We start from the raw sequence: 108,266 nt of genomic DNA, 5'->3' as shown, positions 1-108,266 counted from the left end.
AACGAACTAACACAAAAATTTTATAGCATTTTATTTACAATTAAAACATACTTTCACTAATACATAAAAAGATATTTAGTACTTTCCATGAAAGTGCCTGTCGATCATTGACTCCTCCCTCCCTTTATTTTTAATTGCATAGAAAAAAAAAACTATCCCCCCTTAAAAAAACGAGAGGGTAGGGGGTTCGGGGAGAAATTAACATTAATTATACAATAAAATTTCTGAATAGTTAGATACTGTTACTCGGATTCTTATTCTTTTGAATAAAATCATTAAACTCTTTTTTTTATGAAAAATACTTTTCTCGTTTTCTAATTTTAGTCTTTTACCAAGGATGTATATATACACTGCATTTAGATAATTATACTAACACGGACATATTTTCTGCCAGTTAAAACATCCATTTTTATTTAGGCATGCTTGACAATTTTACTTCAATAGTTTTAAACCATGTGACTGTAAGAAAGTTCTTACTATGTAGATTAAATTGGGAAAGAGGGGACATCGGACCTTAATTTACACTGGTACACAACGTTTAAAAATGTGTTGGCTCAAAAACTATGGGAATTTTTATTGAACCTTTCAAATTTTTCGTAATTTATTTTATTTTGTTTAAAATAATTGGGAGTTTATATCAATTTATTGTCCAATGTCTTATCCCTTAAGATCCCTAAATATTTTATAGAATATCATTCTAATCAAAATATAGATGTTTGTTTTGGATTAATATTTGATATTTGAATTAATGAAATGGATATATTAGTCTTTGATTTATTTTCTCTATGGATTTTAAGGGATAAAGCAAAAAACGATGAAAATGCCTAATAATGAAAAACAAAATTATCCCATTGTGAACACTACTAGTTTGTTACAAACTAATCAAATCCATTAACAGATAAAGTTGATATAAGACTTGAGTACCAATGTAATTTAAAGCACATTGTCTCATCCCTCCCTGATTTTCTATATAATGAATGAGATTATTTGACTCTCGAGCCCTGGGATATGATCTGTACTAAAAAATAGTAAAAACTGTCCTGTAATGGGTCTGTTCGTCACATTATCAATACATTGGGATGGTTCTATGCTATTATTATTCTCTTTCAATACAGCTGCTAGTGTATTTTTATAGGGATTAAAGATCACGAAGCAGAAGCAAAGGTTTCAAAAGTTTTAAAGGAGTATTCTAATGAAATTAAAAATTTTGTGGGTGGTAAAATAAGGGGTTTATAAGTTTTAGGGGCATAAAAAAAACTTTTATTTCCCCCCTTGGACTATGATTCACATCTTTAATACTCCCTGCAACATGTCAAATTAGCCAAATATATTCTTTTATTCACACACCATCAAATGAAAAATATCAAAGTCTAAAGACAGCCTAGCTACTTATTTATATATCGGAACAATCATATAATAATTATTTTTTTTCATATTTTCTTCAAGTGAAATATTATCACAGTAATATAGACAAAATGATAAACATTTTTGGAATTTATTGGCTTTTGATAAGATCATATTATTTTAATTTTTTTACTTCTTTACAGGGACATAGTTTATAAATGTTTAAATAGTGTCTAACCTAGGGCTTGATAAATAATAACATCAGCTAAAATGCAAAGCTCATTAAGTAACGCCCTAACAATCTTTTAAACCGATATGAAGCCCCCAGTAGGTAAGTTCTATCGAATGCCTATGTTTTGAACTCGACAAAACATTTCTTAATACTTATAATTTGTTTTACTCTTCGTTGATCCCTGAAAATGTTGATGCATATTGTTGAAAACATTAAGTATTTATCATCTTATGATGGTAGACAGTCGGGCAAATAAAAACATCTAATGTCTTAATAATGAACCCGGTATTAGTGTCTTAGAAATTATCTTAGTGACGTAACTAAAAACGAGGGATTAGAGGGGAGGTGGGAAAGGTAACCCCTAAAAAAGAGATGGATAATAGAGGTGATTGATAATTGATAATTGATAAAGAAAATGTAGGAAATAATTTATACTCTCTGTACTTTCTACCATAGATTAATTAATTTGTATTTTCTAGACAAGAATGACAACATCCATAAAAACGAAGCACAAAAATCAGAAGGTAGAACAAACGCACAATAGCTAGAGTGTCAGAACTTAATAAGCAGAATATTAATTTTGAAGTCTAAATGAAATTGCACATAAATTTGTTGCAAAATTGCGTAAATATAGCATACAGTAAAAGGACATACTTCCGTGCAAAATTTGAAATCAATAGTATAATTCTAATATGTCTAATAAATGTTGTCAAAAAAAGGTTGAAAAAAGTCCGCATATTTGATTAAATTTTTCTTAAAATCCGCATATTATGTTGATATAAACTATAATATATTATCACTAGCAGTAACATCACTAGAAGCTTTTAGGGTGGTAAGGGGGAAAGTTCATTCTTCCAATTTTCAATTTAAGTTTTAAAACAAAGAAGTAAAATTGCGGAGATGGTACTTTTTTTCTAGGTGTTATTTTTTTTGGAGAGTGGAGAGCCCTCTTCCTAAATAGTTATAACAGCTCTATACCTATAATAAGCTTCACTGTAAAGAAGAACCCTTTAGGTTCAGCGGTTAACAAGATCCGTTGCTACAGTCAAAAAAAGCTTAGCTTACTAATTTATATAATAGGATATAATAAAGTAACAGGATGTCTGTTTGTCTGTCTCTTTGTTTGTCTTTTTCTTTTAAAATCTAGAAAAATAAATTGGTTTATTAAATTGGACTCTCTCCTCCTCAAGTGCCCCAAGAGGCCTCTAAGGCGTAGCCGCTAGTAATAGGATACAGTAACAAAATGCTAATCCTTATATCAAAGTAAAAGAATGTTTGTGTGTGTGTGTCTATTTATATGGAAGGATCTTCCTAACTAATATGCTTCTCCTTTGCAGGGACATAGGTCATAGGTCATGGGAAGGTTTATAACTATTGTAGGATAGGGTACCTGCACCCTCACGCGCTTAGAAAAAAAACCACCAACATTTTTTAAATTTTTTTCTTTTAAAACTAAATTGCCCTTTTAAGTATATCTTTCAGACAGACAGACAATAAATATATGGAGCAGATCTGTATAAATATAAGGTATCTTGACTAAAACTTACAGCTGGCTATCTAAAAAAGCAGTCGTGAAAATAACAATAAGGTTTTTTAAGCATGACCGACAGTCAGACAGACAAAATAATGTATAGAGTAGATGCAGGGGGGGGGGGGAAGGGGTGATTACTTGAGGGCACCCTCAAATTTTGGAAGTCGTTAAGTAGATGCACATATATCTTGGGTATAGTCCCTTTCATGACAATGCCTCTTAAGGGACGTTTCTTGGTATTTTCACAGTAGATTTTATCCTATTTCTAGCCACTGCGGGGGGGGGGGCTCTATCCATGCGGGGCCATTTTCCTAACCCTGCAGGGCAATCACCTAACCTAACCTAAAATAATCCATCAAAAGCTACTGTAAAAAAAATACATTAAAACACCTCTTAAAAGACCTTTTCACTTAAAATTTCAGTTGTCTTTCTTCAATAGCAGCCAAAAAACACATGTTTTAAATGGACGTACTGACTTTCTGTTAACAATGATAGAGTTGCTTTCTAAATTATACCTAACTGTCATAGGAATCATCATGAAGAGTTTGAAATTGATAGGATAATTCTAACATGTCTTGTTTAATAATCTAAAATCAATTAATAATTTTATCTAATTTCAATTTCAATTTATCTATGAAATAAATGTAAAGCTGTACAGGTTAAGGCTACTATCTGACTCAATACATTTCTTTTTCTCCTCTTTTTAGCAACTGAATGAAAGTAATTCTTTTCAATTCCAGATAATTATAAGAATTGGTAACATTTATTTTATAAAAACATAGCAAAAAAAAATAATAACCGTATTATAATACAGGTATTAAATATTTATATACAAACAATAAAATTGAATATGAATAAAAATTAAGGATAGATCAATCAAATAATAATTATGTACAGTGTCAAAGGACTAAACAATCTTGTGAGAGGTAATATAACTTATGCATTTTAAAAAGATATTTGTTAAATAGACTGATTATTTAAAGACATATTTGTTAAATATGTTGCTCTACTGGATATCATTACCCTTGTTAGAATGTACCATTCATAAAGAAGGTTATTTTTTAATGGCAAAACTGTTTAAGCTAGCTTTTTTAACAATTACGTTCAAATTCCGTTAAATTTATTGATATAAATAATCTAATAATTGATTGTTTTGTTTTTATTCGTAATTGTCTTTTTTATATATACATTATTATGCTTAATTAAAAATTTCTGATAAACATCTCATTATATTTAAAGAAAAAATTAGCTGTCTCTAAATTTAATATAGAAATAAAATTATTATGGAAAATCAATTTATTTTTCATGGTAACAGGTATAAGTTATAAAATACAGACGAATTTATAGATGTAATCTTGAAAAGATAGCTTTAATTTAAAATGATAAATATGCGTTATTTTTACCAAAAACTAGACAAAACCCTTTTGTGTTGTTGTTGATAGCAATATCTTATTTCTTTACTCTCGTTTATATATAGTTTTAACCTAATATCTTTTGATTTAATTGTTATTGGTTTGAAATTTTGACTAAAAAGCTGGCTTAAAAAATAGCTCATATGTGATAAAATATATAGCATTTTGCAATGTATATACAATAAGTATAATTATAAAAGCAAATATTTGAAAATTATTTAAAATCATTCAATGTTTAATGTAAGATTAAGCCAATTATTAATCACGAAATTACATAAAGGTTTTTTATTATTTTGCTAAATAATCTATAAAATATTTACACATTGTAAGTCAACTCTTGAGTTATGTAAGAAGTACAATTGATCAGCTGATAGATCTTATTTCAATTTTGAAAGATAATTTTATAAAAAAAAATAAAAAAAAGTTGATTTTGTTTTTTAAAAGTGAGCAAAAATAATGTAGAATTTTTAGAAATATTTTTAATATTTTTTAAAAGCACAAAAAATCTTGATTTCAGGCCTATATTAACAATTCTTAAAAATCCTAGTAGTATCGACACATCCTATTTTTTTTACGTCACTAAGATAATTTCTAAGACACTAATACCGGGTTCCTTAATAATATGTTGATTAATAGTTTGTTAAATTTAGAAAAGTTGATAAATAACGTTTCATAAATTGAATTTAAAAAGTCCTCTAGCTATTGCTTGGCCTGAACGCTGCAAATCATAAATATCATAAATCAGCAACCAAAATTCAACTGCTTTAAGATAAAAAAAATGCAAAATCGAACTCCCCAAATAATTCATGTTATAATAGAGCAAATTTTTATCTACCCTACTATAAATGGGGGACCTTTTTAAATATAAATGTTCAAAGTGTTTCAAATAAAGCATTTCTTAGTAGGTTAGTACATTAGAATTATGCTCTTTTCAAGTAAGGTTTTAACAAGAAAAGCGAACACTGCAATGATGAACCATTTGAGGAGGATATCTAACCCTACAGAGCATAATTGTACTTTAAAAAAATTCCTCCCCCCCCCCCCCATTTTTTAGATTTGTACATTTATTTTGTATTACATGTATAACATCTTTGCGAGTTATGTATAAACGGGGTCCTTTTTGTCAACCATGTTTTAAAAACTTTGAAAGTGTAATGGTACACATTATCTGTAGGGGATTTGTACTATGAGACTATAGGTATGGCCTCCCTCTATTGTCTGATTTTTTTTGTATCACAGCTTCTCTATGAAAGGTTCATCTATATTTATTAATGTTTTCCTATTTTAAAGTAACTATGTGTCTATCTCTGTCTTGTCAGTAGCAGAGGATATCGCTAACCACTGAACCTATATGGTTATCTTTGTCAGAGAAGCTTATTATAGGTGCAGGGAAGGTTTCTAACTATTTTTGGGAAGGGGTTCCATACTTACCTACAACTTTCCAAGTGAAATCGTTCATAGAAATTATTAAAACTCTACAAAAAAAAACCTTTTTCTTTTTAAAACTTGAATTTAACATGTTGAAATTACTTGCACCTTTTTGGAAATAACGCAACAGCAGCATGAACCATTTTTAACGTCTCTAGTATGTTTTAAGTTTACTTTATCAGCCTGACAGTAATCTAAACAAGGATGACAACATCCATAAAAGCGAAGCTCTGAAACGGTAGGACAAACGAACATTATCACTTGTATAGTGTCAGAACTGAATAATCAGAATATAAATGTATAAAAGTCGAACAAAACAAAATTATAAGTAAATCTGCTGAAAAACTACTTAAATACTAGATATTGTTATAGTACATACTTACATTTTTAGGGCCTGATTATAAAGATGCTTCATTTAAAAACAAAGTACTTTGTTATCCTAGGAATCAGAATTCAATAAATCAGACCAATCGGATAATCTAATCACACAAAAAAATATGTTAAACAGTCAAAAAGCATCATGTTTAAAATGGACGTACGGACTTTCTGACAACGATTATAGAGTTGCTTCGCTTTCTAACTCCTAGGAATCATCATGCAAAGTCTGAAATCGATAAGACAATTTTAACATGCCTAAATTAACGTAAAGAGCTATCCGTTACGTACGGACGTACGGACCGTCCCTAATTATATAAATCTTCACTTTTTAAAAAGCGAAGCTTTTCTATAATTATTAAAAGCGAAGCTTTTCTATAATTAGGGTCGGTCCGTCCGTAACGGATAGCTTTTTTCGTTAATTTAGGCATGTTAGAATTGTCCTATCGATTTCAAAATTTGCTTTAGGATTCCTTTATTAGTTAGGTACGATTTAGAAAGCGTAGCAACTCTAAAATCATTATTAGAATGTCCGTACGTTCATTTTAAACATGTTGATTTTTTTACTTTTTTAACAACAAATTTTTATGTTGATCTGATTTTTGGTATATTGACTCCTGAGACAACAAAGTATAATGTTATAAGCGAAGCAAATTTATAATCAAGTCCTAAAAATGTAAGTATGTACATAAACATTATCCTGTATCAAGCAGTTTTTCAGCAAATTTACTTACAATTTTGCTTCGACTCTTATACCTTTGTATTCTGATTATTCAGTTCTGACACTACAAAAGTGTTAATGTCCGTTTGTCCTACCATTTCAGTGCTTCGCTTTTATGGATGTTGTCATCCTTGGTAAAATATGTATTCTAGAAGAAATACCTATGAACATAATATTCCCTGCTTGTAAAATATATATATAACAGTCCATTTGTTTCAAAATCAGTCTTTTAAGCTTTTTCCCAATACAATAATCAAGAAATTTATCTCTTTTAGTTTGTGACTATCTATCTATCTATTTTTATATCAATTTTCATTCTTATTCTATTTATCTGTTTTTGTTTTCTTATTCCTATAATATCTACAGAATAAGAGGGGAAATACCTTGACCATATACAGCTAAGACTTACAGATAAGAGACATGCAATCAAACAATATTTTTTGCCAATGAATATATAACATCTAGATGGCCAATTCTTTAATTAAGACCAATAGAAACACTCTGTGTGAACAATCTGATCATAGTTTTGGTAAGAAATTGTACACATTTATATACGAGATCTTGACTGCTTATTGTTTTGTAATGTTCATCAAAGGTGTTAAATCTATTTCTTAACTTTCGTCTATCTACATATCTACCTCATTGTTTTATGAAAATTGTTTTTTTTTGTTAAGAAGTCTTTTTTCTGTTTTTTTCTGTCTTGGACGTTATTTGTTATAATTAAAGCTAAAATTTAATTTCTAGTTGTTATAAGGGTTGTTTGATTGTGGCAGATTGATTGCTATTTTTTCCATTTGAAGTTATTTAGATTATCATCTACTCTACTTGTAACTTTGTTGATATCTTTTAATATTTTGTGCTTTGCTTCTTATGGATGTAATCACCCTTGTTTATAATATTCTATCAAATTGTATTTATATGTAATGAATTATCTATCTATCAACTTTTTAGTCTTTTATCTTCCAGTCTAATAGTCAGAGTATATACGGGAGACTAAACAGATATTTATTGAGACAAAAGGGAGGGATAGAAAACTTTTACCATTTCGTACTCTAAATTATTCCATAATCTTTATATATTCTATTAAAGCTACAGGATACCAATGATATATATAAAAAAAAGATAGGATATACGTTTGTCTGTCTGTATGTCCTTAATTTGCTTTCTCGTATTCATTCGAATCCGGTGGATAGGAACCGGTTCTCATCCATACGAAAAAACTATACTCCGGCACCTCGGGGCTAAAAAAAACTAGTATTAATCTTATAATTGTACACTCTATATCCGCGGAAAGCCGTTTATAATACGATACGAGAAATAACTATTCCTTTTTTTAACAACATGCAACTCTGTCGATGCATGATTTTATTCTCAATATCCTGAATTTTTTAACGTCTCTTGTTATGAAACAGTTCATACTGTGACTCGAGCCATTAACATCAAAGGTAAAGCCACTGGTCATAAAACAGTAAAACTGTAATATGATGATTTGTCTGTATTTAGCTATTACATCAAGAAACAAATCCTTCCCCTACTATCAACTTCAATATGGAGAAAATTTGGAAATATCCTTCTAATACATTATGGACCATTATTCGCCCCCCTCACCTTACTCCCCAAGAGAAAAAAATAAACACAGCAGAGGGGAGGGGGAGGGTCTGATTGATTAAGAAAATGTAGGGATTAGACAATGGACGATATATAAATGGACTCACAATTATTATTCAATCACATCTTATAGAATTATTAAAAATTTGGAGGAAAATCTACTTTTTGAAATTTAAACTTGATTCAATGTTACCTTTGCAAAATTTAAGCCAACGAGTTTTTAAACCTTGGAGGAACTTTCATATTTTTTCTCATCTCTTTCTCTCCCCTTTTCTTTTTCTCTCTAAGAAAAGTAGTACGTCATCTAACCTAGCAAAGTAAAAAATCCATTGACAAAATATATGAGTTCATCATATTACAAGTGCATGCTTTTTAAAGACAACCTTAATTTCCTATTTTTATGTTAATTTTGAGAAGAAAAAAAAATAAGACAGGGGGTATTTATTGCTGGTCCACTGTTTCTTTAAGGGAAATTTTCTGAAATTTTAAAAATGTTATTTGTATTGTGTAGTTTCAAATATAATGTTTTCAAAATTTAATAAATTTTCTATTTTCTCTCGTTCAATCTTTAAAAGGGGAATAAAGAATATGGAAATAGGTATTGTTTAATTTTTTATTGTACACCTTTTAAGGATTCTTATTTGGTTTGATCAAAAACTACGGAAGGTTTAATTTTAATTCTTTGAAATATGTTTGCACTTGTATTGCATCGTATTAAAGACAGGTTTCTGCAGATAGTGAAGTTAAAATTAGTAGGATTAATTCCAGTTTTCCTAAGCCAACAAAACTTTTTTTTTAATTTTGTTCTTGAAAATTTTTCTACAATATGATGCCATACGTGATTTTTCAGTATGGCTTAGAAATGATTTGAATACAGCGTAAATTTATAAGATTCGGAGCCATGCTCGAAAAACTTTTAATCATATTTTTAGTAGCAAAGCTACTCTATAATTCACTTTCACTGTCCGTCAGTCCGTAACGCTATGGCTGAAACGTAATTTTCTCAGCTCCTATTCAAGATAGCCAAATGGAATTTTTAGTGAAGATTCCCATTATGTATGCTCATCTAATACATACATTGTTTTGTCCATCTGTTTTGGGTGTTAGATCGATTCCTAGATTTTAATTTTTCATTATTTTAAAGATGCCGTAATTTAAAAAGTTTCGTGATTTTCATATTTTATCAAGTTTAATGGCAAAATAAAACGAAACCCCACCCTCCACTTCCTTTAATCTGTCCCCTCCCTTTCTACTGGATGAACGAAAGATAGATGAGTTCTACATTAGCAACCTAAATACCTAAATCAAAAGTAAATTTTCCTTTGTCAATATATCCACGTATTTTATATCCATTTTCACAATAAAGTATAAAAATATGTAAGAAAAAAAGTGGATAAACCATATGATGATGATTCCTCTTACAAATACTTTTCATCTAAAACTTTTTTAATATCTGAAGGATTACAAGAATTCTATTCAACAAAATGCCATACCCTAACTCGCAACAAAGAAAATTATGTGCTAAGTAGTTTATGTTGTAAATTTTGGATTGTAAATGATTATTTACAGTTTTGATCTTTGGAGTTGCAGAGTTGGACAAAATGCCATACAAGGAAAATTATGCCCGAAAGTAGCGCATGTTGTTGATTTTGGATTGAAAATGTTTGTTTACTGTATTCCTTTTACTGTTTTAAATTTTGAAATTTTTCCAGGCCTTGTTAGTAAAGGTATGCTTATCATGGTTAGGTTAGGCAAGCCAAAACGAAGATTTAGACTTACACATGTTATATATCTACCAAAATTGATAGACTAAGGAATGATGCAATTTTTGAGTAGATTTTGTTTTTGGTAAGTGAGACTGACAGATAATTTGTAGAATGGCTTCACTACCTAAAACTTACCTTCCCCCGAAAATACCTTTTTTTATTCTTGACACCTTTCACCCAGGGATTGTGGATAAGTTATTAAATACAAAATATTCTGTTTTGCCTGCATTTCCAAAGTTTCCTTATTATATATTTCGAGTATTAAGATTTTTTGTTAATATTCTAGGAGGCTTTCCATAGCTCCCGGGATGGTTGAAGGTAAATTTCTCTTCTAAATTTTCTTGTGATTGTGTAGACTTTTTTTTCTCTGCAGATTTTCTTCGCCTTCGAATACATAGACCCTAGGGTAAATTGGGGGGGGGGGGGGGAGGCTACCCGCGACTGTAGCGAATCATATTGTGCATCCGTTTGTTGTCATGAAAGTATATTTGGTTCTAGTATTTGCCTCTGGGGGCACTTGAGCTAAGTGGGGGGGGGGGGGGGGTCGCACACCTCGTACTGGATTTATCCAGGGAGGGTATGGTATCCTCTGTCAAAAATTTTACAATCTTTCCAGGACCTGTAAGAAGCCACATTGTAAAATAGAATCATAGACAGACAGATCCACATCTTATTACTGTGATATATATTCAAAATAAATGAGTATTTTTAGACAAGTAAAGCGTTTGAAATACTATAACTAATGTTCTGTTTATGTTCAGGTTTTAGGCTATTAATCCGGGTAAGGAATATTATTCAGTTAGGGAGTTGAATCCATTTTTATAGAAGCAGAAATATAATCTATGATTATGGTTTGAACCCTCTAAAACTGTAATCTACCTTTCCACTTTTCCCTCTCTTGGTGAAGATATCTTCAACGTTTTTACGATTTTTGAAATGTAAGATTCTACTTTCCCCTCTCTTGGTGAAGAGATCTTCAACGCCGATACGATTTTTGAAATGTAAGATTCCACTTTCCCCTCTCTTGGTGAAGATATCTTCAACGCCGATACGATTTTTGAAATTTAAGATTCCACTTTTGCCTCTCTTGGTGAAGATATCTTTAACAAGAGAGAAAACAGTGGAATCTTATATTTCAAAAATCGTATCGGCGTTGAAGATATCTTCACCAAGAGAGGGGAAAGTGGAAGGGTAGATTACAGTTTTAGAGGGTCTAAACCATAATCATAGATTATATTTCTGCTTCTATAAAAATGGTTTCAACTCCCTAACTGTTATTGTAAAATTATCTAAACTGTTTACAAACGCTTTCATATTTAAAGACCTAGTTTCTTTTTAAAAATGCTAAATGAAATAAAAGAAAAAATTATTAAAAAGAAAAATAACACGTCGTCTCAAGTTTTTCATCCGGAAAAGAACAAATATTTATTTTATGATCCCAATTTTTCAATACAATATTCTTTTTTTAGTGGCGTAGCTACTCTTTGACTAGTTTATATCCGTGCGTACGTCACAACGCCATTGAACCTGTAAATGCTATGTAGAATCACTTTTTAACCAGGGATAGGACAATAGCCGATTAATTGATGTGCAACACATCCACAATGATTATTTATAAACTAGTCCCTTCTGTAGATTACAATTAATGGTTGAAACGTTTAAACACTCAACTTAATAAACTAACCAATCCAAATTGACTAAATGTCTCCAAAGTTGAATAAGAAAACGTTAATATGAGACTTTGGGGACTAGTGTAATTAACAGTTCATTGTCCCCTCTCTCTGCTTTTTTAACACTGTAATTCTCACTCTATGACTTTACGCTCAATTTTTCTTAAACTAACCTAACACCCCTACAGACCAACATACATAAATCTCCCAAAAACACAAAAATAACACACACAATACATGAATAGAATCATCACACTCACCCAAACTATGAATACGCTTACAGTAGCTGGTCTCTTGTTTAGTGTATTAGTGTCATTTGATAATGATAAATACTAAATTTCTGACTATCCCCTATTTTTCATTTTCTCTGTAGAGCGGACTACTGGTTTTTTTCCCAATAAAATATTAATATTGCTGCGCTACTTATGGACATATAGTCCTTGTTTTCTTTTGAATACACTCACACACACACTCTTTCATCCTGTTCAATTCAATTTTATATTTGTGAGTGTGTGTGTATGTTTTTCTGTGTGTGTGTGTTTGTAAGACAAAGAATAACCACAAAAAGAGTAGACATTCGCAACTGACGGAAAAGCTACCTTAGGCTGGGTTAAGTTCCCTAGGTGAGGGCTTTTTAGTTATAGCCTGGAAAGAATAAAAAACAAGGATGATAAATTCCATAAAAGCAAAGCTCTGAAACGATAGGACAAACGTACATTAGCACTTGTAGAGTGACAAAACTGAATATAAATGTATAAAAGTCAAAACAAATTTTGGCTATACTCAAAAAACGCCTATCTCAGAAAACGCCTATCTCAAAAAACGCCCATCTCAGAAAACGCCTATCTCAAAAAACGCCCATCTCAGAAAACGCCTATCTCAAAAAACGCCTTTTTCATAAAATGCCTACTACATTTTTAAAAAATAAAGCCTAATTTATAACTACTATTCAATAGAATAATAAAATACTAGTCATTAATAATCTCTTATCTAATACACAAATAAACAGTTACCAAATTAACCAGTCACTAAACTATGTACAAAGATGGATAAAAGCTAAATTTTGTGTTTTCCAAACTATTTGTACCTTCCTTACATCCTAACCAAATTTCACAACCCTATTTTGTAATTCACCCAACTCAAATTCCACAACATCTCTATGAATATCTCTTAACAAATTTACCAGGTTTAGTCATATTTATAAAGTTTAAAACTGATATTCTGTTAATTCAAGATATTAGGTCAAATAATAAAGAAAATAAATAAGAAGTATGTTTTAATGAAGCTCATAGTTGTTCATCTTATTGTAATAACTGAATAGTAAACTGGGTTGTTTGCAGAAGATACTAGATATATGAAATAAAGAAACTTAAAACATGAATTCACTACATAAAAGTTTTTGTTATTCAATTGTGATAAATTTTCAAAAAGCAAACCTTTAGTATATTATTGATCAAAATTTTAGAAAGAATAAAAAGTGCCTAAGTAATGTACAAGAGTGACATTATACTTCAGGGATAGATATTTCAATAAGAAGATTTATAATGTACATATTGCAGATAATTTTTAAAATTGTAGTAGGCATTTTATGGAAAAGGCGTTTTTTGAGATAGGCGTTATTTGAGATGGGCGTTTTTTGAGATAGGCGTTTTTTGAGATGGGCGTTTTTTGAGATAGGCGTTTTTTGAGATGACTCCAAATTTTCAGTGAATTAATTGAAAAACTGATTAAAAGCAGGACAATGTTGAAAGACATACTTACATTTTTCAAAGTTGATTACTGAAAAGCCTCGCTTATAACATTATAGATTAATAATATTTTTTAAAACATTGTATGTAAGAGCTTATAAATAGGCATTTGTTGATCGATATAGTTAAAATTGACATTCAGTTCCTAGTTATAAAAAGGAAGCGTCAGTAGCAGCAAAAAAAAATAGCTCTAACAAGACCAATTTTCAATTAATTGTTTGATTTCATCTGGAGCTTGTTTAGAACAAGTTTCAACCAAAATGTCTCAAAAAAGGCAGCTATGCACATGATTCCAGCATTATAATATTTTAAACGTGACGTGGCTTCCTTTAGGCCTTTAGGGCAAATAAAAAGTTATTGTTTGTTTATTTACATGCCTTTTTGTATTGTTTTATGCAGAAAATTAAGGTTTATCATAACATAAATAGAGTTTCTACCCAGCAGCAACCTAAAAAACAACATTCTAATTCTGTTATTTCCTTTTTTGCCAGTTGTAATAGCCTAGAAATAATTAAAGCAAAAATATCAATTTAGTAAGATTAGTTTTCATTGAAGCTAGTAAAAGTGGAGGCACAAATTATGACGTCAAAGAAAAATTAACTAATGAGAGGCCACTATAAATTTTACCATTGGTCAATTACAGTGTATTTTTTTTTGACGTCATAATCTGTGCCACCACTTTTACTAGCTTCTTTTCATTAAAACTGATGGATGAAATCAGCCAATTTATGACAAATTTTAAACATGTTTCACAAAGACAGACAAGGATACAAAGACAAACTTTTTGGTGACCATTGCCGAGGTACCAAGGTACATACAAATAACAAAAAAGCATCAAAAATGAATTTTGAATTGGTGGAAGAATGTAAATCTACAGGGTGGGGCAAATAAGACCGGACAAATTCTAACTTCTAAACAACTGGACATAAAATCGTCAATTTTAAAGATTTTATTGAATTTTAAAAACTGGCAAGCAAAATAGGTATATGACTATTAGATTATTTAATAAAATCGCCGCCAGCCTTAATCACCGCCGTCTAACCGCCTCCTCAACCGCTGGCAGGTCCAGGTCAAAATGTACTTGTCCAAGCTGGCGTAGTTCTCCTTGATAGTGGCAATAAGGGAGGTCTTTTTGGCATGGGCACGTTTATTGGTGAGTGCTTCAACGTAGCCCTGGGCCAAAAAGTCCATTGAATTAAGATCGGGCTGCTGGGAGGCCACATTTTCTTAGGAACATGAGTAACCGCAGGATCCAAATTCGCCCAACTTTCAAGCTTCCCTTATACACGGAGGCTCTTATTTAGACCACAGTTGAGCTAGAATGACACTCTTTGCCTTTTTGGACTTGGCATGAAGTTTCAGCTAGGGTTTTCAGCGCAACCTATAGTCCAAAATGAGTTTTAAAGTTCAATTTGGGTCCCTGAAGTCAAGAACCGAGAAATTTTCACGAATTTTCATGGTTTTTGACGTTTTTTACATCTCAAAATGTGACCCGTTCCACTTTGCTGGAGTACTACGGCCAAGCCATTTCAGATAGAGAGCTCTAGTCTTTTCTAGTGTCTTACTTATGTATCTAACAGTATCCCCAGTAAGTTGCATAACTCTACCTCACCTACAGATGGGCTGAGGTCAGATGTAGTAGGCCCTAGTCGAGAATCCTGATTAAACATCCGGCGCATTTAAAATCTGCCTTGTTGAACATATGCGCAGCCAGCTCGTTGTACACGTCCATCTTTGTCCAAAGATTTTTTTGTGCTAAAAGGTCATTATCTAAGCTTTTCATAGTGTGGTCAAACGTCCTGATTGGTCAAGTAGTTTTGGCGCTATGGCCGTTCAAAGTTTGTCCGGTCTTATTTGCCCCACCCTGTATAAGCCTTATTTTCAAGAAAGCATAAAAATCCAATGTCCCTACTATCCATAATCACTCCATGGCATTTACCCGGGAAAAGGTCGGAGTAGAAAAGATTATTATTATTGGTTTCCTGGATTTTTCTTTTCAAACCTTTTTATAATATTTTTCTGATATTGTCCTATAGATAAACTAACCCCATTATGTTTTATTCTTACAAAACTTAAAACGGTCCAAACACTTGAATGTGCATAACAAAAAATTAACAATTAAGAAAAGAAATAGCCAAAAATACAAATATATTCAAAGAAAAATCAATGAGTTTCTTAGATATGATGAGGATGGCAAAGCGTTGAACACACTTTAAAAAGATATTTAGTAGTGGGGGGGGGGGGGGGGTTATTACTTTATTACTTTTAAAGACTAAACGGATGCTGCTCTTTATTGTACCAAGAATCCTTTACACTTATTACCGGGTAAAACATCTAAAGAAAATTTAATTTTCTGCGGATATTTTATTATACTTTGCTTGCTAGAATACAATTAGAATTCTTTGCAAAAATATGAAAATTTTTAGAAGCAGTTTTTTTAATTTCCTGGTACGAAACAAAGAAATTTTTAAAAATATTGATAGGTAGGTCTTATCAATAAATCACAAATAAACATTTCATTTAACTTTTAAAAGCAAACCAAAATACAGCTAATACTAATATTAAAGCAACAGTATGTTTACCCGCAACCGTGACTCAACACGTAGCGCATCCGCTCGTCGTCGGGAAGGTGATAGGTTCGAATTTCGGTCTGACACCACTTCATAACTAAAGACGTTAAAATAATTCCACTGCCGCTATGTCAGTTGCGCGACATAAATAGTTAGAGTAGGGGGAATGCCTCGGATCAAAACAAGCGCAACTCATTACCATGCACAGTTAGGACTTCTCAGCCAAAGGTCGTGCAATCAAGGGGTTGGTTGTCTGATGAGTATTGGTTACCCAATGCGACTAAGCGCGTTACATTGCATTTCAAAATGCAGAGTATGCTGGTTACATTGAAAAAGATTTTTTCCCCTTGAAACTAAAATTGAAATTAGATTGTGTTGACTCACCCCAACCCACCCTCTTTCTTACTTGAATTGTCCTAGAGGCCTCTAGGGGCGTGACTGCTAGTTGTTGATAAGAGATAATGACCATTCACAGACATATAAAAAATTGCAGAGTAGGAGTGCTACCAATATGGAATTATTTAATCACTCATTATTTATTGTACTAATTAAGAATAAAATAGCAATATTTAAATAAAATATGCAAAAATTAAATTTAAATACATCATAAAACACAAATAAAGAACCCAACAGTGTTAAAAAGCAGTAAAACCATTTAAAATATTAGCATATGAAGTTAAATAGCTACCTATAGCATGAAAAAAATATAAATTCTTATATTTTTATGCTTTGTTTAAATCTTGTTTTCGGTAGTTGTCATTATCCTGAAAAAAATATATGTTTTAATTAATATTTGTAGAAAAGAATATTTATTTGTCGCATCATATTATTGACAGATTATTTCTTTCCAGTTTTGTTAGCCACAAGGGGCTCAGAGCTGGTTCTAATCCAGCGGTTATTAATTGGTTTGATGCTATACTTGGAAAGTCTTTAAACTTTTTTTTATTTTTGAAGTAGTACCTTTGTATGGTCAAGCAACACATCTGTCTCTTTAATTGTTCCATCATGTTCAACAACACCCTTTTCAATATCTAAAACAATTTCATTATTTATTTTTTTTAATGCATAGTGGGATTTCAATAAATGTAGCATCAAAGTGCCTTGTAGAGTAGCCTTGCTCCTTCTAAATTAATTCACTATTAAGTCTGCAGAAAATTAGCAAATAACAACTAATCATAGGTAACATTTCATCCTAGCTAAAATTAGTGCTAACCTAAATTAGTCCTATTTGTTTTGCAGTTGTGGTTAGACATCATTCCTGGTGTTGAACTATCCGCTGGGGCTGTTGGTGGCTTGGCTGGATCCAGGTTAAACATGACAAGGCATTTTACCTTTGCTTTAAAATCATTATTTAGTATATAAGTTTGATCCATGGAATTATATATTACAGTTTATTGTTCTCTTATATTTTTGGCAATAATATTAAAGTATCTTAAAATAAATGTATTGATTCAAAGTGAATATTTTGATTTTTGGTTATAAAAGTTTATTGTATAACTTACTTTGTACGTCAGTCTGATCATACTACATTAAAGGAACCCTGCAAGTAATACAATTCTTTAACTGCTAAAAGACTGCCTTAAGTAGACCCAATACCCCAAATTTGAAGCCTTCAGCTTCAATAAAATGCCTACAACTTTTTTGTTCTTAAAGCTGAAGGCTTCAAATTTGGGGTATTGGATCTACTTGTGGCAGTCTTTCAGCAGTTAGATCGGTGTGTTTCTTGCAAGGTTCCTATAACTACAGTAGAAAACTCAATAACTTTGCTTTTTAACTAAAGCACCTTTAAATCAATTTAGGTGATTAAATATTTATTGGAGTTTTCTTTAGTTCACATATAAAAGTTAGGTCATCACATCAACAATCTTACCTTGTTTACAACTTTCCTTACAAGGAATAAACTGAGAAAGTTTTGGACCATTGACATCAGCCATGGGATGAAGGAATTTGTAGTAGATTATCTTGTAATTAGATTTAAAAATATATAATTTTTATCATTATCCATTATTATTTAAACATAAGGTCTAAACATCAATAATTATTTATGTAACTTATGTAATTGAAAGCAAAATCTATTTAGACAAGCCCAATTTTCATTTGCTTCAATAAAAAAAAGTCTTATTTCTTAATATTACTGCTGGATAGGGGCGATTATGTTTCATTTTTCATGTTTTAAGTGTTTGGAATGCATGATTTTAGACAACTTTTTCAGGGGATGAAAGGTTTTGTGAGTAAATGGAAATCAAGAACCATCAAGGAATATCTGTAAAATGAATCTTTTGCAAATCAACGAAGTTAACCTTACTATAGTCCATACAATACAACAATACTTACAAGTAAAACAATTCCTGCTAACCAAAGTGACCCAGCTATGTAAAGTTCTGAAGAAGTTGTTTTGAAGCAGTCTGTTGAGGAGTTGGTATCAGGACTCATCAGAGGTATTGACAAGAGAATAATATTCTCTATCATAACTAAACTGTGGAACAACAGCTGTTTCTGGAATGATTTGGTTTTTCCATTCACATTATGAAAGTTGATTAACACAGTATGTGATGCAATACTAGTTAGAATGCAAGGAAATAGTCCAGAAATTTCTTGTAATTCGTTTGTTTTCACCAGTATCAATAGCACTAGAGCAATATGGACAGAAGCAAAAGCTAAAGAAGAAAGAAAAGGTTTGTCAAGAGCAAGAAGTGAGAAAATTGAAATAATTCTTGCAAAGCAGAGCAATACAAAACTTAACCATAGAGCCAAGTTCTTAAAAGTCTGACTCAAAGTCTGACCACGTCTTGTGGCTTGTCTGGATGCAGTACCATAACTGAGTGAAAGCACAGATAGGAAAAGCTTTCCAAGTGCAGAATAGCCACCATTTCCACCACAGATCGTTTCAGGAGGATTGAATATGCCAATCAAGTTAGAAACTCCCATCCATAACAAATCTCTGATTGGTAAAGACAGAAGGAAACTAATATAAGGAGCTAAAAGAAATAGTTGTATAAAGAACTGAATATAATTCTCTATTCCATTTTCAATGGCTTTCAGAAGCTTCCATGAATATTCTATGTCTTTGAGACTGTCATCAAGTATCTGATCTGGATCCTTTCTTAGTTTAAACTCTTCTAACATGTATATAACTGGCCAAATTATCTTCAATGATATTTTCTTGAAGATATTTCCTTCCACATCAATCTCTGTCCTGTATGTTATCCACAAATAGGAAACTGATGATATTATTACGGTAAGAAGCATTATATAGAATGCTGGTTCATATAAGCGCTGAGTATTTTCAATATCAATATCAATACAGGAAATCCACTTTCTGGACAGGGTACAGTTTACATTTTCAGCCATCTTGATTAAGAGTGGGATGTCTTCGTGAGAGATCACACTTATGTTTAACCAAATTTCATTGGAGAGGCATGTTTCAAAATTTTCAACAGGACACATCGAATCATTTAGAGCATTATTAGTATCAAATGCCTTGTACCAATAGTCCACAACCAACACCATGTCAGAGTAAAAATCAAGGCCAACAAAACAGATAGAAAGAAATATTTGCAATAAAACAGCTACAAATGCACTTGTTTTCCTTCCAATTCCAGTTTTAGGATGCACTACTTTGTAGGTGTCTATTAGCCAAGCATCCATACGAAAACTGCCTGCATTGCTTCTGATACATTTCAAAGCTTCTGTTCTATTTGCGTGTGCTTGCCTTTCATTATATAATAGCTCTAATGCATTTTTCATATTGTTGTTTTGATGGATATGGAATAGAGGAGTTTTACCATTTTTTTCAGCAAAATGAATTATATTGTAAACCATTTCTTGGAATGCAATTGTAGATTGATTTATTTGGTATTTTTTTCTCCACTTTGCCAAAGGACCTGACTCATGATATAATACTAAATTACTGATTTCTGTCACAAGAATATTTTCATCATTTTTACATGAAAGAAGCAACAAAATTCCAAGAAATTCTTCAACTTTAGTAGTACTATCTTTCTTGTACAGAAATTTCTCTATACCAACTTTTTTTACTTCCTCCAAATATACCATCTCTAGAATATTGAATAATTGTTTAATAATCATACTTAGAATTTACAGTTATAACATTAAATGTTAGATATGAAGTTGTTCTTTTCCTCTAACAAGGTATAAATACTTACCCCAGTTTTTATTTCCCTGAATCTCATAAAGAAACTTTACTAATTTAGCATTACCATGTTCTACAGCAACTTGTATTAGTCGGATATCTAATTAATATTAACTTTTTAAATTAACTCCACTCTACATTTAACAATTTCAATATGACCATTTGTATCATATGATTACTTGGTAAGTCAGTATTGCTTCAGGGGACATTGAAACTTTAAGTGTTACAAGCAATTCACTCTTATAGTATTAAAGATAGAAAACTGAAATTTCTTGGGAAGAATCTCCTAACCACTTTTAATTTTAAATACACTTGGTTTTAAAGAAACATTTATAGTTAAATTGTCAATTGACCAAATCTTAGAATGTTTGCTATTTTTTTTAGATATTTAGGAAACAAAATTATTGCTTACATTTCTCCATGTTTGAATCTATATCAACAAGATATTCAAGAATATCCAATTTCTCATACATTATAGCAATCTCTGCAGCTGATGTAACTGAATTTAAACACAAGGAAAGATAATTTGTAATGTTGTCCTGTACTAAACAATTTAAATAAACATAGATGTAAAAGTCAATCTGTTCTGACCATTAACCTAAATCTAATTTCAGAAAAGTTTTAAATAATTTTAGTAAACCATATTGATAATTAAAGATAAGTATTGCAAATTATATAAAATTTTCTCAGCAATTAAATTCATGTGTACTTTTTAAATATTCAAATGTACCTGATCTATTGGTTTTATTAAAATTCCTATTGACAAGATCTTTCACTTTATCAAGATCTCCTGCCCTCACTGCTACATGTATTGGAAGATTTTCTAAATAAGATTTATTTAAGTCAATTTTAATCCCTAATGTTCATGAATAGTCAACAAGTTCACAATATCAATGCATTTATCCTAAGTTCCACTATAGAAAGTATCTACATTATTGTGACTAAATTTGAAACAACTGCCATAATTGGTAAGGGTAAGGGTAGCTCTCATTAGATACCTATTATTGATGCGCTTGAACATTGAGCTTGAATAGGAATGAGTAACTTTACACAAACTGTTTCAACCTACTCCATGATAAAACAGGTCTCCATCTGGTGCTAAAATTTCTTAAAATAATTTTTTGATGCAATTTTTTTTATTTGCAGTTATAATGTCTGCCTATCTTCTGATTACAATTTTATTGAATTATTATACCCATATCAAAATACAATTTTAATTAATTACCTAGAATATTTCTAATTTCTTCTATTTTCTTAATACTTAATTTTGATTCTGACAGCATATCTAATGGCCATTGACCTAAAATATACAGGGTGAGTCAGAAAAAACTGAGTTTTTCGATTTTCAGAAACAACCAGAAGGAATACAGAAAAAATAATTATATGTCCTTGTTCTCTATACAAAAGCACATCAAACTTGTAAAAGGTGTTTTTCATTATCTCTAAAAATGCGGCCTCTATGATAGGTGTATGGTTTCAAAAAATGCCTTGTGTGAAAAATGTTGATCAAGAAAAATCAAAATAACTAATCAATTTTGTATAAAAAAATCTTAACATTTCAAAATTTATTTAGAAAAAGGTCTAAGAAAAGTACTTTAATGAGTTTTAAAGGTGAAATGCTTTTTGGCTCCTCACAAAAGCATTTTTAGAATACTGCAATTTGTCATTTTTTCATATTTCTTGATTGTGATGGATGTGGTTTAAAAGAATCTTCTATAATAACATAGCTTATAGTAAAAAGAAAAAAAACCTTTTTATTTGACAAAAAAATCTTTTAAGATAAAAAAATTATCAAGGTTTGAATTTCTAGAATAAAAATGCCTTTTAGAAACCCTACCCTATTTAAATGAAGTTATTAGGATGGATTATAACACACAAGTATAATTTGTCTAAAGAGGGCAGAGATTTTGGAGATTAAATCCAGTCTTGTACCAAATATAGAGGAAATTCAGGGGAAGGGGGGATGAATTTAGGTAACAAGATGAAATATTTCTGGTCATGAGCTGGTTTTCCGGTCATGGGGTAATAAATCTTAACAATAGATTACAACAAAACATTTGATTTATAATGTGATAATTTAATTTAAATAAATTGTATTTTTAAGATGTTAAAAATTTACAATCTGTTGAATAAAAATTTTAATAATCAAAAAATATGTTTGTTTATATTTTTAGAATGGTAGACATTTTTTATTATAAGTAAATCTACCTAAAAAGTACAAAATAATGGCCAAAAAGGTCAACACACACACTTTTTAAAATCTTTATGCTCTAAAAAGCGCCGCTGTTTTCAGAGATATTCAAAAACACCTTTTCTAAGTTTAATGTATATTTTTATAGAGAACAAGAACCTATAATTGCTTTTTCCATATTTCTACTGGTTGTATCAGAAAATCGAAAAACTCAGTTTTTTTCTGACTCACCCTGTATGTATATTACTAGCATCTTTCCCCCTACAGCATCTAGGGTTTGTTTTATAGCAAATATGCCTAAAATCATTTCAAGATCTATGTATATCCTTATACTAAAATAACAGGATGTTTGTTTGTTTATAACTATTTTGGGGTAGGGTACCACTACCCTCCCAAGAAAAATCACAATAAAATCGAGAAGAAAAAAAAATATTCCTGCCGCATAGTGTTGCTAGCGTATGGAATGTCTCTACGTAGCGTAGTAGGGCTGCGTATAGACATGAATTTAACAGCTGATTGACAATACACAAATTATTTCTCAAATTAGATATTTAAAATAAAAAGAAGCATTTAAATGCCACTAGAGGCCTCTAGGGGCGGAGCCACTAGAATATAAGAAAACATGAATATAAAATAATAAAAACAGAAATTAATCTTCATCCTAATATAGTGATGTTCAGTTAGTAATTTATGCTAAACTAGCGGATATGCCTCCTAGAGTCCTCTAGGGGCATTTGAGAACCCAATTTCTTATTTTAGATTTCAAAATAAAAAGTAAAAAAAATTTGGCGGGTAAAATTTTTTTTTAGTGAGGGGGTGCTCCTCAATTTTTAATTTTTGTTGGAAAAATCATGTTGTTTTGGCGGGGGTGGGTTAATTTTTTTCTAGGGGCGATTTATCTTGAGAGGGACCTATGAGAAGATACCCTGTTAAGGAGAACCTGATCGGTTCAGTGGTCAATGAGATCCTTCGGTACATACAAAAATCTTTTTACTTTTTCTGCTAAATTAAGATTAAGTGAAATGTTTAACAGATTTTAAAAACACTGCAAGTAAATTGGCTTACATATTACAAAGAATACAAAATTAATTTTATTTTATTCCTACTGCTTATATTTATTTCCTAGAACTGAAAAACTGAAAATTTTTCTGTGACACCCTCCATTATATAATTTTTATTTTATAGTAAATGTTTATTTGTTTCTTGTTTGCTACATAATGACATAAGTTTAATTAATATTATAACAGTTAGGGAGTTGAATCCATTTTTATAAAAGCAGAAACATAATCTATGATTATGGTTTTGACCCTGTAAAACTGTAATCTACCCTTCCACTTTCCCCTCTCTTGGTGAAGATATCTTCAACGCCTATACGATTTTTGAAATGTAAGATTCCAATTTTGCCTCTCTTGGTGAAGATATCTTCAACGCCGATACGATATTTGAAATGTAAGATTCCACTTTCAATAGGGGCGAAACTGGAATCATGGTTTACATTTTTAATATCTATGTTTCTGTAATCTTCAATTACTTTTTTAACATCGACATAATAGAAATGTACTATACTATTTTAAAATTATGTCAATTGTGAAAAAAGCATAGATTTTATATATAATTTAAACATTGTTGTATATTCTTAATTAAATTAATGAAACATACAAAGAGCGTATATAAAAGATGTTTTGTTTATTTTAAAAAAGTACTTTAAAAATCATATCAAATGAGTATTCAAAATTATTTTAAGAAAGTTGTTATTAATTAATTCAATTGTATATATTTGTAATTTTTTTGTTCATTTTTTTAATCTTAATATTTCCCTAGTAATCTCTCACCGTGTAAGTAAGCACTAAGAGGTTATTTGCTTATCTAATTGTGCATTTTTGTGGTAAATTACTGAACAATTTGGTCTGATTTGTGAGTTAAAAGTGGATGGAGTAAATAAATCCTTAGACATTTATAGTAAAAGTTGCTTGTATCAGTTGAATTGAAGAAAAAGAAGGAGGAGTAATAAGGGAGGGGGGGGGGGGAAGTTCTGACATATTTGCGTAATCCTGGTGTATAAGCTTTATCTTTGGACTGAGAGAATAGGTTATTAGATTTTATGTTAAATTTCTTATAAGCAATTGATGAAAATTTTTGCTTATTTGGATTATATCGGCCAAATCTTCAACTTTCGTCATAAACTGCTTACAGGAAAGAAGGGATTATGGGGGGGGGGGGGAGTTCTGACACATTTGCATAAACCTGGTGTATAGGCTTTATCTTTGGACTGAGAGGATAGGTTATTAGGGATAAAATCATTTTTATATGATGAATTTCCCCCAGATTTAAAATTTTTTGGATAGGCCTCCAGGTTCCGGAGCTCCAGGCCTCCAGGTGGTCTCTGTACAGGTAAAGATTAAAAATAAGATTTTTTTTTGAAGAGTTAGAGGTTAACTTATAACAAAATATGCTTCTTTTTGATTGTTATTCACATATTTTGTCTCATAAGCTGACATCTAACTCTTAAAAATTTTTTTTTTTTTCATTTTTACTTGTAGAGAGACCACCTGGAGGCCTGGAGCTCCAGAACCTGGAGGCCTATCCAAAAAATCTTAAATCTGGGATAATCCCTCTAAACAAACCAGTAATTTTTTCAGTTTTTTTGGAAGAAAATAAATAGGGAAAATATTAATATTTTCTAATAAAACCAAGATCATTAGAAAGCTTATGGAAAAGACTATCAGGTTATCCTAGGACTTTTAGAAGTTTGATATAATTGGACTCAAAGTCGACAGATTAATACCCCACAGGGGGGCTAAACCAATAAAGTTTTTTTCAACCTAAAAGAAATCAATGAAAAACAGCCAAATGGCCAATCAAATGTATTTAGGTTTGGTTAGAGGGATTATCCACAAAAATTTTCATAAGGATTAGACTATTCCTTCTATGACAAAAAACATTTTTTTAAATACATTTTATGAAAAAATTAAATTTAAATTTTTTCATAAAAAAACACTGTCCTACCCACTTTTAGGCCTGATTCTTAAAAAGCCCATATTGAATTTAGGAAAACCTAAAAATTAACCTTAAAAATCAAATTCAAATTTTTTTTTCAAAAATGAAAATGCCCCGCCATAAACTCTGGTTATTTTTGAAAAAAATATTAACTCTTTTTTAAAGCTCTCAACCGATTTAAAAAGTACGGAGAATTCTTAGTTAAAAAGATTTTTATGGATTAAAAATTTTTTTTTTGTCAAACGTTGAGACCCTAAAACTACCCTTAAAGGAGGCCTGCAAGAAATACCACGCTTTATTTGCTAAAAGACTGCCACAATTAAAGGAAGCCTGCAAGAAATACCACGCTTTAACTGCTGAAAGACTGCCACAAGTAGACCCAATACCCTAAATTTGAAGCCTTCAGCTTCTATAACAAAAAAGTTGTAGGCATTTTAAAAAAACATTTTATATACAATAAAAATTTTGAAAGAATTGCAGTGCTAATGTTAGAAATTTTGAAATTAAACTACGTGGCCTAGAAACAAAATTATAAGCTTATTTTTGTCATAAATTTAGGCAACCAGTAACTAATTATATTTTTACAATAAAAATACCCATTTTTATAATCAAAATCATTAAAAAAAATTAAGTTTAACTTGCATTGTACCGAGTGTACTGTAGCCAATCAGAAGGCTGAATAAGCTAAACAACCAATCACAGCTGAGCTTGTCTTAGTTTCCCCCTTTGTTTCCGTTTGATTTTCGTTTAAAAATGCAATTTAAATCGAATTTTTTTCATGGATTTTGACTTTGTGATGTGGTGTTTTTATTGTAAAAATGTAATCAGTTACCTGCAATCTAAGTTTCTGACAAAGATAAAGTCATAATTTTGTATCTAGGCAACGTAATTTAATATTGTTTTTTTCTTTTATAAGCATTGTAAATCTTTCAAAATTTTCATTGTACATAAAATGCTATTTTGAAATGCCTAGAACTTTTTTGTTATTGAAGCTGAAGGCTTTAAATTTCGGGTATTGGGTCTACTTGTGGCAGTCTTTCAGCAGTTAAAGCGTGGTATTTCTTACAGGCGTCCTTTAAGTAGACCCAATACCCCAAATTTAAAGTCTTCAGCTTCAATAACAAAAAAGTTCTAGGCATTTCAAAATAGCATATTATGTACAATGAAAATTTTGAAAGATTTACAATGCTCATAAAAGAAAAAAACAATATTAAATTAGGTCACCTAGACATAAAATTATAACTTTATCTTTGTCAGAAACTTAGATTGCCGGTAACTGATTACATTTTTAAAATAAAAACACCAAATTCCATAGTCAAAATCTATGAAAAAAATTTGATTTAAATTGCATTTGTAAACAAAAATCATAGCGGAAACAAAGGGGTAAACTACTACAAGCTCAGCTGTGATTGGTTGCTTAGCTGATTCAGCCTTCTGATTGGCTACAGTACACTTGGTACAACCCAAGTTAAACTTATTTTTTTTTATGATTTTGACTATAAAAATGGGTATTTTATTGTAAAAATATAATTAGTTAACTTTGTTTACATTTTCTAATATGGCAGATGATGCTAGTAATCAGGGTGGCCAAAGTTGGTTGGCGATTTCCCCACAGTTTTCGTTGGGATTGAAACTGGGGAAAAAAGTGGAGTTTTCTGACTTTCTGACTGATTTGCATTATTTTCATACCAATGTTCCGGATGTATTTTTGTGGATTACAACAGCTAAAAAGAATTTTTTTCCTTGGATGCGTAGAAAGGAGGAGGATGGTGCTTTATTACTACAGCTGACTTCTTCATACCATCAGGTGGAAAGGATTTTGCAGGCAGAACAGGGGTGTTGGGAGAATAATTTGTTTCATTCCAACATCAAACAAGTCGGAAATTTGTTGGTACAACATCTAGGGGAGATGGAACTTGTGTCTGTGTGTAAAAAAAGATGGTTGAATGTGACTTTAGGAGCGAATTTGCCGTGTTATCTTGGTCATTTTTCTTTGTTCATGGACGATAGAATTGTTGCTGTAGAACCGTTCACAAGATTAGTTAAAAATGTTTCCTTGTTGATGGCTGTCGAGTGCAGGAAAAATCCAGTATTTGTGAGAGTTAAACCTGGATTATATCTAGGCAACAAGGGGGCAGGAATGCAGCTGGTTCAGACTAAACGGCTGGAGGATAGTTGGTTGAAGGTACCGTTGAATTTTGAGCATCTGTTGGATAAGGGAGAGATAGGACAGGTGTTGGAGTCTGTGGAAGAGGCTAAACTTTCGGAATTGGCTGCTAATTCACATGCTTTTGTTGTAGAGGTTACAGAAGATTGGTTTGTACATCTGTATAATACCTCGATTGATTGGTTGACTAATAGTTGGCAGCATTTTGTTATGGCTGTGATGGGTGCTGTGGGGGTGGTTGTTGGATTGCTGTGTGTTGGTTGTTTGGGCAAACTGTGTAACTGCGTTAAATTTTCGCGTTATCCTTCGGGAAGGCAGTAATTAAAATTTGGCATCCCTGATAAATATAATTTGTGTAAAGTATTTCGTTTTGAATGTCGTCTTATATATGATAAATGTTAAAATATTAAAATGTTAATATTTAATTATTGATTATTATCAGGAAATGGAGATGGAAACGAGAGGCGGTATCAGCGGGCGTCTGTTCGGCGGGAGGAGCGTGAACCGTCTGTTGAGATGCTGGATGCTGGTAGAGCTAATCGGCGGCATGTTGTGTATAGAAGAGATGATAGGAGGCAGTATGATGTAGAGTCGCCCAGGTATGAGCCTGGGTATGATGACGAAGACGATGTTGGCAACGTGGGCCTTGAGGTTGAGCTTGATTCCAGGGATCGTTTGCCTAGTGAACAGAGTGGTTCGGAGCTAGACAGTTGGGCTGAGCCTCCAACAGACAAGCCTGAACAAAAGGTGGCAGATACTAGTTCTGGTGAGGGACGGCGCAGGTTTGGTAAGTTTGTGCCAAAACAGGCTGCTGGGTCGGTCAGGACTAAGGGAGCCAGCAAGGCTTATGATGATGCTGGGGAAGGTACTTCCAGAAGGGGCGTGGTCAAGCGGCCTGCTGGGGCAGATTCTCTTGGGCCTAAACAGAAGAGGGAGTTACCAGATTTGCGTGCTGAAGTCGAGAGAAATAAGGCTGAGCGCAAGAATGACAGACGTGGTTTGGCGCCGCTCAGTGATGAAGATATAGGTAGAATCAGTAATTCTGTTGCTGTGACTCTAAAGCCTATGGTTGAGGAAAAAATTCGTGAGGCTGTAAAAGAATCAGTCAAAAGTTTGAACACTGCACAGAAACTTTGGCAGACAGACGGTCATAAACGGATTAAAGATATGTTGGCCACGCATAAGAAGGATCTAATGGAATGTATAAGGAAGGTAGATACGGAGGTACAGCAAATGGTGGCTACTACTGCACAGCAAAAGGCTTCTTATCTGGTACAGCGTGTACAGACAGCAATGACTGATAATTGGGAAAGTAGTTCAATCAAGTTGGGACAGCAGGTGGGGCAACAGGTAGAAAGTGTTTTGGCAGGGCAGGGAACTAAGGTTCAAGAGGCTATTTCTGAGATGGCGCAAAAAGAGGCTGAGGTGCAAAGGCACCTGTCTAATATTTTTAGCGAGCTGTCCGAGATCCGGCGCAGAATAAACAATGACTTACCGGCGGCGGCATATTGGCAGTTGCAACAGGCTGGGACTTCTGGCGGTGCTGAAGCTAACAACGGGGTGATGATGGTTTCGGGAGGTGTTCAGGTCGCTGGTGGTGTTGAGATGGAGGTGGCAATGCCGGCAGATGGGTCAGCGGTTGCTGCAGAGGTGGCTGTTGCGAATGATACTGCCTCGGCTGTAAATGATGCTGTGATGGTTGCTGTAGGAGGGCCAGTAGCTGCTGCAGCGAGTAATGCTGTCATGGCAGCAACAGTGGGTGTCTCGGCTGAGGTTGGTGGAGGGGCGCTGAACACTCCTCCTCCAGTGGGTGAAGGAGATGAAGGACTTGAGGCCGGGGTTAATTTCGATGTAGGTTCACCCAGTGAAGACATTGATCCCAGTTTGTTGGATCAACCTGATGGATGGTGAAACCATGCTTAGCTGGATGGTTTCAGAAGGGGGTAAATGTCATATATTTATGTTGTGATGTCATATATTTAAGTTTGCAGACATATTTTAGTTGTTACTCTTAATTACTCTTCAATTGCTCTCAGAAAGAATAAAGAGAAAATATATTTAAGTCAGTTGATATTGAGAGTCCTAACACAGAACATTAACTGGTTTGGGTTCGAGTCTTTATTAAGACCAATACAGCTATTTACAGACATCCTGCTACTTTAGCTAGTTTGTATAGGCAGATATTCTACCCCTTCAAAGTGCATAGTTAATTAATACATTGTATTAATTAGACAGACAGTCATCCTGTTGCTCGGTGTCCTGATATACAGACAGACATCCTGCTACTTCAGAACTTTCCAGCTTAAATAATCAGTAGTTTTGAATTATTAATATATTTAATCATTTCTAAATAAAGTATCTATATATAATCTTATTTACTCAAAAACTGCATTTAATCCAATATAATAAATACTTAAAAATCTGTTTGCATTTTGAATTGAATATTAAGTCTACTCTATCATTAACTTATGTAAGTCTGTCTATTTCACAGTATATATAAATTCGTCAAATTTTTAGGATTTACCAACATTTTTCAAATTAACATAAGTTTGTCAATTTTCAACCTTTTTTCACATTTTAAGTTGTTAAAACTATCTTCATTACCTAAGCTTTTTGATTTTTGAAAAATTATTAATGAAAAATGGAATTAAAAGCATATTATTTTTAATTTTAGATGAAATTTTGATTTTTTAATTCTTTTATGGGCTGGAAATTACCGGAAACCGGTCAAAAGACCGGATTTTAACCATTTTCTCAACTCCAGTGTTGAGGAATTCAGATCAGACCTTCAAGCAAAATTCAATATTGGGGCGTACCCAGGAGGGGGCTTGATTTACAGATACCCCATAAAAACCGGGAAAAAAATGTTTTTTTTATAAAAATCCCGGCCAGTTTAGGCCGGATCCGGCTCAAATTTTGCATGGAGTTATCCTTTGGTATTCCTCACAGTTGATACTTGACACAGCAAGATCCCAGAAAAGTGTGGTATATCTAGGGGGAGGGTACCCAAATTTTCAAAATTGATAAACAATTCCCAAGAGGATAATGCTGTTTCCTTTTATATGCACAGATACCAAAAAATCAACAGAAAAAATACTTATTTGTTTGTTTAAATTTGAAAATTTGTTTCACTGTGGTCTTCTGTTAGACCATAAATTGATATGTAGCGGGAGTGTAAATATGTTTAAAATGTCAAAAAAGTTTATAGGTATGTGTTTTTATTAATATAAATTATGAAAATTTAATTTTAACAGCATTTTTAATTACATAACCTTTTAAAAAAATGCGATACATCTCTACAATTCATTAAATCAAAAGAAAAAAAGAATGTTATATATCTTATTCAAATTTGTCAAAAATAGACTTTTTGTATGTATTATTTACTGATTTGTGTTTTTTTTCCTTTACAGGACGATTGAGAATGATAACCTTAGTTATTTAAATATATATATGGCCTGTACAAAGATGTTAGTTTGATAAAGCATTCTTGGGTTGAGATGGATCAATAGCTTTTAAAATTAATACTTATTTTTCTTTTCTCTCAGCGATAACAATTAGCCCAAAAAGTAAAATAAAATCACGTATGGTATATTTATCTTTTCTTAGACAAAGATTATTTTAAATGTGCATTTATTTCAAACCAATGAAAATTCAAACTGAAGTACAAAATAGAATGCAGAAATTTTGCCTGTCTTTTTTGGCTTTCATTGTAGGTGGATTGAATTTATGTAAAGGTAATTCTTATCTAAGGATTCTTTAAAACTGTAAAAATAGATTTAAATATATTTCAAATAACTTAAATTAGATTCAAAGGCCTCATAGATTTAATTAACTTTGGGATAATGGTAAAGGACGATGGAATATTAATTATCCTTGCCAAACCATTTCATTTTTATGTAAAAAGGTATGATAACCAATTTGCCATTGTCCTATCACTCTCAGCTAAAGTTTAACTTCGGCCTATGTTATATATGTTATAACACATACTTAAGACTTAAAACTTAACCTCTTACAGTCGGGCCCCTTGCCGCACCTTAATCAGTCGGAGGGGGGGGGGGGCGTTCAACGCCCCCCCTTATTATCTCAGTTCCTATTAGAGCTAGAGGGCTAAAAGTCCCCTGTTTGATAATGAATTTCCGACCTTAAGTGATTCAAAGTCAATTTTCGCTTCCTTCACCCCTTTATTTAATAACCTTTGTTTTTAGGTCCTTTTTTACTGAAAAATTTCAAACGGCTGTAATTTTCTTATTTGTGAAGTTAGAAGAACAATGTTTTTACAGAAAATGTTTATCTTTATGTAAATTTTTTATTAGAAATATCAAAACATAAATTTCAGCGGCCGCAGCTGTACTTGGCAGCTGCCAGCCGCCGCAGTCGGCGACAGCGGGAAAACGGCGGCGGATCTTTATGAAATTTTAATAGGTTATGTAGACATGTAAGAAAAGCTTAAGTTTAAAATTTGAAGTCTCTAAGTCAAAAATTGCGGTCACAGGAGCCTTTTAAAGATTTCTGGAGACCTGGAGGATCAGGACCTGCAAGATCATACCTGGAACCTGAAATTGACTTTAACACCTGTAATTCATATTCAACGCCCCCCCTTATTATCTCAGTTCCTATTAGAGCTAGAGGGCTAAAAGTCCCCTGTTTGATAATGAATTTCCGACCTTAAGTGATTCAAAGTCAATTTTCGCTTCCTTCACCCCTTTATTTAATAACCTTTGTTTTTAGGTCCTTTTTTACTGAAAAATTTCAAACGGCTGTAATTTTCTTATTTGTGAAGTTAGAAGAACAATGTTTTTACAGAAAATGTTTATCTTTATGTAAATTTTTTATTAGAAATATCAAAACATAAATTTCAGCGGCCGCAGCTGTACTTGGCAGCTGCCAGCCGCCGCAGTCGGCGACAGCGGGAAAACGGCGGCGGATCTTTATGAAATTTTAATAGGTTATGTAGACATGTAAGAAAAGCTTAAGTTTAAAATTTGAAGTCTCTAAGTCAAAAAATGCGGTCACAGGAGCCTTTTAAAGATTTCTGGAGACCTGGAGGATCAGGACCTGCAAGATCATACCTGGAACCTGAAATTGACTTTAACGCCTGTAATTCATATTCAACGCCCCCCCTTATTATCTCAGTTCCTATTAGAGCTAGAGGGCTGAAAGTCCCCTGTTTGATAATGAATTTCCGACCTTAAGTGATACAAAGTCAATTTTCGCTTCCTTCACCCCTTTATTTAATAACCTTTGTTTTTAGGTCCTTTTTTACTGAAAAATTTCAAACGGCTGTAATTTTCTTATTTGTGAAGTTAGAAGAACAATGTTTTTACAGAAAATGTTTATCTTTATGTAAATTTTTTATTAGAAATATCAAAACATAAATTTCAGCGGCCGCAGCTGTACTTGGCAGCTGCCAGCCGCCGCAGTCGGCGACAGCGGGAAAACGGCGGCGGATCTTTATGAAATTTTAATAGGTTATGTAGACATGTAAGAAAAGCTTAAGTTTAAAATTTGAAGTCTCTAAGTCAAAAATTGCGGTCACAGGAGCCTTTTAAAGATTTCTGGAGACCTGGAGGATCAGGACCTGCAAGATCATACCTGGAACCTGAAATTGACTTTAACACCTGTAATTCATATTAGAATGTACTACTAGAGGATATTTTAGTATTTTAATAAGATAAAATGCTTTGTTTAAGTCAAAAAAATATTTTTGCTCTTTACCTGGATCACCCTGCCAGGTTTGCTGGCATCCTATGCCCGCCAGGATGAAGATATTCAAAAAATTCCAACTCTCAGTTATGTGTCATACCCATACTTAAAAAGTCACGCAGTTTGGGCTCTTTATCTTTCACACACAGAAAATGAGAAAGAAAAAACCGGATGGGGGGGCGTTCAACGCCCCCCCCCCCCTCCCCCGACCGTTAAGGGTTAATGTAATGAAAAGCTTTCACTTAAGCAAAGCTAACAAATAAAATTATGAAACATATCAGGGTTCTAAAGAGATAAGACAATGGCCGATAGATTAATGCACATCCATAATGATGACGCACTAAATAACCCCTTCTGTAGATTGAAATTAGTGGTTCCAACGTTTATAAATACAATTTAATCAACCAATCAAAGCCAATGAATAAGAAAACGTTATTGTAAAACTTTGTGTACTATTGTAATAAGCAGTCAATTGTCTCCTCCCTCTCTGGATACATATATACTAACTAAGAAAGAATAAAATGCGATTGTACTCTAAAATTCACTTTTCTGCCTGTCCGTCATTCTGTCCATGATTTTTTTTGATTTTACAGTATGGCTACGAAACCAATTAATATCCGCTGGATCAGACCCGTCTAATCCATACTTGAAACCATGTATTGTAATGTATATAGACATTTTTCTACAAATTGTAAAGTAAAAAGTTTTAATATGAACACCAGTTTTGTTAGACTGGACCTTCGCCCCTTCGGGTCTAACAAAACTGGAAAATCAGATGCAATAAACAACTAATCTTGGCTGTTTAGTTTTGACAATGCCAGTTTTCATGAACCAATTAAGATTAAATAAAAGTAAACAAATTTATAAATCCAACAAATGTTTATAAAACTTTGGGTACTACTGAAATTTGAACCCTCCCTTATTTTGCTAAGAGTGAAGTTAACATATTAAAAAGATATAGTTATAGAAACCTGCAAACCATAAGAGTGATTTTTTTAGACATACATTAGACTTCTACCAACCCTTTTTGTAGAAAACGTCGCTTAAAGGCAATAACATTTTGTATGTATCTTATCAATTTATATTGTTATAACTCTTAATTAAAAAGCTTCGTCAAATTTTTTAAATGAACATTCAGGACTTTCTGATAACGATTACAGGGTGCTACTGTCCTTCTCATTCTGTTTTCTCATGTTATTATAGACAGAATTTATTTAATTTTTCGTCCTTTTTTCCCTCTCTGTAGACAACTTTTATTGTACCCAGGGAGGTAGGGAACATTGGACTGAAATTACCTTCTTAGCTGGTTCAATACCTCTAGGTACTTTAATTCAAGTTTATCGCCACCAGGGATCTAATGGGTTTAAGACAATAGCCGATAAATGGATGTACATTCCCAAAAATACCCCTACTGTAATTTACCATCAGTGGTTGAAAAGTTTTGACACTATACTGAATAAACTAACCAATTAAAATTTAGTAAAAGTCCCGAAAGATGTTAAGCAAACAAAAATGAAAACGTTATTGTAAAACTTTGGGAACTAGCAGAGAGAGAGGTGGACAAAGGACTGTTTATTACACTAGTCCCCAAAGTTTTACGATAACGTTTTCTTATTGGCTGGCTTAACAACTTTGGGGACTTTTATTGGATTTTGAATGGTTATATTATTAAGTACTAGCGGCTTCGCCCCTAGCCTCGAGGAGCTTTGCCCCATGTGGAAATTTTTAAAAAATTAAAAAAAAAAAAAAAAAAAAAAAATTCTGGTGCTGCGCCCATAATTTCTGGGCATCACCATAATTTTTTTTTGGAGGGGGGGATTTTCATTTTTAGGGGGGTTGGGGTTGTCCCACCCCCCAAGAAAATAGCTTAAAACCACAACAGGACCAATAGGTATATACCCTGAAGAGTAGAATCCGATCGGTTCAGTTGTTACCGAGATCTTAAGGGACAGACGAATTGTCGTACAGACAGACAGAAAGACATCGTTTTACTTTGTATTATAGATAGTAGTGGTTAAACCAACCAATCAAAATTCAGTAAAAGTCCCCAAAGTTGTTAAGCCAACGAATAATAAAATTTATGTTTTGAGATTTCTAATACAAAATTTACTTTAAGATAAACATTTTCTGAAAAAATTGTTCTAGCTTCAAAAATAAGGAAATTACATTCATTTAACATTTTAATTAACCTTAAAAAATAAAGTTGTTAAATGAAAGGGTGAAGTAAAGGAAAAATGACTTTGTCTCACTTAAAGTCGGAAATTTATTATTTAACAGGGAACATGCACAATTTTTTTGCCATCTAACTCTAATAGGAGCTGAGATGATATGTGGAGGGGGGGAGCATTGAACGATTAAGGTCTGGAAATGGGCCTGATTGTTAAGTGTTAGCAACCTTTATTTTTAGGTCCTTTTTTTCTTAAAAACTTTAAATAGATAAAAATATAAAAAAAACTATTTAATATGTACCATTTCTACTATGTCGATTTAAATATATAATATGTTATCTTGAATGTATCATTCCAGTTTTGTCTCTATTGAAAGTAGAATGATACATTACTATTATGTCGATATAAATAAGGAAATCAATGTTTATGAATACACTGATATGTAAACATGAATGTATGATTTCAGTTTCGCCTCTATTGAAAGTGGAATCTTACATTTCAAAAATCGTATCGGCGTTGAAGATATCTTCACCAAGAGAGGGGAAAGTGGAAGGGTAGATTACAGTTTTACAGGGTCAAAACCATAATCATAGATTATGTTTCTGCTTTTATAAAAATGGATTCAACTCCCTAACTGTATAAATCAGGAAAAATATTACCCAAATTATTTTTAGCATCTATTCTACATCCTTTCTCCATAAGTAGTTGGACAAGTGAAGCATGTCCTTCTTCGCTGGCAAAATGGAGACAAGTTTCACCTGAAAAATAAAAAATTTTAGAATATGATTTGATAGGATTTTCAAGATTTTTAAGAGATAAAAAAATAACACTTGAAGATCATCCATCCATCCATAAATAATAAAAATTATTGGCATTTCTCTTATTTTGTTTTTAATCACCTCTGATATTTTTGGCGTGTATATCAACACCTTTTTCCAGCAGGAGTAGAGCTGTCTTTTCATCACCATTTCGACTTGCAAGATGTAAACATGTGGCTCCTAAACATTTTTAAAGGTGAAGCTTTTCTATAATTAAGGTCGATCAGTCCGTCCGTTCTTCTGTCAGACTGTCCATAACAGAAAGCTTTTTTGTTAATTTAGGCATTTTAGAATTGTCCTATTGATTTCAAACTTTGCATGATGATTCCTGTAGTAGTTAGGTACGATTTAGAAAGCGTTACAACTCTATAATTGTTACCAGAATGTCCATACATCCATTTTAAACATGTTGATTTTTTTACTTTTTTAACAACATTTGTTTATGTAATAAAATCATCTGATTGATCTGATTTTTGAAATACTGATTCCTATTACAATAAGGTACAAAATTTTGAGCAACCCATCTCTATAATCAAGTACTAAAAATGTCAGTATGTCCTTAAACAGAATTATGTAATTAAGAAGTTTTGCAACATATTTACATATAATTTTGTTAAAACTTATATATTCATATTTTGTATATACAGTTTTGTCACTCTACAAAAGTTAATGTTCGTCTGTCATACCGTTTCAGAGCTTTCCTCTATGGATGTTGTTATATGTTAAAATTATACAATTCTATTTCATGTTATCTAAACTAATAATTATTCATCATTATCTGAATTAAAGGAAGCCTGCAAGAAATACTTCGCTTTAACTGCTTAAAGCCTGCCATGAGTAGACCCAATACCCAAAATTTGAAGCCTCCAGCTTCAATAACAAAAAAAGTTACAGATATTTCAAAATGATTCTTTTAGTGCAATGAAAATTTTGAAAGATTGTCATTGTACTAAATGAAAATTTCAATATTAAATTACGTCGTCTGGAAGCAAAATTAAAAGCTTATCTTTATCAGAAACTTAGACTGCCAGTAACTCAATACAACACAAATTAAACAGATTTTTTTAATGGTTTTTGACTATAAAGAAGAGTGTTTTTATTGTAAAAATGTTATCAGTTACTGGTATCCTAAGTTTCTGCCAAAAATAAGCTAATGATTTTCTTTCTAGGCAATGTATTTTAATTTTTGTTATTAACAATGAAAAACTTTAAAAATTTTCAATGTACTAAAAATATGATTTTGAAATGTCCATAACTTTTTTGTTTTTGAAGCTGGAGGCTTCAAATTTTGGGTATTGGGTCGACTCGTAACAGTCTTTCAGCAGTTAAAGCAGAATATTTCTTGCATGGTTCTTTTAAGGAAAAATAAAAGAAATTGACCTCTTGGAGTTGTATCATGAACATTTGCTCCATAATCAATCAGAAACTTGATGATTGACTGATGTCCTGCAAATATGGCCCAGTGTAAACAGGAACGGTCTAAATTGAAATAGAGATTAGTAAATCTATTAATCATCTTGACAAACTTCAACTTGTCACTCTATAATCCTTATCAGTGGCCACAAGGGGTAGGATGAAAAAAAAAGTTTTTTTTATCCCTATTATTATTTACTAGAGGCGGAGTTCTAAAATTATCACGTTATTGGCTAGATTTATCATTTTTTATTTTAAAATATTATTTGTAAGATATAATAGAAAAGAAAGCTAGAAGAATTAAAAAGTAGAATTCATAAAAATATTAGAAAATTGTTCCTATTTTTTTTTCATTTTTAGTTGGTAACTGAATATTTAATGTTTGGCAAATCTGTTTATTAATTTTTCTCCACATTGTCTTTTATTACTACAAATACCTGGACTCCTGCATAGCTCATTTATAGAATGTCGGTTTCCTTATCCGTAGGTTGCGGGTTCAATTCTCTCAGAGACTACACAAAATTTTAGTACCCCACCACCGCCCTCCCACCCCCCCCCCCCACCTCCTCCTGGAACTTTGACTCTAGCCATGGCAATCAACCCTTTGGCTATCTAGCCACAGCGCTCGACCCACTAGCCATAAGCGCTTGCCCCCCTAGCCTATAACCTAACCTAATTAACATTCTAGGCCAGAGTCATATTTCTAACAATTTATTTTCTATCATAAATTGCTAATTTATGTTTTAAAAACATTGTAATTAGATAAAGAATCTCTTTTTCAAATTTGTATTTTTGAGAAACAATTACACTCACTGTATTATTAGTAACAAATAAACCTACCATGGCTGACCTTTTCTTCGATGTCATATCCTCTCTGAATGAAAAGCTGAACAATATTCAGGTGTCCGTGGAGAATAGCCACTGTTAATGGATCATGCCCTAAAAGTTGGATAAACTCAGAGTAATATATAAAAGGGTCATTTAGAGGTCAAAATAATTATAACTAATATGCCTAATATCTATGGAAAAAAACTTACCATCTCTGTTCTTGTCCTTTATCTTTACAACCCCCTCATCAAGGAGTTGCTTCACCAAGGATATATTTCCCTCTTCACAAGCCAAATGCAATCTGTTACCATCTACAAAAACAGAAAAGTACTCAAAAAAATTGATTCAAAAGTTTGGAAGGTCTTTTTGACCTAGAACTGAGCATCATTAAAGAGTTTGTTTGTTACATGTTAATGTAATGAGAAAGCTCATGAGTCAAAGTATATAGGACAAGGGTAGTTAAGGATAAGAAGCATATGAGAGGTAGGTGAACAGTTATCCAAAGGATTAGTAAAAAGAATAAAATTTTTCTCTTGTGATATAATATTTTTTCAACTTCTGAATGTCTGTAGTTTTTTCAGTCTTTTTCATTATTAATAATATTTATTTCTATATGTTATAGGTTCTCTTTGATTTGATTTTCTTGCCATTTCTACGCAGTCTAAAACCCTAGACTAAAACCTACCATCATTACTACCAGCATCTCGTCTATGTTCTTGTGTTATTGTAGGTTCATTGATATTATGTGCTATAGGCACAGCATCTGTCATCACATGAGCTCCATATTTGGAGGGCATCTTTCTAATGAAAATATGTTTTAGCAGGGATCATAAGGGATAAAACAATAGACGATAAATTGCTCTAAATCTCTAATGATGATAAACAAAATTTCTCCCTTACACTCATTCTTTACAACTTTGCTTTTATGAAGTCTTTCATAACACCACTCTATATATGATTTATTTAAGGCTGAATTTCCGTGACTTTAGCAAAGCAACTGATAAAATGGCCATTGATTAGCTCCCTTCAGGAGTGGTTTTATGAAGTACTTGTTCAATATTTTAAATAATTAATCTTTGCTTTTCTTGTCATGATTGTCCAGTAACTCCTAGGGGATGAAAATTCATAGTAACTTACAAGAAGATTTAAAGATTATTTGTTAAAATATAGAATAGATTTATTAACGAAACCAAACAAAAAACCTTATTTTATTTTGTATGATGACTGACAGACCTACGGTCAAAGTAAATTACATACTGGATGGTGAGAACTGTAGCAAAATCTGCTAAAAGTCAGTCTGACCTCCATGGTTGTTTTCTGTAAACGACGGGATGTTTAATTTTGATATCTTTAACAAAATAAATTTTAAAATCGGAGTATGAACACGATAGATATGGGGGAAATGTGAAAATTATAAAAATAGCCAAAAACCTGCTAAAAAGAAGTACGACCGCCATGGATGTTTAATAATTAATTGTGCTTCTTAATGATGGAAATGTTGACAAAAAGTTTCAGCCTTCTATCTTTTATTTGAGCTGAGTAAATCCCATTTCTCTAATAGCGTTCCGGACGGACGGACAGACAAAGTGAATTATAGAGTAGCTTCGCTACTAAAAATAAAATTTTAATATTACCTTATCTCTTATCTCACTTCATTAGAAAAAAAACATCATAACACAAATAAAATCCAAATAAAACTAAATTTAAAATAAAACTTCTTATCTTTAAGTTTTTATTGTTTAGATAAAAATGTTTTACTACATATTATTAATCCTCAAATGTAACACCTAAACATTAGAAAATGTATATTTTTAATTTTTAAGTACAAACATAAAGGAGTACCTATAGTTTTTTTCTGCACAGTAACACAATAAATTATAGTTATGTTTTGCTTAAAACAAAAGATTATTTTTTAAATTATAATTGTTGTAGTTTTCCATGGTGCTTTTTATTTACTAGTAGCTAATAAAGCGTTTGTAGTGCCCTCCCCTATACATATAAAAAAAAGTTCCTAGGACCTACTAAAGCTTCACAGTAAAGACCAAAAAGGGAGATAGACAGACAGTAGTATGGTTTCTTTTATCTAAAGCTTTAGATTCCAGTAACTTATTTACCAAATTAGTTCCCCATTTTAGGGAAACTTTACATATGTCTTGGATGGCTTTAGCTATTATTTTTTTTATTTAAGACTTTGGATAGTTTTAGGCTATTTTCTGCCAATTCCTTACCTCTTTGAAAAATAAGCCTCTAGATGCAAGGGGCGCATCCGATAGCTGGGAATAAAACAATAATTGATTTTAATAGAGAATTCTGTATGAATCAAAAATCAACAATATTAATATATTAGGACTTATAAGTAGGGGAAGTTTCGAGTATGGATGAAGGGATATATCAATGAGATACAAAACTAGATAATAAATCATTATGACTAGAGTTTATTTTGCTATAATTGCATCATCTTCGGCAATTTTCCCCAAGTGCATTGTCGGGCACAGAAAACTGGCCCCCATTATTTTGATATAGTGGGATGTTTTCATCGCTCAATAGACACTTTGTGTGAAAGAACTTATTAATCTTAGTATGTAGTTTTTTCAACCTAAAATATTGCTCACTTTTTTCTAATCTATAATACAAAGTAGAACGATGTCTTTCCGTCTGTCTGTCTGTCCGTCCGTCCCTTAAGATCTCAGTAACCACTGAACCGATCGGATTCTACTCTTCAGGGAATATACCTACTAGTCCTGTGGTGGTTTTAGTCTATTTTCTTGGGGGGTGGGACACCTCAACCCCCCCCCCAAAACAAAAATCCCCTCCCATTTTTTTTTTGCAGAAGATTTCCTTGGTCCTTTTACGTATTTCGCCAAAAAAATTTTTATCACCTCTTGGGGCAAAGCCCCTAGAGGCTAGGGGCGAAGCCGCTAGTTTATATAAAAAGTAGCTTGATGTCTGTTTGTCTGTTTGTCTGTCCGTCTGTCCCTTAAGATCTCGGTAACCACTGAACCGATCGGATTCTACTCTACAGGGAATATACGTACTGGTCCTGTGGTGGTTTTAGACTATTTTCTTGGGGGGTGGGACATCCACAAACCCCCCATAAACAACCCCCCCCCATTTTTTTTTAATTTTCAATTTGATACTGGGGCATATTCAATTTTTTTTCCCGAAAATTTTGAAATTGATACTGGGGCAGCTCAAACTTTTTGAGGCAAAGCCCCTAGAGGCTAGAGGCGAAGCCGCAAGTACAATGATAATCTAATAACAATTTTAATGCTGAGAGACAAATTATGTACAGTACATGTTTGTTATACATCAGTTTTTACCAGATTTTTACATTTAAAAAATAATATATAGGCAACAAATACATTTTTTTATCTATTAAAAGCAGTATTTTAGTGAATATTTGCTTTATACTTTTCCAAATTGTGTACATTCTCGGACTTCTGATTTCCTGATTTCTATTTAGTGGCTCTGCAAGATTTTCAATAATTTAGCATAAGACTACACCCATGGTAATATATTGGAAAATAAGTTTGTCACCTTAAGCGGATTAATTAGTATTAATCAGAGAGTTGGGGATAGGTTGATTCAACCAATATGTAGGGATATAAAAGGATGAGACGATGGCCGATAAATTGATGTACATCACCAATGACACCTTCTGTAGATTATAATTAGTGGTTGAAACGTTTGAACACTTGCCTTAATTATCCAACCAATCAAAATACAATAAAAGTCTCCAAAGTTGTTATGCCGACGAATAAGAAAACATTAATATAAAACTTTGAGAACTAGTTTAATAAACAGCCCTATGTCCAATTCCTACCTACCACTTATGTATAAAATTTAAGGTCTGCTGTAAATAATGTTGCGAAGATTGAGTGGGGATTGCGATGAATTTAATCTCCATTGTTCTTTTCTTCCCTGGAATTAAGAATCTTCCTTGTTTCTTATCAGCAGAGACCATACATATGTATTAGACTATATAAGATGGAAAGAATTTTAATGTTACAAAAAAAAAATTCTTTTTTAAATTAGAATAAAATATAAAGTTGGAACAGAAGAATAAAAAGCGTTATTTTAGTAGCCAAGCTAATCTATGATTTACAGTCGGTCTGTCTTTTAACGTGATCTTCTCACCTCGAAATTAAAATATAAAGCCAAAATAAAAGTTCCTATGACATCAAGAATGTAATTTGTTTTGTTCATATTCTGTCAGCCCATTTATTTTTTCGTGATATTTTTCTAAATTTATACATATATATATACAGGCATAGACGTCCAAGCTTTTTATTTTTTTTTGGGGGGGGGGTAAAATTTTACCCCGGGGGTAAAATATGCTTGGGGGGGGGGGTAATTACCCCTCCTGAAATCTGTTGGCAGGGGTAAATTTTTTTACCCCCCCCCAAAAAAATTTACACCCGGGTTAAAGTTTGTTTTTTTTTGGGGGGGGGAGAGGGGTAATTTGAATTTTATTAAATATTTAGTATTAATAATGCGCACAAAGCGCGCAAATTTTTTTTTATTTTTGGGGGGTTATTTACCCCCCCAAAATTGTAAGGGGGGGTAAATACCCACTTTAAATCGTCACTTTACCCCCCCCCCCCTTGGACGTCTATGTATACAAGGTGATTCAGAATAAACTGAGTACCTATCATAGTGGCTGCATTTTTAGAGATAAAGAAAAACACTTTTTTTCAAAGAAGGTGTATCAACTTTTTTTTATAGCTAGCCGGTTCTTTTAGTAAGTAGTAGATGTAAAATTTTTCATAGAATTCAGATATGCAATCGGTTTTTTTGTAGACCTCTTATTTTTTAAGTAATTTAAGTTTTTTAAAAAAATAATTAAGTCGGTTTTAAGGTACTAAAACGCAACAAAATAAAAGAAGAAAATGGCCAGTAAGAACAAAAATAGTAAGATCTTTAATTTGACACCTTACTTTTAAAATTCTGTTGAGTAATTATTGAAAAAATCTATTTTTTTAACCTCGGTTTAATAAAAACTTTAGACCTAAATATTTTCTCAAACAGACATAAAAAACATGGGTTCATATATACCTTTAGAATCAGAAAAATATTATGAATCCATTGTAAGCAAAATTGAAAAAAAGTAAAAAAATAAAAAAATAGCCAATTGTATTTTTTGTTCTGGCAACACTATCGTCTTCCCTTTTTTACCCCCTCTTTACCCCCTCTATACCCCCTTCCCATTTTCATACTCAATTGAAGAGTTAAGACGTTGCCTGTACAATATAATATGATATTTTCATATAATTCCTTTTATTGTAGTTTATATACTATATTGTAAACTTTTTTTTCAATTTTGCTTACAATGGATTCGTAATATTTTTCTGATTCTAAAGGTATATATGAACCCATTATATTGTAAACTTTTTTTTTTCAATTTTGCTTACAATGGATTCGTAATATTTTTCTGATTCTAAAGGTATATATGAACCCATGTTTTTTTACTTGTGAAATGATAAAATTGAGTTCAAAGTTTTTATTCTCGTGGGTTTAAAAAAATCGATTTTTTCAATAATTACCTGACAGAATTGAAAAAGTAAGGTGTCAAATTAAAGATCTTACTATTTTTGTTCATAATGGCCATTTTCTTTCTTTTTTTTGTTGCATTTTAGTACCTTAAAATCGACTTAATTTTTTTTTTAAAACTTAAATTACTTAAAAAATAAGAGGTCTACAAAAAAACCGATTGCATATCTGAATTCTATGAAAAATTTTACATCTACTACTTACTAAAAGGACCGGCTAGCTATAAAAAAAAAGTTGATACAACTTCTTTGATGTAATTTTATACAGAGGACAAGGACATATAATCATTTTTTCTGTATTCCTTCTGGTTGAGTCAGAAAAACGAAAACGCCGTTTTTTCAGAATCACCGTTTATATATGTGCTTTGGTACTTATGGATGTTGTCATCCTCGTTTAGATAGGAACAGTTTGATATTCTACAAAAAAAAAGATTTTATCGTCACTAACTTTATATAAACAGGCAAAATGTAATCCAAATAAATCATACACAGTGTAACATCAGCTTATATAGCAGCTGCGATAATTATAGATTAGTTATGTGTATTTAAATTTTCATTTCATTCCTGAAATATTGTTGTTAATGCATTCCTAAAACTAAAATATATTTTACTAGAAAAAACATTTTAATGATATAACATATTAACACAACATATAAGGGATAACAAGACAACATCCATAAAGCGAAGATCGACATATCAGACAGACAGACACAGAACTTAATCAATAATTAATTAACTGCTCTTGTAATATCTAGCAGGCAATACCTGGTACCCTCCCTCAAAGTACCTAGCGAGCAAAGAAACCCTCCATCCTATTGTAAAAATGAATTTTCACTTTGTACTTTCGTAAGACTTATTCCTCTAGTGACCTAAACCTAAATACCATTTTGTTGCAATAACTTAATATAACCTAGAAAAAAGGTGAAAAAACAATATAGAAAACTATCTAGTCAGCCCTTTATATTCAAACTAGCGGCTACGCCCCTAGCCTCTAGGGGCTTTGCCCAAGAGGTTTGATTAAACCAATTTTTCGTATTTTAGATTTGAAAGAAAAATTTTAAAAATTCGTTACAAACAAACAGACAAACAAACACACAAACAAACAGACATACATCGTTCTTCTCTGTATTATAGATATTCAAAATAAATGGGGGAGAAAGGGTTTTTGCGCTCGACTAGGCACTTTAAGGAAAATCGCTGAGAATCTAATTTTGAAACCTTAGCAAATATTCTATCTAAACCTTTTGTATTATTGAATAAAATGTGTGATGGTTAATTTGTAAGTTTTGAGGCAGAATTGTTTTCTTTTATTGCCATATTCCTGACACTGTTGTCCAATTGAATTATTCAAGGTTGCATGGAAAATACATAGTTTACATACAAAGTTAGTTATCTAAATTCGGATGATGACAGATTATGCCCCAGTTGCCTGCAGCCAGAAAAGGATATGCATCATGGAAAGAAAACGAGGTTGCAGGTTTCGTCGCATATTCACAGTAGCTTTTGATAGATTAATTTAGGTTAGGTTAGGTAAATGTTCATAATTGCCTACAGGGTTAGGAAATTGGCCCCGCAAAGTTAGAGCCCCCTGCAGGGTCTAGAAATAGGAGAAAAACCTGCTACTTTTTCATGATTTAAGGACACAAACAAACTATCAAATGATTTTACCTAAAATATAAATAAAATTACACCATATCATAGGACATAAATCATCACAGTAATTACATTTAAAATTGCTGAATATTTTGATATTTTTTGTAGTGTGTTGGCTTAAAACATGTTTTGTGCTGTAACTAATGGAAGAAGGGGGGTGGGGGAGAAGAAAGTGGTTTGTTAGAATATACTTAAATGAATAATTTGCTGTATCCGGAAGATAAATAAATTTTCAAAACACATAATTTCTAGTAATTTATAAGAACTTTAAAAACACTTTAACACAAAGTACCCTGTTGAGCACTCTTATGACCTGTCCCCCTTTTTAGAAAATAAATTCAATAGAAGAAACAGGGCCGGGTTTAGTTTTTTGGATTGTTTGTTGATATCTAAGGTCAGGTTAGGTTAGGTTACATTGGATAATGGAAAGCCCCACAGCGTTAGGGAACACCGCAAGGCAGAGAAAACCAAAAACTCCTCCACTCCTTTTATTTAAAATTTATTAAAATATAAACTGGGTATATCAGTCTCTAACAGACAAACTTAGTGTTTTAAATCCCTATTATAATTAATCAATTAAAATCGATGTCATCAAGGAAAATAGCCTAAAACCATTGTAAAAATCCGAAGCGGTTTGCTAGATCATAATTGACAATTGTCAAGACGGATAGTCAGATAAATAAACTGAAATCTACTAAATACTTTAAGATTAAATTACAGTACTAAATCAATTAAAACCTTTTTCCTTTTAACATTCTGGGGCTCCTCCCGTCTCTATCCAATAAGAGAGCAATTCTAAACCAATTTAGTCCCTTATCTCCCAAGAGTACAATAATTTCAAGCACATGCGACGTGAAACAAGGATAACTACATAAGTAGCGGATTGTTGATAATATTTCGAAGATTTTTAATGTACTGAATATATTAGAAATGATGGTGGTATCACTCGGGTAATTTCACATTAAAGTAAAACACTAGTGGGGGAAGGGGTTAAAAAACTGTATCTCCCCAAATCGCAGTGTCCTTGTGGGTCATTGTAAAACAACCAATAATGTCGGTTATATTAACACAGCCATGGAGGCTTGCAGTACCCCAAAATTGGTTATAAACATTCTCTGAGCCTACTATTTCGGTTCATGCAGCGGTAGACGAAAATGCTTTGCTAAAGACACACAAATAAACACCCTAATACTCTTATAAAAGGATATATATGTAATGAAGTACTTTGTTTCTCTGCTTTGCTTTATTATCATTCATCTTGGTGTTACACGTTTAAACATAGGTTTTGCATCATTTTATTATCAATAAAATTTATGTTATTTCTAATCTTTATACAGTTAGGGAGTTGAATCCATTTTTATAGAAGCAGAAATATAATCTATGATTATGGTTTGGACTCTCTAAAACTGTAATCTACCTTTCCACTTTCCCCTCTCTTGGTGAAGATATCTTCAACGCCGATACGATTTTTGAAATGTAAGATTACACTTTCCCCTCTCTTGGTGAAGATATCTTCAACGCCGATACGATTTTTGAAATGTAAGATTCCACTTTCCCCTCTCTTGGTGAAGATATCTTCACCAAGAGAGGGGAAAGTGGAAGGGTAGATTACAGTTTTAGAGGGTCCAAACCATAATCATAGATTATATTTCTGCTTCTATAAAGATGGATTCAACTCCCTAACTGTTATAAGTAAAAATAAATTAATTGTACTGTAAAATGTCGTCTTTGCAGAGCTATTATTTGAAATTTTAACACACAAATGAATGTCTTTTTTTCATTAATTTAAAGGTTGTTACTTCTTAAATGTGCAAAACATAAATTTTTTTTATGTTTTAATCGTAAAAAATAAATCCCTAAAAAATAAGTTATATTTGAAATGTGCCTTTAATAAAAAGTGGTCACAGCTGACATTATATCGTAAGTCTTATGACATTATAACTATAAACTTAAGTTGACAGAATTTTTGACAGGGAATGATTTTAAATTACAATTGAATAATAAAATATATTTACATTCTCTTTAGTAACCCTTTTATGATTTTATGTAGAGAAGATACGCTCATAATAAAACGCAACAATTAAGAAAATTGCTGATATTTTTAAATTGTTATGTGTCTTATCTTTTTGAGGTTAAAGTAAAGTAACTTTTAATTTCGTAATTCATTTTTAAGAATATCGAAGCTTTCTATAAATTTAGATTATGACCATGCTGTTCGTCTATATGTTAAATTGTCGGGTCTTTCACACAATAAACCCAACCCTTTATTTTTAAAATAAATCGAAAAAGGGGGGTGGGGGGTAAGTCTATGTCTATCCCTTTCAGGGGGGGGGGCTCTAACCCTGCAAGAGCTTTAACCTTGCAGGGTCTATATCTAATGCAGTACCTTAACCCTATAGGCTAAACAATAACATGCAACCAATAAAAGCTAACCTAGCCTGACATTAAGAAATAATCAATTGAAAAACTAACCCCCTTCTTACTTTAGATTTATTTCAAAATTAATGGGTGGGGGGGATTTAGATGATCAACAGGGTACTTTTTGTGAAAGTCTGGTAAGCCGAGCGTTCTCGGCCCACGGGGTAACGAGTTCGGATTCAACGAGCCCTAGCCTTTAAGTATTCTACCAAACAAACAAGCAGGATTCAATCATACAGAAATTATATATTTTAAACTGAATAATATTTACAAGTTATGTTTACTATATATATACAACAAAATATAACAATGGTTAGGTTTGAAGGGGGTGTGGGGCGCTAGGGCTTAGCGCCCGACGGTAGACAGGCTGTGGGGGCAACGGTGGTAAAAGGGGAGGCAGTGCCTCCCGATTATATAAGCGCATGAGGGACTCGTGATAGTTGCATGTTCAAGTCCCCTCCCCACATTTAGGCAGGCTAGTTTGACCGCTGGGTGCGGGGTTAACAGCGGTCATGAGATGGATAGTGATATAATAGGATTAGTGCGGGGGGTTTGTTATCATAAGTCACAGCGAAGCAACTCTGTAAACGGCCTGTCCGTCTGGGTGTCGTATTACCACAACCTCCCCTTCAAGGGTTGCGTGGCTCCTGAGCCACCAGGCCTTGAACCTGGGGATACGACAGCCGGCTCATGCGCCGGACAGGCAGTTCTTGGGGCACAGCTCGATGGAGGACAGCTCGGGCTACACAGGCTCCCTGGGACACTCGTTGCTCGGTCTGACTGTGGTTGGTGATCAGCATTGTCAGCTCCTGGTTGGCTTCTAGGCGTGGGTTGGCAACGGCCAGGCCTCGCCGCTGGAAATTTTGCCTCGTCTGCAGGATCAGTTCTGTCGCGGCTGGTAGCTGGACACGGAGGCCTAGGCAGACTCTGGTGGTTCCTAAGGGTGGAATGGTGATGGCAAAGGGCGCATAGAATTCCATGGGGGCGCCTGCTTGATTCAGGTTGCTTGGCCTCCTAGCTCCTACCCGGATGGGGATGGCTGTCATCAGCAGGGGGCACATGGCTTCTTCTTCTTCTTCTGGGGCGGCCTCTTCCATCGCAGTGGCTGGCTCTTCTCCTACAGGCTCGCGGCTGGCTGGCAGGTTCTCCATGTCTGCGTCAGGGTTCCAGATGGCATCTCTGAGTGGCTCTGGAGCGGGCGGCGGCGGCGGTGGTTCGTTGGGCTGCTCCTGCAGGTTTTCCTCCACTGGGTCACGATCTTGGCCGCTAGGCTGTGGGGCGGCTGCGGCTGGCTGGTGCACTGGGAACTCTCCTGGGTTGCTAGCTGCGGGCGCCGCCGCTCCAACTGGCAGCTCGGTGGCATCCTCGTCGCCGTCCACGTCAACTTGGATGTCTTCTGGGATCTGGTGGGCAGTCACATCTCCAGTGTATTTGCGCAGTCGGCCTACATGCGCGGTAACTTCTGAGATCCTGGCTACTGGAGAGGCAGGTTTAATGACATAATGGACTTCTGTAGCTTTCCTCACTACTTTCCAGGGGCCAGTCCATCTCTTGGTAATCTTGGCTGCCTTCCCTGGCACCAGGCGGGGGGCCAGGTACCAGACCAAGTCTCCAACCTCATACTTGGCCGTGCCTTCGTAAGCTGCCGCGCTCCTCCTGATGGCTCCCTCCTCCTTCTGCTGGATGGCATCATAAACTGCATAGTAGCGCTGCAACAGAGCTTGGACGTTGGCTGGAACTGAAGCATATTCGGTCTCTGGCAGCCGTAGCACCATGTCCACCGGAAGTTTGGCCTCTCTCCCAAAGAAGGCCAGGAACGGGGTCACACCAGTGGATCTGCAGGCCTTGGTGTTGTAGGCAAAGGCGATGGCAGGCAGGTGTGGCTCCCAGTTGTTATCGTCTCTGTCTAGGAACAGGCGCATGCCTGTGTTGAGCGTCCTATGAAACCTCTCCACTCGGTTGGACTGCGGGTTGTAGGGTGGTGGATGTGTCAGGCCAATCTCGAGCCGGGAGGCCAGTTCCTGGAATACCTGGCCGGTAAATTCCATTCCATTGTCGGAATGGATCTTCAGGGGGCATCCGAACGTGGCCAGGTGGCGGTGCAACAGGGCTTCAGCCACCGTGAGGGTGCGCTTGTTGGGGATGGCGTAGAGGCTGACAAACCGGCTGAATCCATCTTGGCAGGTGAGGATGTAGCGGTTCCCAGCTGGGGTCTCTGGCAGTGGCCCCACCAGGTCGATGAATAGGACTTGCTGTGGATACCCCTGGCGGGAGGGCACGTGGATCCCCTGCTTCAGCCTCTCCTTGGTAACTTTCTGGACACACTCAGGGCAGGTTTGTACCATCAGGCGGACGTCACGGGCCAGGTTGGGCCACCAGAAGTGCATGGCAACGCGGGCGATAGTTGCGTCCATCCCAAAGTGCCCAGCCATGGGGGTCCCATGGGCTAGAAAGAACGCGTCCTGCTGGAGGGCCGAAGGCAGCAGGTATCTTGTCCTCTCTCCTGTCAGAGTCTGGTCAGTGGTGGTGAGGCAGCCGTGCTCGTCAAGCCCCAGGGCTGGGAAGCGGCTGGCGTACTGCTGCTCGTCTCGTTCCTTGCCACGCAGCTCAGCCTTGGTTGGGGCCTTGCCATCAGCCACCCATTGGCGGACACGGAGCAGGAGGGGGTCCTGTGTCTGGGCTTCCAATACTCTAGCTGAATCCAGTCGGGCGGCAGGAGGCCGGCTAGCTGCGGCCTCCCCTAGCTGGCCAAGGTTGTGGATATACTCAGCCTGCTCTGCTAATTCTTCGGCGCTAGCCGTTGGCATGTTGGCATCTTCCCGGCGGCTGAGGGCGTCGGCGTTGGTATTCTGGGTGCCAGGCCTGTGGCAGACGGTAAAGTCTAAGGCCGCTAGCTCCTCCTGCCAGCAGGCCACCATCCCTGTGGATGTGTTCAGTGATTTCATCTGTAGCAGGGCAGAGGAATCAGTGTTGATCTGGAAGCTGCGGTAGGACAAGATGCCGTGGAATTTTCGGATCCCATAGATAATGGCGGCCATCTCTCCCTTCCAGGACGGGTAGCGCGTCTCAGGGTCGGTTGTCTTGCACCCCACGGCGGCAATCAGCCTCTCCTTGCCCTCCTGGCATTGACTCAGTATGGCAGAGATGGCGCGGCTGCTGAAATCTGTGGTGAGCTGGAACACTGCTGGTAAATCAAACCTGGGCGGCGCTCGGATGGGGGCCTGGCGGAACTTGTCCTTGAGTTGCAGCAGCTGGGCTTCCATCTCAGGCGTCCAGGTTAGGGCCTTGGCCGTCTTCTGCCGATTCATCTCGTAGGTGAGGTCTGCATACTCTGGGATGAACAGGCGGTAGTATCCAAAGAAGCCCAGCAACGCCAGCAAATCCTTGGGGGTGCTAGGGGCTGGCCAGTCCAAGATGCGGTCAATATAGTCCTCTTGCATGGCTATCCCCTCACGGCTGAGGGTGTGTCCCAGATAATCCACCTTGGATCGGAACAACTTGGTCTTGGCTGGCTTGAGGCGGATCCCTCCCCTACGGTGGGCTTCCAAGACCTCTCGGAGCCGGGCCAGGTGGGCCCAGGTATCCTGATGGAAGGTCAGGACGTCGTCAAGGTATGACTGGAGGTTGGCTGTGCCTAGTGGATTTAGGACCCCTGCAATAAACCTGGAATAGACAGACGGTGCCGTCGCCAGGCCAAAGGGCATCCTTTTCCATTGATACAGGCCCCTGGGGGTGGTGAAGGCGGTGCAGGGCCGGCTATCCTCAGACACACGGATGGTGTAGTATGCGGCCACCGCGTCTAAAGCACTGTAGACACGGTGCCCGCCCGCTCGTTCCACCAACTGCTGGATCCTAGGCAGGGGGTAGCTGTCCAGCTCCAGACACTTGTTGAGGGCTCTGTAGTCGACGGCCCAGCGGGTGCTCCCGTCCTTCTTCTTGATGGGCACCAGGGGGCTGCTCCAGGCGGAGTCCGACGGCTCTATAACTCCTTCCTGTAGCCAGGTGTCCAGTTGTTTCTCCAGTTCAGCCTCTTGCCGCGGGTTCAGATCCCTAAATCTCTGGCGGATCGGCTGGGTCCCTGGCTTGAGGCGCAGCTGCAACTCAACCACATCTGTGCAGCCGGGGGTAGAATTGGAGAAGACGTCCCTGTACTCTGACAACGTAGTCCAGACCTCCTTCTTGAGCAAGGGGTCCTTGCGTAGGAACTCATTGTCTTCCATCTCCAGGGCCTCCCACAACTCCTGCATGTCTATAGGCTCAGCAGGTTCTTGGAACGAGTGGAGACGTGGGGGAGGCGTATCAGAGACCTCTAAAATGTCAGGTTTGACCAGCTCCCCTGCCACTGGGAGGCCAGCATCCAGCAAGAGGGGCACCTCTCCCTCATTGACCACCAGTACTCTAAACACAGTGGCAGAGCCAGGCCTGTGGGCATACAGGCCCTCTGGAATAACAAGGTCCTCCCCAAACCTCTGTTCTGGGGCAGCTAGTTGAATGGCATCCTTGGTGCGATGGCCTACTAGCTCAACAGGGACCGCCATAACCCCGCGGCCAGGCAGGACCACCCGCTTGGCTGTGCGGAGCTGGGGTGGTTGACCGTCAGTTGGAGTGACAGCGCTTAGCCTATACGTGGCTGGTGCGGGGTCAGCCTTGGCTCCGGGACCCACCGGCCGCGACTTGACGGGCTCGGCTTCTGGAGGGGCTGACGTGTCGGAGCCAGGCGTGGCTCCGGGGGCGTCCGGCCACGATTTGACGGGCTCGGCGCTGGGAGAGGCAAAAGTGCTGGGTCCAGCTTTGGCTCCGTGGGCGTCCGGCCGCGACTTGACGGGCACGGCGCCGGGAGAGGCTGGGGCCTGAGAGTTGAGTGTGGCTCCGGGTACATCAGACCGCGACTTGACGGGTCTGGACTCGGGCTTGGCTGGTGGACTGGCTGGAGGTCCCAGGTAGAGGGGGCCAGGTGGACACGGCTGGCCGTTGATAAAAATGTCGGCGGAGAAGATTGGTTCTGGAGGGCTGGCAATCTCAGGAAACGTTGTTGGCAGGCTCTCCCTTGGCACCTTGGGCACTGGGGGCAACCCCATGGCTAGCAGGTTAGCTCCCTTGTGTGCGTTGAGCTCAGCGTCCACCCAGTGTGTGCCCTTCTCAACCACACGCGGCTGCTCAGGCAGGGGGCCTGGCAGAGGCCCCTCATAGCTTAGCTCTCTCTCGGCTGTCTCCCGGTCAATGGGGACGCCACGGAGTGGGATAAACTCCCCACGCACCCACAAGCAAGGTGGTTGCATGTCGAAACAGAGCCTAGTTCCGAACTCCTTGAGAAAATACCCTCCTAGGTTCAGAGGGTGTGAGAGATTCCGGACCACAGTCACGTGGTATAGATGGAGTATAAGAGTGTGTGAAACTGCCATATATAACTCTTTTAATTTTCCGATTACCTGGAGGGGCTGGCCTTCCTCATTAACAGTCAGGATCTGGGTGTTGTCCGGAATCAACATGCGTTGCACGCCCATCGCGTGCATGAGATGCTCAGAAATTACAGCAGACCCTGGTACACGGTTGCCAGAATCAATCATGGCATCAACCTGTACATGCTGGGCAGGGTCAGGAGTAGGAAACCTCACCCTGACATGGCAGGGGAAGTGGAGGTCCTGCCCTTGAGACAAGGGGGCCTCTCGTTCGGCTGGGGTTGGCAGAAACTTTGGTGGTGGCCGCACCGCAGCTATGGTGGTATCGCTTACCATGGTGGCTTAGACTGTAGCTTCGAATCACTAGAGCTTATTAATTATCACTTGGTCAACAATTTTATATTTATTTTTATCACTTGGTTGACATTTATACACACTGATGTGTTGTTATCACTAGGAGCTCTAGGTGTGATTCTGGAAGCACTGGCAGCAGGGAATGTCCGTCCTGCAAGGTTCAGAGGGGTGACGGCGGTAGGGAATGACCCGTCCTACAGCGCCGCTGGTTCGAATCCCGACAAATGGCGGCAGGGAATGGCCCGTCCTGCAGCGCCTCGGGTTCGAATCCTGGGAGGCAGCGGCAGGGAATGTCCCGTCCTGCCGTGCCTGTGGCTCAAAATCTGCTATCCGTCGCAGTGGTAGGGCTTACTTGTGTGCTGAAGCTTCGCAGCCACACATTGCCTTCTTAGGGAGACCAGCACACAGCTGTCTGTCTCGTAGGTTTGGCCTGGGTGTCCTGGGGCTTGTCCCAGCTACACTTGCCAATTTAGACTCAGTTCTGTAGCCGTCTGAGCTAAATTATCCGATTGCCGTGGCTGCGCACCTAGCGCTACTCCTACACGACACGGAAAAAGCGTCTTAACTGGTGCTTTTAGCAGGCTAAATCTGCTTGCTGTAGGCCAGGGGCCCACATATTGCGTTCAAAATGATGGAAATTCGACCTAAAAAGGCCGTCTCACGGGTCAGTTGGCGGCTGATTGTCCCCTTACTTGCCAAAGGGTCCACTCAGAGGTAGAATAGGCTAGTTTCTGTAAGGCTCGATTGAAACACGCTGACACCAAGTTCTGGTAAGCCGAGCGTTCTCGGCCCACGGGGTAACGAGTTCGGATTCAACGAGCCCTAGCCTTTAAGTATTCTACCAAACAAACAAGCAGGATTCAATCATACAGAAATTATATATTTTAAACTGAATAATATTTACAAGTTATGTTTACTATATATATACAACAAAATATAACAATGGTTAGGTTTGAAGGGGGTGTGGGGCGCTAGGGCTTAGCGCCCGACGGTAGACAGGCTGTGGGGGCAACGGTGGTAAAAGGGGAGGCAGTGCCTCCCGATTATATAAGCGCATGAGGGACTCGTGATAGTTGCATGTTCAAGTCCCCTCCCCACATTTAGGCAGGCTAGTTTGACCGCTGGGTGCGGGGTTAACAGCGGTCATGAGATGGATAGTGATATAATAGGATTAGTGCGGGGGGTTTGTTATCATAAGTCACAGCGAAGCAACTCTGTAAACGGCCTGTCCGTCTGGGTGTCGTATTACCACAAAAGCGCCAAATAAACTACTTCATGTAACAAAATATTTGACAAACATATCCAATTACCTTTTCTTTAATTTGAGATTCCTAGTCACGTTCATCGATTCATCTCTATCCTCTAAAATACAAAGTAGCTTGATGTCTGTCTGTCCGTCCGTCCGTCTGTCCGTTTAAAGCTTAAGATCTCAGTAACCACTGAACCGATTGGATTCTACTCTTCAGGGTATATTCCTATTGGTCCTGTGGTGGTTTTAAGCTATTTTCTTGGGGGGTGGGACACCCCCAACCTCCCCAAAAATGAAAATTTCCCCCTCATTTTCTTTTTTTTTTCTTTCTTTTTTTTTTTTTTTGATGAAGTATAATTATATATGTAGTATGATGAAGATGAGGATCCTAATTTTTTTTTTAATAATGCATATGATGAAGATGATGATCCACCACATGTACTACATTTTTTTTAATCACCTCTTGGGGCAAAGCCCCTAGAGGCTAGGGGCGAAGCCGCTAGTAATCAATAGAATAGTAAGACAGACAGACATACAATTACAGACCAATGACAAACAAAAAGACATACAATAGCTTAAAAGTCAAAATTTAAAAAAAAACTCAAGAGAGAGGAAAAGCGAGTTTATGGCAAAAATATGATTATAGATTTTAAAAATATTTTGTGCTTATTTTGAATATTTTTCGATCTTGTCACCATTCCAAATTTCCAAAGTAAAAATGAAAATCATTTTTGTATGTATAGTACATTATGCACTAATATTCGGCTTTGGGTAGCCGCAGCCGCATTCAGCCGTGCAGCCCTAGGAAGCCAAATTAATTTTCAACACCCAAGCATTCGCACGGCTTTTCTATTCTCAGCCGCCGGAGTTGATACGTTTGAGCCGCTTTTAGACGGCGTAATTTTTTCTCCGCGGCTGTCGTCGAGCCCCGATTAAAAGATGTTTTTCAATTTTATTGTGTGTACATGTATCAAAGGATCAAGTTGCCGTTAACTTATATAAAAAAAACATTGGGACAAGTTTTCGGCTATTTTAATACAGGTTTTTAGGATTTCAATATTTCAATATTATAAGAAGCTTCATTATTAAATGTAGGTAAAAAATGTCCATACCCTGCCTTTTTACATGGGAATTATCAATTAAACATAGCTTGAATTAATTATTATATGTATCCTTTTTTTCTAGTGATAAAAATATATAACAAAATCTATATAAAACAGTTAGATACACAAATGTAACATACTTATCTAATAGAGTTAATTAAATGTTTATAAGATTCACAGAAGAATTTTTGACATCATTTTAGGTTGCTAATATTATCCTCAGATATTAGTCAATACCTTCCATCATAGTCAGGGGAGGGGATGGAATTGTCATATGGGGGTGATTGGGTGTGATGGTATATTAGCCAGCCACGAGAAACATTTTTTCAGGATATGCGATCGAGAATCTCTTACAATGTCCATGTATTCTATAACCATATGTAATTAATATGTGTGCTTTTTTGTACCTAAATTCTCAATGATCATTTTGGCGGCCTGTCTGGTTTGGTAAAGCTTCTTATTGATAGAGGAGGAAGCTACAATTCCCCAAAAGAGATTTAGCAATAAATTATCAAACAACCAACTAAAAAAAAAATTAGTTTAATGATTATTTAGACAAAGGGATGTTTGTTTGGAGGGCGTTTGACTATATAATAATGCACATCTTAAAGCAAGATTTGGTTTATAGAAACGCTAAAATAAGATTTTGTTGTATAATTATATCCCATCTTATATAGTAAATTATCCAAGGCTATGCGTAATTGAAATATGTATGATAGGATGGTATGGCAACATTGGGCCAATTCAGAATAATTCAGATGACTGACCCTTTGATTGTACTACCATTGTCTAGAAGTCTTAACTGTGAATGGTAAAGAGTTCCTAATATTTGGGTCAAGTCATTCATAATCATGATTTCTCGTTTCTGACATAGCAGAAGAAAGGTAGAAATTTTGACATCTTTGGTTATAGTGAGGTTAAGGCCAAGAAACAAACTCATCCACTAGCTGACATCGAGCAAGCGCTTATAAATGTATACTACAATAGCAAGTTATGCTCAAGTAGTAAACAATGATTAGTAGACCGACTCAAAATTTTTGGTGCGCCATTCTAACCCATTTCTTTTATGATATTATAGCTATTGACATCAAAAAAAAATTCTGGTAGCTTTTTTCAGCAATATGTCAATTTCGATTTTCATGAAAAAGGGGAAGGGTCCCCCCTGGGGGAGAATTTTTTTTCTTTCAAAGCATGGCTTTATATGGCTTCCTGAATTCGTCTTGAAGAGTAGATTAAGAATCAAAAAAAATGATTTTTTAGAATATTGACCCTGGCAAAAGTTATCCTCAAAAGACTGTCAATTTTGGCCATTTTAGCAAAATCAGCTAAGGTATATAAAGCAATGCTTTGAAAGAAAGAAAAGACCATTCCCCTTTTTTATGAAATTCGAAATTGACATATTGCTGAAAAAAGCTACCAGAACACTTTTTTTTAGTATCAATGGTCATTATATCATAAAAGAAATGTGTTGGAATAGCGCGCACATTGAATTTTTAAAAAAGTTGTAAATCTGAGTCGGTGTAATGATTAGTTTGTGAACCTAACTGGTAAAATATGTATTTTTTCCTTTATCTGTTAGCCAGTTAGTTACTTGCAACAATGGCGGCTAATATTACGCCTAACTCAGGAAAAATATCATTATTTATTTAATAAATAGTTTTATAGTTTTGATGACTCATCAAATTTTAATAAAATAGTTGACTATATACAATTTAAAAATAAGACTTGTTATTACAAATTAATTGCAAGTTTTATTTTATCCAATTATTAAGAAAAAGGATGTTCAGCTTTCTTTAGTTTAAGATCTCTCTAACGGCTAGACCATTATGTTCTGGATGCATGTTTAATATGGAAAAACTTTTTTATTTTAAGACTTGAGTAAAGTGATGCTTTGCTTTAAACTTTTTCTAATAGTTCTTGAAATCAATATTAACCCTTAACGGCCGTAGGGGGAGGGGGAGTTCAACACCCCCCCCCCCCTTCGGTTTTTTCTATCTCATTTTTTGTGTGTGAAAGATAAAGAGCCAAAACTGCGTGACTGGCGGGCACAGGATGCCAGCAAACCTGGCAGGGTCATCCAGGTAAAGAGCAAAAATATTTTTTGACTTAAACAAAGCATTTTATCTTACTAAAATACTAAAGTGTGTGTTCAAGTCAATTTCAGGTTCCAGGTATGATCCTGCAGGTCCTGATCCTCCAGGTCTCCAGAAATCTTTAAAAGGCTCCTGAGGCCGCAATTTTTGACTTAGAGACTTCAAATTTAAAGCTTTTCTTACATGTCTACATAATGTAATAAATTTCATAAAGATCCGTCGCCGTTTTCCCGTCGACCGCCGACTGCGGTGGCTGGCAGCTGCCAAGTACAGCTGCGGCCGCTGAAATTTATATTTTGATATTTCTAATATAAAATTTACACAAAGATTTTTCTTCTATTTAGCTTCAAAAATAAGAAAATTACAGCCGTTACAGGAACTAAAAACAAAGGTTGTTAATCAAAAGGGTGAAGGAAGCAAAAATTTACTTTGACTTACTTAAGGTCTGAAATTCATTATCAAACAGGGGACTTGCACAAAAAATTTTGCCCTCTAGCTTTAAAAGGAACTGAGATAATAGGGGGGGGGGGGCGTGAACACCCCCCTCCCGACTGATTAAGGTGCGGCAAGGGGCCCGACTGTTAAGGGTTAAAAATAAATATTTAAATAGGATGGTTATTAGAACTCTTTGTTTTGATTATAGAGTTCCTACTCTTTCTAAATTGTACCTAATTGTAACAGGAATAATCATGCCTACATTTAAATCAAATGGACAATTCCAGACAGACCGACCCTTTTAAAAATAGGGAGCAACCTTCGTCGGAGTCACACACCTCAGGGGAACAAGGATGACAACATCTATAAAAGCAAAGCTCTGAAATTAAAGTGTGTTCAAACAAACAATAACTATTCTAGAGTGCCAGAACCTAATAAGCATTAATTTGTAAGTCTAAACAAAACTGTATCTAAGTTTGTTGCAAAATTGGATAAATACAGGCTACAGTAAAGGACATACTTTTCTTAAACTGTTTTTAAACTATTTTTAAAAGGTATATTAAAAATATACTTTGACATCTGTAGAATCATACTGCAAAGCCAAAAATGAGAACAATTGCCCACATCAACTTTTATTAGGATTTTAAAGTTTATTTTTTACTATGGATTAAATAATTTTTACTGAATCGTGATGTTTCTTCCCTTTGTAGGTAAAATACTCAGCTTTTAGAGTGTCTTGCTGCGTAAATATTGTATGCAAGTATACAGTAAAGTTAGGTCTTTTGATTTTATCTATCAATACTAATTAAAAATTAATTCTTTACAATATATCAATGAATTAACATAAAAATGTTTCATGTTTATTATACATTAAAACACATAAAAATTGGCTGTAAAGGGTTAAATAAATTAAGATGACAACAAATGTTTATGCAATACAACAAATTTATTTTTGTCACATATACAAATATGATATAAAATAAGATTATTCAAACATATTTTTAAAAATATTTTTAAAAAGTATGTATCTTTTATGAGTAGGGTTTTCATTCTTTTCATTTTTATTAAATAAAATTATTTAATTACGTTTGAAATAAGTCACTTTGTGAAAACACTCTTTCGGAAATTCTAATTTCTAATTGGTTTAAATTCAGCATTATGTTTTTTATTGTATTATGTCAGATTTTTCAATGAAATTGATTGTTTTAGAAAAAAAATTATTTCCAATGAACAGAGTAATGTTTTTTTTATTGTATCAGTATAAAGTGAATTATATAAAATTGTTCACTAAGTTACAATATTACACGAAGTAAAAAAAGACCCTTTGATCTGGTAAAAATGACCAGAGCAACAGTAAAAATTAATTTTTAAATCCCCCAAAAAAAGTTTATTGGGGACTTAATTCAAATTTGGGCTCTGCAGTCTGATTCTATAGGTGTCCTAGTATATTTTTGACCCCCCATTCAAAAATAGTTTAAAAACAGTTTAAGGACCTAAATATAGAAATGCCTCGCTTATAATATTGTATTTTGTTGTCCTAGGAATCATTATTTCAAATTCAAATAAAAAGTATAAAAAAAAATAAATAGGATAAATATATCATAAAAAAGTATCTGTCAAAAAAGTCAAAAATCAGCATGTTTTAAGTTAATTATAGATGCTATGTTTTCTAAATAATTTCCAACTGTTAAAGGAATCATCATGCAAAGTTTAAAATCGATAAACAATTCTAACGTGTTTAAATTTTCACTAAATTTACTTTTAAAAATGATTTTTTGCATGCAGTAATAAAGCCACCTAGATTGGAGAATTGTAAAACATTTACAACATTCAAGAAGGCTATAGAACTATGGAGACAGGTGAGATAAATTATTAAATAATGGCAGAAAAGTGCTTATTCAAAATCCAATATTAATAAAGAACTTTACAAAATGTCTAAAAAATCAGCCATGTGACGTCATAAAAATTAAGGATTATCCATCTCTTTTTAGGTGTTTTCCCACTTCTCCTCTCATCACTCATTTTTAATTTTTATGACGTCACATGGCTGATGTATTGAGAAACTTTGTAAAAGCTTCTTAAAGGAGTCAAACATGCAAAAAAAAAATTACAAAGTATCAAAGAAACACTTGAAATTTTACACAAATATTTTATAAAAATTATTTTAGTAGTAGTAAAATAGCTGTTAAGAAGAAGGCTCGGCAGCCACTAAGCTATTTTGGTCAGGTTAAGACTTCTACCTGATTTTGAAATTGTAAAAGGTTGATTTTACTGAGGCTTTCATACAGCTGCAGAGCCCTTAAAAACACAAAGAACCCAATCTTTAATATGATTCAGGTGTGTGGAATACCAGAGGAACAGCAAGGAATTGTTGTTGCACTTTCCCTCCCTGATAAGTCTAAGTTTGGAGAAAATCTTCCAAACAAAGCTATTGAGAAAATCCCATCCAGCAAGCTTAATTCTGTTGAAGGAATAGAAATATTAATTATGCCTTTGATGACTTAATTGAACTAAAAAAACAAAAAAAAATTCTTAAATAATTATGAATCCTATAATGAAAATTTGAATAAATCATTAAAATATTTCTATTGCATTAGGTCTTGATTTAGTTTTAGCTTTTCTTGAAAAAGAATTGCTCTCTGATTCATCCACTGAACTCATCAAGATTTGGAATGATTTCTTCTATCTCACCAAAGGAGATAAAGAGACACTGGATGAGTTCATTGAAAAGTTTGAGAGGTCTGCTGAACATCTGAAAGGTTAGGTTCACTTTTTCTACAGATTAACTTACATTTGGAACAGAAATAATTAGGGATGGCAATTAGTCAAATTTTTGGATCGGATTCGGATTCTTACAAAAATCCTTCCAAAAAAGGCGGAATCTCGCGGATTTCAGATTCTTATTTTTGGCAGATTCGGATTCCGGATTCTAGCAATATTTTAAAAGGCTTTCTTTAAATTAAAAAATTTAAGTGCTACATATGTCCTAAAAGTTAATGTTCTTGGTGTTCTCTATAATTCACTTTCAAGAATCGAACCAGATTTTAAAAAGTAATTATAAATAATGATGATAATCTTTGCCTTCAAAAAGGCAGAGAAAAACTCAAGTCGCTAATTTTAGCCTACCAATTAAGATCCGAATCCACTATTAAAAAACGTATTCCAAAATTAGCTAAAAATTTGGCGTTTAGCAAGATCCTTTGGTACAGAAAAACACACATCCATTTTCTTTATTATAAGGATATTTAGTAATTTAAGTTTCTTTGTTTAAGTCAAAAAATATTTTTGCTCTTTACCTGAGGTGGATATTAAAACTTTATCATCAACTTGAAGTCTTGATAGGTTTCGTGATTATATATGTTATGGGAAAAAAGTCATTCTTAAAACAATTGTCTTGAAGCCTAGGTCTTGGAAGACAAGACTTCAACAGGCGCCTTGAAGACTGATAGTAAAATAAAAAGTATACTTTTATTATCAGTTGTTGTTTCCAAGGGAATGAAACTTTATTTTATTATCAATTGAAATCTTTTTTTAATATACAATATGATACATATTTTATTTCTTAGATTTCTTTTTAAAATAAATTTTATAAATTTTAGGAAATTTGTTAAATCATTTTTAAAACAAGAGGGGAGGAAGGAAGGAGGGAGGGGTTATTTAAATGCAAAAATACGCAAATTACAATGAATTATACTAAATCACTAAACCTCTTTAAAGACACAAAGAGGTAAAAATCTAAACTCGAACACTTGAAGTGTGAGTCTTGGAAGATGTCTTGAAGTGTTTTTAAGGTTTTTAAGTATCCACCTCTGGCTTTATGACCATGACAGGTTTGCTGACATCTTGTGCTCACAAGGATGGTTTTTATATTCATTTTATTATTGTTTTAGATGCTGGACAAATATTGACTGATCAAGTAAAGGGTGTTGAGCTCATGCGCAAACTTGGCATTAAATCAAATGAAAGAAAATCTGTTGAAAGTCTTGTTGATTTCAACCTGAATAAAGATAACATTTATGAGGCTATGAAGGAGCAAGCTGTTTTATTTCTTAAAACAGGAAAGAGAGAAGAAATCAAAGATGACAAAACTGTAGACAATGATGCCCAGAAAGCTAATCCTAAAAAGCCTGCTAAGCAGCAAGGAAATCAACCCAAAGAAGCTCAAAATATGATGAAAGGACAGCCATTCCAACAAGGACCAGCAAGGATAAATAATAATCCACATTTCAACCAGGGCCAATACCCTCCAGGCCAATCTAATCCTGGTTTTCAGGCTTCACGCTATCCTAACTATCAACCACAATTTAATTTGAATCCTTATCAGCAAGCAAACTTTAACCAACATGTGCAAGGTCAACAGCATGGGTTTCAATATCTTGGTACTTTTCAGCCAGGTGCTTATCCACGATTTTCAGGCAACATGGGTCCACAATCAAACAAGTCAACTAATCAGAATACTGGCAAACAAGGAGGACCACAACCAGGCAACTCCAGACCAGGTCCAAGAAACAGCAGACATCCAAATCAACCAGGCAATGAAGGTGGCAAAGGAGGTGCAAATCAGAACACAGGCAACCAGAAGGGAGATGATAAGAATGGGGGTCCTTCTAAGAATAGAAAGCAACGTGGCAAGAGTGTAGCTCCTGATCAGAATAATTCAGCATCTGAGGGTAAAGATGGTGATGGTCAAAAGTCAACAATTGTGGTCCATGTTCACAATGTTACTAAATAAGAGACAAATTGTCATCTGTAAATGTTTGTAGCTTTTTAGTAGCGAAGCTACTCTATAATTCGAAATGTCCGTCCGTCTGTCCGTCCGTCTGAGACAAAGTGGGGGAAACGTGATTTTCTCGGCTCCTATAAAAGATAGAAAGCTGAAAATTTTAGTGAAGATTTTCATAACATATGCACATCTAATCTATACATTGTTTTGTCCATCCGTCTGTTATTTGGGGTGCTAGATCGATTCCTACATTTTCATGTTTTTCTGATTTTCTCAACTCCTCTTTAACATAATGGGTTGAAATTTTCAGGGATTGCTTAAATTTACATTTTACATATTTTCCTTAAGTTTTATTACGATTTTTATATTAATAGGGTTGCTAGATCGATTCCTAGATTTTTAGGTTTTCTATTCTTTTCTCAATTCCTATTCAGGATTTGCGGCTGAAATTATCAGGGATTGAATATGCTCATATTCTACATATTTCCATCAAGTTTCATAAAGATTTGTTTATAAATTGTGGTGCTAGATCGATTCCTAGATTTTCATTTTTCGTGCTTGAAAGGTTGCGTGATTTTGAAGTTTTTGTAATTTTCCTATTTCATCAAATATATAGGATGACACTGGTATATTGTAAATATATTCATAATATACATTCATAATTTCTGAGCTTCGCTACTTATGGATGCTGTCATCCTTGTTTATTCTACTAATTGTAACCCTGATTTGATTTTAAAAATTCAATTTATGATTATTATGATAAATATATGTAAAGTTATCTTTATTTAACCTAGTATTTATCAGAGTATTTATGACTATATAAAACCATTTTCAGATAATTTTTAGTTTTAGTTTTATTTCAATGTGATTTAATCATAAATATACATATATGTTTATTCATTATTTCTATTATTTCTGATTAACAGGAACAATTCAGTCAAATATAAATAAACAAGGATGACAACATCCATAAGTAGCGAAGCACAAAAAATAAAATCATGGATGTTAATACGTACAAGTAGATTTAAAGTGTATTTATTAATTGATTTATTGGAGAAAATAAACATGAAACCCTGTTTTATTTTGTATAATGATGACAATCAAAGTAAATAACATACGCGACGGACGGACAAAGTGAATTATAGAGTAGCTTCGCTACTAACAAGGTTGAAAACATCCACAAAAGGGAAGCTCTGGATAAACAAACATTAACACTCGTAGAGTGTCAGAAATGAATATGCCTAGAATATAATGTATAAATATATTGACACTTGTATAGTGTCAGAACTGAATAATCAGAATATAAATGTATAAGAGTAAAAGCAAAATTACAAGTAAATTTGTTGATGGATAACTTACATTTTTAGTACTTGATTATAGAGTTGCTTCGCTTATAACATTATACTTTATTGTCCCAGGAATCAATAAGCAAAAATTCAGATCAATCGGATCATTAGATCACATGAAAATTTGTTGTTAAAAATGTAGAAAAAATCAACATGTTTAAAATGGACGTACGGACATTTTGGTAATGATTATAGAGTTGCTACGCTTTCTAAATCGTAGCTAACTACTAAATGAATCACCATGTAAAGTTTGAAATCGATAGGACAATTCTAACATGCCTAAAATAACGAAAAAAGCTATCCGTTCTGGACGTACGGACGGACCGACCCTAATAATAGAAAAAGCTTCCCTTTTAAAAATGGTTAAAAAGAGGATATTGTTTAAAGACCGTCTTTCTTTAATAGAAAAAAGCCTAAATATTTAAATATTTTCCATCTGTTTGTTATGGATCTTGCTAACCGCTTGACCGATATGGTTCTCCTTTACTATGTAGCTTCTCATAGGTCCTGGGTGGGTTTATATTTTGAGAAAGGGTACTATCACACTTCCACCAAGAGAAACGCCCCTAGAAAAAAAGGATCCCTCACCAAAAATGTGTTTATTCTTTATAAAAAATAAAAATGGGGGGGGGGGCGACTTCCCTTCCCGCCACCTTAAGTGCCCCTTGAGGCCTTTAGGGGCGTAGCCACTTGTAATAATAATAATGTTAGAGTGAGCTTTAAAACAATTCTCTACGCCTCCCTCCCCCCCCCCCCTGATGGATTCCTTTTTCTTTTAATTGAAACGGAATTCTTCATACAAAGTTTGAAACGGACCAAAAGATTTCCTAAAATACCTAAATTAACGAAACAATATTTCAGTTACTAGCGTATCGATCGTATTTAATTGTGGAGAATTGTTTATTTATTGTTTATTTTATTAATCTAATAAATAGCTGCGCTATTATTGACAGTTTTGTCATTTGTCTCTCTTTCTTCCTCCCCCTCTCTCTCTCTCTCTCTCTCTCTCTCTCTCTCTCTCATTCTCTCTCTCTCTCTCTCTCTCTCTCTCTATCTCTCTCTCTCTCTCTCTCATTCTCTCTCTCTCTCTCTCTCTCTCTCTCTCTATCTCTCTATCTATCTATCTATCTATCTATCTATCTATATCTCTCTCTCTCTCTCTATCTATCTATGTCTGTCTGTCTTTTCTTATCGCACTTTGCTTTCCTATTTTAATTTACTAGCGGCTACGCCCCTAGAGGCCTCTAGTGGCACTTTAAATGTTTTTGTTTGTTAAAGTTAATTTTTATGACGATACCTCTTTATTTGACGTTGAAGTCTCCCCTAATTTTTTTAAAATTTCGATTTTCTCTTGGGAGGGTGGTGGTACCCTCCCCCAAAATAGTTATAAACCTTCCCGGGACTTATGAGAAGCTACCCTGTTAAGGAGAACCCGATCGGTTCAGCGGTTAGCGAGATCCTTCGGTACACACAGACAGACACACAGACAGACACACAGACAGACACACAGACAGACACACAGACATCCTGTTACTTTAGTATAAGGACTACTTTATATAATAGGATTAGTAGAAAGAAAACTCTGCTTTCTCTCGGCTTTCTTTTCCTCTCCTTCCCCTTTCTTAACACTCAACTAAATTGATTGAGAAAGCATTATTACTCTCTCAATTATAACATTTCCCCCATAAGAGAATATTTCTGCAACTGCGAGGTCTTACGGGCCGGGACAAGAGAAACACACACACACGTATGCTACGTAGGCTGAACACACACACAGGCTACGTAGGCCTAACACCCACACCTGCTCTCTCCGTCACAACACACACACACACTACGTACACTTACGTGTTTACTATTTAACAGCCGTCCGTCTATCGTGGAAAGTAGATGATCAAAATACAATAACAAAGCTAATATTTTGTAAAATAGTGAATTATATGAAAAAAATAAGTGAAAAAGTCATATTATTGCGCAAATAAGTTAATAATCTAACGTTACATAATACAAAAAGTTAATAAAAACATAAAAATAATGTTTTTCTATTAAAATACATAAAAATTACTATTAATCAAAATGGAAAACGCAGATTGGAAGGCTGTTAGGTGATTTTTTAATAAGTGAAGCTTATTTACATTATGGTCGGTTCTTACGTCTGTATCGAATAGTTATTATCGACAATTAAGGTATGTTAGAATTGTCTTACAGATTAAAAACTTAAGTTGATTTAATTTTGAACAATGATTGTTTTGCTTTTAGATAGACATTTTATATGCATATATATGTATATATATTTGATTCGCTTGTTTTTTATTCTCTGGACGTTCAGGCATAATGTTAAAAAGGGAGGGGGCGGTTGTGACACTTTTTGAAACCAAAATTACAGGAATTCAACTTACAAAAGAATTACAGCAATGAAATTTGGAATGATAGTCGCTTTAAAGAGGTAAAATGTGAAACTGTGAAAAAAAGTTGGTGAAACTGCCACTACCGCCGTTAGCCACCATAAAAACAAATCGGCGAAAGCGGCGGTTCCGCCGCCGTTTCTTCACAGTTCCACATTGTACCTCTTTAAAGCAACTGCCATACCAAATTTCAGTGCTGTAACTCTTAGTTTTAGTTGAGTTCCTTTGACTTTTAGGTTTGGTTTCAAAAAGTGTCACAACCGCCTCCCCCCATTGTGACTCTAAAATGCAGCTTTTAGGTGCAAATTATGCCCTTATGAGCTGAGAAGGCCGTGGTAAATTAAAGTTTACTCTGCATTTGTTTGGAAGTACGTTTCATCTATCTCCCGGGTTGGGTTATATCTATTTTACTTTCAAATAAAGTTTTCGGATGGTTTTAGGCTTGAATTTCTCTGCCTGTCCCAACCCCCTTTCTTTTTGTATAAAACTAGTGGCTGCGCCGCGCCCCGAGGACCAAGGTGTAGGGAGAGTGCAGAACTATAATTCGCCTTAAACCATCCCAAGATTTATTTTTAAAAAATTATCTTAAAACCATCCCAGGACCTTTCCTGAAATGGAAGAATCAATCGGCTCAGTAGTTATTGAAATCTTAATCTCCAGACAAAAAATCTTACTACTTTAATTAAACAATATAGGCCTAGCGGCTGCGGCCCTAATATTTAGAGGAGCTCTATATTCGAAGGGGTAGGAAAGGAAAATGAAATAGCCATTACTATACTTTATATAATAGGATATAGGTCACAAGTCACAAGTATTTAAATATATATTTTTCTAAAATAATGGGATAGGAACATACATATTTTTTAGGAATCACATAGCATTCCGTGCAGAAAAATGTTTGGGTGCCATAGCCTGGGGCAAAACAGAGGCTGATGTGTACATCATGCGGGACTCATGTAACCTACTTCATGACACCAGGACTAAACCAAAGGTGAGAATTCATTCATCGGTCATTTCAGTTAGGGATGGGAATAGATTCGAATCTTGGCTAAAATAGCATTATATAAAACCAGCTCATACCAATAACGAAATTAATTCGGAAGAAAATCACGAAACCTATACGTGTTTTTCAGCTGTCGTTGGGGGGCAACACATCGTAAAATTGACGACCTCTCCATTTTCCCCCAAAAATTATTTTAGATTTATTTTGCTTGTTGGTTATACCTTATTCCTGATATAAAACAGTTTCATTTACCATCCTTTGCAAGATAAGAACTTTAAAGAAACTTTAATCTTATGTAATATGTCTTTTAAAACAAAGCAAGATTGTTTTATTTTTACCATAAACTTAAATATATGATGCTTAAAACACAATATCTGCCAAAAAGTGAAAAAAAAATATTTTAGTTATCTGAAGATAGTATGGTGAAGCAGTGCATATGGCCTGGATGTGATTACTATTTTCTAAACAAATCTTATGCTATCAGGTTTGTCTTACTACTTTAAAAAGAAAACATAAAAAAGATTAGGTATTAGGGGGAGTCATCTTTTATTGGGACGATAAAGATACTATCCCAAAAAAATAGTCAAAGACCTTCCCTGGACCTGTAAGAAGCTTCATTGTTAAGGAGAACCATATCGGTTCAGTGGTTAGCGAGATCCTTTGCTACAGAAAAAAAGCTTACTACTTTATATAAAAGGACAGCGTGGCTACTTATCAATTTACTTTGCCCATGTGTAAAGATTTACAAGCATTACATTATTTAAGCTAAAAAAACGTCCCTAAAACTTTAACTAAAAGAAAATTGAACAAATAGCGGTTACTAAGTGCATAATCGAAAATATTACCCCGCCCCCTCCCCCTTGTTTTTAAAAATATATTGGAAATATGTGCAGGGGTTAGTTTTTCGTTTTCTTTTATTATTTTAGGTCAGGTTATTTTTAAATTGAGCACTAGGTAAGGGGGGGCTGGGACTAGGCTTATTTAAAACACTACCACGACGCCCCCTTTTTTGAATTAAATATGAAATAAGGGAAGGGGGGCTGAGAATTATTGTGCTCGATAGGCACTTTAAGGGAAAGCACCAAATTATATTGACCAATTAACTCCTTAACTTTTAATTACCAGGCACCTGTTATTGAAGCACATAAAATGGCCGACAAGCTGTCACAGGTGCCGAGAACCTATGGCACAAGATATTGCAAGGTAAAGACACTTTTCATGGGTTTAAAAGCGAAGATTGTCTATAAATTAGAGTAAAACACTAGAGGTAGAAAGGGATGAATAACTGTATTTCTCTATTGCAATGACCTTTTGCTGACTCTCAATTGGGTCTTTGAAAATCAACTAATTGTGTCGGGAGTGTATTAACTCAGCCAAGTAGCATAAAACAATTCGCTAGCAGACGAAAAAGGTCAATGGAAACGGGGGTAGGTAGTTTTCTGTATATACATCTATACTATAATAGATATGTTGTCTATAATTAGGAACAGTCCGTAGGTTCGTCTGTTAAAAATTTCGTTACTGGTGTTATTGAAATGAATTACACGTGACAAAATACAAACACAAATCTTCTCTATAAATTCCTTTTTCATTTGGATGGATTATTGTTTACTTACAGTCCATTTAGGTTAATAAAAGATTTAGTGATGGCAATCCGTCGAATTTTTGGGCCGGATTCTTGAAAGAATTCGTCAAAAAAAGTGGCGGATTCCTTCCGGATTCGGATTCCGGATTCTAGCAGTATTTTAAAAGGATTTTTAAAAAATAAATGAAGCATGAAAAGATGTGAAATGAAAATAAATATATTTTGATGTCATGTGTGTCAATTAAGAATCCGGAATCCGCTATTAAAAAACGGATTCCGGATTCGGATTCCTAAATTGGCCCAAAAATTGGGCGGATTCCGGCACACATATTATTAGTCACCTGTGCCTGCAGAACCAGAACTGTAGTGATTGTGTGAGCATACAGACCATGGCACAGCATATTATTATTATTATTATTGTTAGTCACATGTGCCAGCTGAACTGCAGTGTTTGTAACCTGGAGTGTGTGAGCATACAGACCATGGCACAACATTATTATTATTAGTCACCTGTGTTTGCTGAACTGCAGTGTTTGTAACCTGGAGTGTGTGAGCATATAGTCCATGGCACAGCATTCAGTTCAGTTCAGGCGCGTCTCTCTTTTGGACTCTGTAGTCCAGAGAATACGGCCACCCTATTCCTCCATGATGTATATGATATGTCCTGTCCTTGGCATGTTTTTCAGCTTCTCCCCATGTTAATTTTAAATTAAAGAGGTTTTTTTCAGTACTCTGCCTCCAGGTCATTTTTGGTCGTCCCTGTTTACGTTTACCAGTGGTGGGGTTCCATCTTAAGCACTTTTTTTTAGCATTATTATTTATTATTATTATTAGTCACCTGTGCCTGCAGAACTGCAGTGTTTGTAACCTGGAGTGTGTGAGCATACAGACCATGGCACAGCATGTGTATGCCACCCATGCAACATTCTTCTGTCAGCTATGTGAACAAAATTTTAGTGATTTAAGGTATGTTTTTTTTCTATGTTTTGGTTAGGTTAAGTAATCTAGCTCAACCCTGCAGGGTTTTGTTGTTGTAAAACATTATTATTCAACAATTTTTCTTCTTTATATGTTAGCTTTGCTAACAACACTTTAGGGATCAAATGTGCAAGGACGTCCAAGCCTTTTTTAGGGGGATAAATGAGTGTTTTCAAAGGCTTTATGGATTAAGGGGGATAACCTAAAAAATGAAGGGTTTCAAAGTTTGAGGGGATAAACAATAAACATCCACCTGCCCTTCTCTTCGGCGTCTATTCATATTTGACCTGTAGCTTTCTTGTTTGTTTTTCAGTTAGCTTGAAGCTAGCCTACGATATTTCATAAGTAGACAACGAGAGGGATCTTTTTCTTTAGTTAATTTTTTTTTATTTACAGTTAATCCTATGCTACTTATGATTATTATTACCTATGTTTTTAGTGGTATGAAGAATCATATTATGATGGAGAACAAAGTATTATCCAAGACATGTATTATCTGCAGGAAATATAAGGATGACAATATTATTAATAGTCCTTTAACACAAAGTGCCTTCTGAACACTGTACCCCCCCCCCCTTTAAAATAAATTAAACATGAGGCGGGGGTTAGTTTTATGTTTGTTCATGAATTACTTTGGATCAGGCTAAGATAGGTTATAGTGTTACTTGGTAGCCCCGTAGGGTTAAGGCCTTCCAGCAAGGTTTACGTATAGGAAAAAAAACTTTCCTTAATCTTTATTTTCAATTTATTCCAATAATTATTGGAATTAGGGGGGGGGGGGCGTGGATCAGTACTCAACATTCACTTTGTGGCAAAGCACCCTAAATTAAAACTGACTAAAAAGCGTATGTTAATTAAAGCTTGGCTAGAGGGAAATCCACACAATAAAATTCAGACTATTTTCATTTATAGCAGCTGAGTAAATACAATTTTTGTTCGCTTGATATGTTGAATAGACAGATAATTGGAAATTCCATCTTGGTGATTGAAATTTCAAAGAAAATCTATTTGGCTAGGTATAACTTAAGCAAGTCAAAAATAACATATCATTTGAATTATTGAAAAATTAGGATCTTTTTTTGATAAACATAATTTTAGAGTTTTATTTACTTATTTATCCTTATATTCAATAAACTAACTAGGTTCAGTATTCCAAATGGAGATACCAGTCCTTTTCTTATGTATGAACATATTTTAAAGGTGAGGTTACATTTTAACATTTATTATATAATCAGGGGGTGTTTATTCTGCACAAAATTTATTTTTTTATTTTTTTAGTTTTTTTCACCAAGGAGGGGGGGGAAATGGAAAAAATGTTTTCAGTTTTCTTAATTTTTACATTTTTTTCCCCTCAAACCACTTATTTTTGCTCAGGGGATCCCATGTAGAATATACACCCCTGTATTTAATTCGTAATTTGGAAGATTGACAATGGATGATGAAAAAGATTAGAATAATTGGTCGAAAAGTTTGGTCACTAATCTAGTTTGATGTCAAGCTATTGGTCAATATGTTCCTCCATGGTCCAGGATAGGGATGGGGTAAAATCATAAGATAGGGGGGGGGGGGGGAGATCGTTATATTAACCAGCTATTAGAAACATTTTATCATTGTATGCGAGAATATAAACGTATTCTATACCTTACCTATCCATTCCGTGGATATTATTCCGTTTTGAAGCCAATGAAATGAATTTATATATTTCATCTTAATTTCAGCACCATGGCCCAGCAGGAAAAAAGATGTATCTCACAGCCAACAAAATTATCAATTTTGACACAAAACCAATTCCAAAGTCAACCGAAGAATCCACATTAAAACCGGTTTCTAGAGTTATCAGCAGGTATTTTTAAAATCAAAGCTTTTCTACAATTAGGGTCTGTTTAAAACATGCTATTTTTGTATGATATAATTATCCTATTCATCTGATTTTTGGAATAATGAATCCTTGGACAACAAAATACAATGTTTTTATTCTCTAAAAATGTAATTATGTCATTAAACTGTATCCTTTATTTAAGCTTTTGTGGATGTTGTCATCCTTGTTAAATTTGTTTAAGCAGGAAGTTAATTGCTGTAAAGGGGGGGGGGCGAAAGTGACACTTTTTGAAACCAAAACTAAAAGTCAAAGGAACTCAACTAAAAAAAGAGTTACAGGTCTGACATTTTGCATGGCAGTTGCTTTATAGGGGTACAATATGGAACTGTGAAGAAACGGCGGCGCAACCGCCGAAAACCGCCGAGAAAAAGCAACAAAAATTACGGCGGGAAACGGCGGTTTTGGCGGTTGCGCCGCCGTTTCTTCACAGTTCCATATTGTACCCCTATAAATCAACTGCCATGCAAAATCTCAGACCTGTAACCCTTTTTTTAGTCGAGTTCCTATGTTGACTCTTAGTTTTGGTTTCAAAAAGTGTCACTTTCGCCCCCCCCCCCTTTTTAATTACTTATTTTGTGCATTTTAGACATAATGATAATGTTTGATCATACAATAAGAATTTTAAAATTGTTTTTTGCACCAATAATTGAAATTGATATTGCAATAGAATACCTAGGTTCAGGTTTGGGTTTTCAATTTTTCCACTTCTATTATCAATTGTTGTCGTCATTTAACTTTTTTAACATTAAAATTATGATTGTTGTTAGATCTAAACCATTGAAACATGAAACCTATCAGTTTGACAGTTTTAAATGTCCACACTGTAACAAGTTATTTTCTGCCCGGAGCGGACTCAAAATTCATGGAGGAATTGCCCATAGAAAGGTAGGATAATTTGGCGCTTTCGCATAAAGTTACTTATTGAGCACTGATATCTTCCCCCCCTTTTTTTATAGACAATTGACAATAAAGGGAGGGGGTGGGGGTAGAGTTATGCGTTTATTTGTTTGTAGCTGTAGGTTATGTTATGTTAGGTTGTACGGCGTATTCCCACAGGGTTAGGGCACAGCAGTAATAGTCTCCGTTATGGGTTAGAAAACTACCCCCAACCCCTCTAATTTTCAATAAAATTAGAAAATTATTGGGCAAGGAAGATATCAGTGCTTGCTCAACAACAGGCATTATGAAAACACCGACAATTTTGATTTTGTGGCAATTTTTACTATTTGTTAAGTAGACAGAAATAAAGAGTTTTACAAATAAAACAGTAGGTACCTATTGTAAAATCAGCTGATATTATTTGGACACCTGCCATAATCGTCAGATCATATTAGGATATAATAAGCGGGCTCCGGTTTGGAATGCAGTTTTGATATCTTTGAATAAAAATATCCAGCTCAGGACTTATGATATATATATATTTCATTGTCAAACCAGTGCAGATATGAATCGTCAAATTCATTCTAAAGTTGTACCTAATCCATATTCATGTTTCTAGGAGGCCATTGTTTTCTGTCCGCGGTGCCCGCAAACTTTTCCCTCCGTGGTTAATTGCAAGAAGCATTTGAAAGAGTTTCATTCAAAGAAAGGAAAAAGACAGGTTGGTACTTTTTTATGACTTTACTTGAAAATCATTGTTGTTATGCTACTATTTATATCTTTTTTTAAATTACAATGACTTAAAATTTTTATTTAGAACGCGAGAGCAGAATCAGAGCCATTTTTACAACAGAAGCATAGAAGCATTGTTCCTACAAATGTTCCTGTGGATGGAAACCATAATCCTGATAGTAAAGGTAATGACTTTGACTACCTAGTGTCCTAGTGTTAATGGGGGTTCATGAAAGAATTCGCCCCCCAAGGAATCGGCGGCGTTATGGAGATATTTGATAGAAGAAATAATGTTTTCCCTTATATTGTACTAGCGGCTTCGCCCCTAGCCTTTAGGGGCTTTGCCCCAAGAGATGGTAAAAAAGTGTAAGGTGAAATTTGTAAAAAAAAATATTCCACAAAGGAAATCTTCTACAAAGGACCAAGGATATTTCTTACAAAAAAAAAAAAAAATGGGGGGGATTTTTTTTGTTTTTGGAGGGGTTGGGGGTGTCCCACCCCCCAAGAAAATAGCTTAAAACCACCACAGGACCAATAGGTATATACCCTGAAGAGTAGAATCCAATCGGTTCAGTGGTTACCGAGATCTTAAGGTACAAACAGACGGACAGACATCAAGCTACTTTGTATTATAGATAAAGACTACAAGCAAATCATTTTAAATTTTTTACGTTTCTGTAAAAGGATTTTGCAGGGTTTGAGCTCCCCTTATGAAAGGGAGTGGGGGTGCAATTTTAGGTAAGAGTGAAAGAACAATAATGTAACGACAAACTCTCAGTTAATATATTGGCATGTTATGTGCTATTAACAAGAGAGGTGGTGTTATATTATAAAACTTTGCGTTTTGTCTTTTATCAATCACATAAAGAACATAATACTTATATTTTCCTAGATGGTATGGATAATGATGAAATGGAGTGTTATGAAGAGGTTGATGATAATATCAGTGATGATAATTACGAGGAACAGTCAATGTTTTAATATAATTAAATGTATATAAAGGATTACAACTCAATCAGCTGTTAAAGATATACGGCAAAAATTTGTTGATTTTTTTTACAAGATTATTTAGGTAAATCTTATTGATTTCAATTTGTATGTCGGTTCGTCAATAATTCTTCAGCTTGAAATCTCGCTCACAGCTGGACCGACATGGTTCTCCTTTATTTAAGGTGAAGCTTTGCATAGGTCCAGTGAAGGTTTATTACTATTTTGGGGGAGGGTACCTCAACCCTCAAAAGCAAAATGGCCCCTTTGAAAAAAACAATTTTTAAAAAAACTTAATTAAATTGGTAAGTTGAGGCTCAACTCATCCCCTTCTCTTCCCTCAAAAGGCAACTAGAGGCGTAGCCTTCAGTATGTAAAATAACATTTTTGTATGAAACTAGAATGATGAAAATGAAGACATATCCAAAGAAGCTTGTGATCTCAAGAGAGAAGAACTAAATGATCTTGATTTTGACAATGGTTTATTTGATAATACTGAAAATGCAAATTCGCAGGAATGTGGATATAAATTCTGTTAAATTCCCCTAGATTTTAAAGAATTAATAAGATTCAAAGAGTTATCAAATACAATCCTATACAGAGGTTTTTTCTTGATATTTTCTTATCTTTACATTCAAATAAATCCGCAAATAAGCACTAATAAGCATAATTTGTCCCATTGGACAACATAAGAAGCAAACAAAATTATTAATCTATCTACTACATGACTACTTAGGTCCATACACTAAGAAACTATGGCTGAACACACACACATTGAATCAAATAAAAATTAATTGCTTTACATTAAAAATTTCCTTCATCACAAGCTAAATTTAGTATAATTGATGAGTTATTCCCTCCTTCAAATAAGAAAAATTATTCATCTTATGTATTAGACGATTAAGACCGAGTCTGAAGACATCACTATTGAAGATAATATGGAGAATATTCTGGAAGAGGTCAAGATAGAACCAGAGAGAGAGCAGAATCACAAAAGAGAATCAAATAAAGAGCACGATAACAAGAGAGTACCGGAGCGAGAGCAGGATGAAGAACAAGGTTGCAATATCCCACAAGATGCAGCTTTATACAATATTTTTTTTTACGTAATACCTTTCTGTTTGGTCATTGTGATAACATCAGACAAAATATTTTGTTATTATATTTTGTTGTTAAGCACCTAATTAGAAAGTAGGTAGGTATTGATTTTTAAGAAGTAAGATTTAGAAAGTAGTTTCTTTTTACACATTTGAGTATTTTTGACCTTAGAAAGGTGTTTGATAACGTTGGTCTTGCCCCGTAAATCTTAAATGGATATTGCCTTAAAAGGTCCTGCTACAAAGAAGAGAAAGAAACCAATGCCTGGACTACTGAAGATCAGTTCTTTATCCAGAGAATCAAGTGTATCTCCAGTGAAAGAAGTATCCAATCCATTGTTAACAAGTATGTTAACTACAAACGTTGCCTCGAGCCAAGCAGGAATAGAATAAAAGATTATGAAATTAAGATTAATACTAGGGTTGGGCCGGATATCCGGTTTGACCGGATATCCGGCCGGTTACCGAATATTGAAACTATCCGGATACCGGATATCCGGCTGATTTTTACTGCCGCTCATCCGGCCAGATATCCTGTAATTTGCCGGATATCGAGCGTTGGCCAGATATCCGGCCGGATACCGGATATTAAAACTATCCGGATATCTGGTTTCCGACCCAACCCTAAAAAAGTCTTTAATTCTTTTAAAACTTATTTTTCGTATATGAGAATCTAATAGTAGGCAGCAAAAATTACAACATCCACAGAAGCAAAAATCATGAATTAAATCATGTTTGTCTAGTTTTATTGTTTTTTTGCTACAAATATGTGTCCAAAATCATTAAACATTTGAAAGTCAAAAATTGCATTATAAGTGCCGAGACATTTGTAGATTTTTTCATGATTAAGAAAGGACATACTAATCATGACGTATTAACGTTATGACATTTTTGAGAATTTTAATATACTGTACATAAAAATTATTTTTAATTCTTATCTTTAGTTGATACAGGCGTACAAGTTGGAAATATCAGAGAAAAAATTCTCCCAACATCATTTAAGAATATTCTACCCAAAGAGCAAATCAAATCAGAGGCGCAATTAGTTGTCAGGTAGGTCATTTATGTAGTGAAAACAAAGACGATTTCGTTCAATACAAGCAAAGAATTTAGAAGAAAGAATCATACATATTGGTTGGTATATGGCTATCGGGCAAAAGAAAAATCTTAGAATAACTTTTGATGAGCTCGCTTAATGGTAAACTGTTTTGGCGATGCTTGAAAGAAAAGATTCTTTTAGGTCCAGAAAAGTTTTTTGAAAAATTTAAAATTACATGTCGACTTCCCTTCTATTTATAGTGTTCATAGAGGGCTATATTGGCCAAGCTCCTAGTCCTTTTAGGAAAGGAATAAATAATAAAAATTTTATACATCTTTGTTTGAAAATATACACCCCTGAATAGTAAATTATGTTTTTAGGCCAGATGGGAAATTGTTGCTAAATAGCAGGTATGCTGTTAAGAAGCAAGTTCATCAGGATGTTACCTCAAAGAGTATGACCCCACAGGCATAGTTCATTATTACTTCATATTATATTTATTTTCGCATCATATAGGCAGCTTTCCGCGGATATTAAGATGAAAAATTATGATTTTCATTATATTATTTGTTAAAAATTGTCTGTATTACGATGCTATACGTTATTTCAGTATTGCCGAGAACAGGTCTTCATCTAGCAGCTATTGATCGGTTTCAAACTTCGAAGCCATACTAGAAATATATGTATTTATTGTTGACCATAGTGTTATCTTGTGTAGAGATGATATACAACTAGTTGATGCTAAGGAATTAATTTTTCATTTTATCAAATGGGTAATGCAACAACAGATGTCAAAACTGTCTTTCGGTTCTGGCTCACACTGAGTCATACTAGAGATGTTATTATAGATATCTACTACGGCTTTGACATCAAAAGAATATATGTAAGGTATGTATACAGAATTGAGTCTGGTAGATTCTACTGGGCAGGTGTCAGGCCATAATTTGTTTGATGTATTATGATATTTAATTATGATCTCTGAAGGTGGTGAGTGCAACCTCTCTGAATCCAATATTGTTTCCTCAACAGACAAACTCAAAACAGGAAAGAATAGAGGAATTAATTGAATATTTTAAGATCTCGGTAACCGCTGAACCTTTTTGGCTTTACTCTTCAGTGAATATAAGGACTATTCCTGTATTGGTTTGAATCTAATTTTTTGGGGGTTGATGGACCACCCACTCTTTCCAAAAAAAAGAAGGAAAATAATAGGTACTCCATTGTTTTAAAGACAACTATGGCACAATCACATCATGTGAAACTTTTCTTGATTTTTTTTCTCATAGGTAAAGAATTGCTATTTTCTATGTTTATTGTTTAATCATTCTTTTTCTTGATATGTAAATAAAACTCTATTTGAAACTTGTGTTAAGTAGAGTGTACATCCTGCAGGATTTGAAATCCAAACAAGCCATGGCATTATTAAAGTAGTCCCTCAGGTATAATCTTTATACCTAGTCAATTATCAGATTTTTTTGTGAAGATTCTTCTGAGTTTTTTTTTTTAACTTTATGGGTCTTTAGATTTATGTATGAGTTAAAAACGAATCAACTTTCCTTGTCCGTCTGTCAGTCCATAATTCTACGTGGGATATATGCGTATTGTGACTACTGTATGCCATTCATTAAGCCTAGTAAGCTCATCTGATTAATAAGCAATAATCTATGGACTATGAATAGCTTTGTCAATTTTTTACATCGTTTTTATATTTTTGTGATTCATAAAATATGATTTTTTATTTAGTTGCAAGGACAATTAATGTCAAATCAGCAGCCAGGTTTCAAGCTTGTATCCTCTAGCGGTCATCAGCAACCTGTCTTGGGATCAGCTGTTAGTCCACCTAAACAGCTGATTACGTCAACCAGTAGCAGCATGGTTCCAGGTATATTAGTAACACAGCTATTCTTTATCTAGGGTATAGTTATCTGTAAGTAGAATATCAGTGGTATTCTTAGCACATTATCTACATAACACAAGAATAACTTTAATGAATGATCGTTATTTTATGCATTTCTTCTATTGTCAAGTTCATTCTATAAAAATGTTAAAAATAGGACACCTCTGTCATCCCTAGCTAAAGCCATATTGGTTTATGATGATCAAACTCGGGTTAAGAACGCATTTAGCTTAGTAATAGATCATTTTCAATTGATATAGAAATGATATTTTAATAAAAAAAAATGATATCGTTTTTTTTGTCAAACAGGAATACCAAGCAGTGGCATTAAGCGAATTCCCAGCGGTCAAATCCAGGTTAGATCTGGAGCAAGTTTACTGACGCCTGCCGGAGCTCAAATCCTTCAGGAATGTTTTCATTTTTAATAAAAGAAAAACTTCTACCTAAACAACTTTAATGGGACCCTGGGAAAAGAGAATAATTTTAGGTCATAACTTTTCGATTTCCCCCTGATTGAATTGTAGAGTAGCTTCGATTTTAAATCATTTGAATAAATCATTAATAGTAAATGATTATTTTAATTTCAATTTGGGAAGAAAAGCCAAGCATAAAAGTTGGTAATATCCTCTTAAAATTTTTTTTTTCAATTTTGAAAATTTGAGTCCCCCCCCCCGGCCCCCTCCCGACAACGAATAACTCTGGCCGCAGCGCTCGGCCCCCCTACCTGCCTAGCCGCAGCGCTCGGCTCCCTCCTATAACCAAACCTAACCTTAAATAGTTGTTTGTTGTCGGGGGGGGGGGGGGGCTTACTCAAATTTTCAAAATTGAAAAAAAAATCTAAGAGGAGAACGCCTAAAAGTTCTGTGTACCAATGGATATAAAAAACGTTGATATTGTGAGAGATTCTCGCGTAACCTGATAAAATAAAACCCCATCTCCTTTATGACAATACCTCATCCCCTGTCCTTGGAGGAACGTGAATAGAATATGAGGACTATGATAGCAACCTAAGTTGACGACAAATCCTGTACCAATATCCACGTCTTATACATCAATTGCCTTTACTATACATAATGAAAGCATGTAAAATCAGAGTGGACAGTTTCAATTTTCTGGAGGCCGTTTGATACCTGTCCAGGTTTCTACAGCTGGTATCCAAGTTTCTACAGCTAGCCGCCAGGTTTTTACATCTGGTGGTCTGGTCTCAAGTTCAGATGGACTTGATATCAAAACTGAGAATACCCAAACAACACCCAAAATAGTTCTCATCAAGAAAGATAAGGTACATATATATTTGGGTTAAGCAGCACATCGGATGCACTCTGATAGTATTCAGTCGGCAACGGTCAAAAGTGAAATTTTTATTCACAAAGGGAGCAGAGGTGTCAAGTTAAACAGAAAAAACTTCTTTCTACAATTTGATAATTACCTATTGAAAAAAATTTGTACACTTCACCTTAAGTATGGTATTATACACAATACGTCTTTTAAATCAGCCACAGTAAAGTCAGATTTTTAATGTTAATTTGTATGAATATTTTTAGTTGGTTAAATCAGAAGGCAATGCTGCCAGAAGTTCCTCTGTTTCTACTAGACTTATAAGGTATTATGATTCTTACTTCAAAAACATTTTTATAAAAATATAAACATTGTAGGAGTAGGTAATTTATACAAATGTCACTTTGAAATTAAGTAAGTAAGTGAATAAAAAATGTTCTGCCTTTTTCGTTAGGTGGTTTTAAAGTGCTTGATGTTCTTATAAAAAATGTTATTTTGACTGGTGTAAAGTTAGGGTAAAATATTGATTTTAAAATTCTTATTTTTAGTAAACATGGAGGATCAAGACAAAGCCTATTAAAGAAAAACTTCCCGGAGGCCACTTCATCTATTAATAAGGACGCCATAGGTACAACTAATTAATTGCACGACCTTTGTCTCGGAAGTCAAAATAGTATTAGTAAGAATTTGTGCCTGTCAGAAGCCAAACCATTGCTTTTGTTTAATCGTCTGTAACTAAATATAACTGACAATTTGTTGAATTCTTTAGCTATATCAAAGACAATTAAAACCCAATCTATCTGCAAACAGTAATATTTTATTACACATAAAATATATAACCATAACAGCAGAGTAAATAAGATAAACAATGGACATAATAATATTAATGGACAATAACAATTAAATTGCTTGGGCTGGCTTCTTCTTCCACCTTTAATAGATAAAGAATTGCTTTCTCAGGTAGAGCTTTATGTCCTAGGGGAGCTACTTATCAAAACTTATTTTGATAACTTACTCTTATTTAATATAGTGGTATCAGACGATGAACTAGAAGCTCCATCTGTAGCTGTTGCTGTACCTGGGGTACACATCAAGCGCACCATTATGGTGGACAAAGTAGCTCTGAACCTGCCCGTGGTTATGACCAAGAGAAATAATGCAAAAATGGTTCAGGTATCCAATGCTTATTGTCAAAATCCGCTAGTTGTTAGGTAGGTGATGGGTTCGAATCTTGTAAAGTAAAGTAAAGACGTCAACAATGGTTCCTACTGATGCCATCAATGTCAGGTGCGCGAAATATTTAGTAAGTGTAGGGAGAATGCCTGGACCCTAAACAGGCGCATTTCATTTTCTTCACTAATTATATATGTTACTGGTTTTCATGCCTTTTTTTATAAAGTACAGTAAGATTTGATTTTAAAAGGCATGAGTTTTCATTTCGGATTTTACATTTAAAGGGATAGTTGCATGAAGTGCATTTAACAAGTTTGATTGCAAGCATATGTTACAAGAATACCATCTAACATATAGCATTTATAACTACAATAAATAGCAATCAATTAGGCACCACCAAAATAGTCCTTATGCTGGTTTATGTGAAAACAGTACAGCCATTTATGTTACATATATATCCAAAAAGTATGATTTTCAAGTCTTGATAAAAAAACTGAAAATATACCTATGTCTTATAGATGTAGTTTAAACTATTGAACAGATAATAATATGCAGTTCACTTAATTCATATTTATTATATTTTATTATTTTAGGATAACCCATGTTTGGAAATATTTATGAAGAATAAAAGTGTGTGGGGCAAATGTAGAATATGCGAGCAACAAAAATCCACCAATCAAATATCAGAGCCACTGACAAATAAGGAGAATTTAGAGATGCATTTTAGGGTCATACATGATCTTAACCTCATCGTTGAAAGGTAATTTATAACATGAAAAAGAACTATTACAACTATCAAAAGCTTTGATACAGTCTAATTGTCATAAAAAAAAGATTAAATATCCAGAGGAGTATAATTATAATTTTGTTTTAATTATCGTCCTAGCATGCTGAATGCTGATCCTGATCTATTTAGAAAGCTTTGCAACTCTATAGTCTTTATCAAAACTCTAGTTGAGTACTTTTTATAAATGTTTATTAATTTTATCAGGTTATTGATATAATGTTTCTTAAACAAAATTTCAAGTGCAGCTATTCTATTCTTGTCAATTGTATCACATTTTATTTAGCTTTGCTTTTGTGAAAGTTTCTTTCTTGTTTTTCTTTTTTACTTTGTATTTTTTTAGGAGGAAATTGTATTTTGAGATGAAGTTTGATGTAGATAATTGTAAATATAAAAAGTGTTTCCTTTGCTCCTACTGTGGAAAAGAATTTACTACGAAGTGAGTTTTTTTAGTGATTAACATCTCTACAAGTCGTTAACAGTCAAAGGTCAGGCAATTGATGGGTTGGTTGACTGCAATAGTTGGTATGTTAGTACCTTGGGACCTATGTTATTATCAATGATAGTTTTAGTTTATAGTATTTTTCAAAACATACTCAAAATCTTAAACGATGGGTGATTTCGTAGAGAAATGTTACTGTTTTCAATATTTTCAAAATACTAAAATAACCCTAAAAATATACAAATTCCTCGATATATTCAAACGACCGGAAATTGAGACTTCACACCTTTGTTAACATTTTCATACGGATAGAAGGGGTCAACTTATGCTAGATTTGGGATGTATTTGTAAGATACTACATATGTTCACATATCTTTACGGTCAAACATTGTCAGAAAATCATAAAAATTCCAGAAAATATTATCATACGAAGAAGGTTTATGGCCTCACTAGAATTTTATGACTTGGAATAATAAAGGTTTGGTGAATACATTTTTTTTCTATCATCACGCAATCTCGTAGCAAGATAGTTAATCTTAGTTCTTATTGCTAATTTCGCTTGTTTTTTTATTTTCATTTTGGCAGCATTTCATGCTTAATAAACCAACCAATCAAAATTAAAGAAAAAAAGTCTCCAAAGTTGTTATTTGCAACTCTAAATGTGTTAATGTTCGTTTTAGAGCTTTGCTTTTATGTATGTTGTCATCCTTGTCAAATAACATATTACAGAGTAGCTTTGTAACTAAAAATTCAAAAAATCAAAATGTTTAAAAAGGAGTAGCTTGGCTTCCGCTCTGAATGTAACTAAACAAGTATGATAACACCCTTAAAAGCAAAGCTCAGTGAATATAAAGTCAGACAAACAAATATAGAGTTAACAGCGCATTTAATATTAAAAATCATGTTGAACAAATTTTATTATAAATCTAACCAAAAAATAATAAACATTCAAATTCTCAGAGACTCAGTCATACTTACAAATAATATAAACCGCTTTCTAGGATATAGAATGTACAATTATAAGAATGCTTAAATTAAATGAAATAATCAAAATTATCATGCATTTTAAATTTGTTTCGCTTTTATGGATTTTGACAATTTGTGTATTGTAACTTATAAAAAAATTGCTCATTTGTAAACATCATATTCATGACCAACTTCCTATCATAAAGGGGAGGGGGAGGACTATATACAGGGTGACCACTGTGTACTATATGTACTATATGTACTATATAGTCAAAATTTTGTACTATATGGTACTATATGACAAAATATGTACTATATGTACTATATGAGTTGAAATTTTGGTACTATAAAATTTTTTTTTAATATTATTTTAAAACTAATTAAGTATGATAATATTGTTTGTAGTATTACATTGTATAGTATTTATTTTACCTGTTTTTTATATTATTATTATGAGTATTATTTATTCTTTCTTTGACATTACAATTCATCTACTCAGGATAAAAATTCATCAACATTCATTTAAAAATCATTATTGAGTAGGTATTTATTTTACATTACAAAAATGCTTTTAAATATTTTTCTAAATTCACTGCAGCCTCACAATTTCAGCTCTGGCACATACTAAAAAAGAGAAAAGTGATTTGGGTATGTAAAATAAAAATTATAAACCAAAGCTTCATAGGCTAACATAAGCTCTGAGATATGCAATGACTCTTAAAATCACCTTGATCATACATATTTTTGATTCAATGATTTTTATTATTTCTTATGATATAAACTCTTCTTGTTCTTCATATTTTGGAGATTGCTGAAGCGGCTTAATACATAGGCTAAATTTTTAACCTTTAAATTTTTGATTGGTGCTTTTTCTGTATACTAGCGGCTACGCTCCTAGAAGCCTCTAGGGGCACTTAAGGTTGGAGGGAAAAAGTCGACATCATCCCATTTTAAATTTGAGTTTCATAAGAGTAAAAAAATAATTTTTTTGGGGGGAGGAGGGTGAAGATACCCTTCCCAAAAATAATTAAAAATTTTCTTAAGACCTATAAGAAGCTTCACTGTAAAGGAGAACAATATAGGTTCAGCGGTTAGCGAGATCCTTTGCGACAGACAAAAAACGCTTACTACTTTATATAATAGGATTGCTAGATGACCAAGTTAGGTTAAGTAAAGAATGCTCTGCTGGGTTAGGGTAGGACCTTGGAGGTGTTTTTATAGTATACCGTCTCAAAATACAAAAAAAATTAGGCGCATTATTTTAACCCATTTCTTTTATGATATTATGACAATTGACACCAAAAAAAGTGTTCTGGTAGCTTTTTTCAGCAATATGTCAATTTCGATTTTAATACAAAAAATGAATTTTTTTATTGCTTTATATACCTTCCCGAATTCGCTTTGAAGAGTATATTAAAGAATTTAAAAAAAACTATTTTTATAGATTTTAATCATAGCAAGGGCTATCCTCAAAAGACTGACAATTTTGGACGTTTTAGCAAAATCAGCTAATTTTGACAGTTATTTAAGGATAACTTTTCAAGGGTCAACATTTTTATAAACCGTTTTTTGATTCTTAATCTGCTCTTCAGGAAGGTAATTAAAGCCATACTTTAAAAGAAGAAAAAAATTTCTCCCACGGAGGGAACCCTTCCCCTTCTTATGGCAATCAAAACTGACATATTACTGAAAAAAATCTACCAGAACACTTTTTTGGGTATCAATGGTCATTATATCTTAAAAGGAATTAGTTGGAACAGCACGCCCATTGAATTTTAAAAAATTGGTAATTCTGAGTCGGTGAAATGTATAAGTTTTGATTAACACCTTTCTGTGCGACACCTTTAATTAAGCAATAAATGTTCATTTTTAGGACTTTTTTTGAAAAAAAGTCTTCTAGTGTTCGGTTCTTCCACCAATAAAAAAAATGTTTACTGCTCCCTTTCTATAATTAGGTTCGGCCCGTCTGTTACAGTAAGCTTTTTTTGTTAATTTAAACAGGTTAGAATTGTCCTATCGATTTCAAACTTTGCATGATGATTCCTTTAACAAATAGGTACTACTTTGAAAGCGCAGCAACTCTATAAGAGTTACCAGAAAGTCCCTACGTCTATTTAAAACATGCTGATTTTTTACTTTTTGACAACAAATTTTTGTATGTTAAAATTATCTGATTCATCTGATTTTTGGTATACTGATTTCTATTACAACAAGGTATAGCATTATAAGCGAAGCATCTCTATAATAAAGTCCTAAAAACGTCAGTATGTCCTTAAACAGTAACATATATTTTGCAACAAATTTACTTATAATTTTGTTTAGACATTTGCATTAATATTCAGTTTATTCAGCTCTGACACTCAACAAGTGTTAATGTTCGTGTGTCCTTTCATTTCAGTGCTTCACTTTTATGGATGTTGTCATCCTTGTTTTACCCAAAAATATTCGTACCCAAAAAGTTTGTGTGTTTGTTACACTTGTATGTACTTAATATAGAAGTAGATGCTCAAGTCTATAAATCAGCCAATTGTTATGAATATTACATTTAGAAAGGGGGGGTGGGAATATTGGTACATATTAGGTAAGAAAAACCCCGCGGAAATGGGGTTTTTAGGCTTTTTTTTGGTCTATTTTGATGTGGAAACCTACCTTAAATTGTTTTTTCTTAGGGTTTTAACTTCATTTATGATGATTCAGCAAGTCGGGGACCGACCCCAGGGTGCTAGGTGGGTGGGCCGCAGTGGTTAAGTGCATTTTCCCCAATATATATGTTGTGATACATTAAATTATAGGTTTTTTAGGTGAAGGAACACAAATTCAGAGCTAAAATAAGCATTAGACTAATCTGAAGCTAGCCCCAGCGGGCTAGGTTGGTGGCCCGCAGGGGTTAAGTGCATTTTTTCCAATATATATCTTGTTATATATCAAAATATAGGTTTTTTAGGTCAAGAAACTCAAATGCTGAGCGAAAATTAGCATTAACTAACCTGAAGCTAACCCCCGCTGGCTAGGTTGGTTTTCTGCAGGGCTTAAACTTAAATTAAATCCTTAAACCATCATACGACCTAAGTGAAGCTTACCTAAAATTGCCAACCCAATTGGTTCAGTAGTTAATGAGATCTTAAGCTTCAGACATAAAACCCTTACTACTTTATTTAATAAGATATATAGGTACTATTTTTAAATATTTGGCACTATATGGTATTACTACAAATATCAGTTAAAATTTTGGTACTACATAGTACTATATTAGTTAAAATTTTGGTACTATATGGTACTATATTAGTTAAAATTTTGTGTACTATATGGTACTATATGAAAATTTTCATGTACTATAAATGTACTATATATTTGTAAATTTTGAGTGGTCACTCTGTATATACTGTTAAAGTTTAATAAATGTATGTCTAAGCTAAGCGAGGTTTTTCTATAATTTGTGTTGGTTCTTGAGACTTGACGCGTCGGTGTGTGCATCATTAATTTAATGTATAGATATTGTATAGATTTAGAAAGCGTTGCAACTATATAATACTTACTTATAATTTTGATTATACTTATACATTTATGCTTATGTTAATGTTTGATTGTACTACCATTTCGCTTTTATGGATGTTGTGATCCTTGTTGATATAATTAAACCTTAAAAATATCCCTCACCCCCCCCCCTTCATATTTATATTTGACTTACAACTTTGGATGGAAGAAAATAATACCCTTTAGGATTTAACTTTCACTTGACCTATACTGAACTCCCCCCCCCCCCCCATCTGTTTTAGCAAAAGTTGACCGATGATCATTCATCATATATCATACATCATAATAGGGGGAGGGGAGGGATCTTTTACTTACAACGAGACTTAAATAAATATAAGAAGAGTATAAGTATTTAGAAAAAAATAACATCCTATTATATAAAGAAGTTGGAGTTTTTTGTCTTAAGCTTTAGATTTCAATAACTGCTAAACAGATTGGGTTCTCTATTCTAGGTAAGCTTCACATAATTTTTGTGATGGTTTTATGCTGTTATATTTTCATATTTAAGGTTTACGATGGTTTTAAGCTATTCTTTAGTTCTTTTTTTGCCCCTTCGAATAAAGAGCCTCTAGATGCTAGGGGCGTAGCTGCTAGTATACATATAATAGGATACTAGTTCAGATATTTTTTAAGCTACTGACCCCAAAAAAACAAAAATAACAACACAGCACAAATTTTGCCGTTGAATGTGTGCGTCTGTTTTGATCTAGCTGAACTTTACAGGTTAGCTTCTAATAGGTAAAACCCTCTCAATATTTTTTAACATTCTTACATAAAGATCATAACAGAAATTCTTTACTGTCCCCAGGGAGGAGGGTGTATTAGACTGTAAATTAAATTGGTACCCAAAGTTTTAAAATTACTTTATTTTATTGGTTGGCGCAAAACTTTGGGTACTTTTATTGTATTTTCATTGGTTGGTTTAAGACTATCAGTGTCCACACTTTTCAACCAATAATCTTAATCTACATATGGGGTAATTTTGTTTATCATTACTGGGGATGTACCAGGGGCATCCAAGCTTATTTTTTTTTTGGGGGGGGGGGGAGGGTAAATATTTTTTTTAATGGGAGGTTATTTTTAACATATGGTTTTGTTTTCAATTCTAAATATACTACAAACTACGCTTGAAGTTAACCAGTATTTCTTGTAAAAAAAAGTAACAGGATGTCTTTATAACTTATTGTTTCTTTGGATCGATATGATTTTAACCCTATTTTATGGGGGGGGGGGGGGTTGAAAATGTATGAAATCTGAGTACTAAGCTTATTGAACTAGCAGAGTCACGGAGAGGGTGGACATTGGACTGTAAATTATATTAGCTTAAAAACTTTGGGTATAAAATGTATTTATCAACTCTGTGATCGTTGCTTAAAGATTATGTGACAATTTAAAACACAATAAAGTTAAGTGTCCAGACATTTTAAACTTAAATTGTAATCTAATGAGGGGTATTTTTGTTTATCATCAAAGTTCCCTTCCTGGGCCCAGCTGAGTAAACAACTGCAACATGCAACATGAGTATTTTATAATATAGCTCTATCAATATCCAGGGAGGGAGGGGACAATGGGCTGTTCATCTCACTAATCATATATTCGTTGGCTTTACAAATTTGGGGACTTTTATTAAGTTTTGAATTTTGATTGGTTTGTTCATTAAGTTGGGTGTCCAACGTTTCAACCACTATAGTAGTAAAAAAAAGGGTAAATTTGTGTAATAATATTAGCGATGTACATCAATTTATCGGCCATTGTCTTATCAATTTAGATCTCTGATCAATATCCTTGTCAACATGCAATTTTATTGGTTTATATCGACTACAAGAAGAGAAAAATTTAGGTTGCAATATCCCCTCACATTTGTTGGTCGGGATGGAAGGGAAGGGGTAAAGAAGAGGAATGGGGGAGATATAAATTTTAGCCCGCCGAATAGTTCACTTTTTAATAGAACAGGAAAATCTGATGTAATGTCTAAGTAATTATAAATCCATTTTAAAGTCGATACTATCCCAAAAAAGGACCACTGCACTGTTAAGGACATTTGATAATTAATGACACAAGTACTCAAAGTTTTATTAATAAGTTTTTTTACTCGTAGGTTAAAAAATTGAATTGTGATTGGTAGGGTCCGAACTTGTAGTGCCCAATCTTTTTAACCAATGTTTTATATTGTATAGATTTTTATTTATAATTTTTGGTGATGTACATCAATGCAAAGTCCATTTTCTAATCCCCTCAGATTCCTGGGTATGAATCATAGATTATTTGTGTGTGTGTCCATTCCATTTTAGAGGCGCTACTACAACGGAAATATTATTACTTGGATGCTGCATCATATTTTCATGTATTCTGATAAAGTGAAACTCATAGCTGGCTAAAATAACCATACCCCCCACCCCCCAATCTACCCACTCCCCTTCTACTAGATGAACTAATGAACAATAAACGAGTTCTGTGTTAGCAAGCTAAATTAACTACAAATTTTCTTTCTCAGTATATCCATGTATATATTTCATATTATTTCATTGTTTGTCCATTTTTAAAAACCCGGAAGGCAAGTAGGGATTGAATGGACTGTAAAGTGTAAATTATACTGGTACCCAACGTTTTATAATCACGTTTTCTCATTCGTTTGCTTGGACTTATAAATGTATTATTTTTGACAAAATCATACGTCATTTTTTTTGTAAAATTGTTAAATACAGAATACTGTTTAAAGGACATACCTAACCGTAATTGACGGACATACCGACTCTAATCATAGAAAAGCTCTGCTTTATTAAAAGTAAGGTTTCAAGTTCGACCCCTTGCTCAAATCAAAACCTCAACTTCTTTTCTATTATAAGAGCAGGGTGACCACTATGTACGTTATGTTCAATATGTTCATATTGAACACCACTTTTAGGTTTTTTGGTACGTTTTTGTTCGTTATTGATTTTTGTGTACAATATGAACATTTCAGCATACGTTATTGTACGTTTTTCTGTAATGTATGATTAGTATTAGTAATCATTAATGTATTTGTATTTCATAAAAACTACAAAAAAAATTCTCCGCGCTTCGCGCGCCATTTTACCAATTTATCCTGGGATTTATGACGTCATAGTCAGGGTTTCGGATCCGGATCCTTGGACTCAAAAAAATGCGGAAAAAATGGAAAAATCTACCTAAATTTATATAAAATCTCAGACATTTTCTTGATGAGAGCCAATCTTTCAGGTTTAGGGTCAGACTTGAAAATTAAAAGTATTTTTGACTTCGAATTAAAGAATAAATATTTTTGAAAAATTTGGTGATTTTATCTGGATCCACACTGACCAAATTTGGAGGATCCGGATCCGTAAAAAATCAATGCGGATCCGAAACCCTGCACGTTTGGACCCTCAGATGTGAAAACTTTATTTTAGTGTTTGGCCAAAATTACTTAGCAATTGTATCTGTAAGTACATCTAATAACACCCTTTGCTATTTTTAAAATCCTAGAAAATTTTTTTTGCAAGAAAATTGCATAAATTCGCAACCTTTTTTAGAACCACTACATAACTCGAGTTTTAAAACTTTTTATATAAAATCCTTTTTACAAAAAATATCAATAATTACTTAAAATTAAACCTGAAAGAAAAAAAATCTCATTACACGTGTTAATTTGCATGTTTTAGGTCTTTTTTGAGGAAAGTATAACTTCCACATTTTAGACAATAATTATATTTTTTTAACATTTCAAAGTAAAATATAATAAAACTTAAACAATTTTTCTTGAATTATCAGTTGAAAATTTCATCAAACATGCAATTTAAGTGATGAAAATTTAATAAAATCATTTTTTGAATGTTTAGAATTACCATTTTTTTACATTTAAAACAAAATGTTAACAAAATTTAAAAACATTTTAACATATAACTTCAAAAATCAATAACATTTTATAAAAAGATGTTTCAAAAAATAAATCATTAAAAGGTATTAAAATGCATTTGAAATTACTTAAAATTAAAATGAAAACATCTTTTTACACTGTATCTGTGTAATAGAGTTTAAATGACATGATTAGTTAATGAAATATTTCCTAAACTCATTAAGCCTTTTTATGACTATATTAAAAATAATTTATTTTGTTTTATATTGTTTTTTTATTCAAATATTTGACAAAATTTTCCCTACGTCAATAAAATAAAGTCAGTTTTTTACTGTTTCCAGGTTTTTCTTTTTAATTATAATAATTAAATATAATATAAATCTTCATTATCTTTTATTTGAATTATCATACACATTAAAATGTAAAGTATAAGCTAGAATAGCACTTTTTTCAATGAATATTTTAATGATATTATATCAAAATAATTCCTCTTAAATATCACACAACATATGATTGGGAAGTATAGACATTTCTTGGAGGTATAATATTTACAAAAATACCATTAATTCTGTTTTTTTCAAAAGTTAAAATAATTGAACAATTCTAAAACAATGGTTGGCTGTCTAGATATTGAGTACACTAAGACTACGGCTCTGTTCTATTGAAATAACGTTGCAAAAAGAGGGGTTCTGAAAGTAATCTACCTAATTTTTTTTAAAGAACCAACAAGTACTGTCAGTATCTTTTTTCTTGTAATCTAGCAGACAATCAAATCATAACACAATTTTCATGATAAAATATTCAGGTTTCTACTTCACATTTTAAAAAATATACTGATCAATAAAATGTTCAAAATTTTACTTTGTACTAATTGAAAAAATATGTTGTAATTCTTATTTTAAAGTTACATTTTTATCCCTGACAAAATCATAGACGACTTTTATAGGCATCTTATCTAAACTTTTTGAAGAAAAACTTAAAAACGTTGATTAAGTATGAAAACTATTTTCTTCGATTTTTCTGAAGTTATTATCGCATTCTATGGGTTTTTTATTATCATTTACTTATATCGAAAGTGCCAAACATTGTACCCTAACTTATTCATTTAATAAAAAACCAACCGTGCCTGGTCATAGTAAAGCTTCCATAAAATAAAAAACTCAACTCAATCAAGCATTTCAGTAAATATAAAAAAAATTCCTCTAAACCAATTACAAACCTTATCAGGACATATGCGAAGTTAAACTTTTAAAGAGTATGATATTTGTTCATCAGTTAGCAACCAAATTTTTAGTTGATATTTATGTTTTCTTGTACTTATAGGAATGAGATACTACTTTCTACAGTATGACCCACGAAAAAGTATTTTATAGCATCTGCAGCCCATATTTATCAACGAATTATTAAAAATGTATATGTTCTTGTTCTCTATAGATTTCCACATAAGTAGATATAAAAATATTTTTTTTACCTCCATTAACACCGGAGATTTTTAGAGCTAAAGTTTTGAAAAAGTGACTGAGAAAAAGAATTTTATTTTGTTTCTCATATTTTTTGGATGGTTATATTATGTATTTCTGGTAACTGAATAATGATATACAAAGAAATACAAGTTCACTAATTATTTCTTTTTTATTCCATCAAAAAATATCAATTTTTAATGGCAAAAAGTACTACTGAATGAATTGATTATTTTCAAATTTCAGGTTATTTATTTACCCTTATTTATGAAAAGGATTAATTATGACAGTTGCTCCGCCCCCTTTTCTGACATCTCAATAATTTAATAGGGGGTTTATTAAGCTTTTTAGACTAAAAAATCATTTTGTTGTAATTTTATTTTCTTTATAACTTTTTTGTTATTAAAGTTAGGATTATGAAACAAAAACAATTTTCCTGCTATATTCATAAAGATTTATTTTGTTTTTAAATCTAAAACAATTTTGCCTAATAATTAGGTTTTTCAAAATATCATTAAACTAAAAAGACTCAAAAAATATGTGTAAAAAATGCTTTTAACTTAAAACCTAAATTCTTTTTTTCATTTTTGTATAAAGTTTCTGCTAGTAACAAAAATAAAAAGATTTTTACGTTAATTTTGCTAAAAAAAGTCGTTTCATGTTAAAATTTACTTTTTGCTCAGTTACTTTTTCAAAACTTTAGCTCTAAAAATCTCAGCTGTTAATTGATGTAAAAAAAAATATTTTTATATCTACTTATGTAGAAATCTATAGAGAACAAGGACATATACATTTTTTAATAATTCGTTGATAAATATGGGCTGCAGATGCTAAAAAATACTTTTTCGTGGGTCATACTGTATAATACAAAGTAGAACGATGTCTGTCTATCTATCCGTCTTTCTTAAGCTTAGGATCTCGGTAACCGCTGAACCAATTGGGTTCTACTCTTCAGGTAATATACCTACTGGTCCTTTTGTGGTTTTAGGCAAAGAATCCCCCCCTCCCAAAAAATTTCTTTTTCTTTTTGTAAAATATAACAAGTTTTTGCGATGCCCTAGAGGCTAGGGGCGAAGATGCTGGAATATTTAATCGTACTTAAATAAATGAATATAAACCTCATTATTAGTTGGTACTATTTACATGATTAAATTGGGGTAAATTTTTTTAGGGGAGATAATTAAGGGGGGGTAGTTAACACCCAAAACAGATTTCAGGGGGGTAGAAAAATTTCTTGCGCGCTTCGCGCGCCATTTAAAGATTTAATGTAATTTACATAAACTTTAAATTATGTCTTCCCATATTTATACATGATATAAATTATGTAAATGAGAAATTTAAACAACTGTGATTTTTTTCAGATCTAAATGTAGAATATGATGTTGATATTTTATAGTAAAGGGGTTTTTTCCTTAATTTGAATCCAAAAGTTGATATAATGTATACTACTTTCTATAAATACTAGCGGAAAGACATCGTTCTACTTTGTATTATAGACATACTAGCGGCTTCGTCCCTAGCCTCTAGGGGCTTTGCCCCAAGAGGTTTAATCAAGAGGTGTTATTTATATTTATAAAGAAAAAGTAAAAAATAAATTGGGTGGGAGGAAATTTCTTTTCTTTTTTGGGGGGGGGGGGGGAGGCGCGGTAGTCGAACTTTCCTTTTTTGATTTCAGTTTTAAAAAGAATTTTTTTTAAGGGGAGTATTTTTCATTTTTTTAGGGGGGTTTCCCACTCCCAAGAAAATAGCTTAAAACCATCCCAGGACCAGTAGGTATATTCTCTGAAGAGTAGAGCCCAATCGGTTCAGTGGTTACTGAGATCTTAAGCTTCAGACAGACAGACGGACAGAGAGACATCGTACTACTTTGTATCATAGATGTATATGTGTTTTATGGTACGTTATTGTACGTCATTTTTTCAAAAAATGTACGTTTTTGTGTTCATTGTAATTTTTTTGTAGTACGTTATTTTCAATATTAATATCAAGAAGGCGGTGGTCGCCCTGTAAGAGTCGGTCCGTACGTCTGTAACAGTTAGCTCTTTTCGTTATCAGAATGTCCGTATGTCCATTTCAAACATGTTGATTTTCAAGTTTTTCAACATCAAATTTCTATGCATTATAATTATCTGAATGATATGATTTTTGGAATACAGATTCCTAGAACAACAATGTATAATGTTATTCAGTTCTGACACTCTACAGGTGTTAATGTTTGTTTGTCCTACTATTTCAGAGCTTCCCTTTCATGGATGTTGTCATTCTGTTTTTATAACTTTTATAAATGCTCAAATTAAAATTAAAATTTAGAAAGCGTAACAACTCTATAATCGTTACCAGAATGTCCGTACAACTATTTTAAACATTTTATTACTATTTTATTACATACAAAATGATATTTTATTTTTCTAAAAAAATAGCTGTTTTAAGGCATACAAAAATTATTGCATGAGAATACTGAAGGGGTTGGAAAGACAAAAGTATAAGTACAGATTCTATATATAACATATCTCCGCCCATTTCCCTATCCAATTTAAATTTTAGCTAACAAAAAATAGCTATTTGTTCTGAACGGACGGAACGATCCTAATCATAGAAAGCTTCGCTTAAAAAAAAAGCTTATTATATAAGTTTTACAAGCAGAGAATCAATACAAAACAAACAGATTCTATTTTTAAAAAAAGATTAATTTTGCAGATTTGTAATTGATTCCTTTCTACCTATTCCCTAGAAAGGTCCAAGTCATGCTCTAACTAAGGATCTCACTAACCGCTGAACCAATGAACAATAAAGCTTCTTAATTAAAAGTGAAAGTTAAATTTTGTTTCTTTTAACTTTTAAAACTGCTCATATTTAAACATCAAGTTCCTATTGTAAAGATTTATGGGAAGGGGTGTTAATTATATCTACTGCTGTTAAAAACAAAGCTTTTCTATAATTGGGGTTGGTTTCACGTCCGTCCGTCTGTACATCTAGAACTGATAGATTAAGAAAGTGGAACAACTTTATAATATTAACTTATAATTCTGTTTATACTTTATTCTGATTATTCAGTTCTGACAATCTACAAGTGTTACTGTTTGTTTGTACTACTGATTCACTTTTATGGATGTTGTCATCCTTGTTGATAAACCCTCTGATTTCCTTTATTTGGCTAAAGTTAAACAGAGTTGCCCCCCCCCCCCCCCCCCCCCATATCCAATTGAATATGATTTACTACTATTTTCTGCCAAAATAAAGGTAAAAGGTAAAACATGGACAATAATAGTTATTTCTTTCATTGTATTATAAACGGCTTTCCGCGGATATAGAATGTACAATTATAAGATTAAAACCAGTTTTTTTGGCCCCGAGGTGCCGAAGAAAAAAACTAATTCTATATTCTAATCTCCCTCCCCCCCCATAAAAAAAAGTTGCTCTTAAGAATTCATTTGTAGTTCAGGAAGGGAGCAGAGAAAATAAGAACGGCTTGTTTTTTTCCTATGCCTTGTAAAGTAAATCATATTCAATTGAATATGGGAGGGGGGGGGGGGGGGGTTAAAAAACCCTGTGAACACACCCCACCCCCCATAATCCTATACAATAGGAAGTTTAAATATGAGCATTTATAGAAACAACAAGGATGACAACATCCATAAAAGCGAAGCGCTGAACTGGTAGGACAAACGGACATTAACACTTGTATAGTGTCAAAATTGAATAATCAGATTATAAATGTATAAGAGTCGATGTAAAATTGATTATAGAGTTGCTACGCTTTCTAAATCTTACCTAATTACTGCAGGAATCACTATGCAAAGTTTGAAATCGATAGAACAGTTCTAACATGCCTAAATTAACGAAAAAAGCTATCTGTTACGGACGGACGTACGGAGTGACGGACGGACGTATGGACGGACCGACCCTAATTATAGAAAAGCTTCGCTTTTAAAAATTAACTTTTATGTGAGACAATGTTAGATATACCTTTGTAAGAATGTGTTTCTAAGGACTAATTTTTAAAAGCGAAGCTTTTCTATAATCAAGGCCGCTCCGTCCTTTACTGATATCTCTTATCATAATTTTCTTTTCTATAATTGGGGTTGGTTGCACGTCCGTCCGTCTGTACATCTGGAACTGATAGATTTTTTAGAATTTAGGCATGTTAGTATTGTTCTATTGTACAATTTAGAAAGCATAGCAACTCCAAATATTCACTTATAATTTTGTTTTTACTTAAACATTTATATTCTGATTATTCAGTTATAACAACAGACAAAATACAAGTGTTAATGTTTGTTTGTACTACTATTTTGCTTTTAAGGAAGTTATCATCCTTGTTTTTTATCTCTCAATTTATTCTTAATCCTCTCCCTCTCCCATATGTTGACCCGTTTAAGATGACCCCTTCTTAAGTTACAGTGGAGTATTATCATAAGAACCTCATAAAAAGGAGGGAAATTTTAACTGAAGATAAATTTTTTTTCTGCAGTGCCGCTACTTTACAAATACGAACTGTAAAATTACAAGTCAAACAAGATAAAGTGGTTCTTTGACAATCACTATTTAATCTGGACAACATTTTGCTTCAGTAAACAATGTTTATACTTTATAATGACGTGCATATTAAGTAAATATTAAGTAAAAAAACCTTTCAGTGTTAAAAATCTTATCTATTATACAAATTTTATATCTATTTAAATTTTTTCATGTATATTTCAACAAAAAAAAACTTTAGCTAGAAATTTTTTTTTGTAATATGCGAAGGTTCCGTGATCATATGAACATGCTAATTTATTTGAGAAATCCAATATTTTTTAAAAAACTCAAATTGCCCAATAAAATTAAACGGTCTAGCTAAGTTTTTGAAAGGGATAATTAGTGATTTACAACGATATCCTGGCCGTATGAAAATGTATAGCTATTTCAATATTTATAATATTCCCATTTAACCCCTTTCTTTCACACGTTTAACCCCAGTATGAAAATTAGGGAATTTAGCAATATTTGGCACCAATTTTAATATTTTGAAGCCTTAAATTAGTTTTTGAAACTAACGATATGACTGGTTATTATAAACCCTTCTCAGAGTTTGTATGTGCTTGTAATTTGTATGACGTAGGTCTTGAGATAATTTCAAAGTGCTTTAAATTTCAAAGACATATTTAATGTTAAGTAGCCGAAAATGTACAATAATTTACATAGATTGAAAATAGGGGGGGGGGGGGGGGAGGATGATATTTTTTCTCTATTCCTAACCCTAACTCTGCGGGGCTACCCAGCACTCAAGATAACTTAACCTTTTCTAACCTATCAGACAGACGAAAAATCATTCCTTTTTCCTCTTTAATTTCAATTTATTTCAAAATAAAGGGAAGGGAGGGGGAGGGTGGGTCAGTGCTCAAACGGATTAAAACGTCTATTTTTATTTTTGACAAATATTATAACCAACTAAATATCTATGCTACAAAGCTAAATAAGATTCTCCACTATTTTAATCTTTTAATTTTAGATTTAATGTAAGACGACATCAAATGTTGTATTGTCCAAGAAAAGATGAAATAGATCCTCTTCTATTGGGATTAAGGAATTTTTTGTCATATTTTTTTGTAGCTCATCTACAATATAACTAAGAAATTTATGTCTTGTCTGTCTAACCGAGTTGCGTAACAAAAGTTAATGTTAATCAACAAATTAGGCTATAAAAAAGAGATTTGTATATTTTTTTTGGTGAGAATTCCCTTAACATTACATTTTTCTACTAATGCTCAGCTTTTTTATATATCAGACACAGAAGCCTATAAACTGATTATACTATTATTTGGCATTAGCTGTCAGACTAATCTTGAACTGTTTTTTGTGGATACAATTATATAACTTATATATGTGCAATACATAGTATGATATCGTTCTTCATTTCCGTTTATGCAGATAACCTATTGTAAAAAAGAACATGATATAATAAGTCTAGGTATATGTTTAAAGTTATTAATGAAATACCAATATTCTCATAAATTATCATTAATTTAAATAGAAAATCAAAGACAAAACAATGCATCAAATCAGACCTGGAAATCTTGAGAAACGAAACCTGGTGGCTGGATACAATGAAGTAGATCCAGGTATATTAATAAATGCCTTTTGGCACAAAGGGCCTGTTGAGCACTGATAACCATCCCTATTTAAAACAAAGGGGGTCTAACCTAGCGGGGCAAACAAGTAATCAATAAAACCTAACCTGACAAAAAGTACTGAACAATGTAATATTCGGTTTTATCCCCAATTATATACTCTGGGAGAAAGGGGACATTAGTCTGTTTTTTACACTGGTCTTCGAAGTTTTATAACGTTTTCTTATTCGTTGGCGTAACAACTTTAGAGATAAAAATCAATATATCGCCCATTGTCTTATCCCTTTAGATCCCTGTCAATGCCTTGAAGTTTCAACGGTTTTTTGTTCAGATGTTGACTTGGATGAAATAATTTTGCCAGTTGAAGACGACCTTATTCTTGAACAAGTTACTGCAAAGGATAGCGATGGTAGGTTTTTGTTATAGTCATTCCAGGCTTAAGTGGAGGATCACAGGAGATGTATGAGTTTTTTTTTCGGATAATTTTTTTTGGAGGGAGGTAATTTTTATCCCAAATTCAAGAAAGAAAACACTAGGTACACCAATAAGATTATTCTCTTTAAAGGAGCCAAATCGGTCCAGTGGTTCACAAGATATTAAGCTGTATTCATACAGACATCATTCTACTCTGTATTGAAATTATAAGATATTCATGTTTGCGTTGCATTGTATGGCCATTATAAAGGTGTTTTTTTTTATTCCGTCATTCCAAAACAAATACGTAACATTGTTTTCAAGACCTATACAAGGGGTTGTTGGAATTTTATTCTTAACTCTAATCTTAAGACCTATACAAGGGGTTGTTGGAGTAATTATTCTTAACTCTAATCTTATAATCAGCAGGTCATAGTATGAAGTTTTCTAATCAATTGATTTATGGTGACACATTAAATACTAGAGGGGGAAGGGATTGAATAACTGTATATCCCTTTCCTGAGGACCTTGTGCCGACTTTTAATTGGGTCTTTGAACGAATAGCGTCGGGAATATTAACAAGTCGCTTTAAAAGAGCAGAAAGCAATTTGCTAGCAGACGAAAAAGGTCCTTAACAGCCTAACAGGGGGATCCAAGTATTTGTCTCGTTATACATTTATTGGGGACACTACCCTTGAAATGCTACTAATGCATTTTTAAAATTTTTTGTCAATCCTTTAAATGGAATTTTTTTTAGATGATACCGAAGAAAACGCGCTAGAGATCAACGAAGACCCTTTGGAGGAGGTTGAAACTATTGAAACTACCACTGACAATATTGGTATGGCTTGTCAGGAAGTTTTGCAAGATGATCAGCCTTCAGGGATTTCAAGATTCATTATAGATTAACAAAGATAAGTGTGTTAACACTCAACGCAGCCCTCATACCCCCCCCCCCCCCTAATATTAACCTGTGGTTTTAAATTAAAGGAACATTGGTATCTTATAACGCCTTCTTAATTAAAAAAATGACATGGTTGGGGGGGAAATTATTATGCTATGGTTCCTTAATATCTTTAGAACCAGGGCCAAAGCTGCAAATTGTGCTCCGGAAGTTTTTGGGGCCTTCTATAATTGCAAGGCACTGCAACTGGTGGGTAAATATTTTTCATAAGCAAGGAAGGGGGAGGTCAAAACAGTTTTGAGATTTTTGGAGTGAAATCAGTCGCGTGTTAAGTGATTTTATATCCCAGGGGAGTGTAAAACCTTTAGGGGGATGAAGGAGGGCAGTTTTTCCTAATATCCTGTTTTAGGGGGGTAATTACACCCCACTACACCGCCCCTTTCAAATGCCACTGGTTGAAATTATTCAATTCATGTTATTCTTTACCTAATGAATCTTGTTGTTACTGAACCCTTAGGAGATGATGTTGTAAAAGAAGCAATGGCCCAATTAGATAGAATAGAAAAAGACATCGGTATGCAAGTCAGAAAATCTAAATATTAACTTCTAAAAATTTGCAGCCTTACGAATCGTAAAACCGGAGCATATAAATTGATCTTAAAATATGTTAAATTTAGATTGAAATTTGACCCTTATAATTTAATTTTTATCTAAAAATTTTGTGTGTATGTATATATTCGTTCTCTTCTAGTCTTCAAAATGTGATTTTTTTCATTTGATTGTATATTAAAAAGACAGTAATGATTTTATATTTTTTTCATTAATACCTAAATACTTTTTTCTTCAAAAATGTATTTTTGTTAAAAACATTTACTTAATAATGTATTATTATACAAGCAAAGATTTTCGAGTCATTATTGAATTGAATAGCTTTTTGATTTCTAGAATTTATCAAAGCGTTTAATATTAAAATATTTTATTGTCAGTTATGAATGTACAATAAAGTATACAATACTGATATAATATTAGGTACATGATTTTTACAATAGAATAATCTGTAAAAGAGTAGCTTCGCTATAATAGCAAGCTATAAATTAGAATATTGTTTATTTATGAGTAACATAGAAACCAGTAGATAAAAGTTAGAGCAAGGTTCGTTTTGTTCGTTAATATCTCGTCAAATATTGAATCAATTGGGAATTTCATTATATCGAAGCCTTAAAGAATTCCCGGAACGGATTTCGGCTATTTTATTTTCATAAAACTTCTTGGGTATAGTCCCTTTCGGGGCAACGCCCCTTAAAGGGCGAATCGTCGTATTTTTAAAATGGCTTTTGATAGGTTATTTTAGGCAAGGTTAGGTTATGTGATTGCCCTGCAGGGTTAGAGCCCCCCGCAGGGGCTAGAAGGATAAAAGCTACTGTGATGTTGCCACGAAAGTGACTTCTTTAAGATCTCCTAGATGCCGTATGTTTCCATATTGCATATATAATATATATTGTGGTATTCACCATCCAAGTTTATGTATCTCCATCCCTGTCCACATTCCTATACTTCTCTGGCTGAGTCAGACCTCCACTTGTAACCGCCAATATACTCCATCCTGCTGTGTTGAGGGCTAGTTGATTGTTGCAGGCCAAAGAGTGAATACTTCTCTCCCGTCTGCATTCGGTTAGATACAAGCCTATAAGTCTAGGCTGGCGGTATCTATATTATACACGTGGTTTTCTGTCCTTCACAGAAAACGAGACGTCCAAGCCTTTAATTGATATCATATTAAATAGATCCTATAATAATAATCCCATTAATCTGCCTATTCTAACCAGTTTTGATTGCTTAATAAATGTTGTATTTTTTAGAAGTACCTTTGTTATATTATTGATATTTAATTGTATCGAAGCTACTCTATACTCGTATTCCGGTCTGTCTGTACATCCCCTCATACGTCATTTTGGCGCAGTCTTGTCTACCACTCAATTTTTGAGGGGGGAAGGTATAGATAATTATTAACGTACAGACAAAATTAAATCGTAAAGTAGCTTCGATTGCAAAGTGAAATTAATATTTTCCTGATAACTAAGTTTATTCACGGAAACAGTTTATAGTAACAATTTGTTACAGAATATTTCTAATAATTATTTCGTGGCAAACTGCCAAATAAAGATAAAAAGGAACCCGCCTTTTATTTTCACACTAGTATTTAATTTCACACATTTCCATATTTTCTCCCTAAAACAGGAAGAAAGGGATAGTTCCAAGTTCTTAAAAAAGTTCGTGGTAGACAAAGCAGTGTTAACGAACACTACACTCCAGCACCATGACCGATAATGCCAAGAAAGGGGATAATGATAAAACCAAAAATCCGCCGCCTCCGCCGGCTCCGGCCGTCCCTGGTACCTCGCAGCAGCAGTCTGACCCGCTTTCCCCTGAAAAAATTAAAGAACTCATAACGGAAGCGTTAAATGTTAAGTTAAACGAATACTCGTCACATTATAGAGATATAATAAAACAAGAATCTGAGATTATGAAGCTCGAAATAGAAACAAAATGGGCAGGGTTTAAGGACACGGAATCACATCGCAGATTATTAGCCGACACCGACATCTTAGAACTAAAACGTAGAGTATCAAAACTCCCAGCAGACGGAAATCTTGGCCCATTGTTTGCGGAAAAAACGTTAAACGAAAGTCTTAACACGACTCACTTTAACACCATAGGTGATGATTCAATTAATGCCACTTTTTATGACCGGCTATCGGTCCAACAAAAGATAAACGTGATCGAATGGGTTGCCAAGGATAGAATTACAGCCCCAGGTTGTATGGCCTATTCAATTGTAGGCTTTATAGGTCCGGCGGATAATGACAATTGGATGAATGTAAGAGAAACTTCTCTAACGGAATATGAAAAAACCTTATTAGAAAGGTTTCCCTTTATCCCTGATAGGATTAAGTCGTTAGAGCCCCTCCGTAGACCTACACGGTCTGCACCCAATGTAGCAACAAGACCCTCTACAAGAAACACACCAAACACAGGCACATCCGCGGCGGCAACAACTAGCGCCGCCGACGATGATTTTATTAAAGAATGCTTTATTAAGGGACAAAAATGGGATTCCAATTTTGCGAGGGATGCCCCTAGGTGGGACGGCAGGGCCGACTTTGATAATTTCTTTTCTAATTTGTGGAGGGTTGCAAAGACATACAGAATCTGTGACCCAATCCTTTTTAAGGATATTTTATACCAGCGAATTTATGACTCTAGAGGGGAACGATTAGGAGACCTAATTACGCCTGAAAGAAATCAGGCCTTATCTGCCTTAAGTTATTACCTGATGATTAGGAGGCTGGTCACTCCTTTCTCGGATCCAGAAGTAGCCTCGCAGTACTTCTACAACCTAAAACAGGAGACTAATCAACCCCTTGACACCTATTTTGAAAACAAACTTAGGGTGTTCAAACTCATGAATCCTGGCCTCATACCTAAAAAGAAGTGGAAAGAATTCTATCTTAACGTTAGCAAAAACCTGCTGTATACCAACCTTGCCATGGACATGGCCAATTATGTTGAGAGTATGCAATTTTTGGACGATTACAACGCTTACTTAAATAAACTTATTAACCTCGGACAAAGATACGTTAATTGGGATGGGTCTGGCCATATTAGCAAGGAAAACCTTTCGGCTTGCTATTCCCAAGCCATGGAAATGTTCCTACCTAAAAATTCTGCGGAAACGAAAAAACAACCCATAATCAGCATTATCGAAGATAATACCCCCACTAACACGGCAATGTATAAAGAAAACTTAACCGAAGAACCTGACGAGGTTCCCTCTTGGGTAGATCATGAGGATGATCCTATTGCTTGGGATCAAATCGAGGGCGTTATAGGAGCCTTTAATGGGAGGAGTAAAAACATTAAATGCTGGCATTGTAATATCCCTGGCCATGTAGTGCAGAATTGCAACAAAAAGAAAGCTGGGGAGCCCCCACATCCTGAGTCCCGCTTTGGTAAAACACGGAGTAAATTCACACCACCTAGAAAAGCTCCAAGTAATAGTAATAAAATACCTGAGCAATATGCACGTAAAACTATCAACCAAATGGATCAGGAAGCCAGCGAGGAATCTGAAATAGATAAATATGTACAAGCGATTGTTAAAAATCACGTCCATTAGATGTAGAAAATAAGTGAATATATGCGATATTAATTGTCCCTATCCCAGAAAATAAAAATTTGCTGAATGAATTTCATATTTTGATATGAAAGATAAACAAAATATCCCATGTCAAGCTAAACTTGCAAATTCCTTAATATCAAATATCCCTTGCCAAGCAATGCTTTGGCGCGAAAAAATAAAACAAATTGTTATTATTAAGTCTGACTAAGCAACACAAAATAAACTCCTTCCCCTCCTTCCCCTATCCAAATGTAGCTGATACAGGAAATTGGGGGAAATAGGGAGGTAACCTGAGGAGCATTTCACATGCACTTAATATTTCCATTTTTTAAAAATCTAATAGTCTTTATAAAGAAACCAACAAGTGAATACCTATTTTCTATTTAGTAGTATTTATTTTTAATATCGCATGATCTATCTAAAATGTAAATATCGTATATTTTGAGTGTATATATAAGAATCTAAAACATTCTAGTTCAATTTTTAACCGCTAGGGGACCTTAAGCGAATTATCTGTATATAAACAATGATTTTTGAGTTAAATCCTCAGTATCAATTTTATCTGAGAGTTGCACACTCTTAGCCTCTGATTTTTGTAGCTGAAATATTTCAGCAATTATGTATAATAACTTATTCATATGGATAAATATTATTGCATTTTGTACAGTGACAATAATAGAACTATATTTAATTTATTATGTATCCGAAAGATGTCGCCTAGAATGCTACCGCGGTCCGTATAAGTAAATAATAAGAAGGGGGGGTCTACTGGAAAATCTGTATAAATACGAGCAAATTTCCAAATCTAATTCAGTTGTTCTTTGTTGTTATCATTTACACTCTGATTTTTTGAGCTGCAATCAAGCAGCAGTTAAAAATTAAAAACTTTAATCGCTTAAAACGTGATTAATAAAATCTTAAAACATTTTGATTAAATTATTTTCCGCTAGGATTACTGGCAGAATAAAATAAACTTAGTTCTATTAGCTTCCGCTAGGATTACCAGCGGAATAAAAAGTCTATATAAAAGTGAATGCATATTATTAATCAAGGCCAGTTACTATCAAAGCAGTTACTACAAACCACTTCTTATTTTTGAAGCTGATTTCAGCATTAATTATACTTTAGTAAATATATAAACTTGTTCTACCCCATAGGTGGAAAAATTAAGTATAAATACTAACAATATCAGAATAATAAATCAGTCATCATTGACCCTCTTTATTATATTAGTCATATCTAATATTTTTTGAGCTGTAATTCAGCGCTAACTTTATATTATTTGATATTGTGAATCAAATGCTAACTAGTAAAACTATATTTTGTATAAATACAGATATAAGTCGAAAAATAAGTCAGTCTGTTTTTAATGTCTTGTTAGTTGCAAGCTGAACACTTATTTTTAAGCTACTTTGTAGCCTTTCAATCTTTCGAAAACTTTTTAGTTCAATTTTATTCCGATAGGTTTTTATCATATATCCAAGTATATAAATAAGGACCCGTATTAAAGTTTAGTAGTCTCTTTAGAACTATCAACATTCTCATGCTTATTAAGAAATTTCTGGAGCTGAAAAGCGCTTAATAAAAACTTAATGAAACCCAGAAAGTTATATAAAATTATTTTAACAATTAACCATATTGTTAAAACATTTCATTATTTAAAAAGATTCGACAGACAACTATACCTGGAACACAGGAAATCTCTGTGTGAGGATTACCATCGTCTAACCGCTGAGGTGGGAATCTTGGAAAATATGCATCTTAGGCTTCGACTAAAAATATAATTTATTTTATAATGCCTATCTGTGCAAAACTAAAAGTTCTTAATCCCGTGGGGGGGGAATTCCTGCAACACGCTTTAGTGGATACAGGAAACAACTTTAGGTCCCTTATTTCTAAAGAAATCTTAGATGATAATAAAATTACATTCACCCCTGCCAATCTTAGCGCTCTGTCTGTAGATTTAAAACCAGTAAATATCATAGGACACGTAAGTTTAAAATTCAGCTTTGATGGGTCAGATAAAATATTCGAAGAAACGTTTTACATCCCTGAAACGACGTCTAAAATTATAAATCTAGGATATGAATTTCTCAAAGTTAATCGAATTAATTTGTTACTAGATAAGTTGTCCTTCGAGCTCCCCACTGGCGAGCAAATCCCAATAGAAAATTCAACAATTAACATAGTTGAAGAAAGTAAAAACATACCCTTGATTCCTACAAATAATGTTCATACGGAACAAAACTCCCTTATCCCAGGAATAAATTGGAGTAACCAAGGGGGGACTGGGACATTAAAACAAAATAAAACATGCGTAAAATTAGCAAAGAAAACAACATTCTTGCCGGGGGGGAATACAACGGTGATAACAATACCTATCCATCAAAAAAATAGGAAGCTGTATATATCCCCAAATAATTCTAAAATGACAAGCCATAACGGCTTGATGCTTATGGAGGGTATTTATAATGTAAATGAGAAGGGAGAATGTTGGGTAAATTTTGTCAATTTAGCAGGAAAAAATATTACCTTATTGAATAACGTTAAAGTTGGATATTGCTTTGAATTTGAATCAGATTCCCCAAATTCCTGCAATAAAAATATTAATCAAATAAATGAATTGTCAGGAACTACACTTCTTAAAAGAATTAAATTCATTAAAGAAAAATTAGACTTAGAAAATAGTGATCTTATCAAAAATAACCCAGGGATGAAGGAAAAGGTAGTAAAATTATGCCTTGATCATTTTGATATATTTTCGGTTGACGATGCCGATATCGGTAACTGCGATCTCTTACAGTATAAAATAGACTTGATCCCCGGGGCTAAACCTATTAAGGCTAGAAACATTCAATTAAACCCATTATACGAAGCCAAATTAAAAGAACAAATTGAAAATTGGCTAAGGGGGGGCGTCATTGAGGAGGGCTACAGCGAGTGGTCCTCCCCAATCTTTGCGGTAAAGAAAAAACCAACGGCTGGGGGGGAAGGCAAACTTAGGTTCGTTATCGATTTTCGTGCGCTTAATAGTGTAACACGAAAAATTAATTGGCCCCTTCCCTTGATTTCTAGTAATTTAGAAAAATTAGGCACTGGTAATGTATTTACCACCCTCGACTTGACTAGCGCATTCCATGCGCTAGCCATTTCGGAGGAAAGTAAACACTTGACAGCGTTCACAGCCCTTAACAGGCAGTATCTTTTCCAGAAACTGCCGTTCGGACTGTGTAACGCGCCAAGTGTTTTCTGCCATTTGATGGACAGAGTCCTAACCCTTATCCCTGGCTTATGCGAATTTATAATTTCTTACCTTGATGATCTTATTATATTCTCAAAAAATGTTGAGGAACATCTGAAGCATCTCAGAAAACTCTTCGGAGTCCTAAAAATAGCAAAACTTAAGTTAAATCTAGCCAAATGTAAATTTTTCACATCCGAATGTACATATTTAGGTCATATAGTCAGTTCCCAAGGACTTAAAATGAACCCCGCATATTTAGAACAAATTAAAAATTGGAGCAG

The 108,266-nt window shown here is 34.0% G+C and overlaps 3 protein-coding genes and 1 long non-coding RNA gene across 4 annotated transcripts; 3 read left to right on the top strand and 1 right to left on the bottom strand.

The window, feature by feature from the left end:
• Nucleotides 1–16,925: 16,925 nt before the first annotated feature.
• Nucleotides 16,926–40,546, bottom strand: LOC145303718 (uncharacterized). Its single transcript, XM_080145323.1, has 16 exons — nt 40,478–40,546; nt 39,529–39,644; nt 39,053–39,154; nt 38,856–38,954; nt 37,983–38,081; nt 36,684–36,782; nt 36,444–36,542; nt 21,784–21,858; nt 21,289–21,381; nt 20,971–21,057; nt 20,572–20,658; nt 18,740–20,463; nt 18,276–18,366; nt 17,619–17,741; nt 17,366–17,436; nt 16,926–17,169 (listed from the first exon to the last, which is right to left on the bottom strand). The coding sequence occupies exons 2-16, from the start codon at nt 39,638–39,640 to the stop codon at nt 17,128–17,130; spliced, it is 3,003 nt and encodes a 1,000-aa protein (XP_080001449.1). The 5' UTR covers nt 39,641–39,644; nt 40,478–40,546; the 3' UTR covers nt 16,926–17,127.
• A 17,602-nt stretch (nt 40,547–58,148) lies between these two features.
• On the top strand, nt 58,149–61,617 carry LOC145303717 (uncharacterized). The gene is made up of 3 exons (XR_013873796.1): nt 58,149–58,195; nt 60,882–60,955; nt 61,434–61,617. It is a non-coding gene; the product is annotated as an uncharacterized LOC145303717 (long non-coding RNA).
• Nucleotides 61,618–61,686: 69 nt separating this feature from the next.
• LOC145303716 (uncharacterized) lies at nt 61,687–64,719 on the top strand. The gene is made up of 2 exons (XM_080145321.1): nt 61,687–61,855; nt 62,987–64,719. The coding sequence occupies exon 2, from the start codon at nt 63,031–63,033 to the stop codon at nt 63,826–63,828; it is 798 nt and encodes a 265-aa protein (XP_080001447.1). The 5' UTR covers nt 61,687–61,855; nt 62,987–63,030; the 3' UTR covers nt 63,829–64,719.
• Nucleotides 64,720–67,030: 2,311 nt separating this feature from the next.
• LOC145335293 (uncharacterized) lies at nt 67,031–100,566 on the top strand. Its single transcript, XM_080181030.1, has 31 exons — nt 67,031–67,267; nt 68,435–68,558; nt 68,975–69,054; nt 69,696–69,773; nt 70,990–71,121; nt 71,573–71,636; nt 72,277–72,333; nt 72,852–72,976; nt 73,780–73,897; nt 74,511–74,612; nt 74,709–74,808; nt 75,516–75,586; nt 76,012–76,125; nt 76,507–76,669; nt 76,940–77,053; nt 77,652–77,760; nt 78,127–78,214; nt 78,731–78,790; nt 79,123–79,185; nt 79,490–79,628; nt 79,953–80,050; nt 80,737–80,925; nt 81,188–81,246; nt 81,470–81,549; nt 81,952–82,094; nt 82,688–82,854; nt 83,222–83,317; nt 98,625–98,699; nt 99,179–99,234; nt 99,575–99,652; nt 100,415–100,566. The coding sequence occupies exons 1-31, from the start codon at nt 67,239–67,241 to the stop codon at nt 100,564–100,566; spliced, it is 3,123 nt and encodes a 1,040-aa protein (XP_080037156.1). The 5' UTR covers nt 67,031–67,238.
• Nucleotides 100,567–108,266: the final 7,700 nt, after the last annotated feature.

This window comes from Acartia tonsa, chromosome 13 (genome assembly GCF_053477335.1).
Source record: "Acartia tonsa isolate MP-2025a chromosome 13, ASM5347733v1, whole genome shotgun sequence".
Taxonomy (NCBI): domain Eukaryota; kingdom Metazoa; phylum Arthropoda; class Copepoda; order Calanoida; family Acartiidae; genus Acartia; species Acartia tonsa.
The sequence above is the reverse complement of the archived record's forward strand: the minus strand, read 5'-3'. Positions and strand labels throughout refer to the sequence as shown.

Excerpts from the sequence above, each read along its gene's own strand:
- LOC145335293 (XM_080181030.1), top strand. The coding sequence starts at position 67,239 with ATGGAAAACGCAGATTGGAAGGCTGTTAG. Across the intron at positions 77,761-78,126 it reads GAGGCGCAATTAGTTGTCAG|GCCAGATGGGAAATTGTTGC; the intron begins GTAGGTCATTTA and ends TTATGTTTTTAG. Across the intron at positions 80,926-81,187 it reads TTCTCATCAAGAAAGATAAG|TTGGTTAAATCAGAAGGCAA; the intron begins GTACATATATAT and ends GAATATTTTTAG.
- LOC145303718 (XM_080145323.1), bottom strand. The coding sequence starts at position 39,640 with ATGCCCTCCAAATATGGAGCTCATGTGATGACAGATGCTGTGCCTATA. Across the intron at positions 21,382-21,783 it reads AGAAATTAGAAATATTCTAG|AAAATCTTCCAATACATGTA; the intron begins GTAATTAATTAA and ends AATCTTATTTAG. Across the intron at positions 20,659-20,970 it reads AGATTCAAACATGGAGAAAT|ATATCCGACTAATACAAGTT; the intron begins GTAAGCAATAAT and ends AATATTAATTAG.
- LOC145303716 (XM_080145321.1), top strand. The coding sequence starts at position 63,031 with ATGCGCAAACTTGGCATTAAATCAAATGAAAGAAAATCTGTTGAAAGT.